This window comes from Petromyzon marinus, chromosome 80 (assembly GCF_048934315.1).
Source record: "Petromyzon marinus isolate PM22_M1 ecotype Great Lakes invasive population chromosome 80, UKy_Petmar_22M1.pri1.0, whole genome shotgun sequence".
NCBI lineage: Eukaryota > Metazoa > Chordata > Hyperoartia > Petromyzontiformes > Petromyzontidae > Petromyzon > Petromyzon marinus.
In genome coordinates, this window is record NC_133746.1 from 6,082,933 (window position 1) to 6,212,962 (window position 130,030).

The following is a 130,030-nucleotide window of genomic DNA, read 5'->3' on the forward strand; positions in this document are numbered from 1 at the left end:
TTTGTTAGTGAGTGTGTTAGTGGGTGAGTGAATGTGTTAGTGAGTGTGTTAATGAATGTGTTAGTGAGTTAGTGGGTGGATTAGTGAGTTGGTGAGTGAGTGGGTGAGTGTGTTAGTGGGTGTGTGAGTGAGTGGGTGGATTAGTGGGTGGGTGAGTGTGTGAGTGAGTGTGTTAGTGAGTGTGTTAGTGAGTGGGTGGATTAGTGGGTGGGTGAGTGTGTTAGTGAGTGTGTTAGTGAGTGTGCTAGCGAGTGTGTGAGTAAGTGTGTGAGTGAGTGTGTTAGTGAGTGCGTGAATGGAGCGGTTACGCGAGTGTGTGAACGGTTCGATACGTGAAAGGGTGATAGTGGGCGATTGATTGATCGACTAGCTAGCCCTACACTTTACCCAACGGGCAGACTGGAGCCGATTGTCTAATGCTCGGCCAATCCTGATCGTCAGCGCATCCTGAGTTGCGGGATTCCCATCGACCAAGGGGGACCTCATCCAAGCGAGGCTAAGCAGGCGTCGAGGCTGGTTGCACTGTGGAGGATGCGAGGTCATCTCGGTGAACGGGGCAAAGACACCCGGGGCAGCCTCTAGCATACCGTGGGGTCAAAGTTCAGTTAGTAGTGAGTAGCAGCAGCGCCTATGAAGGCTACCGGTTAATGTGGCGCACGACGGGGTGGGTGGCCAGCACCACTCCCCGCCCGGCCGCCTTTGTCTCCCCAGTGGCGATGTTTACCTACTACACACCGCTACAGCAGGCGCTCGTTTGAGACTGAGTTGAGCTATAGGGGAGTCACGGGAATGGTTCAGATTATGGTGGTGGTGGTGGTTGTGAGCAGGGTTTCGAACTCGGGTGGTCTGGTTCGTGGCGGGGCGTGATAGCAAATCGGCCACCGACTCAATCACTTCCTCAGCCACTCACCTACTCACTCACTCACTCACCTACTCACTCACTCACTCACCTACTCACCCACTCACTCACCCACTCACTCACTCATTCATCCACTCACTCACTCACCCACTCACTCACTCACCCACTCACCCACTCACTCACCCATTCACTCACTCACTCACCCACTCACTCACTCATTCATCCACTCACTCACTCACTCACCCACTCACTCACTCACCCACTCACTCACTCACTCACCCACTCACTCACTCATTCACCCACTCACTCACTCATTCACCCACTCACTCACTCACTCACCCACTCACTCACTCACCCACTCACTCACTCACTCACCCACTCACTCACTCACCCACTCACTCACCCACTCACTCACTCATTCACCCACTCACTCACTCACCCACCCACTCACTCACTCACCCACTCACTCATTCACCCACTCACTCACTCACTCACCCACTCACTCACTCACTCACCCACTCACTCACCTACTCACTCACTCACTCACCCACTCACTCACTCACCCACTCAATCACCCACTCACCCACTCACTCACCCACTCACTCACCTACTCACCTACTCACTCAATCACTCATCCACTCACTCACTCAATCACCCACTCACCCACCCACTCACCCACTCACTCACTCACCCACTGAGGAGGAGGGGTGGGGTGATGAGGAGGTAGAGGGAGGAGGAGTGATGGGGAGGAGGGGGATGAGTAGAAGAGTGAGGAGTGTGTGGGAGTGACGAGGGGGAGGAGTGACGAGGGGCAGTGAGGAGGGGTAGCAGGGGGCAGTGTCGAGGGGTAGGAGTGGGCAGTGAGGAGGGGTAGGAGTGGGCAGTGAGGAGGGGTAGGAGTGGGCAGTGAGGAGGGGTAGGAGTGGGCAGTGAGGAGGGGTAGGAGTAGGCAGTGTCGAGGGGTAGGAGTGGGCAGTGAGGAGTGGGCAGTGAGGAGGGGTAGGAGTGGGCAGTGAGGAGGGGTAGGAGTGGGCAGTGAGGAGGGGTAGGAGTGGGCAGTGTATAAGGCATTGCAAGAGTTGGCAGGGTCTCAGTTGGAGTCGAGGACTATTCGGGTCATCGCTTGGTGCGAGCGAGGGAGCAGCGAACAGAGACAGAGAGAGACAGAGAGACAGAGACAGAGAGACAGCACAGAAAGAGTACAGAGACAGATAGAGACAGAGAGACAGAGACAGTACAGTGAGAGTACAGAGACAGAGAGAGACAGAGGCAGAGACAGTACAGAGAGAGTACAGAGAGAGTACAGAGACAGAGAGACAGAGAGACAGAGACAGTACAGAGAGAGTACAGAGACAGAGAGAGACAGAGAGAGACAGAGACAGTTCAGAGAGAGTACAGAGAGAGACAGAGAGACAGAGACAGAGAGAGACAGAGAGACAGAGAGAGGACAGAGAGAGTACAAGGTGAGTCCAGTGGTTGAGTCAGTGGGTGGGTGAGTGAATGGGTGAGTGTGTGAGTGGGTGAGTGAGAGGGTGAATGAGTGAGTGAGTGGGTGAGTGGGTGAGTGAGTGGGTGAATGAGTGAGTGGGTGAGTTGGTGAATGAGTGGGTGAGTGAGTGGGTGAGTTAGTGGATGAATGAGTGAGTGGGTGGGTCAGTTGGTGAGTGAGTGGGTGACTGAGTGGGTGAATGAGTGAGTGGGTGAGTTAGTGGGTGATTGAGTGAGTGGGTGAGGTAGTGGGTGAGCTAGTGGGTGAGTGGGTGGGTTGTTGAGTGAATGGGTGAGTGGGAGAGTGAGTGAGTGGGTAGGTGAGTGGGTGACTGGGTGGGTGAGTGAGTGGGTGAGTAAGTGGGTGAGTGAGTGGCTGAGTGCGTGAACGGGTAACTAGGTGGGTGAGTGAGTGGGTGGATGGGTGCGTGAGTCAGTGAGTGAGTGGGAGAGTGAGTGGTGAGTGAGTGGGTGGGTGAGTGTGTTCGTGGGAGAGTGGGTGAATGAGTGAATGAGTGGGTTAATGAGTGATTGTTTGAATCGGTGAGTGAGTGGGTGAGTGAGTGGGTGAGTGGGCGAGTGGGTAAGTGAGTGGGTTAGTGAGTGGGTGAGTGAGTGGGTGAATTTGTGGGTGAATGGGTGAGTGAGTGAGTAGGTGAGTAAGTAGGTGAGTGAGTGGATGAGTGAGTGGGTGGTGGGTGGGTGAGTGAGTGAGTGGGTGGGTGGGTGAGTGGGTGGGTGGGTGAGTGGGTGACTGGCGGGTGAATGGGTGAGTGAGTTGGTGAGTGAGTGAGTTGGTGGGTGAGTGGGTGAGTTAGTGTTTGAGTGAATGGGTGTTTTAGTGGGTGACTGGTTGGGCGAATGGGTGAATGAGTGGGTGTGTGAGTGGGTGAGTTGGTGGGTGAATGGGTGGGTGTGTGGGTGAGTGAGTGAGTAGGAGAGTGAGTAAGTGAGTCGGTGAGTGAGTGGGTTAATGAGTGATTGGGTGAATCGGTGAGTGAGTGAGTGGGTGAGTGAGTGGGTGAGTAATTTGGTGGGTGAATGGGTGAGTGGGTGAGTGAGTAGGTGAGTGAGTGGGTGAGTGAGATGTTGAGTGAGTGAGGGGAAGGGTTAATGAGTGGGTGAATGGGTGAGTGAGTTGGTGATTGAGTGGGTGAGTGAGTGGGTGAATGAGAGGGTGGGTTAGTGGGTGAGCCAGTGAGTGAGTGGGTGACTGCGTAGGTGAGTGGGTGAGTAAGTGAATGAGTGAGTGAGTAAGTGGGTGAGTGAGTGAGTGAGTGGGTGAGTGAATGAGTGAGTGGATTAGCGAGTGGGTGGGAGACTGAATGGGTGAGTGAGTGGCTGACTAAGTGAGTGAGTGGGGGAGTGAGTGATTAGGTGAGCGAGTGGGTGAGTGAGTGGGTGAGTGATTTGGTGGGTGAATGGGTGAGTGAGTGGGTGATTGAGTAGGTGAGTAAGTGGGTGAGTGGGTGAATGAGTGGGTGAGTGAGTGGATGAGTGAGTAGGTGAGTGAGTGGGTGGGTGAGTGGGTGAGTTGGTGGGTGACTGAGTGGGTGAGCGAGTGGGTGAGTGATTGGTTATCTGAGTTTGTGAGTGAGTGAGTTAGTGGGCGACTGAGTGGGTGAGTGAGTGAGTGAGTGGGTGAATGAGTGGGTGAGTGAGTGGGTGAGTGAGTGGGTGAATGAGTGAGTGGGTGGGTCAGTGGGTGAGTGAGTGGGTGACTGAGTGGGTGAATGAGTGAGTGGGTGAGTTAGTGGGTGAATGAGTGAGTGGGTGAGGTAGTGGGTGAGCTAGTGGGTGAGTGGGTGGGTTGTTGAGTGAATGGGTGAGTGGGAGAGTGAGTGAGTGGGTAGGTGAGTGGGTGACTGGGTGGGTGAGTGAGTGGGTGAGTAAGTGGGTGAGTGAGTGGCTGAGTGAGTGAACGGGTAACTAGGTGGGTGAGTGAGTGGGTGGATGGGTGCGTGAGTCAGTGAGTGAGTGGGAGAGTGAGTGGTGAGTGAGTGGGTGGGTGAGTGTGTCGGTGGGAGAGTGGGTGAATGAGTGAATGAGTGGGTTAATGAGTGATTGGTTGAATCGATGAGTGAGTACGTGAGTGGGTCAGTGAGTGGGTGAGTGAGTGGGCGAGTGGGTAAGTGAGTGGGTGAGTGAGTGGGTGAATTTGTGGGTGAATGGGTGAGTGGGTGAGTGTGTGAGTAGGTGAGTAAGTAGGTGAGTGAGTGGATGAGTGAGTGGGTGGTGGGTGGGTGAGTGAGTGAGTGAGTGGGTGGGTGGGTGAGTGGGTGGGTGGGTGAGTGGGTGACTGGCGGGTGAATGGGTGAGTGAGTTGGTGAGTGAGTGAGTTGGTGGGTGAGTGGGTGAGTTAGTGTGTGAGTGAATGGGTGGGTGAGTGGGTGAGTGAGTGAGTAGGTGAGTGAGTAAGTGAGTGGGTGAGTGAGTGGGTTCATGAGTAATTGGGTGAATCGGTGAGTGAGTGGGTGAGTGAGTGGGTGAGTGAGTGGGTGAGTGATTTGGTGGGTGAATGGGTGAGTGGGTGAGTGAGTAGGTGAGTGAGTGGGTGAGTGAGATGTTGAGTGAGTGAGGGGAAGGGTTAATGAGTGGGTGAGTGAGTTGGTGAGTGAGTGGGTGAGTGAGTGGGTGAATGAGAGGGTGGGTTAGTGGGTGAGCCAGTGAGTGAGTGGGTGACTGCGTAGGTGAGTGGGTGAGAAAGTGAATGAGTGAGTGAGTAAGTGGGTGAGTGAGTGAGTGGGTGAGTGAATGAGTGAGTGGATTAGCGAGTGGGTGGGTGACTGAATGGGTGAGTGAGTGGCTGACTAAGTGAGTGAGTGGGGGAGTGAGTGGGTGAGTGAGTGGTTGAGTGGTTGGGTGGGTGAGTGAGTGAGTGGCTGAATGTGTGGGTGAATGGGTGAGTGAGTGGGTGAGTGATTAGGTGAGCGAGTGGGTGAGTGAGTGGGTGAGTGATTTGGTGGGTGAATGGGTGAGTGAGTGGGTGATTGAGTAGGTGTGTGAGTGGGTGAGTGGGTGAATGAGTGGGTGAGTGAGTGGGTCAGTGAGTAGGTGAGTGAGTGGGTGGGTGCGTGGGTGAGTTGGTGGGTGACTGAGTGGGTGAGCGAGTGGGTGAGTGATTGGTTATCTGAGTTGGTGAGTGAGTGAGTGAGTTAGTGGGTGACTGAGTGGGTGAGTGAGTGAGTGGGTGAATGAGTGGGTGAGTGAGTGGGTGACTGAGTGGGTGAGTGAGTGTGTGAGTGAGTGGGTGAGTGAACGGCTGAGGGAGTGGGTGATTGAGTGGGTGTATGAGTGGTGAGTGGTGGGTGAGTGGGTGGGTGACTGAGTGGGTTTGTGAGTGGGTGCCTAAGTGAATGAGTGTGGGAGTGAGTGGGTGAGTGAGTGGTTGGGTGGGTGAGTAAGTGAGTGGCTGAATGTGTGGGTGAATGGGTGAGTGAGTGGGTGAGTGATTAGGTGAGCGAGTGGGTGAGTGAGTGGGTGAGTCATTTTTGGGTGAATGGGTGAGTGAGTGGTTGATTGAGTAGGTGAGTGAGTGGGTGAGTGGGTGAATGAGTGGGTGAGTGAGTGGGTGAGTGAGTAGGTGAGTGAGTGGGTGAGTGATTGGGTGAGTTGGTGGGTGACTGAGTGGGTGAGCCAGTGGTTGAGTGATTGGTTATCTGAGTTGGTGAGTGAGTGAGTTAGTGGGTGACTGAGTGGGTGAGTGAGTGGGTGAATGAGTGAGTGAGTGGGTGAGTGAGTGGGTGAGTGAGTGTGTGAGTGAGTGGGTGAGTGAACGTCTGAGGGAGTGGGTGATTGAGTGGGTGTATGAGTGGGTGAGTGGTGGATGAGTGGGTGGGTGGCTGAGTGGGTGTGTGAGTGGGTGATTGAGTGGGTGAGTGAGTGGGTTAGTGAGTGGGTGATTGAGTGGGTGAATGAGTGGTGAGTGAGTGGGTGAGTGAGTGGGTGACTGAGTGGGTGAGTGAGTGGGTGAGTGAGTGGGTGTCTGAGGTGGTGACTGAGTGGGTGACTGAGTTGCTGAGTGAGTGGGTGACTGAGTGGGTGACTGAGTGGGTGAGTGAGTGAGTGGGTGAGTGAGTGGGTGAGTGAGTGAGTGGGTGACTGAGTGGGTGACTGAGTGGGTGACTGAGTGGGTGACTGAGTGGGTGACTGAGTGGGTGAGTGAGTGAGTGGCTGACTGAGTGAGTGGGTGACTGAGTTGGTGAGTGAGTGGGTGACTAAGTGAGTCGGTGACTGAGTGGGTGACTGAGTGGGTGACTGAGTGGGTGACTGAGTGGGTGAGTGAGTGAGTGAGTGGGTGACTGACTGAGTGGGTGACTGAGTGGGTGAGTGGGTGACTGAGTGAGTGGGTGACTGAGTGGGTGACAGAGTGAGTGGGTGACTGAGTGGGTGACTGAGTGGGTGACTGAGTGAGTGGGTGACTGAGTGAGTGGGTGACTGACTGGGTGAGTGAGTGGGTGAGTGAGTGAGTGGGTGAGTGAGTGGGTGACTGAGTGAGTGGGTGACTGAGTGGGTGAGTGGGTGACTGAGTGAGTGGGTGACTGACTGGGTGAGTGAGTGGGTGACTGAGTGGGTGAGTGAGTGAGTGGGTGAGTGAGTGGGTGACTGAGTGAGTGGGTGACTGAGTGGGTGAGTGGGTGACTGAGTGAGTGGGTGACTGAGTGGGTGACTGAGTGAGTGGGTGACTGAGTGGGTGACTGAGTGGGTGAGTGAGTGAGTGGGTGACTGAGTGAGTGGGTGACTGACTGGGTGAGTGAGTGGGTGAGTGAGTGGGTGAGTGAGTGAGTGGGTGAGTGAGTGGGTGAGTGAGTGAGTGGGTGAGTGAGTGGGTGACTGAGTGAGTGGGTGACTGAGTGGGTGAGTGGGTGACTGAGTGAGTGGGTGACTGAGTGGGTGACTGAGTGAGTGGGTGACTGAGTGGGTGACTGAGTTGGTGGACTCTTTTCCTGCCAGGATGTCCCTGGGAGGGATCTCGGTGTTGCTGTTCGTGATGACGACGGCGCTGCTGCTGCAAAGCACCACCTCATTAAGAACAGGAGACAGTGAGTCCATTACCATCACCACGACCATCATCATCACCACCATCACCACCACCATCACCACCACCATCATCATCACCACCACCACCATCACCACCATCATCACCACCATCACCAGCACCATCACCACCACCATCATCACCACAACCATCATCTTCACCACCACCATCACCACCTACATCACCACCACCACCATCACCACCATCATCACCATCACCATCATCACCACCACCGCTACCATCACCAACCCTATCACCACCATTACCATCACCGGCACCACCATCACCACCACCATCACCACTACCATCATCACCACCACCGCTTCCATCACCAACCCTATCATCATCATTACCACCAACATCACCCCCACCACCACCATTGCCACCACCATCATTACCACCACCATCATCACCATCATCATCACCACCACCGCTACCATCACCACCATCACCACCACCACTACCATCACCACCACCACCGTAATCACCACCACCGCTACCATCACCAACCCTATCACCACCATCACCACCACCACCATCACCACCTTCACCACCATCACCACCATCATCATTATCACGTTCACCACCACCATCATCACCACCACCACCACCATCATCACCATCACCACCACCACCATCATCACCTCCATCACCACCATCACCACCACCACCATCACCACCACCACCATCACCACCACCACCACCATCATCACCACCACCGCTACCATCACCAACCCTATCACCACCATCACCACCACCACCATCATCGCCACCACCATCACCACCACCACCATCACCATCACCACCACCACCACCATCATCACCTCCATCACCACCATCACCATCACCACCACCACCACCATCATCACCACCACCACCACCATCATCACCACCACCGCTACCATCACCAACCCTATCACCACCATCACCACCACCACCATCACCACCACCACCACCATCACCACCACCGCCATCACCACCACCACCGCTACCATCACCAACCCTATCACCACCATTACAACCACCATCACCATTATCACCACCACCACCACCACCGCCATCACCACCACCACCACCGCTACCATCACCAACCCTATCACCACCATTACAACCACCATCACCATTATCACCACCACCACCATCACCAACCCTATCACCACCACCACCACCATCATCGCCACCACCACCACCATCACCACCATCACCACCATCACCACCACCACCACCATCATCACCACCACCACCACTACCATCATCACCACCACCGCTACCATCACCAACCCTATCACCACCACCACCACCACCATCACCACCACCACCACCACTTGCTCTGCGCACGAGGGTGTTGGGGTGGGTGGGTGTTGGTGGTGGTGTTGTTGTTGTTTGGCGGCCCCCGGTGCTGCTACCGCCCCACCACCACTTGCCCGCCTCACCAGTCCTCTCAGGCCACACGGGGATCTTTGTCTCTGCGTCTCTCCCCACCACGAGGGTCGTGCGTGGGCCGCTGTGGCGAGCCGTTCGAGAGGGGCGTCCCCTGCTCCTGTGACTTCGACTGCACGAAGTTCAAGCAGTGCTGCCGGGACTTCAGGAGGGCCTGCACCAGTGGTGAGACAGACATCGTCATCAACCGTCGTCGTCGTCATCGTCGTCGTCATCGTCGTCGTCATCGTCGTCGTCATCGTCATCATCATCGTCATCAACCGTCGTCACCGTCGTCATCACCGTCGTCATCACCGTCGTCATCATTATCGTCATCAACCGTCGTCATCAACCGTCGTCATCACCGTCATCATCATTATCGTCATCAACCGTCGTCATCAACCGTCGTCGTCATCATCGTCATCATCGCCGTCGTCATCGTCATCATCATCGTCATCAACCGTCGTCATCGTCGTCATCACCGTCGTCATCATCGTCGTCATCATCACCATCATCATCATAATCGTCATCAACCGTCGTCGTCATCGTCGTCGTCATCATCGTCATCGTCATCGCTGTCGTCCTCGCCGTCGTCATCGCCGTCGTCATCGCCGTCGTCATCATCATCGTCACCAACCATCGTCATCATCGTCATCACCGTCGTCATCATCGTCGTCATCGTCATCAACCGTCGTCATCAACCGTCGTCGTCATCGTCGTCGTCATCATCGTCGTCATCGTCATCACCGTCATCATCACCGTCGTCATCACCATCATCATCACCATAGTCATCATTATCGTCATCAACCCTCGTCATCAACCGTCGTCGTCATCGTCGTCGTCATCATCGTCATCACCGTCATCATCAGCACCATCATCATCATGTCCATCACCATCATCACCATCGTCATCATCATCATCACCATCGTCATCGTCATCATCAGCACCATCGTCATCATCGTCAGCACCATCGTCATCACCATCGTCATCACCATCATGATCAGCACCATCGTCATCACCATCATAAACACCATCATAACCATCGTCATCATCATCATCATCAGCACCATCGTCATCACCATCATCAGCACCATCATTATCATCAGCACCATCGTCATCATCATCATCATCATCACCATCGTCATCGTCATCACCATCGTCATCATCAGCACCATCGTCATCATCGTCAGCACCATCGTTATCACCATCGTCATCACCATCATGATCAGCACCATCGTCATCACCATCATCAACACCATCATAACCATCATCATCATCATCAGCACCATCGTCATCACCATCATCAGCACCATCATTATCATCAGCACCATCGTCATCATCATCATCATCATCACCACCATCGTCATCATCATCATCAGCACCATCATGATCATCAGCACCATCGTCATCATCATCACCACCATCGTCATCACCATCATCAACACCATCATCACCATCGTCATTATCATCATCACCACCATCATCATCACCATCATCAACACCATCATCACCATCGTCATTATCATCATTGCCATCACATCATCAGCACCATATTCATCAGCACCATCATCATCACCATCGTCATCATCATCATCATCAGCACCATCGTCATCACCATCATCAGCACCATCATCATCAACACCATCATGACCATCGTCATCGCCATCATCAGCACCATCATTAGCACCATCTTCATCGCCGTCATCATAATCATCATCGCTATCATAATGAGCACCATCACCACCATCATCATCACTACCACCACCACCATCATCATCACTACCACCACCACCATCATTATCACCACCATCACCACCATCATCATCACTGCCACCACCATCATCATCACTACCACCACCACCATCATCATCACTACCACCACCACCATCATCACTACCACCACCACCATCATCATCACTACCACCACCATCATCATCACTACCACCACCACCATCACTACCACCACCACCATCATCATCACTACCACCACCACCATCATCACTACCACCACCACCATCATCATCACTACCACCACCACCATCATTAGTACCACCACCACCATCATCATCACTACCACCACCACCATCATCACTACAACCACCACTATCATCATCATCACTACCACCACCACCATCATCACTACCACCACTATCATCATCATCACTACCACCACCATCATCATCATCACTACCACCACCACCATCATCATCACCACCACCACCATCATCATCACTACCACCACCACCATCATCATCACTACCACCACCACCATCATCATCACTACCACCACCACCATCATCACTACCACCACCACCATCATCATCACTATCACCACCACCATCATCATCACTACCACCACCACCACCATCATCATCACTACCACCACCACCATCATCATCACTACCACCACCATCATCATCATTACTACCACCACCACCACCATCATCATCACTACCACCACCACCACCATCATCATCACTATCACCACCACCATCATCATCACTACCACCACCACCACCATCATCATCACTACCACCACCACCACCATCATCATCATCACTACAACCACCACTATAATCATCACTACCACCACCATCATCATCACTACCACCACCACCATCATCATCACCACCACCACCATCATCATCACTACCACCACCACCACCACCATCACTACCACCACCACCATCATCATCATCACTACCACCACCACCACCACGATCATCATCACTACCACCACCACCACCATCATCATCACTACCACCACCACCACCATCATCATCACTACCACCACCACCACCACCATCATCATCACCACCACCACCATCATCATCACTACCACCACCACCATCATCACCACCACCATCATCATCACTACTACCACTATCATCACTACCACCACCACCACAATAATCATCATTACCACCACCACCATCATCATCATCACCACCACCACAACTACCACCACCACCATCATCACTACCACCACCACAATAATCATCATTACCACCACCATCATCATCACCACCACCACCACCACAACTACCACCACCACCACCATCATCGCCATCATTTATGGGGGGACTGGGGGTGGTACCGGCGCTAAGGAGCCGTCCATAAATGACGTCACGCACCTGGGGTGGGAGGGGGGGGGGTCAGACATTTGTGACGATGTGTGACGAGGTGGGGGCAGGAGGGGGGGGGTTTGAGAACTGTGACGTCACATCAAAATGCGCAACTTTATAAATAAACACAGACAACGCGTTCTACTTAATTAAATAAAAATACTTTTTTTAAATAAATGTTTTCTCCCACAACATCAGAGCGCGTCGCCACGTTAAATAACGCGCTACGCTACAATGACGATAGTTTAAAGCGATTCGAAGCATATTAAATAGGTTTTTACCCTTTTAACTGGCACAAAAAACTGACACCTTTATTCAAGGCATCGTGTTTGCAATAACCACAACACAAGCAGTCAAAACGCAAACAAAAAAAAGACAACTCTGATAATGATAATTGGCACTGTCCTTGAATTTGATTCGAAGCATGTTTTATATATTTTTGTGGGCGGGGGTTGGGGGTTGGGGGGGTAGAGCTTTGTGACGTCATATTTGAGTGGGGGGTGGAGCCAGAGCTTTGTGACGTCATATTCGAGTGCGGGCGGGGGGGGGGGGCGGGGGCAGTTCTGACTTTTTGTGACGCCGTGTGACTGGGTGGGTGGGTTGTTGGGGGGGGGTGGCGGTGGGCGTAAAAAAATCGTCAAAATTCGCGTGATGTCACTTCACGGGGGTTGGGGGTAGAGCTTTGTGACGTCATATTTGAGTGTGGGTGGAGCCAGAGCTTTGTGACGTCATATTCGAGTGCGGGCGGGGGGGGGGGCGGGGGCGGTTCTGACTTTTTGTGACGCCGTGTGACTGGGTGGGTGGGTTGTTGTTGGTGGGGGGTGGCGGAGGGCGTAAAAAAATCGTCAAAATTCGCGTGATGTCACTTCACGGACGGCCTCTAAAAGCCACCGCCACCCCCGCCAAGCAGCCTGTCAGAGGCTTCGCCGGCGGATTTTTTTTAAAATGTCGCGCGTGTGGTTGGCGGTGGGGGGGGGGGGCGGTGATGTCAGAGTCGTCCTGTCGAGGCCGCTGCGAGGAGCCCTTCCGCCGTGGCCGGCGCTGCCACTGCGACTCGACGTGCGTGGAGTTTGGGGAGTGCTGCCCGGACCACGGCGAGTTCTGCACCGACAAGACCCCGGAGGAGGGTGAGGAAGGGAGTGGTGGGGGGGGAGGGGGGGGGGTAAGGGGGGGTGAGGGGTAAGGGGGGGTGAGGGGAGGTGTGTGAGGAAGGGGTGGAGGTGGGGGAGGGGGGGTGAGAGCTGAGAAGCAGTGTTGAGTAGATAGGTGGTAGTGTTGAGTCTATGGGTAGTGTTGAGACGATGGGTGGTAGTGTTGAGTCTATGGTGCAGTGTTGAGTATATAGGTGGTAGTGTTGAGTCTATGGTGCAGTGTTGAGACGATGGGTGGCAGTGTTGAGTCTATGGTGCAGTGTTGAGTAGATGTGTGGTAGTGTTGAGTCTATGGTGCAGTGTTGAGTCTATAGGTGGTAGTGTTGAGTCTATGGTGCAGTGTTGAGTCTATAGGTGGTAGTGTTGAGTCTATGGTGCAGTGCTGAGTCTATAGGTGGCAGTGTTGAGTCTATGGTGCAGTGTTGAGTCTATGGTGCAGTGCTGAGTCTATAGGTGGCAGTGTTGAGTCTATGGTGCAGTGTTGAGTATATAGGTGGTAGTGTTGAGTCTATGGTGCAGTGTTGAGACGATGGGTGGCAGTGTTGAGTAGATAGGTGGTAGTGTTGAGTAGATAGGTGGTAGTGTTGAGTCTATTGTGCAGTGTTGAGTCAATGGTGCAGTGTTGAGTCTATGGTGCAGTGTTGAGTCGATAGGTGGCAGTGTTGAGTCTATGGTGCAGTGTTGAGTCTATGGTGCAGTGCTGAGTCTATAGGTGGCAGTGTTGAGTCTATGGTGCAGTGTTGAGTATATAGGTGGTAGTGTTGAGTCTATGGTGCAGTGTTGAGACGATGGGTGGCAGTGTTGAGTAGATAGGTGGTAGTGTTGAGTAGATAGGTGGTAGTGTTGAGTCTATTGTGCAGTGTTGAGTCAATGGTGCAGTGTTGAGTCTATGGTGCAGTGTTGAGTCGATAGGTGGCAGTGTTGAGTCTATGGTGCAGTGTTGAGTCTATGGTGCAGTGCTGAGTCTATAGGTGGCAGTGTTGAGTCTATGGTGCAGTGTTGAGTATATAGGTGGTAGTGTTGAGTCTATGGTGCAGTGTTGAGACGATGGGTGGCAGTGTTGAGTAGATAGGTGGTAGTGTTGAGTAGATAGGTGGTAGTGTTGAGTCTATTGTGCAGTGTTGAGTCTATGGTGCAGTGTTGAGTCTATGGTGCAGTGTTGAGTCGATAGGTGGCAGTGTTGAGTCTATGGTGCAGTGTTGAGTCTTTAGGTGGTAGTGTTGAGTCTATGGTGCAGTGTTGAGTAGATAGGTGGCAGTTTTGAGTCAATGGGCAGTGTTGAGTAGATAGGTGGTAGTGTTGAATCTATGGTGCAGTGTTGAGTAGATAGGTGGTAGGGTTGAGTCTATGGTGCAGTGTTGAGTAGATAGGTGGTAGTGTTGAGTCTATGGTGCAGTGTTGAGTCTATGGTGCAGTGTTGAGTAGATGGGTGGTAGTGTTGAGTCTATGGGTAGTGTTGAGTCTATGGTGCAGTGTTGAGTAGATGGGTGGTAGTGTTGAGTCTATAGGTAGTAGTGTTGAGTCTATGGTGCAGTGTTGAGTCTATAGTGCAGTGTTGAGTCTATAGGTGGTAGTGTTGCGTCTATGGTGCAGTGTTGAGTAGATAGGTGGTAGTGTTGAGTCTATGGTGCAGTGTTGAGTAGATAGGTGGTAGTGTTGAGTCTATGGTGCAGTGTTGAGTCTATGGGCAGTGTTGAGTCTATGGGCAGTGTTGAGTAGATAGGTGGCAGTGTTGAGTCTATGGTGCAGTGTTGTGTCTATGGGGCAGTGTTGAGTCTATGGGGCAGTGTTGAGTCTATGGTGCAGTGTTGAGTCTATAGGTGGTAGTGTTGAGTAGATAGGTGGTAGTGTTGAGTCTATGGTGCAGTGTTGAGTCTATGGTGTAGTGTTGAGTAGATAGGTGGTAGTGTTGAGTCTATGGTGCAGTGTTGAGACGATGGGTGGCAGTGTTGGGTCTATGGTGCAGTGTTGAGACGATGGGTGGCAGTGTTGAGTAGATAGGTGGTAGTGTTGAGTAGATAGGTGGTAGTGTTGAGTCTATTGTGCAGTGTTGAGTCTATGGTGCAGTGTTGAGACGATGGGTGGTAGTGTTGAGTCTATGGTGCAGTGTTGAGTAGATAGGTGGTAGTGTTGAGTCGATAGGTGGTAGTGTTGAGTCTATGGTGCAGTGATGAGTAGATAGGTAGCAGTGTTGAGTCTATGGTGCAGTGTTGAGTCTATGGTGCAGTGTTGAGTATATAGGTGGTAGTGTTGAGTCTATGGTGCAGTGTTGAGACGATGGGTGGCAGTGTTGAGTAGATAGGTGGTAGTGTTGAGTAGATAGGTGGTAGTGTTGAGTCTATTGTGCAGTGTTGAGTCTATGGTGCAGTGTTGAGTCTATGGTGCAGTGTTGAGTCGATAGGTGGCAGTGTTGAGTCTATGGTGCAGTGTTCAGTCTATATGTGGCAGTGTTGAGTCTGGTGCAGTGTTGAGTCGATAGGTGGCAGTGTTGAGTCTATGGTGCAGTGTTGAGTCTATAGGTGGTAGTGTTGAGTCTATGGTGCAGTGTTGAGTCTATGGTGCAGTGTTGAGTCTATGGTGCAGTGATGAGTCTATGGTGCAGTGTTGAGTCTTTGGGCAGTGTTGAGTCTATGGGCAGTGTTGAGTCTATAGGTGCAGTGTTGAGTCTATGGTGCAGTGTTGAGTCTATGGTGCAGTGTTGAGTCTATGGTGCAGTGTTTAGTCTATGGGCAGTGTTGAGTCTATGGGGCAGTGTTGAGTCTATGGTGCAGTGTTGAGTCTATGGGTGGCAGTGTTGAGTCTATGGTGCAGTGTTTAGTCTATGGGCAGTTTTGAGTCTATGGTGCAGTGTTGAGTCTTTAGGTGGTAGTGTTGAGTCTATGGTGCAGTGTTGAGTAGATAGGTGGCAGTTTTGAGTCTATGGTGCAGTGTTGAGTAGATAGGTGGCAGTGTTGAGTCTATGGTGCAGTGTTGAGTCTATGGGCAGTGTTGAGTCTATGGTGCAGTGTTGAGTCTATAGGTGGCAGTGTTGAGTCTATGGGCAGTGTTGAGCCTATGGTGCAGTGTTGAGTCTATAGGTGGTAGTGTTGAGCCTATGGTGCAGTGTTGAGTCGATGGGTGGCAGTGTTGAGTCTATGGTGCAGTGTTGAGTCTATAGGTGGTAGTGTTGAGTGTATAGGTGGTAGTGTTGAGTCTATGGTGCAGTGTTGAGTCTATGGTGCAGTGTTGAGTCTATGGTGCAGTGTTGAGTCTATGTACAATGCGGCAGCATCTGTGCCACACATGCACGCCTTCACCGCCACTTGCTGTCCCTCTGCCCAGACTACGACTACTCAGAGGTGTCCCCCGCAAAGAGCCTCCCCGTGCAGCTCGCTCAGGCACCTTCCCAGGCCTCACCTTTGGAGGAGAATGTTGAGAAGGACCAGCAAGGGGATCAACCCCCTCCACACAAGAAGACCCCGGCTGGGACGGACAATAAGGAGCAGCAAGCCGTAGCACTCGGAGACCCCATCAAACCCGATAAGGTGCGGCGAGTCTCAATGCTCGTTAGGAATCGGGGGGGGGGGGGGGGGATTGGTGAACGCTGGACTGTGATTGGACACACTAAGACGCAACTAAAAGGCCAACTGAGCTATCAGCTTTTGTTCGTTGAACACACGTAGGATCTAGTTCAGAGGCGACCTGGCCACGCGCGATAGCTCATCGATAGTGTCTGATATCATCATCATCATCATGTTCGTCGTCGTCACCAAAACCACGTGGGAATTTATAGCAGCAGCTAAATAATAGCTAAAGAATCCATAACTGCTGGCTCTGCCGGGAGAAGGCGATAAGCAGAGGGTGTGGACTAATCTCCATCTATCATGGGGACCTTTTGCCAGTCACAGAACGTATCACTTGTCAGAATATATTTTAGCCTTTCTGGCAATAAAACAGGTGTTAAGATGATCATAAATGCAGCATTGCCTTTGAAACTTATTTTCCGACACCAAAGACAGCATACTTTTTGGCCTAGCCCCACTGCTTGTGTTAGTAGACCAAAGAACAACACCAAAAGGCCAAAAGTTTCAAGTTTCATTTATTAGGTATATAGCCCTGTGAGCCATGCGGCTCTTTATTCGGGTGCAACCGCAACAAACAAAACATGAACAGAGAAACATTTTAAAGCGACGATGACGCGCAACAGAAACGTCCTGGGATAAACCAGCAAAATCTTCCAGAAAAAAACAAAAACACCGTATTACAACGCTGCGTGCAAAAATCCCAGTGTGATGCAAGACAAACAATAACAACCATAAGACAACTGAGACTAAAGTTCTCAGGCCAACTCCGCACTTCCGCAAGAAACACGGCTTAAATTTCGATTTAAACCTTTCGTGACTGCAAGGATTCATCTTCTTTGGTTCTTTCGGTAAAGTCACGTAGAATGAGAATAAAATAATAAAATAAAATCAAATAAGACAATACAATTCTCACGACGTTTCGGCCACAACACAAGTAGCCTTCATCAGGTGAAAGAACATTGGAGCACTCTTGTCCCGACAGTTCTGTTCTTTCACCTGATGAAGGCTACTTGTGTTGTGGCCGAAACGTCGTGATAATTTTATTGTCTTATTTTTTTTCTCATTCTACTTGACTTTACCGAAAGAACCAAAGAAGATGAAACATGGCTTAACCATGTGTTTTAGTAATCACCAAAATAAAGCTATAAAATGCAATGTAACAACAGTAATCGTAGGAACTTCGATTCAAATTTAACAATAAGCGATATGCGTAACACGTACGAATAAACTTGCAGCCACATCTGTCAGCAAAAGTACAATACAATGCATGCATCAGAGCATCAATAGCTTGCGGAGTAGCAGCTACACCATTGGGCCTTATAGCCAGTATCAAAGTATGAAAATAATCGGTTTTACCCTCTTCTTATATTTATACCTTTTTTAAAGTAATCAAGTCTACATTAAACCACACGTACTTGTGGTGAATATGTAAACAAACACACTCTGACAATTAATATATGAAGCATTGCCTTTGAAACTGATTGCCCTAAACCAGAGACATCCTTCTGTATGGCCTAGGCCAGGGGTGGGCACATTTTTTGACTCGTGGGGCCACAATGGGGTTCTTAAAATTTGACAAGAGGGGCCGGGCCACGAAACACACGGATGGGAGTGTTTGTGTGAACTAAATATAAATGACGTGTTAAAAATCATTGCGTGAAAGGATTTGGCCTTTAACAGGTAGCAAAGCACTTATTTGCAAGGCAATTTAACAAATTGCACGAACATGAACAATACAAAAACATGTCGTAACTCCCGGTCAAAGTGCGCCATCTAATGGGGAAATGAGGGCATTGCAGGAGAAAGGTAAAATTTAATTTAATAATAACAATAATATTTGGACAAGTTCGTCGGGCCGGATTAAAAGGCCCAACGGGCCGTATATGGCCCGGGGGCCGTACTTTGCCCATGTCTGGCCTAGGCCCACTACCAGCAGTGTTAGCAGACCAAAGAACAACGCCAAAAGGCGAACAGTACGAAGACAATGCACACATAAGAGCATTTATAGTTTGTGGTGAGCTAGCTATATAACGAGACCCTTTCCCCTGGTATCAAATTATGAAAAATAAGAATAGATTTTACCCTCTTCTTATTTGTTTACACTTTGAGACTGGCAAAAAAAGGGTCCCATGACATAGCAAAAAGGTGAGGAGGGGATAATTGTGGCCAGGAGGACCCAGGGTTTAGGTTTATTCTGCATTTTGGATTGTGCCAATTTTGGAGGTGAAAAAGCAATCTGCAAGTGGCTCATGATGATGATGGAGTTAGCCTAAATGAGTCACTAAGACAGGTTCAAGATATTGCTTGCCAGACTGATTGTTGTTATTGTTGTTGTTGCAGAGTGGTAAAGAAACTCTCCCTCTGAAGCCACCACTGGGTCCCATTGCCCCGTCCCTACCTGCTCTGACTCCTGAACCTACAATTCACACCACCCAGGAACCACTAACTGTCACGGTCCCTCTTGAAACCCCAAATCCTACCACTCAAGAACCACTTACCAACTACACTGTGCTTACAACTCTAAATCCCAGCACTCAAGAACCGCTTACCAACTATACCGTTCTTACCACCACTCCAAATCCCACCACTCAAGAACCACTTTCCAACTACACCGTACTTATCACAACATCAAATCTCACCACTCAAGAACCACTTACTAACTATACCGTGCTTACCACAACCCCAAATCCCACCACTCAAGAACTGCTTACCAACTATACCGTTCTTACCACCACTCCAAATACCACCACTCAAGAACCACTTACTAATTATACTGTGCTTACCACAACATCAAATCCCACCACCCAAGAACCACTTACAAACTACACTGTGCTTACCACAACTCCAAATCCCACCACTCAAGAACTCCTTACCAACTATACCGTTCTGGCCACCACTCCAAATACCACCACTCAAGAACCACTTACCAACTACACTGTTCTTACCACAACTCCAAATCCCACCACTCAAGAACCACTTACCAACTATACCGTTCTTACCACAACTCCAAATCCCACCACTCAAGAACCACTTACCAACTACACAGTGCTTACCACCACTCCAAATACCACCACTCAAGAACCACTTACTAACTATACCGTGCTTACGACAACATCAAATGCCACCACTCAAGAACCACTTACTAACTATACCGTTCTTACCACAACTCCAAATCCCACCACTCAAGAGCTGCTTACCAACTATACCGTTCTTACCACCACTCCAAATCCCACCACTCAAGAACCACTTACCAACTACACTGTGCTTACCACAACTCCAAATCCGAGCACTCAAGAGCTGCTTACCAACTATACCGTTCTTACCACCACTCCAAATCTCACCACTCAAGAACCACTTACTAACTATACCGTGCTTACCACAACTCCAAATCCGAGCACTCAAGAACTGCTTACCAACTATACCGTTCCTACCACCACTCCAAATACCACCACTCAAGAACCACTTACCAACTATACTGTGCTTACCACAAGATCAAATCCCACCACTCAAGAACTGCTTACCAACTATACCGTTCCTACCACCACTCCAAATACCACCACTCAAGAACCACTTACCAACTATACTGTGCTTACCACAAGATCAAATCCCACCACTCAAGAACTGCTTACCAACTATACCGTTCCAACCACAAATCCAAATCCCACCACTAAAGAACCACGTACCAATTACATCATGCTTACCACAACTCCAAATCCCACCACTCAAGAACCACTTACCAAACCGTCCACCTTCTTGTCCACCTCCATCGTGGCCTCCACGTGGCCTGCTGAGAGGTAACGAACACGTGGCCACAATATCTATTCTATGTACCATAAACCCAGAGCCACGTAGCGACACGGAGAGACCCATAGAGACTCATAGGGACACCGAGAGACCCATAGAGATACATAGAAACCGATAGAGACACACATAGTGACCCACAGAGATATATTTTGATTTAAAGCTTTCGTGTCTGCAGTGATTCATATTCTTGGTTCTTTCGGTAAAGTCACGTTGAAGGGAAACAATAAAATAATAAAATATATATTGTTCTATATATATTGTTCTATATATATTTTATTATTTTATTGTTTCCCTTCAACGTGACTTTACCGAAAGAACCAAGAATATGAACCACAGAGATATTGTTAAAGACAATCCATAATGTTGCAAGCGCATCCATGCAATCCCGAAACTATGGGCCGTATTGTAAACCCATGGAGACTCACAGCTATAGAGCCCCACCCACTCGGTGGGGGGGGGGGGGTACTACGACAGCTTGGATCGTACCTCGCCTCGGGCCTCCCCCCTCGAACTTACCACCATGGAAAACCCTACCAGGAGCATGACTCCAGACAGCCCTAGCGCTCAAGATCATTGGAACACTAAAGTCTTTCCACCACACGTAAGAGGCACGGAGAGACCCATAGAGCTATTTAGAGACACAGAGAGACCCATAGAGACGCGTAGAGACCAATAGAGACACACATGGCGACCCATAGAGATACGTTAAAGATAAGCCACGATTTAACACGTGGGCTTTCGCGACCAATATCGTCCATAATACGGGTGACAACTAGCTTCATCAGGTGACAGCCAGATATGTGGCTGTGGCGAAACGTACTCAGATTGTAAACGTTGTGGCTTGGCTCTCGAACACACCGGTGTGCTGTACCAGTCACGATTTGGCATGTTCTCTTTTCGTGACAAATCTTACTAATTGGCAGGTTTAACGACACATTTATATATTTACGCGATCTAGCCCAAAAACAAACCTGCATTATACAAGCCAGAATGTTACGATTGTAGCCATGCAATCCCGAAACTATGGGCCGTATTGTAAACCCATTGAGACTCACAGGCATATAGATATACACAGACACACATAGAGATGCTCGGAGATACATAGGGACACGACCTCCTGCATGCCGGGCGAGGTAGTTAACATTTCCTAAGGCACCGTGGTGACTGGGTTTAAAGTGTGCCTCGACCATTGGCCCTGTGGGGTGAAGTCACCGGCTGTTTATTTATTTATTTATCCCCATCAGTTATTGTCCATTGCTTATCTCCGTCCCGGCCGTGTGCAGAGTGATCACCCGCAGACCCGGAAAGATGACCACCGACCAATCGTGGCATGACAATGGGTCTGGGGAGGGCAGCACCTATCGGCCGCCCATCAAGCAAGTCCCAACAGTGCAGACCGCAGATGGCCATCGTGGTGGGCAAGTTCCAGTGGCAAAGACAGGTATTCTAACTTGATTTGAAAGCGTCCGTGACTGCAGGACTTACTACTCTCTGGTCCTTTCGGTAAAGTCACGTGGAAAGAAAATAAATTGAATAATAGATTACGACGTTTCGGTTGCAACAAAAGCAACCGTCATCAGGTCGAACTAAATGTGAGAGAGAGAGAGACAAAGCAGAGACACGGAGACACGCAGACAGACACACAAGCATTTAATAGAGAGGGGGGGGGGGTGGTGGGGCAGAGATAGAGGTGGGTCTGCTGGAGCAGATAAATTAGCATGTCAATGAGAAAGCTGTGTGGAAATCCACCCCGCGGTGGCATGGGAAGAGAAAGACCCAGCAAGACTGGTACATTTTAGAGAGGGTTGTGTGGAAATCCACCCCGCGGTGGCATGGGGAGAGAAAGACCCAGCATTTCTGGTAAGTTTTAGAGAGAGCTGTGTGGAAATCCACCCCACGGTGGCAGGGGGAGAGAAAGACCCAGCAAGTGTGGTAAGTTTTAGAGAAGGTTTTATGGAAATTCACCCCGGGGTGGCTGGGGAAGAGAGAGATCCAGCAAGTCTGGCAAATTTTAGAGAGGGTTTTGTGGAAATCCACCCCACGGTGGCCGGGGAAGAGAAAGACCCAGCAAGACTGGTACATTTTAGAGAGGGCTGTGTGGCAATCCACCCCGCGGTGGCATGGGGAGAGAAAGACCCAGCAAGTCTGGTACATTTTAGAGAAGCTTTTGTGGAAATCCACCCCACGGTGGCAGGGAGAGAGAAAGACCCAGCAATTCTGGTACATTTTAGAGAGGGTTTTATGGAAATCCACCCCGCGGTGGCATAGGGAGAGAAAGACCCAGCAAGACTGGTACATTTTAGAGAGGGCTGTGTGGAAATCCACCCCGCGGTGGCATGGGGAGAGAAATACCCAGCAAGACTGGTACATTTTAGAGAGAGCTGTGTGGAAATCCACTCGGCGGTGGCATGGGGAGAGAAAGACCCAGCAAGACTGGTACATTTTAGAGAGGGTTTTGTGGAAATCCACCCCACGGTGGCATGGGGAGAGAAAGACCCAGCAAGTCTGGTACATTTTAGAGAAGGTTTTGTGGAAATCCACCCCACGGTGGCAGGGAGAGAGAAAGACCCAGAAATTCTGGTACATTTTAGAGAGGGTTTTGTGGAAATCCACCCTGCGGTGGCTGGGGGAGAGAAAGACCCAGCACGACTGGCACATTTTAAAGAGGGTTTTGTGGAAATCCACCCCACGGTGGCAGGGGGAGAGAAAGACCCAGGAAGTCTGGTAAGTTTTAGAGAGGGCTTTGTGGAAATCCACCCCGCGGTGGCCGAGGGAGAGAAAGATCCAGTAAGACTGGTACATTTTAGAGAGGTTTTGTGGAGAGACAGAGCGAATAACTTACGAGAGCCTGGTAACATTGTTTGAGAGAGAAATAGGCAGTTTGAGATAACAAACTTAGCACATTTTTGGAAACAGGATTTCTAGTCGATGTCTGTCTTGAGTCTGTGGGTCCAGTATTAATTTATGGGTATAGTTATAGTCTATGGGTCCAGTGTTAGTCTATAGGTCCGGTGTTAGTCTATGGATCAGTGTCAATCTATGGGTGAGTGTTAATCTATGGGTGAGTGTTAATCTATGGGTGAGTGTTAGTCTATGGATCAGTGTCAATCTATGGGTGAGTGTTAATCTATGGGTGAGTGTTAGTCTATGGATCAGTGTTAATCTATGGGTGAGTGTTAGTCTATGAATCTGTGTTAATCTATGGGTGAGTGCTAGTCTATGAATCTGTGTTAATCTATGGGTGAGTGTTAGTCTATGGGTGAGTGTTAGTCTATGAATCTGTGTTAATCTATGGGTGAGTGTTAGTCTATGAATCTGTGTTAATCTATGGATGAGTGTTAGTCTATGAATCTGTGTTAATCTACACGTGAGTATTAGTCTATGGATCAGTGTTAATCTATGGGTGAGTGTTAGTCTATGAATCTGTGTTAATCTATGGGTGAGTGTTAGTCTATGAATCTGTGTTAAGCTATGGGTGAGTGTTGTCTATGAATCTGTGTTAATCTACACGTGGGTGTTAGTCTATGGATCAGTTTTAGTGTATGGATGAGTGTTAGTCTATGGATCAGTGTTAATCTATGGGCGAGTGTTAGTCTATGAATCTGTGTTAATCTACGGGTAAGTGTTAGTCTATGAATCAGTGTTAATCTACGGGTGAGTGTTAGTCTATGAATCTGTGTTAATCTATGGGTGAGTGTTAGTCTATGAATCTGTGTTAATCTACGGGTAAGTGTTAGTCTATGAATCAGTGTTAGTCTATGGGTGAGTGTTAGTCTATGAATCTGTGTTAATCTATGGGTGAGTGTTAGTCTATGAATCTGTGTTAATCTATGGGTGAGTGTTAGTCTATGAATCTGTGTTAATCTATGGGTGAGTGTTAGTCTATGAATCTGTGTTAATCTACGGGTAAGTGTTAGTCTATGAATCAGTGTTAGTCTATGGGTGAGTGTTAGTCTATGAATCTGTGTTAATCTATGGGTGAGTGTTAGTCTATGAATCTGTGTTAATCTATGGGTGAGTGTTAGTCTATGGGTGAGTGTTAGTCTATGAATCTGTGTTAATCTATGGGTGAGTGTTAGTCTATGTGTAGTGCCTTGGATTCACTCGGACGACAATCGCCTTTCTTCCACCGTCACTGTTATTTCCACGTTCCGCACACACACACACTATAATTTCTCCTCTCCACGCTCCGCCAACTCGAACACTCGCATTCCCCTCAGCACCGTCCGCTCATCCTCCTTGTCTCCCCACACAGTCTCTTCTTCTCTCACCGCACACACAGTGGTTCTATCTCTATCTCCTCACACACAGTGACTCGTCTATCTCTTCACACACAGTGGCTTGTCTATCTCTTTACACACAGTGACTTGTCTATCTCTTCACACACAGTGCCTTGTCTATCTCTTTACACACAGTGACTTGTCTATCTCTTCACACACAGTGACTTGTCTATCGCTAACTCTCCCTGTACCTACCTATACCGTAATCTCCACTCTGCTAACGCTAACTCTCGCTATCGCTATTTATTGTCCTCTGGGTTCGGCTCTCAATCTATTTCCCACTTACCTTGCCAGGCTTCCACTCTTCGCATCTCTCTCTACCCGCTGCTGTCTCCACTTCTCGCCAACTCCCCCGCCGTCCAAATCACCTAGCCTTTTTATCCCCTTTCCAGTCAGCCTTAATTATTTGCCACGTGCCTCGCTGGCATTTTCCCGCCAGCTCCGCACCTGTCCAACGGCCCAGACTCCGTGACGCCGCCACTTAACGCTAACAGCCTCTCGACCAATCACAACCCTCGTCCCTTGACTACCTTAATTACTTTGGCTTGTTTACGCCACCTGTGACTTCATCACCTGATCGAACTTACATGACCCACACTGTTTATATGTACTGTATATGGCCAACTTACCCATGTGTATTGTCTACTCCACTACATCACCCCCCCACCCCGTGATGAAAGAACCTAGCCGTCCCCGGCTACGCTATACTCGAATTGGAGTAGTGGAGTGAAGTGGACGGAACGATGATAACATATATACAGAACGCACTCGCAACACATAACCATTTTGTACAACCACCCGGCACGCACCACACAACGACACTCACACAACACCTTTATACAGAATCCCCAAACCCCCCAAATTCAACGTAGTGCACTTCTCCTGGAACGGGTTCCCGCTGCCGGCCCATCTCCCCTGCACGGGACACCCTGCGGTAAGGGAGGGCCTCGCTCATCTCGCCAACGAGGGGCGCTCCTGGGCTCCACCCTGCGCCCATCCCTGTCCCAGCGACACTCTGCTGGCGGGGCTGTCCGTCGTTCCCGGTCGGGATGGACATTGGTCCGGATCTGTGGCCGTTCAATCGGCGTCCGGTCAGCAACTCTGCCCAAAAAGGGCGATCCTGCAGGCACACGGGGGGCAGATCTCTGGGACACGCACACTTGTGACCTCCCCACAGGTTCGTCGGACACATCCAATACAGGCCGCTCTCGGATGGGGGATGACGCATCATATGGTAACACAAATTTCTTCAGGCGCGACGGGTGAACAAACCATGTCCGACGACCGAATTTTATTCGCACACTCTGATCCCGTAAAACCTCCACAATATCAACGGGCCCCTGCCAGGGGTGGTGAAACTTTGGGGACGTTCCCACCGGCACCATGGGGCACTGCAACCAGGCTTTATCTCCAACACTCCACGGCTCTCGTGGCCGCTGCCTGCCGTACAATCTTTCGTTAGCGGCTTGTCGTCGTGCCGTATTTTTTAATGCAGCCTCCCGGGCTTCCCTCAGACGGTCCAAAGCCACCTGCATTGGAGCAGGCACCGTCGTAGATTACTCTCGCTTCCGAATTCCCAATTTAACATTAGCCGGCGCTTCTGGTTCCCATCCATACATTAGAAAAAAATGGCGAGTACCCCGTTGAGGCATGCGGGGCCAATCTATACGCGGCCAGCGTTGCTGCAACACGCAGGTCCCAATCATCTTGAGCGGTGTTTACTTGGTGACAAAGCATGGACGTCAGCGTCCTATGCAGCCGCTCGACCATCCCGTCAGTCTGCGGGTGGTACGGGGACGTCCGGATATTTTTGATCCCCAGCGAGTCACACACGTCTTTAATCAATTTCGATGAAAAATTTCTGCCTTGGTCAGTAAGCAATTGTTCCGGGGCCCCCTTATCTAAGATGCCCTTTTAAGAAAGCCTCAGCGATTGATGTCACTGACTGGTCTACTAGCGGCCATGCCATCGGCCAACGAGTTAAGTATTCCACCCCGATGAGCAAATATTTGTGCCCTCGGGGGGTGACAGGGAACGGACCCAAAATATCTAGTGCCACAATTTTGTTCACTCTCGAAACTTGAATCGATTGCAATGGGACACGATATGGCCGTGCCGGCGCTTTCCTCCGCATACATTCCTGGCACGCTTTTACATGCTATTTCACATCATTAAACATTTCCGGCCAGTAAAATTAATTCCCCACTGTCAACGCGGTCTTCTTCTCTCCCAAATGCATCAATTTCTCATGTATCTCGTTAATGAGTTTCCCCCGCAACACCCTCAGGACAACAATACTATTTTTTTGTGCTTCCACATCCCAGCAAACAAGCAACCCCTCCGTCAACATCAAAAATGGGCGATCCTCCAATCCCCTTGAACGAGAGGCACGCAGCCTCATCCTGGTCAGCGAGGAATCCTCTACCTGCAGTTGCTTCCACTGTTTCAATGACAACCCCAACAATCCAATTTCTGCTCCAGGGATTATCGCTGGCACTCCCGAACCTGCTGCAGCGACCGTTTGCGGAACCTCCTGCAGCGGCGGGCCGCAACGCAGCGAGCCCTCTGCGCACCGACACGTCTCAGCCGGTCGCGGCAACCTCGACAAAGCATCCGCGTTTACATGGCGCGTTCCCAAAAATTTCGTACATCTCCCCGACGGTAATTCCAAACAACCTTTTTCCACTGAAATCTTAATCGGCATCTTTTGCAAAAAATCCGTGCCCAACAAACACGGTACCGCCAAGGCCGTTGAAACCAAAACACTTCCCGTCACAATCACCTCCCCAATTTGAATTGTCGCAAACACGCAGCCCATAATGCCCAAACTACCCCCGTTTGCCGCTACGCATGGCCCTTCCACCGGCCCCAACGATCCAGGCGACGTCGGCAGCGACCGAAAAGTTTGCAACGAAATGAGAGTCGCCGACGCCCCGGTATCTACAATAACCCATACCATAACACCTTGAATGCATGCCATCACATTCGACGATCCCGGCGCGGCCCCCAACACACGATGTACCAACGCGCCCCACGTATCCCGGCCATGCGTACTATCCGAACTCGATGAATATGGGTGAGATGACGCGGATGAGCGATGTGGATAGGGCGGCCCTGTATTGAATGCATCTCGACTCACCCGGGATCCTTGGTGTTGGGCGAACCGCCCGCTGTAGTTGTTCGGCGCCCTTGGAGGACCACCTCTCCGTCTCCAGCAGTCGCGGGGCGAGATGACCCCTCCGCCCGCACTCGTAGCATGTCCGATGCACGCCGTTTCCATACACCCCGGGACGACGCCGTCGTTCTTCGGTCGACACCCCGGCCGCCGCTGCCATCGGCGGCGTCTCGTCCACCACCACCGCCACCGTGCTCCCGGCCCCGGCAGGGGTCGTCAGCGACGGCTGTGCCACCGCCACCGCTGGTTCGTCTCGTATGTCAAGGTTGACTTGTATGTTCCTGGCAATCAGCAACGACGACACGTCGTCGTCATCATCCTTGTCCGGGAGCGACAAGATGACTTTCAGCTCCTTCGCCAGCTGTAGCATCTTCTCTTGCAGCAGGGAGTCCCAGCCCTCCTCGTACATCGCCGGGTACGCAACCTGGGCGAGGGCCAGCAAGGCGCTGCGGAATGCCAGGGGGGACTCCGTGGCCTCCCGTTTCCTCCATTGAAATCGACGTTTAGCGACCGACCGCGGCTCGTAGACTTTCTTCATTGCCGCAAAAGCACCATCCAATGTTTTTCTGACAGCGGCAGGGAGTCCGTTAAAAGTCGCCAAGGAGTCATCATCCAATGCCGTCGGCAGTGCTCGTAACGCGGCACTCTCTGTCCACTTCAGGGACTCGTAAGTCGCACGGAATCTTCGTATGAACGCCGTCCAATCTCCCACTTTGGCCTCAAATTGTTGTACGTGCAGCCGTCGTGGCGGTCCCGCCGACCGGTTGTCTTCGTCGTCAGAGTCCTCCACCCGCTCCGGCTGAGCGGCAACCTCTGGCGGTAGACCCATTACGGGTTGTTGAATGCGGTTCTCCGTCAAAAAGTTCTGGAACTCCTCCGACAACTTCTCCATCCTGGCCTCCCACTGGGTCATGAGGACTCGCCAATCCTCTGGCGATCCCGGGCCCTCAGCACCACCCGAACCGCTGTCCCGGTCAGGAGTACTGCCGGCCATCTGGCTGGGCTGTACATCGTCGTTGTTGCCATCGCCGCCCGAGTCCACTGGCACATTTGTTTTCTTTGCCGCTTTTTTGACATCGTGGCGTGTTCCGTACTTTTTCTGACACCAAATGTAGTGTCTTGGATTCACTCGGACGACAATCGCCTTTCTTCCACCGTCACTTTTATTTCCATCGTTCCGCACACACACACACACACTATAATTTCACACACACACAATATATAATTTCTCCTCTCCGCGCTCCGCCAACTCGAACACTCGCATTCCCCTCAGCACCGTCCGCTCATACTCCTTGTCTCCACACAGTCTCTTCTTCTCTCACCGCACACACAGTGGTTCTATCTCTATCTCCTCACACACAGTGACTCGTCTATCTCTTCACACACAGTGGCTCTGTCTATCTCTTCACACACAGTGACCTGTCTATCTCTCCACACGCAGTGCCTTGTCTATCTCTTTACACACAGTGACTTGTCTATCTCTTCACACACAGTGACTTGTCTATCGCTAACTCTCCCTGTACCTGCCTATACCGTAATCTCCACTCTGCTAACGCTAACTCTCACTATCGCTATTTATTGTCCTCTGGGTTCGGCTCTCAATCTATTTCCCACTAACCTTGCCAGGCTTCCACTCTTTGCATCTCTCTCTACCCGCTGCTGTCTCCACTTCTCGCCAACTCCCCCGCCGTCCAAATCACCTAGTCTTTTTATCCCCTTTCCAATCAGCCTTAATTAATAGCCACGTGCCTCGCTGGCATTTTCCCGCCAGCTCCGCACCTGTCCAACGGCCCAGACTCTGTGACGCCGCCACTTAACGCTAACAGCCTCTCGACCAATCACAGCCCTCGTCCCTTGACTCCCTTAATTACATTGGCTTGTTTACGCCACCCGTGACTTCATCACCTGATCGAACTTACATGACCCACACTTCTAGATTTAAAGCTTTCGTGACTGCTAGGATCCATACTCTTTGGTTCTATTGGGTAAAGTCACGTAGGTGAAAATGTTATTTTATTTTATTTTCACCTACGTGACTTTACCCAATAGAACCAAAGAGTATGACCCACACTGTTTGTATGTACTGTATATGGCCAACTTACCCATGTGTATTGTCTACTCCACTACATATGGATCAGTGTTAATCTATGGGTGAGTGTTAGTCTATGGATCAGTGTTAATCTATGGGTGGGTGTTAGTCTAAGGATCAGTGTTAATCTATGAGTGAGTGTTAGTCTATGGATCAGTGTCATTCTATGGGTGAGTGTTAGTCTATGAATCTGTGTTAATCTATGGGTGAGTGTTAGTCTATGGATCAGTGTTAATCTATGGGTGAGTGTTAGTCTATGGATCAGTGTTAATCTATGGGTGAGTGTTAGTCTATGAATCTGTGTTAATCTATGGGTGAGTGTTAGTCTATGGATCAGTGTTAATCTACGATGATAACTACGATGGCACTGCCACTATTATAACCTTGGCTGCCACTCTTCATGGCAATCTAATGTCGTGTAACACCGTCCCTCTCCTCTGGTGTACAGAGTACGTGGACGGGGACATCTGCAATGAGAGACCGGTGAGCGGAATAACGACTTTGCCCAACGGAGACACTGTCGTGGTGAAAGGTACGAGTTTAGATCCTGGATGTGTGTGCGTTGCAGGCCTCCCTACCGTTAAAAAACCGATCATGATAGAATAGACACCACCTTCATTAAACATCAAAACACCATCGCAAACCTCCTCTTGGCTTTGACTTCCTCCTCCTTCTTGAAGACACCGGCGGAACCATTGACCGCATCCGCCAGAACATTGCCAGGCTGATGTTGCACCGCATCTCCTCGGGATGTGGGACATTACAGTCACAGGTCACAGCGGGACGATTGTGGCCAAGCAACACAACCCGTGGACCATTTAGATAATCCCATGAAGATACATTGAGACGCATAGAGAACAAGATCCACAGAGATGCATTGAGACCCATATTGACACGTAGAGATATATGCTCATAGAGGTACAGTGAGGGAAAAAAAGGATTTGATCCCCTGCTGTTTTTGTATGTTTTCCCACTGACAAAGAAATGGTCAGTCTATAATTATAATGGTAGGTTTATTTGAACAGTGAGAGACAGAATAACAACAAAAAAAATCCAGAAAAAGCATGTCAAAAATGTTATAAATTGATTTGCATTTTAATGAGGGAAATAAGTATTTGACCCCCTCTCAATCAGAAAGATTTCTGGCTCCCAGATGTCTTTTATACAGGTAACGAGCTGAGATTAGGAGCACCCTCTTAAAGGGAGTGCTCCTAATCTCAGCTTGTTACCTGTATAAAAGACATATGTCCACAGAAGCAATCAATCAATCAATCAGATTCCAAACTCTCCACCATGGCCAAGACCAAAGAGCTCTCCAAGGATGTCAGGGCCAAGATTGTAGACCTACACAAGGCTGGAATGGGCTGCAAGACCATTGCCAAGCAGCTTGGTGAGAAGGTGACAACAGTTGGTGCGATTATTTGCAAATGGAAGAAACACAAAAGAATTGTCAATGTCCCTCCGCCTGGGGCTCCATGCAAGATCTCACCTCGTGGAGTTGCAATGATCATGAGAACGATAAGGAATCAGGCCAGAACTACACGGGAGGATCTTGTCAATGATCTCAAGGCATCTGGGACCATAGTCACCAAGAAAACAATTGCTAAGGTCCCTCTGCTCAAGAAAGCACATAGACATGCCCGTCTGAAGTTTGCCAATGAATATCTGAATGATTCAGAGGACACCTGGGTGAAAGTGTTGTGGTCAGATGAGACCAAAATGGAGCTCTTTGGCATCAACTCAACTCGCCGTGTTTGGAGGAGGAATGCTGCCTATGACCCCAAGAACACCATCCCCACCATCAAACATGGAGGTGGAAACATTATGCTTTGGGGGTGTTTTTCTGCTAAGGGGACAGGACAACTTCACCGCATCAAAGGGACGATGGACGGGGCCATGTACCGTCAAATCTTGGGTGAAAAAACCTCCTTCCCTCAGCCAGGGCATTGAAAATGGGTCGTGGATGGGTATTCCAGCATAATGACCCAAAACACACGGCCAAGGCAACAAAGGAGTGGCTCAAGAAGAAGCAAATTAAGGTCCTGGAGTGGCCTAGCCAGTCTCCAGACCTTATTTCCATAGACAATCTGTGGAGGGAGCTGAAGGTTCGAGTTGCCAAACGTCAGCCTCGAAACCTTAATGACTTGGAGAAGATCTGCAAAGAGGAGTGGGACAAAATCCCTCCTGAGATGTGTGCAAACCTGGTGGCCAACTACAAGAAACGTCTGACCTCTGTGATTGCCAACAAGGGTTTTGCCACCAAGTACTAAGTCATGTTTTGCAGAGGGGTCAAATACTTATTTCCCTCATTAAAATGCAAATAAATTTATAACATTTTTGACATGCGTTTTTCGGGATTTTGTTGTTGTTATTCTGTCTCTCACTGTTCAAATAAACCCACCATTAAAATTATAGACAGATCATTTCTTTGTCAGTGGGCAAACGTACAAAATCAGCAGGGGATCAAATTCTTATTTCCCTCACTGTATATACCCGCTGGGCCCCGCCCACATTGGACAGTGAACCCCCCCCACTTAATTATACCACGTGACAGTGCCTTTCGGCCACCTGTTTTCCACCAACTCAAGTTGCCCTTCTAGAAACCTCTCTTGTACAGTCCCCTACACAATGTTAGTCTATGGCACAATGTTAGTCTATGGTACAATGTTAGTCTGTGGTACAATGTTAGTCTGTGGTGCAATGTTAGTCTGTGGTACAATGTTAGTCTATGGTACAGTGCTAGTCTATGGTACAGTGCTAGTCTATGGCACAATGTTAGTCTATGGTTAAATGTTAGTCTATGGTACAATGTTAGTCTATGGTACAATGTTAGTCTATGGTACAATGTTAGTCTATGGTACAATACTAGTCTATGGTACAATGTTAGTCTATGGTGCAATGTTAGTCTATGGTACAATGTTAGTCTATGGTACAGTGCTAGTCTATGGTACAGTGCTAGTCTATGGTACAGTGCTAGTCTATGGTACAATGTTAGTCTACGGTACAATATTAGTCTATGGTACAATGTTAGTCTATGGTACAATGTTAGCCTATGGTACAATGTTAGTCTATGGTACAATGTTAGTCTATGGTACAGTGCTAGTCTATGGTACAATGTTAGTCTATGGCACAATGTTAGTCTGTGGTACAATGTTAGTCTGTTGTACAGTGTTAGTCTATGGTACAGTGCTAGTCTATGGCACAATGTTAGTCTATGGTACAATGTTAGTCTATAGTACAGTGCTAGTCTATGGTACAATGCTAGTCTATGGCACAGTGCTAGTCTATGGTACAATGTTAGTCTATGGTACAATGTTAGTCTATAGTACAGTGCTAGTCTATGGTACAATGCTAGGCTATGGCACAGTGCTAGTCTGTGGTACAATGTTAGTCTATGGCACAATGTTAGTCTGTGGTACAATGTTAGTCTGTGGTACAGTGTTAGTCTATGGTACAGTGCTAGTCTATGGCACAATGTTAGTCTATGGTACAATGTTAGTCCATAGTACAGTGCTAGTCTATGGTACAGTGCTAGTCTATGGTACAGTGCTAGTCTATGGTACAATGTTAGTCTACGGTACAATGTTAGTCTATGGTACAATGTTAGTCTATGGTACAATGTTAGCCTATGGTACAATGTTAGTCTATGGTACAATGTTAGTCTATGGTACAATGTTAGTCTATGGTACAGTGCTAGTCTATGGTACAATGTTAGTCTATGGCACAATGTTAGTCTGTGGTACAATGTTAGTCTGTGGTACAGTGTTAGTCTATGGTACAGTGCTAGTCTATGGCACAATGTTAGTCTATGGTACAATGTTAGTCTGTGGTACAATGTTAGTCTGTGGTGCAATGTTAGTCTGTGGTACAATGTTAGTCTATGGTACAGTGCTAGTCTATGGTACAGTGCTAGTCTATGGCACAATGTTAGTCTATGGTTAAATGTTAGTCTATGGTACAATGTTAGTCTATGGTACAATGTTAGTCTATGGTACAATGTTAGTCTATGGTACAATACTAGTCTATGGTACAATGTTAGTCTATGGTGCAATGTTAGTCTATGGTACAATGTTAGTCTATGGTACAGTGCTAGTCTATGGTACAGTGCTAGTCTATGGTACAGTGCTAGTCTATGGTACAATGTTAGTCTACGGTACAATATTAGTCTATGGTACAATGTTAGTCTATGGTACAATGTTAGCCTATGGTACAATGTTAGTCTATGGTACAATGTTAGTCTATGGTACAGTGCTAGTCTATGGTACAATGTTAGTCTATGGCACAATGTTAGTCTGTGGTACAATGTTAGTCTGTTGTACAGTGTTAGTCTATGGTACAGTGCTAGTCTATGGCACAATGTTAGTCTATGGTACAATGTTAGTCTATAGTACAGTGCTAGTCTATGGTACAATGCTAGTCTATGGCACAGTGCTAGTCTATGGTACAATGTTAGTCTATGGTACAATGTTAGTCTATAGTACAGTGCTAGTCTATGGTACAATGCTAGGCTATGGCACAGTGCTAGTCTGTGGTACAATGTTAGTCTATGGCACAATGTTAGTCTGTGGTACAATGTTAGTCTGTGGTACAGTGTTAGTCTATGGTACAGTGCTAGTCTATGGCACAATGTTAGTCTATGGTACAATGTTAGTCCATAGTACAGTGCTAGTCTATGGTACAGTGCTAGTCTATGGTACAGTGCTAGTCTATGGTACAATGTTAGTCTACGGTACAATGTTAGTCTATGGTACAATGTTAGTCTATGGTACAATGTTAGCCTATGGTACAATGTTAGTCTATGGTACAATGTTAGTCTATGGTACAATGTTAGTCTATGGTACAGTGCTAGTCTATGGTACAATGTTAGTCTATGGCACAATGTTAGTCTGTGGTACAATGTTAGTCTGTGGTACAGTGTTAGTCTATGGTACAGTGCTAGTCTATGGCACAATGTTAGTCTATGGTACAATGTTAGTCTATAGTACAGTGCTAGTCTATGGTACAATGCTAGTCTATGGCACAGTGCTAGTCTATGGTACAATGTTAGTCTATGGTACAATGTTAGTCTATAGTACAGTGCTAGTCTATGGTACAATGCTAGTCTATGGCACAGTGCTAGTCTGTGGTACAATGTTAGTCTATGGCACAATGTTAGTCTGTGGTACAATGTTAGTCTGTGGTACAGTGTTAGTCTATGGTACAGTGCTAGTCTATGGCACAATGTTAGTCTATGGTACAATGTTAGTCCATAGTACAGTGTTAGTCTATGGTACAGTGCTAGTCTATGGCACAGTGCTAGTCTATGGTACAATGTTAGTCTATGGTACAATGTTAGTCTGTGGCACAATGTTAGTCTATGGCACAATGTTAGTCTGTGGTACAATGTTAGTCTATGAGCAGTAGCGGTCTCCGCTGCTGCTGCCGTGTTGTGCCACCCTCGGCATGCTAAGCTGCGAATGTCACCTCCACCATCAGGGCCGTTCTTCTGGAACCTGAGACTGAGGATAGCCCCTCAAAGGGTCTCCACGGTGTGGCGGGTGCCTTCCCCAATCGACTCCATGTTCACCCGCTGCGGCTGTCAGCCCAAGACCTACATTTTCAAGGTACGGGGGAGACCTCTATGCTCCACCTTCGGTATACGTCAATGACGCACCGCATCAACAAGCCCATGCCATGCTGGATGGCCTTTAAAGCAGCTTGCTCTGATTCACCCCAAGACAGGCCCATAGCCTCCAGGTGGTCTTCGGCCTGCCCTGTGGTCTTTTCCCTTGTAGTGTCACTTTGGAATTCAGGTTCCATTCTAAGCACATGTCCCAGCCACCTGAGTCCTACCTGATCCAAGTCCAGCGAGACTCGCTCACCCCCTAAGATGTCAAATTTGGAAGTGTTTCATCCCGTGGACAACTTGGGCCGTCTTGGATGTCTGGTACGTGGCTCCCAACCTTTCACGTTGTGCTTTGGATCCAGGAGGTCCCCGTCGACGGTAAGTCCTCGCTTGAATGCGCGGTGTTCACATCACAGCCACCTCTCGCTTTATGCGGGGTGGCGGCTGCGTTGTTGAAAAGCAGCGCCTGTCTCAAAATCGCTTAAATCGAACAGTCGTTTTCTTTGGTTCTTTCGGTAAAGTCACGTATAATGAGAATAAAATAATAAATTGATAAAATAAAATAACACAAACGTCGTGAAAATTTTGTGTTATTTTATTTTATAAATTTATTATTTTATTCTCATTCTACGTGACTTTACCGAAAGAACCAAAGAAGATTAATCCTTGCAGTCACGAAAGCTTTAAATCGAAATCGAACAGTCGTTTTCACATAGTAAATATCGGAAATGTTTGGGGTTAGGGAGAGCAACGCTATCGGCACCTCATTCTTACGTCTACACGATTTCACCGATAGCAGTACACGCATTGCACTTACAATGACTACCGCGTGTATAATACAACATAGTAACAGCCTATTTAAAGAAAGGAAATTGAATGAAATGAAGTAAAACAAAGAGGTGTTTCAACACGTTTACCGGAGATATTTGTAGACGAATGTGAGCGCAAGTCAAAGTTCACGCGGAATGGATCTGCCAAATTGTGACGCTAGGAGGAGGAGATGCTGACTGACGGTGACTCTGTGCTGGTTGTCAATGCTGCTGCACCTCAGGCAGACATCGCTACTCAACTCAACTTTGCCCCCCCCCCTCCGACTAACAATGAGCTCGCAAGCCACGTTCCGCAACACCGCGGACCAACTTTCGTCGGAGATCGTTGTTCCAACAGCGGTTGGCGAAAGCGTGAGCGCGCGTGCGTGCGTAACCAAAGTAAAGTGTGAATGAAATCGAGCGCGCCATTTCACAAAAGCGCATCACGTAAAGCGGCGGTGTAAGAGACGCGAGGGGTCTGTGTGGGGGCCGCCCACTGTTACATTGCTTTGATGGCCTTTTTTTTTGGTGATTTTTCCAAAAGTTTTTTTCGTTTGAGCCACGTCTGTTTGTTTTGTTGTAGTGCGGAGTTAGACTGATGGCCTTAATCCACGTTTTCTTGTGGTGGCTGTTGTTGTTGTTGTTGATTGACTTGCATCCCACTGGGATTTTTGCACACAGCGTTGGTGTACGGTCCTTTCGCTAGAAGATTTTGCAGTTTTTCTTGGATTTTTCTGTTTGCACAGTCACATAGTCACTTTAAGATGTTTTTTCTTGTTCACGTTTTTGTTTTTTTGTGTTTGTTGCGGTTGCACCCGATTCAAGAGCCGAATGGCTCACAGGGCTATACCAAAATAAATGAAATGAAACGAATCACCGCAATGCGCGGTTCACCCATTCGGTGGACAACTTTCACGCGACGCGCGGAACATTGTGACAGGAATACCCTTGAGCTAGACGAATGTCAAAAAAATGTGAAATGTTAGTCTGTGTGTAATGTTAGTCTGTGTGTAATGTTAGTCTGTGTGTAATGTTAGTTTGTGTGTAATGGTAGTCTAAGTGTAATGTTAGTCTATGTGTAATGTTAGTCTGTGTGTAATGTTAGTCTGTGTGTAATGTTAGTCTGTGTGTAATGTTAGTTTGTGTGTAATGGTAGTCTAAGTGTAATGTTAGTCTATGTGTAATGTTAGTCTGTGTGTAATGTTAGTCTGTGTGTAATGTTAGTCTGTGTGTAATGTTAGTCTGTGTGTAATGTTAGTCTGTGTGTAATGTTAGTTTGTGTGTAATGGTAGTCTATATGTAATGTTAGTCTGTGTGTAATGTTAGTCTGTGTGTAATGTTAGTCTATATGTAATGTTAGTCCGTGTGTAATGTTAGTTTGTGTGTAATGGTAGTCTAAGTGTAATGTTAGTCTATGTGTAATGTTAGTCTGTGTGCAATGTTAGTCTACGTGCAATGTTAGTCTGTGTGTAATGTTAGTCTGTGTGTAATGTTAGTCTGTGTGTAATGTGTCTGTGTGTAATATTAGTCTAAGTGTAATGTTAGTCTGTGTGTAATGTTAGTCTGTGTGTAATGCTAGTCTGTGTGTAATGTTAGTCTGTGTGTAATGTTAGTCTGTGTGTAATGTTAGTCTATGTGTAATGTTAGTCTGTGTGTAATGTTAGTTTGTGTGTAATGGTAGTCTAAGTGTAATGTTAGTCTATGTGTAATGTTAGTCTGTGTGTAATGTTAGTCTGTGTGTAATGTTAGTCTGTGTGTAATGTTAGTCTGTGTGTAATGTTAGCCTGTGTGTAATGTTAGTCTGTGTGTAATGTTAGTTTGTGTGTAATGGTAGTCTATATGTAATGTTAGTCTGTGTGTAATGTTAGTCTGTGTGTAATGTTAGTCTATATGTAATGTTAGTCCGTGTGTAATGTTAGTTTGTGTGTAATGGTAGTCTAAGTGTAATGTTAGTCTATGTGTAATGTTAGTCTGTGTGTAATGTTAGTCTACGTGCAATGTTAGTCTGTGTGTAATGTTAGTCTGTGTGTAATGTTAGTCTGTGTGTAATGTGTCTGTGTGTAATATTAGTCTAAGTGTAATGTTAGTCTATATGTAATGTTAGTCTGTGTGTAATGTTAGTCTGTGTGTAATGCTAGTCTGTGTGTAATGTTAGTCTATGTGTAATGTTAGTCTGTGTGTAATGTTAGTCTGTGTGTAATATTAGTCTGTGTGTAATGTTCGTCTGAGTGTAATGTTAGTCTGTGTGTAATGTTAGTCTAAGTGTAATGTTAGTCTGTGTGTAATGTTAGTTTGTGTGTAATGTTAGTCTGTGTGTAATGCTAGTCTGTGTGTAATGTTAGTCTGTGTGTAAGGTTAGTCTACGTGTAATGTTAGTCTGTGTGTAATGTTAGTCTTTGTGTAATGTTAGTCTGTGCATAATGTTAGTCTGTGCATAATGTTAGTCTGTGTGTAATGTTAGTCTGCGTGTAATGTTAGTCTAAGTGTAATGTTAGTCTATGTGTAATGTTAGTCCTTGTGTAATGTTAGTCTGTGCATAATGTTAGTCTACGTGCAATGTTAGTCTGTGTGTAATGTTAGTCTGTGTGTAATGTTAGTCTTTGTGTAATGTTAGTCTGTGCATAATGTTAGTCTGTGTGTAAAGTTAGTCTGTGTGTAATGTTAGTCTACGTGCAATGTTAGTCTATGGTGCAATGTTAGTCTATGGTGCAATGTTATTCTATGCAAATAACTACAGTAAATAAATAACGCATGCGTGCAAAACCTAAATAGACAGAAACAAAAATAACTATGAATTGTTTAGAGTTTAAGCAGTTTTTGTTTGCATTTTCACCACAAGTATTGTGGTTAATGCAGACATGATTCTTTGTAAAAGGTTTCAGTTTGGTGTTTTTAACATCTTAACAACTGTTTTGTTGCCAGAAAAAAGGGGAAAACCAATTATCATATTTTTGGTACTGGCAAACGAGGCCACGTGGTGGCTGGTTGCTGTTGTAATTACCGGCGAAACTTCACGGTACCTCGAATTGTTAAATGTCGTCGTGGGTTTACTCTCCACCACACAACCAGTTAGTTCTGAACTAGTAAGGAATGGGCACGTTTCGTTTACGTGACAAACCCTATACTCATTTGGTGGTGGTGGTGGCGGTGGTGGCGGTATTAACGACACATTCACACGATCTAACCCCAACAAAAACCTCTATTTTGGATAATAATGTTGGCGAAAGCCCTACCACTACGTGTTAAATTGTGTATGTGTCGTGTGCGTATCGCGTGCGTATTGTGTGTGTGCGTGTGTGTCACAGGGGGATAGGTACTGGCGCCTGGATAATGGGGTCCCAGACATGGGGTTCCCTAAGCTCATCTCGCAAGGGTTCAGCGGACTTCAGGGTCCCATCACGGCGGCCCTCCCAGTGCCTGGGGAAAAATGGTTTCCGGAGCACGTGTTCCTGTTTCAGGGTACTGTCCCAACCCACCGCTACCCCCACTGTATCCACCGCAACCCTCACTGTACCCACTGCTACCCCTACTGTACCCACCCACAGCTACCCTCACTGTACCCACCCACCGCTACCTCCACTGTACCCACTGCTACCCCTACTGTACCCACCCACAGCTACCCCCACTGTACCCACCCACCGCTACCACTACTGTTCTCACTCAGCACAAGCACAAATAATATATTTTAACGAAGAGTATTAACAGTGAAGATGATGATGATGATGGCAATAACAATTAAAATAAATATAATCGAGACGATGATAGAGTTGATAATAACTTTGATGACCGATGGTAATGGTATTAATCATGTTAAAGACGGCGACGATGATAGCGATCATGGATACTGATGGTGGTAAAGATGACGCGGATATTGATGGCGGCGGTGGTGATGAGGATTATGATGGCGACAATGATGATGATGATGATGATCGTAACGATGATGTTCAGGGCCTACTGTGGCAAAGTACCTGTTCAAGAAACATGAATGTCGAGCATCCCAAGAGAGGATCCATTTGCAGTTACGCAAGCGCCATGCCGTGGACACCAGAAGCTCCAAAAGTAAACCCTGGCACTATGATGACATGAACTCTGATCCATGACCTCTAACCCTGTCTTAACACTATAACCCAAACCATAATCCTAACCCTGACCCCGAACCGAAAGCCTAACACTGCCTATAATCTTGTCCCTGAATGCCGTGATCCTAACCATAATCCTTTAATCCTCACCATGACCCAGAACCAAAATCCTGAAACTAACCCTGTACCTTCACGGTATGATCCTATTCCTAACCCTGTGACCACAACGCTAACCCTGAACCTAAAGACTAACCCTGACTCTAACCCTGTGCCTTAATGCTAAAGCCCTAACCCTATAATCCTAAACCTGACCTAAACACTATGATTATACCCTTATCACCCTGACCCTGAACCCTACGCCTAAACCCGCGACACCAACAGCATGGCTTGATGCTATGACCATAACCATGATGCTAAACCTGACCCCGACTCTAACCCTGGTCTAAACACTATGATTATACCCTTATCACCCTGATCCTGAAGCCTAACCCTGACAGCGAACCCTGTTGCCTTAATGCTACGACCCTAACTCTGTGGCCGTAATGCCGACGGCTAACCGCCCGAACCGGAGACCCGAACCCGAGACCGCGCTGTGCGTTTCCCGTGTGCCAGGTCAGGTGCGGTTCGGCTCGATCCACATCCACTGGAAGGGCTTCCCCCTCGACTACTCCTCCGTCTTCACGAGGCCCATGGCGCCGGCGGTGCCTACAGCCCGGATCTCCTACCGGCACTTCGTCGTCGTCAAAGGTGACACCGATTGAGAGAGATGTCGGGGAGACGACGGGGAGGGAGACGAAAGGGAGCCAATTGCTATTCGGCGTTCGCGGAGATTCCACTCCCCCCCCCCCCCGGGATGAATGGCCTGCAGACAAGTCTAGCAAAAAAACAACCCCAGGCCTTTCAATGCCATTTCCTGAAGGTCTAGGGGAACCCAGGGTTCTCCAATTCATCATTGTGTCTCCAAGAGGATATATTGACCAACGTTATAGCCATGAAGGCAAGATGGCTCCGGGCCTTTCAATGTCATTCCCTGAAGGTCTAGAGCAGGGGTTGTTAACCTTTACCGCAGCCTTGGCACCCATTTGGTTCTCAATCGTAAAACAAGAAAATGCACAATGTTAATAAATGCATAGGGGTTGTTGGACTTAAGTGTCCGTGCTTAATTTGTGCGTTTTCGATGATTCACCTTCTAAAGAAAATCTGGCCACGTCTCGCCACGCCCAGCACGGTGCGTGCGTCCCAGGCTAAGAGCCACTGGTCTAGAGGAAACCCGGAGAGTTCTCCATCGCCTCATATCCAAGAGGCATAGAGACCCAGGGCTGTCATAGCAGCATCTCCAGGAAGTATTGTGAGACCCAGGATGAGTAACAACATGCCGTCTAACAGAAAGGGATATAGCTCCCAGGACTGTCACTCATCTCCAGAAGGTCTAAAGAAGCCAGGTTGTCAATATCTCGTCCAGGAATCCCAGAGGAAGAGGACTGACCATCATCCTAAGTTCAGGAGGCATACAAGAACCAGATATTGTCATCACGCCACCTTCCACTGACCCTTCTAATGCCCTCTCCCCCTTGCTCTCGCTCTTACAGACTCCTACTACAGCCTGAACATGCGCAGTAAGCAAGTGTCCAAGAAGCCGGAGGGCAGCATTCGGAGAGACCTGTCCTGCTCTTGAGGCAGGGCAGCAGATCGCGGCATGGAGGACCTCTTCACCCAGCCAGGGTGACAGGGTCACGGCTATTCTACGCTTTTGCATGCCGGCGGCGATGTCGGCAGAAGCTGCGGCGGTAGCGGCGGCGGCAGCGGCGTGGTTTTCCAGGAGCTGGGGGCCAATGCGGAGGTTCGACTTCTGCTCCTGCCACTATAAGAGACGGGGCGAGCTTCAGCAGAGAGAGGGAGAGTTCGTACTGCATCACCGCTCCTCGTCCTCCTGCACCCTCCACCCTCCCTCCTTCACCCTCCCTCCTTCACCCTTCCTCCTTCACCCTCCCTCCTGCTACACCATCTACTCTGTCACCCTCCCTCTTCCACCATCCCAAATCGTCCCTCCTACCTCCTCCACCACCCTCCTCCTCCAATGTTAGTCAATGCATCAGGTGTTAGTCTATGGGTCCAGTGTTAGTTTATGGGTGCAGTGTTAGTCTATGAGTGCTGTGTTAGTCTATGGGTGCAGTGTTAGTCTATGTTTCCATTGATAGTTTATGGGTGCAGTGTTAGTCTATGTTTCCATTGATAGTTTATGGGTGCTGTGTTAGTCTATGGGTCCGTGCTAGTCTATGGGTTCAGTGTTAGTCTATGGGTCCGCGTTAGTCTATGGGTCCAGTGTTAGTCTATGGGTCCAGTGTTAGTCTATGGGTCCGTGTTAGTCTATGGGTCCAGTGTTAGTCTATGGGTCCAGTATTAGTCTATGGGTCCGGTGTTAGTCTATGGGTCCAGTGTTAGTCTATGGGTCCAGTGTTATTCTATGGGTCCAGTGTTAGTCTATGGGTCCAGTGTTAGTCTATGTGTCCAGTGTTAGTCTATGGGTCCAGTGTTAGTCTATGGGTCCAGTGTTAGTCTATGGGTCCAGTGTTAGTCTATGGGTCCGTGTTAGTCTATGGGTCCAGTGTTAGTCTATGGGTCCAGTGTTAGTCTATGGGTCCAGTGTTATTCTATGGGTCCAGTGTTAGTCTATGGGTCCAGTGTTAGTCTATGTGTCCAGTGTTAGTCTATGGGTCCAGTGTTAGTCTATGGGTCCAGTGTTAGTCTATGGGTCCAGTATTAGTCTATGTGTCCAGTGTTAGTCTATGGGTCCAGTGTTAGTCTATGGGTCCAGTGTTAGTATGGGTCCAGTGTTAGTCTGTGTCCAGTGTTATTCTATGGGTCCAGTGTTGGTAGTCTATTGGTCCAGTGTTAGTCTATGGGTCCAGTGTTAGTCTATCGGTCCAGCGTTAGTCTATGGGTCCAGCGTTAGTTTATGGGTCCAGTGTTAGTCTATGGGTCCAGTGTTAGTTTATGGGTCCAGTGTTAGTCTATGTGTCCAGTGTTAGTCTATGGGTCCAGTGTTAGTCTATGGGTCCAGTGTTAGTCTATGGGTCCAGTGTTAGTCTATGGGTCCAGTAATAGTCTATGGGTCCAGTGTTAGTCTATGGCTCCAGTGTTAGTCTATGGGTCCAGTGTTGGTAGTCTATCGGTCCAGTGTTAGTCTATGGGTCCAGTGTTGGTAGTCTATCGGTCCAGTGTTAGTCTATGGGTCCAGTGTTGAGTTTATGGGTCGTTAGTAACTGAAAAACCACATCCCTGCTGCTGCTTCTGCTGCTGCCGCCATCATACGCATCCCTACAATAAGTGCTTTGAAACGGTCAGTAGATTTTACTTAGTTTTTTTTGTAAAACCAAATATATTCCTCGCTGGAAGCGCAGTGCGGAGACGGTGCCGCGCACTTCTAATGCCCGATTGGTCCGAGTTAATAACAAACAATAAAGATACAAGTTTAACAATGCCGGCGAATTCCCTGATGACGCTGGGTGTAATTACGAGCGAAACGTCGTGCGTGCTACTCAGAACGTCGCAAATGTTGTGGATTCACTCTTCAACACACCGGTGGGCTAAAGTAGTGAACTATTTCGTTGTTTCGTCAACGTGACACTCGGTTTTCTTCTTTTTTTCCGATTGGCCGTGTCGGGTGGCGGAGGGTTACGGCACCTTTATAAATAACGCGATCTGACCCCCCCCCCCCAAAAAAAAAACAACGTTCATTATGAATAATGACACCGGTCATTTTTCGATTTAAAGCTTTAGCGACGGCAAGGATTCATCTTCTTTGGTTCTGTCGGTAAACAACGGACAGGTCTGTTCCTTTCACCTGACGGAGGCCAACTTGTGTTGTGGCCGAAACGCCGTGAGAATTTTATCGCGTTATTTTCCTTATTTTATTCTCATTCTACGTGGTGACTTTAACCGAAATAACCAAATTAGACACCAAGTCATTATTCGTCCGGGGGCGTCTCAGTTGCGCTCCGCACGAAGTCGGGCGGAACAGGCGAGCCTCTGGGGGAAGACGTAGACGCGGTCGAGCGAATCCTCGCCCCGGTGTGACCGCGCGGTGTGGCAGGGCGTTCCGTAGTCTTGGCGTGCCCCCAGGATTCGGAGTCTGGCTCTCGGCGCGCGGAGCGGACGTCCATTAACCGATCGGCGACCGCAGTAGGGGCGGCCGTGCTGCTGCTGCTGCTGCTGCTGCCCGTGTCAAGACCGGCCCCTGCGGATGACGAGGAGGAAGGGCCGATGATGAGAAGGACTCGTGAATGGACGCCGCTGGTGGGCAGTGCCAGGCTGGATGCACAGCGAGGGTAGTTGGGGTCGGCCGGGAGGCAGTCGCCGCTCCCCGACGACAAACAGCGGAGGGGCAGAGGAAGCGAAGCCGCTCACTAATCAGTCGGTCAACCCATGGCACCACGTGATTCTCCTCCGTGAACTCGTGCACCTAGCCTGGCACAGCAGTAAAAACCCATGGCACCACGTGATTCTCCTCCGTGAACTCGTGCACCTAGCCTGGCACAGCAGTAAACCCCATGGCACCACGTGATTCTCCTCCGTGAACTCGTGCACCTAGCCTGGCACAGTAGTAAAAACCCATGGCACCACGTGATTCTCCTCCGTCAACTCGTGCACCTAGCCAGGTACAGCAGTAAAACCCATGGCACCACGTGATTCTCCTCCGTGCCCTCGTGCACCTAGCCTGGCACAGCAGTTAACCCTTGGCACCACGTGATTCTCCTCCGTGAACTCGTGCACCTAGCCTGGCACAGCAGTTAACCCATTGGCACCACGTGGGTGTGTTCCGTGACCTGCCAGCAACCTGAGGCTTCGACATTCTCACGCGGCCTCAAAGTGCACCTAGCCTGGCACAGGGGACGTCGCCACTACATAGTGGCGAATGGCGGCTGTTGGTATTGGTGGCTATGCTGCTGCTGCTGCACGTGATGGTGATGGTAGCTATGCTGCTGCTGCACGTGGTGGTGGTAGCTATGCTGCTGCACGTGGTGGTGGTGGCTATGCCGCTGCTGCACATGGTGGTGGTGGTAGCTATGCTGCTGCTGCACACGTGATAGTGGTTGTAGCTATGCTGCTGCTGCACACGTGGTGGTAGCTATGCTGCTGCTGCTGCACATGGTGGTGGTGGCTATGCTGCTGCTGCATACGTGGTGGTGGTAGCTATGCTGCTGCTGCACCTGGTGGTGGTAGCTATGCTGCTGCTGCACGTGGTGGTGGTAGCTATGCTGCTGTTGCACGTGGTGGTGGTGGCTATGCTGCTGCACGTGGTAGTGGTGGTAGCTATGCTGCTGCACGTGGTAGTGGTGGTAGCTATGCTGCTGCTGCACGTGGTAGTGGTGGTGGCTATGCTGCTGCTGCACGTGGTGGTGGTGGCTATGCTGCTGCTGCTGCATGTGGTGACTTTAACCGAAAGAGCCAAAGAAGACACCAAGTCATTATTCGTCCGGGGGCGTCTCAGTTGCGCTCCGCACGAAGTCGGGAACTAGACAATGCGCAGGGTCCCAGAGTCCGCTGGGTCCCCACGTGGCAATGCGTGCGGGGGGGGGGGGGGGTGGACGTTCGGGTGGAACAGGCGAGTCTCTGGGGGAAGACGTAGTCGCGGTCGAGCGAATCCTCGCCCCGGTGTGACCGCGCGGTGTGGCAGGGCGTTCCGTAGTCTTGGCGTGCCCCCAGGATTCGGAGTCTGGCTCTCGGCGCGCGGAGCGGACGTCCATTAACCGATCGGCGACCGCAGTAGGGGCGGCCGTGCTGCTGCTGCTGCTGCCCGTGTCAAGACCGGCCCCTGCGGATGACGAGGAGGAAGGGCCGATGATGAGGAGGACTCGTGAATGGACGCCGCTGGTGGGCAGTGCCAGGCTGGGTGCACAGCGAGGGTAGTTGGGGTCGGCCGGGAGGCAGTCGCCGCTCCCCGACGACAAACAGCGGAGGGGCAGAGGAAGCGAAGCCGCTCACTAATCAGTCGGTCAACCCATGGCACCACGTGATTCTCCTCCGTGAACTCGTGCACCTAGCCTGGCACAGCGGTAAAACCCATGGCACCACGTGATTCTCCATCGTGAACTCGTGCACCTAGCCTGGCACAGTGGTAAAACCCATGACACCACGTGATTCTCCTCCATGACCTCGTGCACCTAGCCTGGCACAGCAGTTAATCCATGGCACCACGTGATTCTCTTCCGTGACCTCGTGCACCTAGCCTGGCACAGCAGTAAAACCCATAGCACCACGTGGGATCTCTTCTGTGCCCTCGTGCACCTAGCCTGGCACAGCAGTTAACCCATGGCACCACGTGATTCTCCTCCGTGCACTCGTGCACCTAGCCTGGCACAGCGGTAAAACTCATGGCACCACGTGATTCTCCTCCGTGAACTCGTGCACCTAGCCTGGCACAGCAGTAAAACCCATGACACCGTGATTCTCCTTCGTGAACTCGTGCCCCTAGCCTGGCACAGTGGTAAAACCCATGACACCACGTGATTCTCCTCCATGACCTCGTGCACCTAGCCTGGCACAGCAGTTAACTCATGGCACCACGTGATTCTGCTCCGTGAACTTGTGCACCTAGCCTGGCACAGCAGTTAACCCATGGCACCACGTGATTCTCTTCCGTGACCTCGTGCACCTAGCCTGGCACAGCAGTTAACCCCATGGCACCACGTGATTCTCCTCCGTGAACTCGTGCACCTAGCCTGGCACAGTAGTAAAAACCCATGGCACCACGTGGGATCTCTTCTGTGCCCTCGTGCACCTAGCCTGGCACAGTAGTAAACCCATGGCACCACGTGGGTGTGTTCCGTTACCTCGTGCACCTAGCCTGGCACAAGTGGTAGTGGTGGTGGCTATGCTGCTGCACAAGTGATAGTGGTGGTAGCTATGCTGCTGCACGTGGTTGTGGTAGCTATGCTGCTGTTGCACAAGTGATAGTGGTTGTAGCTATGCTGCTGCTGCACAAGTGATAGTGGTGGTAGCTATGCTGCTACTCCACATGATGGTAGTGGTTGTTATGCTGCTCATGCTGCACGTAGTGGTGGTGGTAGCTATGCTGCTGCTGTACGTGGTGGTGGTGGTAGCTATGCTGCTGCTGCTGCTGCACACGTGATGGTGGTGGTAGCTATGCTGCTGCTATTCCACGTGATGGTGGTGGTAGCTATGCTGCTGCTGCAGGTGGCTGTCCGGGATGATCATCCAGCAACTGCTGAGGCAGCAGCAGCAGCGAGGGTTGGTGGATCACGCACGGATGGGTCGTGGGACTCTCTCCCCGTGGTTGGGTGTCGGGGAGGAGCCGTGTACCCCGCTTGGCTCTGCCGCCAGGTGGAACAGATGGGGATGAGTCCACACTCGCAGCGGGCGTAGGCATAGTGGACTTCTTTCGCGCCGTACATAGCCAGCAGTCCTACTCGGAGCTGCTGCACCGCCTGCACCGTTGCTGGATGATGACTGGCAATCACGTGCAGCAGGAGCAGCAGCAGCATAGCTGCAACCACCACCATGTGCAGCAGCAGCAACAGCATAGCCACCACCACCACGTGCAGCAGCAGCATAGCCACCACCACCACCACCACGTGCAGCAGCAGCATAGCCACCACAATCACGTGCAGCAGCAGCATAGCCACCACCACCACCACGTGCAGCAGCAGCAGCATAGCCACCACCACCACTACGTGCAGCAGCAGCATAGCCACCACAATCACGTGCATGTGCAGCAGCAGCATAGCCACCACCACCACGTGCAGCAGCAGCATAGCCACCATCACCACCACCCGCAGCAGCAGCAGCATAGCCACCACAATCACGTGCAGCAGCAGCAGCATAGCCACCACCACCGTGTAGCAGCAGCATAGCTACAACCACCACCACGTGCAGCAGCAGCAGCATAGCCACCATCACGTGCAGCAGCAGCAGCATAGCCACCATCACGTGTAGCAGCAGCAGCATAGCCACCACCACCATCACGTGCAGCAGCAGCAGCATAGCCACCACCACCATCACGTGCAGCAGCAGCAGCATAGCCACCACCACCATGTGCAGCAGCAGCATAGCTACAACCACCACCACGTGCAGCAGGAGCAGCATAGCCACCACAATCACGTGCAGCAGCAGCATAGCCACCACCACCACCACCACCTTGTGTAGCAGCAGCAGCAGCATAGCCACCACCACCATCACGTGCAGCAGCAGCAGCATAGCCACCACCACCACCACCACGTGCACGTGAACAGCTCAACTGCTTGTACGGAACCGAGTAAAGGACCCAGGCACCCAACAGAGAAGGGGGTGTGGGGGGTGGTGGTGGGTGGTGTGGGGTGGTGGGTGGTGTGGTGGTGGGGTGTGGGGTGGTGGGTGGGGTGTGGGGTGGTGGGTGGTGGGTGGGGTGGTGGGTGGGGTGTGGGGTGGTGGGTGGGGTGTGGGGTGGTGGGTGGTGGCGGAACTCGCACAAAGCGTGGCGTCGCTTCGCTTGTAACCATTTTTACCATTTAATGTCTTAAATTAACAACCCAGAAATCACGGTGCTCCTGTAGGGCTGTCTCTGTGCGAGCCGCCGAGATCGATTCCCGCTCACGGCCGGCGACGCCCGGCGATGGCGAATATCTCGAAACCGGTCCCGGGGCCCTCCCCTAGGTCGACTCGGACTGAAATGAAGTGCCCGGTGTGGTGCGTGGTAAACATGGCCAGCGGGGAGAGAGCGGCGAGTCGGGGATCCAGTGCTGGACATTCGCTGCTCGCTTGTTAAAGGCAATACGTGAGTGAGTGAATTAGTGGCTGGTGAGTTGTGAGTGAGTGGTGAGTGAGTGGTGAGTGAGTGAGTAGTTGGTGAGTGAGTGAATGGGTGGCTGGTTGAGTAAGTGAGTAAATTAGTGAATTAGTGAGTGGTGGTTAGTGAGTCGGTGAGTGAGTGAATGAGTGGCTGGTGAGTTGTGAGTGGTGAGTGAGTGTGTGATGTGGGTGGGTCAGTGAGTTAATTGGTGAGTCGGTGAGTGAGTGAATTAGTGGCTGGTGAGTGAGTTGTGAGTGAGTGAGTGGTGAGTGAGTGAGTGAATTAGTGGGTGAGTGAATTAGGTGAGCTGGTTGAGTGAGTGAGTAAATTAGTGAATTGGTGAGTGGTTGGTTAGTGAGTGGTGAGTGAGTGAATGAGTGGCTGGCGAGTTGTGAGTGAGTGGTGAGTGAGTGAGTGAATGAGTGGCTGGTGAGTGAGTTGTGAGTGAGTGGTGAGTGAGTGCGTGATGTGGGTGGGGGTGGGGGGGTCAGTGAGTTAATTGGTGAGTCGGTGAGTGAGTGAATGAGTGGCTGGTGAGTTGTGAGTGAGTGGTGAGTGAGTGGTGAGTGAGTAGTTGGTGAGTGAGTGAATGGGTGGCTGGTGAGTTGTGAGTGAGTGGTGAGTGAGTGGTGAGTGAGTGGTGAGTGAGTGTGTGATGGTGGGGGGGGTCAGTGAGTTCATTGGTGAGTGAGTGAATGAGTGAGTGAATGAGAGAGTGATTGCTGAGTGAGTGAATGAGTGAGTGAGTGAATGAGTGAGTGATTGAGTGAGTGAGTGAATGAGTGAATGAGTGATTGCTGAGTGAGTGAATGAGTGAGTGATTGAGTGAATGAGTGAGTGAATGAGTGAGTGAATGAGTGAGTGATTGAGTGAGTGAATAAGTGAGTGAATGAGAGAGTGATTGCTGAGTGAGTGAATGAGTGAGTGATTGAGTGAGTGAATGAGTGAGTGAATGAGTGGCTGCTGAGTGAGTGAATGAATGAGTGATTGAGTGAATGAGTGAGTGAATGAGTGAGTGAATGAGTGTTTGAGTGAGTGAATGAGTGCATGAGAGAGTGATTGCTGATTGAGTGAATGAGTGAGTGAATGAGTGAGTGAATGAGTGAGTGAGTGAATGAGTGGGTTCGAGCGCACTTGCCCCAACAGTCCGTTGAGGCTATACGGGGAGAATCTTTGTCTTTAGTTTAAGCGCGGCGTAGCACAAACACGAGCCGTGGCAAAGACGACGATGAGTGGAGCCACCGGGCGTGGCCATTCACAATGGCAGCGGACAACCACCAAGACGGATCGGTCATTCATGGCCATCCCGTGGTGTCTGCTCGCAATCCCTCACCCACTCACCACCTCACTCACCTCCTCACTCACCACCTCACCACCTCACTCACCACCTCACTCACCACCTCACTCACCACCTCACTCACCACCTCACTCACCACCTCACCACTTCACTCACCACCTCACTCACCACCTCACCACTTCACTCACCACCTCACTCACCACCTCACCACTTCACTCACCACCTCACCACCTCACTCACCACCTCACTCACCACGTCACTCACTCACACCTCACTCACCACCTCACCACCTCACTCACCACGTCACACACTCACCACCTCACTCACCACGTCACACACTCACCACCTCACTCACCACCTCACCACCTCACTCACCACCTCACCACCTCACTCACCACCTCACCACCTCACTCACCACGTCACTCACTCACCACCTCACTCACCACCTCACTCACTTTCCACCTCACTCACTCACCACGTCACTCACCACGTCACTCACTCACCACCTCACTCACCACCTCATTCACCACGTCACTCACCACCTCACTCACTCACTCACCACCTCACTCACCACGTCACTCACTCACCATGTCACTCACCACCTCACTCACCACTTCACTCACTCACCACCTCACTCACTCAATCACCACCTCACTCACCACGTCACTCACTCACCACGTCACTCACTCACCACGTCACTCACTCACCACCTCACTCACCACCTCACCCACCACCTCATCCACTCACTCACCACCTCACTCACTTTCCACCTCACCCACTCACCACCTCACTCACCACCTCACTCACCACCTCACTCACCACCTCACCCACCACCTCATCCACTCACTCACCACCTCACTCACTTTCCACCTCACTCACTCACCACGTCACTCACCACGTCACTCACCACGTCACTCACTCACCACCTCACTCACCACCTCATTCACCACCTCACTCACTCACCACCTCACTCACCACGTCACTCACCACCTCACTCACCACCTCACTCACCACCTCACTCACTCACTCACCACCTCACTCACCACCTCACTCACTAATTCACCACCTCACTCACCACCTCACTCACCACACTCACTCACCACCTCACTGATTCACTCACTACCTCACTCACCACCTCACTCACTCACCACCTCACCCACTCACCACCTCACTCACCACCTCACCCACCACCTCATCCACTCACTCACCACCTCACTCACTCACCACGTCACTCACCACGTCACTCACTCACCACCTCACTCCCCACCTCACTCACTCACCACCTCACCCACTGACTCACTCACTAACTCACCACCTCACTCACCACCTCACTCACCACCTCACTCACTCATCACGTCACTCACCACATCACTCACCACCTCACTCACTCACCACCTCACCCACTCACCACCGACTCACCACCTCACCCACCACCACATCCGATGAGAGGAGGAGGTTGGAGGAGGGTGAGGAGGTGGAGGAGGAGGGAGGTTAACGATGGCGGTGGTGGGGGGGGTGATGAGGTGGAGGGAGGGTGGTGACGAGGTGGAGGTGGTGAGGAGGTGGAGGTGGATGAGTTAACGAGGAGGGGGAGTGAGGAGGTGGGCGCCATGACGTCACCGCTGGAGGTAGGCGTCCTGCCAGAGGTCACCGGACACCTTGAGGGAGCTGTGGGGGGAGGGGGGGGGATGACATCATCACGTGACATCATCACGTGACATCACACGCGCAAAGTCGCATATTCATCACACGCCACGAGGTTGTGTCCGCTGATACCACGTCCCCGTGTCTCTCTCCCCACGTGTCTCTCTCCCCCCGTGTCTCTCTCCCCCCGTGTCTCTCTCCCCCCCGTGTCTCTCCCCCACGTGTCTCTCTCCCCCCGTGTCTCTCTCCCCCCGTGTCTCTCCCCCCCCCGTGTCTCTCCCCCACGTGTCTCTCTCCCCCCGTGTCTCTCTCCCCCCGTGTCTCTCTCCCCCCGTGCCCCCGTGTCTCTCCCCCCGTGTCTCTCTCCCCACGTGTCTCTCTCCCCGTGTCTCTCTCCCCACGTGTATCTCTCCCCCCGTAACTCTCTCCCCCCGTGTCTCTCTCCCTCCGTGTCTCTCTCCCCCCGTGTCTCTCTCCCCCCGTGTCTCTCTCCCGTGTCTCCCCCGTGTGTTTCCCCCCACGTGTCTCTCTCCCCGTGTCGCTCTCCCCCCGTGTCTCTCTCCCCCCGTGTCTCTCCCCCCCCCCCCCGTGTCTCTCTCCCCGTGTCTCTCTCCCCCCGTGTCTCCCCCCCCGTGTCTCTCTCCCCCCGTGTCTCTTCCCCCCCCGTGTCTCTCCCCCCCGTGTCTCTCTCCCCCCGTGTGTCTCTCCCCCCGTGTCTCTCTCCCCGTGTCTCTCCCCCCGTGTCTCTCTCCCCCCGTGTCTCTCTCCCCCCGTGTCTCTCCCCCCGTGTCTCTCTCCCCCCGTATCTCTCTCCCCCCATGTCTCTCTCCCCCCGTGTCTCTCTCCCCCACGTGTCTCTCTCCCCCCGTGTCTCTCCCCCCCCCCCCCCCGTGCCTCTCCCCCGTGTCTCTCTCCCCACGTGTCTCTCCCCCCCCGTGTCTCTCTCCCCCCGTGTCTCTCCCCCCCCCCCCCCGTGCCTCTCCCCCGTGTCTCTCTCCCCACGTGTCTCTCCCCCCCCGTGTCTCTCTCCCCCCGTGTCTCTCCCCCCCCCGTGTCTCTCTCCCCGTGTCTCTCTCCCCACGTGTCTCTCTCCCCCGTCTCTCTCCCCCCGTGTCTCTCTCCCACCGTGTCTCTCTCCCCCCGTGTCTCTCTCCCCCCGTGTCTCTCTCCCCCCGTGTCTCTCCCCCCCGTGTCTCTCCCCCCCCCGTGTCTCTCTCCCACCGTGTCTCTCTCCCCCCGTGTCTCTCCCCCCCCCCCCCCCCCGTGCCTCTCCCCCCGTGTCTCTCTCCCCCCGTGTCTCTCTCCCCCCGTGTCTCTCCCCCCCGTGTCTCTCCCCCCCGTGTCTCTCCCCCCCCGTGTCTCTCCCCCCCCCGTGTCTCTCTCCCCCCGTGTCTCTCTCCCCCCGTGTCTCTCTCCCCCCGTGTCTCTCTCCCCGTGTCTCTCTCCCCCCGTGTCTCTCTCCCCCCGTGTCTCTCCCCCCGTGTCTCTCTCCCCCCGTGTCTCTCTCCCCCCGTGTCTCTCTCCCCCCGTGTCTCTCTCCCCCCGTGTCTCTCTCCCCCCGTGTCTCTCTCCCCCCGTGTCTCTCTCCCCCCGTGTCTCTCTCCCCCCGTGTCTCTCTCCCCCCGTGTCTCTCTCCCCCCGTGTCTCTCTCCCCCCGTGTCTCTCTCCCCTCGTGTCTCCCCCCCCCCCCGTGTCTCTCTCCCCCCGTGTCCCTCCCCCCGTGTCTCTCTCCCCCCGTGTCTCTCTCCCCCCGTGTCTCTCTCCCCCCGTGTCTCTCCCCCCCCGTGTCTCCCCCCCCGTGTCTCTCCCCCCCCGTGTCTCTCCCCCCCCCATGTCTCTCCCCCCCCCCCGTGTCTCTCTCCCCCCGTGTCTCTCTCCCCCCGTGTCTCTCCCCCCCCCCCCGTGTCTCCCCCCTCCGTGTCTCTCCCCCCCCCGTGTCTCTCCCCCCCCCGTGTCTCTCCCCCCCGTGTCTCCCCCCCCCCGTGTCTCTCCCCCCCCGTGTCTCTCCCCCCCCCCCGTGTCTCCCCCCCCCCGTGTCTCTCCCCCCCCCGTGTCTCTCCCCCCCCCCCCCGTGTCTCTCCCCCCCGTGTCTCCCCCCCCCCGTGTCTCTCCCCCCCCCGTGTCTCTCCCCCCCCCCCCCGTGTCTCTCCCCCGTGTCTCTCCCCCCCGTGTCTCCCCCCCCCCGTGTCTCTCCCCCCCCCGTGTCTCTCCCCCCCCCCGCGTCTCTCCCCCGCGTCTCTCCCCCCGTGTCTCTCCCCCGTGGCTCTCCCCCTGTCTCTCTCCCCCGCGTCTCTCCCCCCCCCCCCCATGTCTCTCCCCCGTGTCTCTCCCCCTGTCTCTCTCCCCCGCGTCTCTCCCCCCCCCATGTCTCTCCCCCGCGTCTCTCCCCCGTGTCTCTCCCCCCGTGTCTCTCCCCCGTGTCTCTCCACCGTGTCTCTCCACCGTGTCTCTCCACTGTGTCTCTCCCCCCGTGTCTCTCCCACGTGTCTCTCCACCGTGTCTCTCCACCGTGTCTCTCCCCCGTGTGTCTCCCCGCATGTCTCCCCCCTCTCGCCCCCCCCCCCGCCCTCCGCGTCTCCCCCCATTTCTCCACCCCCCGTGTCTCCCCACCAATGTCTCACCGCACAATATCACCGAACGCGGTGATGAGGGTCTTGCTCTGGTAGTCCAGGCCGTGCTTGCTGCAGAGCGACTTGACGAGCGGAGACACCTTGTGGTAGTTGTGACGTGGCATCGTGGGGAAGAGGCTGGAAACGTCAACAACATCAACAACATCATCATGATCAACATCATCATCAACATCGTCAACAACACTAACAACATTATCAATAACATTAATACCAATATCATCATGATCAACATCGTCAACATCGTCAACAACACTAACAACATCATCAATAACATTAATATCAACATCAACATCATCAACATCGTCAACAACACTAACAACATCATCAATAACATTAATATCAACATCATCATGATCAACATCATCAACATCGTCAACAACACTAACAACATCATCAATAACATTAATATCAACATCATCATGATCAACATCGTCAACATCGTCAACAACACTAACAACATCATCAATAACATTAATATCAACATCATCATGATCAACATCATCAACATCGTCAACAACACTAACAACATCATCAATAACATTAATATCAACATCATCATCAACATCGTCAACAACACTAACAACATCATCAATAACATTAATATCAACATCAACATCATCATGATCAACATGATCAACATCGTCAACAACACTAACAACATCATCAATAACATTAATATCAACATCATCATGATCAACATCATCAACATCGTCAACAACACTAACAACATCAGCATCAACATCAATATCAAAATCATTATCATCAACAACACTAACAACAACATCAACAACATTAATATCAACATCATCAATATTATCAACACAAACATCAACAACACTAACAACATCATCAACATCAATATAAAAATCATTATCATCAACAACACTAACAACAACATCAACAACATTAATATCAACAGCATCAACATCATCAACATTATCAACACCAACATCAACAACACTAACATCAACAACATTAACAACATCATCAATATCAAAATGATTACCATCAACAACACTAACAACATCAACAACATTAATAACCAAGAATATTAACAACATCATCATCAATATCAAAAAGTATTATCATCAACAACACTAACAATATCATCAACAACATTAATATCAACATTATCAACACCAACATCAACCCACACTAACATCAAAAAAATCAACAACATTAACAACATCATCAATATCAAAATCATTATCATCAACAACACTGACAACATCATCAACAACATTAATATCAACATCAACACCAACATCAACCACACTAGCATCAACACAATCAACAACATCAACAACATCAATATCTTGATTTAAAGCTTTCGTGACTGCAGTAATTCATATTCTTAGTTTTTTCGGTAAAGTCACGTTGAAGGGAAACAATAAAATAATAAAATCTATATAAAACAATAAAATGCAAACAGACACACCTGATGACAACCGTTTGTGTTATGGTCGAAACGTCGTGAGAATTTTTATTGTTATATATATTTTATTATTTTATTGTTTTCCCTTCAACGTGACTTTACCGAAAGAGCTGAGAATATGAATTGCCGCAGTCACGAAAGCTTTAAATCAAAATTATTTTATTGTTTCAATAAATTAATAACTATTTTATTGTTTCCCTTCTACGTGACCTTACCGAAAGAACCAAGAATATTTAACATTTACTTGCATATCCTGTCACCTAGCCCCGCCCACTTACCCTTGGGTTACATCCACCACAAACGTATAAAACCTCTGGTTGAGGTAGCTCTCTCGCTACATTTCCTCCTGCCTCAGCAGTCCGCCTGCTGTATTGTGTTTCGCCTGAAGACGGTGGCTCGTGTTGCTACCGAAACGTCGCGATCTATTAGCTATCTTCACCGCAAGAACCGCAGAGTGTGAATTCCCACAGCCACGGGTTGCTTCAAATCAAGATTGAACCGCGTCTACGGGGCAGGATTTCCACACACATGGGTGCAAAATTTTGCGATCTTTGGAAGGACGTTGTTCAACCAGGTGTAGTTGTTAACCGTCGTGTTGGCCAACTCTCCGAGTTTGCATTACATTTCTAAGTTTGATATCTTTTTTAATACATGTTTCTCTCTATCACCTTGTTCCCTCTGTAAAGTCCATTAGCTGACGTTTACTAGCGTTAAGTTTGCCAATAAACACATTTCTGCGGAGGGGGCTGGTAGGAACGTTGGGTTGCTCGGTTAATGGCCAGGGTCAACAAGAGCGGCGGCACCACCACGTGGTGTATTCAGCACAAGTGGTGAGGGCGGGCACAAGCCGGCGTGAGTAGGTGAAACGTTGAGTTTTATAAGGGGGGCACCACGGGGTGACCAGCCCCTCCCCACCCAGCCCCACCCCTCCCACCCAGCCCCTCCCCACCCTCCCCACCCAGACCCTCCCCACCCAGCCCCCACCCAGCCCCACCCTCCCCACTCAGCCCCACCCCACCCAGCCCCACCCCACCCAGCCCCACCCTCCCCACTCAGTCCACCCCACCCAGCCCCACCCCACCCAGCCCCACCCTCCCCACCAGACCCTCCCCACCCAGCCCCTCCCCACCCTCCCCTCCTCACCCAGCCCCTCCCCACGCTCCCCTCCCCACCCTACCCAGCCCCACCCTCCCCTCCCCACCCTCCCCTCCCAGCCCCTCCCCAACCCAGCCCCTCCCCACCCTACCCAGCCCCACCCTCCCCACCCAGCCCCTCCCCACCCCCCACTCTCCCCACCCAGCCCCTCCCCACTCTCCCCTCTCCACCCAGCCCCACCCCTCCCATTTTTCGATGCACGACGGACGGATAGACACAATAATCCCCCGTGGGCTGGTGGTGTAGTAACCAGGAGGTTCCTACACAGTATTACGGTGCCAATGATGATGGTGGTGTTAATGATGGTGATGGTGTTGATGGTGATGGTTTTGATGACAGTGTCAATGATGATGGTGGTGTTTATGATGGTGGTGGTGTTGATGGTTTTGATGACAGTGTCAATGATGATGGTCGCAGTGTTGATGGTGGTGGTGTTGATGGTGATGGTTTTGATGACAGTGTTAATGATGATGGTGGTGTTTATTATGGTGGTGGTGTTGATGGTTTTGATGACAGTGTCAATGATGATGGTGGTGTTTATGATGGTGGTGGTGTTGATGGTGATGGTTTTGATGACAGTGTCAATGATGATGGTGGTGTTTATGATGGTGGTGGTGTTGATGGTGATGGTTTTGATGACAGTGTCAATGATGATGGTGGTGTTTATGATGGTTGTGGTGTTTATGGTGATGGTTTTGATGACAGTGTCAATGATGATGGTGGTGTTTATGATGGTGGTGGTGTTGATGGTGATGGTTTTGATGATAGTGTTAATGATGATGGTGGTGTTTATGATGGTGGTGGTGTTTATGATGGTGGTTTTGATGACAGTGTCAATGATGATGGTGGTGTTTATGATGGTGGTGGTGTTGATGGTGATGGTTTTGATGACAGTGTTAATGATGATGGTGGTGTTTATGATGGTGGTGGTGTTGATGGTGATGGTTTTGATGACAGTGTCAATGATGATGGTGGTGTTAATGATGGTGGTGGTGTTGATGGTGATGGTTTTGATGACAGTGTCAATGATGATGGTGGTGTTAATGATGGTGGTGGTGTTGATGGTGATGGTTTTGATGACAGTGTCAATGATGATGGTGGTGTTAATGATGGTGGTGGTGTTTATGGTGATGGTTTTGATGACAGTGTTAATGATGATGGTGGTGTTTATGATGGTGGTGGTGTTGATGGTGATGGTTTTGATGACAGTGTTAATGATGATGGTGGTGTTTATGATGGTGGCGGTGTTGATGGTGATGGTTTTGATGACAGTGTTAATGATGATGGTGGTGTTTATGATGGTGGTGGTGTTGATGGTGATGGTTTTGATGACAGTGTTAATGATGATGGTCGCAGTGTTGATGGTGTAGATGTTGATGATGCTGACGATGCTGACGATGGTGACGATGGTGGTGTTAATGTTGACGATGTTGACGATGTTGATGTTGATGATGGTGGTGTTGATGATGGTGATGATGATAATAATGACAGTGTTAATTATGATGGTGAGGGTGTTGATGATGGTGATGATGGTGATGATGATCTGATGGCGGTAGTGTTGATAATGTTGATGATAGTGATGATGGTGGTGGTAGTGTTGATGATGTTGATGATGGTGATGATGATGGTGGTGGTAGTGTTGATGATATTGATGATGGTGATGATGGTGGCGGTAGTGTTGATGATGTTGATGATAGTGATGATGGTGGTAGTAGTGTTGATAATGTTGATGATGGTGATGATGGTGGCGGTAGTGTTGATGATGTTGATGATAGTGATGATGGTGGTGGTAGTGTTGATGATGTTGATGATGGTAATGATGGTGGTAGTGTTGATGATGTTGATGATGGTGATGATGATGGTGGTGGTAGTGTTGATGATGATGGTGATGATGGTGGTAGTGTTGATGATGTTGATGATGGTGATGATGATGGTGGTAGGTTGATGATGTTGATGATGGTGATGATGATGTGATGGCGGTAGTATTGATGATGTTAATGATAGTGATGATGGTGGTGGTAGTGTTGATGATGTTAATGATAGTGATGATGATGGTGGTGGCAGTGTTGATGATGTTGATGATAGTGATGATGGTGATGGCGGTAGTGTTGATGATGTTGATGATGGTGATGATGGTGGTGGTGGCAGTGTTGATGATGTTGATGATGGCGATGATGATGATGGTGACAATGTTAATGATGATGGTGGTGGTAGTGTTGATGATGGTGATGATAGTGATGATGGTGGTGGCAGCAGTGTTGATGATGTTAATGATAGTGATGATGGTGATGATGATGGTGACACTCACTGGTGCTCGATCTGGAAGTTGAGGTGTCCCGTGAACCAGTCGTTGAAGAGCGACTGGTCAACGTTGCACGTTGCTTGCAACTGAGTTGAAGCCACAGCCACACGCAGACAACAGCAGAACAGAGGCGGTGTCACGTGGATGACTCTCTCCCTGCACCCTGCCTCCTGTACCCTGCACCCTGCACACTGCACCCTGCACCCTGTGCCTGCACCCTGCACCCTGCCTCCTGCACCCTGCACACTGCACCCTGCACCCTGCCTCCTGCACCCTGCACCCTGCCTCCTGCACCCTGCACCCTGCACCCTGCACCCTGCACCCTGCACCCTGCCTCCTGCACCCTGCACACTGCACCCTGCACCCTGCCTCCTGCACCCTGCACCCTGCCTCCTGCACCCTGCACCCTGCCTCCTGCACCCTGCACCCTGCACCCTGCCTCCTGCACACTGCCTCCTGCACCCTGCACCCTGCCTCCTGCACCCTGCACCCTGCCTCCTGCACCCTGCACCCTGCCTCATGCCTCATGCCTCCTGCACCCTGGACCCTGCACCCTGCACCCTGCACCCTGCACACTGCACCCTGCACCTTGCAGCCTCCCTCAACCCGGTGGTGAGAGGGGGTGGGTGGAGGGTGGTGGGTGGGGCGGGGGGTGGGTGGGGGGGTGGGTGGAGGGGGTGGGTGGGGAGGGGGTGGAGGGGGTGGGTGGAGGGGGTGGGTGGGGAGGGGCGGAGGGGGGGGTGGGGAGGGGGTGGAGGGGGTGGGTGGGGAGGGGGTGGAGGGGGTGGGTGGGGAGGGGGGGTGGGTGGGTGGGGTGGTGATGGGGGGTGGGGTGGGGGGTCGTGAACCGTGGTACCTGCGTGGTGGTCCAGTCTCGCTGGTGGTCTCGGTCGATGTTCATGGGGATGTGGTTCATCTGAGTGACCCAGACGAACCAGTTACTCTCCAAGAACCTGGGGGGAGAGCGAGCACAGAGAGATAGAGAGAGGACGACTCACTGATTGTGTGGGTGTGTGTGTGTGGGTGTGAGTGATTGTGTGGGTGTGCGAGTGATTGTGTGGGTGTGTGTGAGTGATTGTGTGAGTGTGTGAGTGATTGTGTGAGTGTGTGAGTGATTGTGTGGGTGTGCGAGTGATTGTGTGGGTGTGTGTGCGTGATTGTTTGGGTGTGCGAGTGATTGTGTGTGGGTGTGCGAGTGATTGTGTGTGGGTGTGCGAGTGAGTGTGTGGGTGTGCGAGTGAGTGTGTGGGTGTGTGAGTGAGTGTGTGGGTGTGCGAGTGATTGTGTGAGTGTGTGAGTGATTGTGTGGGTGTGTGTGAGTGATTGTGTGAGTGTGCGAGTGAGTGTGTGGGTGTGTGTGAGTGATTGTGTGGGTGTGCGAGTGATTGTGTGAGTGTGTGAGTGATTGTGTGTGGGTGTGTGAGAGATTGTGTGAGTGTGCGAGTGAGTGTGTGGGTGTGTGAGTGATTGTATGGGTGTGCGAGTGATTGTGTGTGTGTGTGCGCGTGATTGTGTGGGTGTGCGAGTGATTGTGTGGGTGTGTGAGTGATTGTGTGGGTGTGTGAGTGATTGTGTGAGTGATTGTGTGGATGTGTGAGTGATTGTGTGGGTGTGTAAGTGATTGTGTGGGTGTGTGAGTGATAGTATGTGTGTGTGAGTGATTGTGTGGATGTGTGTGTGTGTGATTGTGTGGGTGTGCGAGTGATTGTGCGGGTGTGTGTGAGTGATTGTGTGGGTGTGCGAGTGATTGTGTGGGTGTGTGTGAGTGATTGTGTGGGTGTGTGAGTGATTGTGTGATTGTGTGAGTGATTGTGTGTGTGTGTGAGTAATTGTGTGGGTGTGTGAGTGATTGTGTGGGTGTGTGAGTGATTGTGTGAGTGATTGTGTGGGTGTGTGAGTGATTGTGGTGGTGTGTGAGTGATTGTGTGAGTGATTGTGTGGGTGTGTGAGTGAGTGATTGTGTGGGTGTGTGATTGTGTGGGTGTGTGAGTGATTGTGTGAGTGATTGTGTGAGTGTGTGAGTGATTGCGTGGGTGTGTGAGTGATTGTGTGAGTGTGTGAGTGATTGCGTGGGTGTGTGAGTGATTGTGTGAGTGTGTGAGTGATTGTGTGGGTGTGTGTGTGATTGTGTGAGTGTGTGTGTGTGATTGTGTGAGTGTGTGTGATTGTGTGTGTGTATGATTGTGTGGGTGTGTGAGTGATTGTGTGGGTGTGTGAGTGATTGTGTGAGTGATTGTGTGGGTGTGTGAGTGATTGTGTGGGTGTGTGTGTGATTGTGTGAGTGTGTGTGTGATTGTGTGTGTGTGTGTGATTGTGTGGGTGTGTGAGTGATTGTGTGGGTGATTGTGTGGGTGTGTGAGTGACTGTGTGAGTGATTGTGTAGGTATGTGAGTGATTGTGTGAGTGATTGTGTGAGTGTGTGAGTGATTGTGTGAGTGATTGTGTGAGTGTGTGATTGTGTGGGTCTGTGAGTGAGTGTGTGAGTGATTGTGTGATTGTGTGGGTGTGTGAGTGATTTGTGTGGATGTGTGTGTGATTGTGTGGGTGTGTGAGTGTTTGTTTGAGTGTGTGAGTGATTGTGTGGGTGTGTGTGAGTGATTGTGTGGGTGTGTGAGTGATTGTGTGGGTGTGTGAGTGATTGTGTGGGTGTGTGAGTGACTGTGTGAGTGTGTGAGTGATTGTGTGGGTGTGTGAGTGTTTGTTTGAGTGCGTGAGTGATTGTGTGGGTGTGTGTGAGTGATTGTGTGGGTGTGTGAGTGATTGTGCGGGTGTGCGAGTGATTCTGCGGGTGTGCGAGTGATTGCGTGGGTGTGCGAGTGATTGTTTCAATTGTGTTAATTATCGCCGCACTTCTGGGGGGGAGTTGGGGGGCTCAGTGGGGTGGGGGGGGGGGGGGTTAGGGGGGTGGAGGGTGTTCCTCACCGGACGAAGGCGAGCATCAGCAGAGAGCCGCCCAAGCCCAGCAAGGGGACGTAGCAGACGAGGAACCGCAAATAGAAAGTCAGCATCCACGCGAAGTCCTGATCCGTCAATGCCACGACCACCACCGCCGCCGCCGTCATCAGAGACATCGCGAGGGAGGGAGGGAGGGTGGGAGAGCGAGCGAATGATGAAGTGGGTGGATCAATGGGTAGGTGAGTGGGTGAATGAGTGCATTTGGAGTGGGTGAATGAGTGCAAGGATGAGTGGGTGGCAGGGTGATTTTGGATTCAATGTGTCTCTGCGTGTGTCTGCGTGTGTGTCTGTGTGTCTTCGTGTGTATGTATCTGCGTGTGTCTTTGTTTGCGTGTGTATCAGTGTCTGTGTTTGTCTCAGCGTGTGTGTCCGTGTGTCTGTGTGTATCTGGGTCATGTAGCCAGCATGGCCAGCCACCGCATGTCTAAACAGCTTTTTTTTGGCCAGATATAAGGGGGGTAAATGGGTACAACAGGGGCCAGAGAAGAGACGGAGTGACGTGGAACAGGAAGACGTGGAGCTGAGTGGACGTGCCGATGACCGGTACCAGCGGTGTCAAGATCGGCCTCTGTGGAGGAGGCTCGTGAAGGACGCTACTGGGCAGTTGGAGGCAGTCGTCCTCCAACAACAACGGAGGGCGGAGGAGCGACGCTCACAACAACGAGCGGAGCGCCAGGTGGCTAAAGCACAGCAGGTTGGCACAGTAGGGGGCACAGGTGGTGCACCAGCCAGTCATCTCAATCAGTCGACCCGTAGCACCTGGGTCTGCCCCGTGACCTCCTGCCAGCGGGCGTTCGACACTTCACGTGGCCTCAAGGTGCACATGGCCTGGCACAAGCGTCTTGGTGACGTCACCGCCACTTAGTGGCGAATGGCGGTTGTTGTTGTATGTCTGCGTGCGTATGTATCTGCGTGTGTGTGGGGAGCGGTGGTGTAGCGGTTAGCGCCTCGCTACGAACCTGGCGACCCGGTTTCGATTCCCGCTCACGGCCAACACCAGTGACGATTGTCTGAACCGGTCCAGGGCCTCCCCTAGGTCTACTCAGCCTCAAATGAGTACCTGGTGCGGTGTGTAAACATCGCCACTGGGGAGACAAAGGCGGTCGGGCGTGGTGCTGGCCACCCACCCCCTCGTGTACCGTTCCGGCCTTCATAGGTGCTCGCTAACAGCACTTGCTCCTACAGTCTGTTACAGGCTATACGGGGGATCTTTATCTTTGTGTGTGTCTGCATGCATGTGTGTGTCTGCGTGTCTCCGTGTGTGTCTGCGTGTCTCTGTATGTCTCCATTTGTGTCTGTGTGTGTGTGTCTGCATGTGTCTGTGTGTCTCCATTTGTGTGTGTGTGTGTCTGTCTGTGTGTCTGTGTGTCTCCGTGTGTGTCTGCGTGTGTGTGTGTGTGCGTGTGTCTCCGTGTGTCTCACCGCCCACTGCTTCCTCTTGATGGCGAACACAAAGATGTACCACTGGAAGTAGAGAGGGATGAGTGCCGGAGGTCCCACTGTCAACACCGCACCCCCACCATGCAAAGTGGTGGGGGGCAGTGGCCGGGTGGGGGAGGGGGTGGAGGGGGAGGAGGGGGGAGGGGGGAGGAGGGAGGGAGGGGGCGAGCGTCAGGTGGGTGTGAGGGGTGTAGCCGGGTTGGGTGGAGGGAGTTGCTCGCAACTCGGAGGAAGTAGCCACCCCCGTGAGCGGGTGGGTGGGTGGATGAGTGAGTGGATAGGTGAGTGAGTGGATGAGCGAGTGAGTGGATGAGCGAGTGAGTGGATGAGCGAGTGAGTGGATGAGTGAGTGGATGAGTGAGTGGATGAGTGAGTGGATGAGTGAGTGGATGAGTGAGTGGATGAGCGAGCGAGTGGATGAGTGAGTGGATGAGCGAGTGGATGAGCGAGCGAGTGGATGAGTGAGTGAATGAGCGAGTGAGTGGATGAGCGAGCGAGTGGATGAGTGAGTGGATACGTGAGTGAGTAGATGAGCGAGTGAGTGGACGATTGAGTGAGTAGATGAGCGAGTGAGTGGATGAGCGAGTGAGTGGACGATTCATTGAGTGCATGAGTGAGTGAGTGGATGAGTGAGTGGACGAGCGAGCGAGTGGATGATCGAGTGAGTGGATGAGCGAATCAGTGGACGATTGAGCGAGTGGACGAGCGAGTGGACGAGCGAGTGAGGTGGTACTCACACAGGAAGAAGTACTTGTGCTGGTGATTGTAGGGCATGTACTTTTTCTTCTGTTCACCCAGCTGTGGCACACAGACAAAGGTCCCCCATCTAGCCTCAACAGATTGTCGAGGCAAGCACCGTTAGCGAGCAGCGCCTATGAAGGCCGGGACGGCACACGAGGGGGTGGGTAGCCAGCACCACGCCCGGCCGCCTTTGTCTCCCCAGTGGCGATGTCTACTACACACCACACCAGGCACTCATTTGAGGCAGAGTCGACCTAGGGGAGGCCCAGGACCGGTTCAGATAATCGTCACCGGTGTTGGCCGTGAGCGGGAATCGAACTCGGGTTGCCAGGTTCGTAGCGCAGAGTAGCGCTAAACGCTAACACTACCGCTCCCCACAACAACAACAACCGCCATTGGCCACTAGGGGTGGTGACGTCAGCATGGCGCTTGTGCCAGGCCATGTGCACGTTAAGGCCACGTGAAGTAGCGAACGCCCCCCGGCAGGAGGACAAGGAGGCAGACCCAGGTTCCAAGGGTCGACTGACTGAGATGAATGGCTGATGCACCACCTGTGCCTCCTACCGCTCCCCACAACCCCGCACACACACACACTCGCATGTACACTCACCCACCCACGCACCCATCGACCCACTCACTCACTGACTCACTCACGCACCCACTCACTCACTCACGCACCCACTCACTCACTCACCCACCCACTCACTCACCCACCCACCACTCACGCACTTACTCACTCACTCACCCACTCACTCACTCACCCACTCACTCACTCACCCACCCACTCACTCACTCATCCACCCACGCAGCCACTCACCCACCCACTCACCTACTCACTCACCCACCCACTGACCCACTCACTTACGCACCTACTCACCCACCCACTAAGTCACCCACTGACCAGGCCATATCTTCACCTAGCCTGTACCACGGCCGTTTAACCCTCCTCTATTCCAACCGGGATGTCCCCCGGGAATTCTTGTCTCAGTCTTCAATCTCTCTCCCCCCCCCCATTCAACCCCCACTCCCCCTCGTCTCCCCCCCCATACAACCCCCGTCTCTCCCCCCCATTCAACCCCCGGCTCTCCCCCGTCTCTCCCCCCCGCCATTCAACCCCCACTCCCCCCCGTCTCTCAACTCCATTCAACGCCGGTCTCTCCCCCCCCACCACCATTCAATCCCCGTCTCTCCCCCCCCATTCAAACCCCCGTCTCTCCCCCCGTCTCTCCCCCCGTCTCTCCCCCCCGTCTCTCCCCCCCGTCTCTCCCCCCCCGTCTCTCCCCCCCGTCTCTCCCCCCCGTCTCTCCCCCCCCGTCTCTCCCCCCCGTCTCTCCCCCCCCGTCTCTCCCCCCCCCGTCTCTCCCCCCCGTCTCTCCCCCCGTCTCTCCCCCCCGTCTCTCCCCCCCCGTCTCTCCCTCCCCGTCTCTCCCCCCCCCATTCAACCCCCGTCTCTCCCACCCGTCTCCACCCCTCCTCCCCTCCTCTCCCCCCCCCCCCATCTCTCTCTCCACCCACCTCCTCCAACCCCTCTACCCCCGCTCCCCCTCTCCCCACCCACCCCCCCCCCTCCACCCCCTACCGAACCTCCGTGGCGAGCGTCTTTCCCAGCGCGAAGAGCAGCGGGTGCATGTTGATGTCGGGGTCCTTGCGGAAGACGTTGGGCTTGGCGTGGTGCTGGAAGTGGAGGTGGTTCCACCAGCTGGCCGGAGCGCCCTGCGAGGGAGCAACCGCGGAAAGCCTCTTCGCTGATCCTGGAGGAATCCGATGACTTACAAAGCTCTCTCAGATTGCCTCCGCAGAGAGGTGAAAAGGCTCACGCTCGCAGATCCTCTGCGGGTCTGTGCCTGTGAGTCTATGCGCCTCTGTGTGAGTCTACGGGTCTCTGTGCAAGTCTACGGGTCTCTGTGCGAGTCTATGAGTGTCTGTGAGTCTATGCGTCTCTGTGCGAGTCTATGGGTCTCTGTGCGAGTCTATGGGTCTCTGTGTGAGTCTATGGGTTTCTGTGAGTCTATGGGTTTCTGTGTGAGTCTATGGGTCTCTGTGTGAGTCTATGGGTCTCTGTGCGAGTCTATGGGTTTCTGTGTGAGTCTATGGGTCTCTGTGTGAGTCTATGGGTCTCTGTGTGAGTCAATGGGTCTCTGTGCGAGTCTATGCGTCTCTGTGTGAGTCTACGGGTCTCTGTGTGAGTCTACGGGTCTCTGTGTGAGTCTACGGGTCTCTGTGTGAGTCTATGCGTCTCTGTGTGAGTCTATGCGTCTCTGTGTGAGTCTATGGGTCTCTGTACGAGTCGATGTGTCTCTGTGTGAGTCTATGGGTCTCTGTGTGAGTCTATGAGTGTCTGTGAGTCTAAGGGTCTCTCTGTGAGTCTATGGGTCTCTGTGTGAGTCTATGGGTCTCTGTGTGAGTCTGTGTCTCTGTGTGAGTCTATGGGCCTCTGTAAGTCTATGCGTCTCTGTGAGTCTATGTGTCTCTGTGTAAGTCTATGGGTCTCTGTGTGAGTCTATGCGTCTCTGTGAGTCTATGGGTCTCTGTGTGAGTCTGTGTCTCTGTAAGTCTATGGGTCTCAGTGAGTCTATGGGTCTATGTGAGTATTGGTCTCTGTAAGTCTATGGGTCTCTGTGAGTCTATGGGTTTCTGTGTGAGTCTATGGGTCTCTGTGTGAGTCTATGGGTCTCTGTGTGAGTCTATGGGTCTCTGTGTGTCTATGGGTCTCTGTGAGTCTATGGGTCTCTGTGTGAGTCTATGGGTCTCTGTGAGTCTATGGGTCCCTGTGTGAGTCTATGGGTCTCTGTAAGTCTATGGGTCTCTGTAAGTCTATGGGTCTCTGTGAGTCTATGGGTCTCTGTGTGAGTCTATGGGTCTCTGTGTGAGTCTATGGGTCTCTGTGTGAGTCTACGGGTCTCTGTGTGAGGCTATGGGTCTCTGTGTGAGTCTATGGGTCTCTGTGTGTCTTGGGTCTCTGTGAGACTATGGGTCTCTGTGTTAGTCTATGGGTCTCTGTGTGAGTCTATGGGTCTCTGTATGAGTCTATGTGTCTCTGTGTGAGTCTATGGGCCTCTGTAAGTCTATGCGTGTCTGTGAGTCTATGGGTCTCTGTGTGAGTCTATGGGTCTCTGTGAGTCTATGGGTCCCTGTGTGAGTCTATGGGTCTCTGTGTGAGTCTATGGGTCTCTGTAAGTCTATGGGTCTCTAAATGAGTCTATGTGTCTCTGTGTGAGTCTATGGGTCTCTGTAAGTCTATGGGTCTCTGTGTGAGTCTATGGGTCTGTACGTGAGTCTATAGGTCTCTATGTGAGTCTATAGGTCTCTATGTGAATCTACCGGTCTCTGTGCGAGTCTACGGGTCTCTGTGTGAGTCTACGGGTCTCTGTGTGAGTCTACGAGTCTCTGTGCGAGTCTACGGGTCTCTGTGTGAGTCTATGGGTCTCTGTCTCTGAGATCCACCGGTCCCTGGGAGGGGAACCCTCCTTGCAGAACGCCCTCAGGGCACAACCTGGCGCTCCCCTGGGGCAAAGACAAAGCTCCCCCATGTCGCCTTGAACAGACTGCAGGGGCAAGTATCCGCTTAGCGAGTAGCAGCACCCGTCAAGGCTACCGGCACTGTGGCGCACACAGAGGGGGTGGGTGGCCAGCAGCACCACGCCCGGCCGCCTTTGTCTCCCCAGTGGCGATGTTCACTATACACCTGCTACACCAGGTGCTCATTTGAGGCTGAGCCGACCTAGGGGATGAGGTCCAGGACCGGTTCAGATGATCGTCACCGTGCGGGAAATTGAACTCGTGGTTACCAAAGGGGGGGGGGAGGGGGGGCTGGGGGCTATGGTGAGGGGCACGCGCCCACCCACACGCAGTGAGCAGTGGATCACCTTGAGGTGACCGATGACGAACTTGTGAACCCAGTGGTTCCAGCGCGAGGTGGGGAACACGGAGAGATGGCCAAAGTCGTGCTGGAGCCACCCAGCCTGGGCCTGCAGACGTCCATCATCATCATTCATTCATTATTCATTATCACCATCATCATCATTCATTCATTATCACCATCATCATCAATCATTCATTATCACCATCATCATCATTCATTCATTATTCATTATCATCATCAGCCATCATCATCATCATCCATCATCATTCATTCATTACCACCATCATCAGCCATCATCATTCATTATTACCATCATCATCCATCATCATCAGCAATTATCATCATCAACCATCGTCATCATCAGCCATCATCATCATCAGCCATCATCATCATTCATTATCACCATCATCAGCCATCATCATCATTCATTCATTATCGCCATCATCAGCCATCATCATCATCAGCCATCATCATCATCATCAGCCATTATCATCATCATCATCATTCATTATCACCATCATCAGCCATCATCATCATTCATTATTACCATCATCAGCCATTGTCATCATTCATTATTACCATCATCAGCCATTATCATCATCTTCCATCATCATCAGCCATTATCATCATCAGCCATTATCATCATCAACCATTGCCATCATCAGCCATTATCATCATCAGCCATTATCATCATCAGCCATCATCATCAGCCATCATCATCATCAGCCATCATCAGGCTGTGGGTTGGTGGTAGTGGTGGTGAGCGGGTGAGGTTGTGGGTTGGTGGTGGTGAGCGAGTGAGGTTGTGAGTTGGTGGTGATAGTGGTGGTGGTGAGCGGGTGAAGTTGTGGGTTGGTGGGGGTAGTGGTGGTGAGCGGGCGAGGTTGTGAGTTGGTGGTGGTGGTGGTGGTGAGCGGGTGAGGTTGTGGGTTGGTGGTAGTGGTGGTGAGCGGGTGAGGTTGTGAGTTGGTGGTGATAGTGGTGGTGAGCGGGTGAGGTTGTGGGTTGGTGGTAGTGGTGGTGAGCGGGTGAGGTTGTGGGTTGGTGGTAGTGGTGGTGAGCGGGTGAGGTTGTGGGTTGGTGGTAGTGGTGGTGAGCGGGTGAGGTTGTGGGTTGGTGGTGGTAGTGGTGGTGAGTGGTTGAGGTTGTGGGTTGGTGGTAGTGGTGGTGGTGAGCGGATGAAGTTGTAAGTTGGTGGTGGTGGTGGTGAGCGGGTGAGGTTGTGGGTTGGTGGTGGTAATGGTGGTGGTGAGTGGGTGAGGTTGTGGGTTGGTGGTAGTGGTGGTGGTGAGCGGGTGAGGTTGTGGGTTGGTGGTAGTGGTGGTGGTGAGCGGGTGAGGTTGTGGGTTGGTGGTAGTGGTGGTGAGCAGGTGAGGTTGTGGGTTGGTGGTGGTGAGCGAGTGAGGTTGTGAGTTGGTGGTGATAGTGGTGGTGGTGAGCGGGTGAAGTTGTGGGTTGGTGGGGGTAGTGGTGGTGAGCGGGCGAGGTTGTGAGTTGGTGGTGGTGGTGGTGAGCGGGTGAGGTTGTGGGTTGGTGGTAGTGGTGGTGAGCGGGTGAGGTTGTGAGTTGGTGGTGATAGTGGTGGTGAGCGGGTGAGGTTGTGGGTTGGTGGTAGTGGTGGTGAGCGGGTGAGGTTGTGGGTTGGTGGTAGTGGTGGTGAGCGGGTGAGGTTGTGGGTTGGTGGTAGTGGTGGTGAGCGGGTGAGGTTGTGGGTTGGTGGTGGTAGTGGTGGTGAGTGGTTGAGGTTGTGGGTTGGTGGTAGTGGTGGTGGTGAGCGGATGAAGTTGTAAGTTGGTGGTGGTGGTGGTGGTGAGCGGGTGAGGTTGTGGGTTGGTGGTGGTAATGGTGGTGGTGAGTGGGTGAGGTTGTGGGTTGGTGGTAGTGGTGGTGGTGAGCGGGTGAGGTTGTGGGTTGGTGGTAGTGGTGGTGGTGAGCGGGTGAGGTTGTGGGTTGGTGGTAGTGGTGGTGAGCAGGTGAGGTTGTGGGTTGGTGGTGGTAGTGGTGGTGAGCGGATGAGGTTGGTGGCGGTGCCGGTGGTGGTGAGCGGGTGAGGTTGTGAGTTGGTGGTGGTGGTGAGCGGGTGAGGTTGTGGGTTGGTGGTGGTGAGTGGTTGAGGTTGTGGGTTGGTGGTAGTGGTGGTGAGCGGGTGAGGTTGTGGGTTGGTGGTGGTAATGGTGGTGGTGAGCGAGAGAGGTTGTGGGTTGGTGGTAGTGGTGGTGAGCGGGTGAAGTTGTGGGTTGGTGGTAGTGGTGGTGGTGAGCGAGGTTGTGGGTTGGTGGTAGTGGTGGTGAGCGCGTGAAGTTGTGGGTTGGTGGTGGTGGTAATGGTGGTGGTGAGCGGGCGAGGTTGTGGGTTGGTGGTGGTGGTAATGGTGGTGGTGAGCGGGCGAGGTTGGTGGCGGTGGTGGCGGTGGTGAGCGCGGTGAGGAGCCCCACTCGCCTGCACGGTGCCGAGGAGCACGGCGGTGAGGAGCCAGCCGTGAAGGCTGGCGCCGAGCGCCCGCAGGCTGAGCCAGGCCAGGAGGTCGAGCAGGAGGATGTGGAGCAGAGCGATGGAGAAGAAGATCCGGCTGGGGCGCAGGAGCCCCGAGCGCTCCACGTGGGAGCGCAGAGAGCGGAAGTCCTCCGTTAACGACGCCTTGAGGAGGTGGGGGGGGGATTGGGGGGATTGGGGGGGAAGATGAAGAGAGGAGACGGAGGGGGCAAGGGAGGGGGCGAGGGAGGGGGAGGGAGGGGGAGGGAGGCAGGGGAGGGAGGGGTGGGGGGTAAGGAGAGAGATGGAGGTTGAGCATTGTGGGTGATCAGTAACGGGTGAGCGGTGCGGGTGAGTGGTGAGTGGTGAGCGGTGAGCAGTGCAGGTGAGTGGTGTGTGGTGAGCCGTGCGGGTGAGTGGTGAGCGGTGAGCGGGTGCGTGGTGAGCGGTGAACGGTGCGTGGTGAGCGGTGAGTGGTGAGCGGTGAGTGGTGAGTGGTGAGCGGTGCGCGGTGAGTGGTGAGTGGTGAGCGGTGAGTGGTGAGTGGTGAGCGGTGTGGGTGAGTGGTGAGTGGTGAGTGGTGTGGGTGAGTGGTGAGTGGTGAGCGGTGCGTGGTGAGTGGTGAGTGTTGAACGGTGAGCGGTGCGGGTGAGTGGTGAGCGGTGCGGGTGAGTGGTGTGGGTGAGTGGTGAGCGGTGAGCGGTGCGCGGTGAGCGGTGAGTAGTGAGTGGTGTGAGTGGTGAGTGGTGAGCGGTGCGCGGTGAGCGGTGAGCGGTGCGGGTGAGCGGTGAACGGTGAGTGGTGAACGGTGAGTGGTGAGCGGTGAGCGGTGAGCGGTCCTCACGTTCTTGTGAGGCTCACAGCTGGGCTGGTCTGGTGCGAGTTCTCCCACGAGTAGAGTCTTGAGGTAGCGCTGCACCAGGCCCTGGTTGATGTGGAACGCACGGAACGCGTCCTGGTGGGGACACGGGGAGAGGGGACACGGGTAGAGGGGACACGGGTAGTCAATACGAAGACAATCAAGGACAGGAGGCATACACAGACACACACAGACACACACACACAAACACAGACACACACAGACTCACACAGACATACACACAGACACAACAACAACAGCCGCCATTCGCCACTAAGTGGCGGTGACGTCACCCCGACGCTTGTGCCAGGCCATGTGCACATTGAGGCCACGTGGAGTGTCGAACGCCCGCTGGCAGGAGGTCACGGGGCAGACCCAGGTGCCACGGGTCGATTGACTGAGATAACTGAGACACACACACACAGAGACACACACAGACTCACGCAGACACACGCAGACTCACACAGCAGACACACAGACACACACAGACTCACACAAACAGACTCACACAAACAGACACACAGACACACACAAGATACACAGACTCACACAGACACACACAGACACACACACAGACTCACACAGACACACGCAGACTCACGCAGACACACACAGACACACGCAGACACACGCAGACTCACGCAGACACACACAGACACACGCAGACACACACAGACACACACAGACTCACGCAGACACACAGACACACACAGACACACACACATACTCAAACAGACACACACAAGACACACACAGACACACTCAGACTCACACAAGACACACACAGACTCACACAGACTCACACAGACACCCGCAGACTCACGCAGACACACGCGGACTCACACATCAGACACACACAGATACACACAGACACACGCACACACACACACAGACTCACGCAGACACACACAGACACACACAGACACACACAGACACCTACAGACACACACACAGACACCCACAGACACACACAGACACACACAGACTCACACAGACACCCACAGACTCACACAGACTCACACAGACACACACAGACTCACACAGACACACACAGACTCACACAGACACACACAAACTCACACACACACACACAGACACCTACATACACACACAGACACACACAGACACACATAGACTCACACACACACACAGACACACACACAGACACACAGACACCCACACACACACACACAGACACCTACATACACACACAGACACACACAGACACACACAGACACACACACAGACTCACACACATACACACACAGACACACACACACAGACACACACAGACACACACAGACACCTACAGACACACACACAGACACACAGACACACACAGACACACACAGACTCACACAGACACCCACAGACTCACACAGACTCACACAGACCCACACAGACTCACACAGACACACACAGACTCACACAGACACACACAGACTCACACACACACACAGACACCTACATACACACACAGACACACACAGACACACAAAGACACACATAGACTCATACACACACAGACACACACACAGACACACAGACACCCACACACACACACACAGACACCTACATACACACACAGACACACACAGACACACACACAGACTCACACACATACACACACACACAGACACACACACACAGACACACACAGACACACACAGACACCTACATACACAGACACACACAGACACACACAGACTCACACACATACACACACAGACACATACACACACAGACACACACACACAGATACACACAGACACACAGACACCTACATACACACACAAAGACACACACAGACACACAGACACCTACATACACATACAGACACACTCAGACACACACAGACACACAGACTCACACAGACACACAGACACCTACATACACACACACAGACACACAGACACCTACATACACATACACACACAGACACACATAGAGACACACACAGACAGACACACAGACACATAGACACACACACACACACTCACACAGACACACACAGACACCTACATACACACACAGACACACATACACACAGACACACACAGACACACACACAGACACACACAGACACACACACAGACACACACACAGACACACACACAGACACACACAGACACACACAGACACCCGGTGTCCCCCGATTCTCATGACGTTGATGGTCGATTCATTTAGGACGTCCATTCATCTCCACCAGAGGGCAGTAGTCGCCCACAATCAAATACAAATATCCCACGTGTAGCCTCTAACAGACTGTTGGGGCAAGTGCTGTTAGTAGCGAGTAGCAGCAGCACCTACACACAGACAAAGATCCCCCGTGTAGCCTCTAACAGACTGTTGGGGCAAGTGCTGTTAGTAGCGAGTAGCAGCAGTGCCTATACACAAAGGTCCCCCGTGTAGCCTCTAGCAGGGCTGTAGGGGCAAGTGCTGTTAGTAGCGAGTCGCAGCAGTGCCTATACACAGACAAAGATCCCCCGTGTAGCCTCTAACAGACTGTTGGGGCAAGTGCTGTTAGTAGCGATTAGCAGCAGCTATGAAGGCTACCGGAACTGTGACACACGAGGGGGTGGGTGGCCAGCACCACGCCCGACCGCCTTTGTCTCCCCATTGACGATGTTTACTACACACCGCACCAGGTTAACTCATTTTATGCTGAGCCGACCTAGGGGAGGCCCAGGGACCAGTCGGACAATCGTCAGTGATGTTGGCCGTGAGCGGGAATCGAACTCAGGTCGCCGGGTTTGTAGCGCAGCGTAGCGCTAACCACTACTGCTCTCCACACTCATGTACACACACACACGTGTACAAAGACTCACACGTGTACAAAGACACACGTGTAACCACACAAGTGTATACACACACACACACGTGTACACTCACACACGTGTACAAAGACTCACACGTGTAACCACACACGTGTAAACACACACACACACACGTGTACACTCACACGTGTACAAAGACACACGTGTACACTCACACGTGCAACCACACACGTGTACACTCACACACGTGTACAAAGACTCACACGTGTACAAAGACTCACACGTGTAACCACACAAGTGTAAACACACACACACGTGTACACTCACACGTGTACAAAGACACACGTGTAACCACACAAGGCTAAACACACACACACGTGTACACTCACACGTGTACAAAGACACACGTGTAAACACACACGTGTAGACACACACGTGTAGACACACACGTGTACACTCACAAACGTGTAAACACACACGTGTACACTCACAAACGTGTAAACACACGTGTACAAACACTCACACGTGTAACCACACACACGTGTAAACACACACACGTGTACACTCACACACGTCTACACGCGAGTCGATAAACCAGCTGAGAACTCGCACGATACACATCGGGTTTACTACCAGCACCATGATCAATCCACTGCTGGATAATGGGCTGTAAAAAGATCACCCAGCAAGGGTGGGTCTGTGTGTGAGCCTACAGGGGTCTCTGTGTGAGTCTAAGGGTCTCTGTGTGAGTCTGAGGGTCTCTGTGTGAGTCTGAGGGTCTCTGTGTGAGTCTCAGGGTCCCTGTGTGAGTCTATGTGTCTCTGTGTGTGTCTCTGTGAGTCTGTGGGTCTCTGTGTGAGGCTAAGGGTCTTTGTGTGAGTCTGTGGGTCTCTGTGTGAGTCTGTGGGTCTCTGTGTGAGGCTAAGGGTATCTGTGTGAGTCTATGGGTCTCTGTGAGTCTGTGGGTCTCTGTGTGAGTCTGTGGGTCTCTGTGTGAGTCTGTGGGTCTCTGTGTGAGTCTGTGGGTCTCTGTGTGAGTCTAAGGGTCTCTGTGTGAGTCTAAGGGTCTCTGTGTGAAGCTAAGGTTCTCTGTGTGAGTCTAAGGGTCTCTGTGTGAGTCTAAGGGTCTCTGTGTGCGTCTGTGGGTCTCTGTGTGAGTCTGTGTGTCTCTGTGTGAGCCTAAGGGTCTCTGTGTGAGGCTATGGGTCTCTGTGTGAGGCTATGAGTCTCTGTGTGAGTCTAAGGGTCTCTGTGTGAGTCTGTGGGTCTCTGTGTGAGTCTATGTGTCTCTGTGTGAGTCTAAGGGTCTTTGTGTGAGGCTATGGGTCTCTGTGTGAGGCTATGGGTCTCTGTGTGAGTCTATGGGTCTCTGTGTGAGTCTAAGGGTCTCTGTGTGAGTATGTGCGTCTCTGTGTGAGTCTACGGGTCTCTCTGTGAGTCTAATGGTCTCTGTGTGAGTCTGTGGGTCTCTGTGTGAGTCTATGGGTCTCTGTGTGAGTCTGTCTCTGTGCGAGTCTAAGGGTCTCTGTGTGAGTCTAAGGGTCTCTGTGAGTCTATGGGTCTCTGTGTGAGTCTAAGGGTCTCTGTGTGAGTCTAAGGGTCTCTGTGTGAGGCTACGGGTCTCTGTGTGAGTCTGTGGGTCTCTGTGGGACTCTGTGTGAGTCTAAGGGTCTCTGTGTGAGTCTAAGGGTCTCTGTGAGTCTACGGGTTTCTGTGTGAGTCTATGTGTCTCTGTGAGTCCATGGGTCTCTGTGCGAGTCTAAGGGTCTCTGTGTGAGTCTATGGGTCTGTGTGTGAGTCTATGGGTCTCTGTGTGAGTCTGTGGGTTTCTGTGCGAGTCTGTGGGTCTCTGTGCGAGTCTATGTGTCTCTGTGTGAGTCTAAGGGTCTCTGTACGAGTCTGTGGGTCTGTGTGAGTCTGTGGGTCTCTGTGTGAGTCTAAGGGTCTCTGTGTGAGTCTAAGGGTCTCTGTGTGAGTCTAAGGTTCTCTGTGTGAGTCTAAGGGTCGCTGTGTGAGTCTGTGGGTCTCTGTGTGAGTCTATGGGTCTCTGTGTGAGTCTGTGGGTCTCTGTGCGAGTCTAAGGGTCTCTGTGTGAGTCTGTGGGTCTCTGTGTGAGTCTTTGGGTCTCTGTGTGAGTCTACGGGTCTCTGTGTGAGTATGTGCGTCTCTGTGTGAGTCTACGGGTCTCTCTGTGAGTCTAATGGTCTCTGTGTGAGTCTGTGGGTCTCTGTGTGAGTCTATGGGTCTCTGTGTGAGTCTGTGAGTCTCTGTGCGAGTCTAAGGGTCTCTGTGTGAGTCTAAGGGTCTCTGTGAGTCTATGGGTCTCTGTGCGAGTCTAAGGGTCTCTGTGTGAGTCTATGGGTCTGTGTGTGAGTCTATGGGTCTCTGTGTGAGTCTGTGGGTCTCTGTGCGAGTCTGTGGGTCTCTGTGCGAGTCTATGTGTCTCTGTGTGAGTCTAAGGGTCTCTGTACGAGTCTGTGGGTCTGTGTGAGTCTGTGGGTCTCTGTGTGAGTCTAAGGGTCTCTGTGTGAGTCTAAGGGTCTCTGTGTGAGTCTAAGGTTCTCTGTGTGAGTCTAAGGGTCGCTGTGTGAGTCTAAGGGTCTCTATACGAGTCTAAGGGTCTCTGTGTGAGTCTGTGGGTCTATGTGTGAGTTTAAGGGTCGCTGTTTGAGTCTATGGGTCTCTGTGTGAGTCTAAGGGTTTCTGTGTGAGTCTAAGGGTCTCTGTGTGAGTCTATGGGTCTCTGTGTGAGTCTGTGGGTCTCTGTGTGAGTCTTTGGGTCTCTGTGTGAGTCTACGGGTCTCTGTGTGAGTCTACGGGTCTCTGTGTGAGTCTAAGGGTCTCTGTGTGAGTCTAAAGTCTCTGTGCGAGTCTAAGGGTCTCTGTGCGAGTCTGTGGGTCTCTGTGTGAGTCTGTGGGTCTCTGTGCGAGTCTGTGGGTCTCTGTGCGAGTCTGTGGGTCTCTGTGCGAGTCTGTGGGTCTCTGTGCGAGTCTGTGGGTCTGTGCGAGTCTAAGGGTCTCTGTGTGAGTCTAAGGGTCTCTGTGTGAGTCTAAGGGTCTCTGTGTGAGTCTAAGGGTCTCTGTGTGAGTCTGTGGGTCTCTGTGTGAGTCTGTGGGTCTCTGTGTGAGTCTAATGGTCTCTGTGTGAGTCTGTGTGTCTCTGTGTGAGTCTGTGGGTCTCTGTGTGAGTCTATGGGTCTGTGTGTGAGTCTACGGGTCTCTGTGGGTGTATGGGTCTCTGTGCGTCTATGGGTCTGTGTGAGTCTACGGGTCTGTGTGCGTCGATGGATGTGTGAATCTATGGGTCTAGGGGTCTCTGTGTGAGGCTATGGGTCTCTGTGAGTCTATGGGTCTCTGTGTGAGGCTATGGGTCTCTGTGTGAGGCTATGGGTCTCTGTGTGAGGCTATGGGTCTCTGTGTGAGGCTATGGGTCTCTGTGTGAGGCTATGGGTCTCTGTGTGGATCTATGGGTCGTTAAGTCTGTGGGTCTGTGAGTCTATGGGTCGTGTGCGAGTCTATAGGTGTGTGAGTCTATAGGTACGTGAGTCTATGGGTCTCTGTGTGGGTCTATGGGTATGTGCGAGTCTATCGGTGTGTGTGGGTATCTGTGAGTCGATGGGTCTCTATCTGTGTGGTGAGTCTAGGGCAGGGAGGGAGGCCTTGACCCTGGACTTGAACACGTTGCAGAGACTTCACAGTGAGTGGGCAGATGTGGACGCGGTTGGGGGTGAGGGTGTCAGGGATCTTCGGATATTGTGGGTGGGGAGTCAGCAGAGGAGAATGAGTGGCCCCACTGGGCTGGGAGTGACCCCACTGGGAGTGACCCCACTGGGCTGGTGGTGACCCCACTGGGAGTGACCCCACTGAGCTGGTGGTGACCCCAGTGGGAGTGACCCCACTGGGCTGGGAGTGACCCCACTGGGCTGGTGGTGACCCCACTGGGAGTGACCCCACTGAGCTGGGAGTGACCCCACTGGGAGTGACCCCACTGAGCTGGGAGTGACCCCACTGGGCTGCCAGTGACCCCACTGAGCTGGGAGTGACCCCACTGGGCTGGGAGTGACCCCACTGGGCTGGGAGTGACCCCACTGGGCTGGGAGTGACCCCACTGGGCTGGGAGTGACCCCACTGGGAGTGACCCCACTGGGCTGGTAGTGACCCCACTGGGAGTGACCCCACTGGGCTGAGAGTGACTCCACTGGGAGTGACCCCACTGGGAGTGACCCCACTGAGCTGGGAGTGACCCCACTGGGAGTGACCCCACTGGGAGTGACCCCACTGGGCTGGGAGTGACCCCACTGGGAGTGACCCCACTGGGCTGGGAGTGACCCAACTGGGCTGGGAGTGACCCCACTGGGCTGGGAGTGACCCCACTGGGAGTGACCCCACTGGGAGTGACCTCACTGGGAGTAACCCCACTGGGCTGGTAGTGACCCCACTGAGAGTGACCCCACTGGGAGTGACCCCACTGGGCTGGGAGTGACCCAACTGGGCTGGGAGTGACCCCACTGGGCTGGGAGTGACCCCACTGGGCTGGGAGTGACCCCACTGGGAGTGACCCCACTGGGAGTGACCTCACTGGGAGTGACCCCACTGGGCTCGTAGTGACCCCACTGGGAGTGACCCCACTGGGAGTGACCCCACTGGGCTGGTAGTGACCCCACTGGGCTTGGAGTGACCCCACTGGGCTGGGAGTGACCCCACTGGGCTGGGAGTGACCCCACTGGGAGTGACCCCACTGAGCTGGGAGTGACCCCACTGAGCTGGCAGTGACCCCACTGAGAGTGACACCACTGGGAGTGACCCCAGTGGGCTGGCAGTGACCCCACTGGGAGTGACCCCACTGGGCTGGCAGTGACCCCACTGGAAGTGACTCCACTGAAAGTGACCCCGGCAAAACAACCCCCGACCTCCTCGTTGTTGCCATGCAGTAACGCTGTGGTGAGCAGTGCCATGGCGGGAGGGCCAATTTCGATTGGCCTTTCCCCTCATGGCGTTTGCAGCCACCACAGCAGCCAAAGGGGGCTCTGAATGGGTGCGAGGGCCTCGTAACCCCTCCACCTTCAATTAATTACCACAAAACCACGAAAAACATATCCAGCTAAGCTTGTGCCGGAGATCCCGAGAGGACAGGTGTCTATTACGTCTCCTGGCCAAACCCCATTTGGCAGAGCCAGGAGAATAATTCCTTATCCTCGGGATTCCTCCATGAACAGCAAAAAGACACTGCGGTAAACCACGTGGAATGTTTGAACGCTCACTGCGGAGGAGAGGCTGCCACTCCTCTGTCGGGTGCTGGACCGGTACCGCCTGGATCTATGCGGCATTCAGGAGGTCCGGTGGACCGGCTCTGGCTCCTGCCACCATGAGGGGTGGACAGTCCTCTACTCGGGGCAGGAGACTGCCAAACAACAGGGAGTGACTCTACTTTTGAACAAAAGAATGAAGAGGGCGTGGGAGCGTGGCGGTGAGGTGTGGGAAGCTGTAAGCCCCAGGCTACTTTGGGCTCGCCTTCCCATCAGCCGGAGGCGAGGTGTGGTGGTCGTGGTTACTTATGCCCACACCGAAGATGAACATCACTGGAGGGATGCAGGCAAGGCCGATGAGACAGATGCATTCTATGACCTCCTGTCACCAGTGCTGGCTAAAGTGGCCCCTCGGGATAGAGTCATCATGTTGGGTAACTTTAATGCCCGAGTTGGTCATGATACTGGCACCTGGTCTGGAGTGCTTGAAAGGCATGGGCCAGATCAGCTCAATAACAACGGTAGGAGGCTGCTAGACTTTTGTGCAGCCCATGGGCTTGTAATTACCAACACACTGTTCTGGCATCGGCGCATTGACTGAACATCATGGATGCATGCCGGGTCCAAGCAGGAACATCTGCTGGACTACGTATTGGTGGAACAGTGGATGCGGGCCTATGTCCTTGACACCAGGACCTACCGTGGAGCTGATCTGCCCTCTGACCATCGGCTTGCATCTGAGAGATGTGCCTGCCATTTTTCCACTCCAGTGGTGGGTGTACACCCAGGACTCCATTCAAACCCACAGTGGCCTGGTCTCAGCTAGCTGATGAAAGTTGCCAGCGAGAATTTCATCATCGCTTGCAGCTTGGGCTGGCATCGTTACCCACTCCTCCTAATGCCGAGGGGAAATGGGCGAGGTTCAGGACCGAGTCTAATGCAGCCGCAATGACTGGTTTGGGTGCACAGTCCAAACCTCCCCAGAGACCCTGGCTGGCAGAGGTGTTCAGGCTGGGTGAGAAAAAAGCGACAGGCCCACTCTCACCGTCTACAGCATCCCACGTCAGAGAATGAGGAGGCTTACCGCAAATTTGCTCGGATGTTCGGAGAGCCATGAGGCACTGCGAGGTTGGGTGGTGGTCGCGGGTTGCTGAGAAGGTGGAATCTGCCACATTGGCCCGCAATCACAATCATCCATCCTGGGTTTAACCAGGCTGAATTGTGCGAGGAGCTCACAAATCCTTGAAAGATCCAGACAAAGCCCCATCGGTGAGCTCTTTCAGCAGGCAAGGTGGCGTTGGCTGGGTCATATAGCCCGCATGCCCAGTCACTGCATGCCTCAACAGCTTTTGTTCGGCCAGATAGAGGGTGGTAAACAGGCATGGCACGGGCTGGAGAAGAGATGGAGTGATGTAGTATGAGAATATGTGGAACGGAGTGGACTTGCCGATGACTGGTACCAGTGGTGTAAAGGTCGGCCTCTGTGGTGGAGGCTCGTGAAGGACGCTGCTACTGGACAGTTGGAGGCAGTCGCCCTCCAGCAACCACGGAGGCCGGAAGAGCGACGCTCACAACAATGAGCGGAGCGCCAGGTGGCTAAAGCACAGCAGGTTGGCACAGTAGGGGCACAGGTGGTGCATCGGTCAGTCATCTCAGTCAGTCGACCCATGGCACCTGGGTCTGCCCGGTGACCTCCTGCCAGTGGGCATTCGACACTTCACGTGGCCTCAAGGTGCACATAGCCTGTTACAAGCGCCGTGGTGACGTAACCACCACTTAGTGGCGAATGGCGGTTGTTGTTGTGCGTACACGTGTGTACACGTACGTGTGCACACGTGTGTGTGTGTGAAAATGTGTCTGGCGATCTTTATTATACACCGCACCAGGTACTTAATTGAGGCTGAGTCGAACTAGGGAAGGCCCAGGACCTGTACAGATTAATCATCACACTGGTGTTAGCCGTGAGCGGGAATCGAACTCGGATCTCTGCCGGGTTCGTGGTGAAGAGCATTAACCAGTGCACCACCGCTCCATCCACCCCCTTATTGCCTGACGTCAATCCACACCCCCCTACTCCTCCTCCTCCTCAGTCCGCCCTTCGAGTGAGAGAGAGTTCAGCATGAGGTGAGTGGCCCAGGTGAGAATTGGAGGGAGAGTTCAGGATGAGGTGAGTGGCCCAGGTGAGAATTGGAGAGAGGGTTCAGGATGAGGTGGGTGGCCCAGGTGAGAATTGGAGAGATAGTTCAGGATGAGGTGAGTGTCCCAGGTGATAATTCGAGAGAGAGTTCAGCATGAGGTGGGTGGCCCAGGTGAGAATTGGAGAGAGAGTTCAGCATGAGGTGAGTGTCCCAGGTGAGAATTGGAGAGAGGGTTCAGCATGAGGTGAGTGTCCCAGGTGAGAATTGGAGAGTTCAGGATGAGGTGAGTGGCCCAGGTGAGAATTGGAGAGTTCAGGATGAGGTGAGTGGCCCAGGTGAGAATTGGAGAGAGAGTTCAGCATGAGGTGAGTGGCCCAGGTGAGAATTGGAGAGAGGGTTTAGCATGAGGCGAGTGTCCCAGGTGATAATTGGAGAGAGAGTTCAGGATGAGGTGAGCGTCCCAGGTGAGAATTGGAGAGAGGGTTCAGCATGAGGTGAGTGGCCCAGGTGATAATTGGAGAGAGGGTCAGCATGAAGTGAGTGGCCCAGGTGAGAACTGGAGAGAGAGTTCAGCATGAGGTGAGTGTCCCAGGTGAGAATTGGAGAGAGGGTTCAGCATGAGGTGAGAGAAACCCAGAGACCCATCGACTCACAGATACCCACAGAGACCCATAGACTCACAAAAACCCATAGAATCAGAGACCCATAGACTCACCAGAGACCCATAGACTCACCAGAGACTCATAGACTCACCAGTGACCCATAGACTCACCAGAGACACATAGACTCGCCAGAAGTACCCAGAGACACTCACAGAGACCCATTGAGATCAATAGATTCAGAGATCTATAGAGACACGTAGATAAACATAAAGACACATAGAGATCCATAGAGACCCAGAGAGACCCATACCCATAGACCCATAGACTAACAGATACCCATAGAGACCCATAGACTAACAGATACCCACAGAGACCCATAGACTCACATAGACCCATAGAGACCCATAGACTCACAGATACCCATAGAGACCCACAGAGACTCCAGAGGCCAGGTCGCGAGATTTGCGAGTGCCCTGGGCTCACGGATCTGACAAAAGAGAAACAACTGGAATAGCAAACAGCACAAAAACAAGAGCAGCGATCAGCTGAGGTAGACGGGAGAGAGAAAGAGGTGATCGCTAGAGAGATGATATATTGACCGAAGAGAGATACACGAGATGTATGGAGATCTGGCGTAGAGATGGTGGTGCTGGTGGTGGTGGTAGAGGCTGTGGTGGAGGTGGTGCTGAATGAGGTGAAGGTGGTGGTGTTGTAGGTTGTGGAGGTGGTGGTAGTTGGTGGAGGTGGTTGTGGTGGTGGAGGTGGTCGTGGTGGAGGTTGTGGTGGTGGAGGTGGACGAGGAGCAGGTGTAGGCGGTGTAGGGCAGGGTGGAGGTGGTGGTGGTGCAGGTGTAGGAGGTGGACACGGTGGAGGAGGTGGGTGTAGGTGGTGTAGATGATGGTGTAGGTGGTGTAGGTGATGGTGTAGGTGGTGTAGGCGGTGTAGGTGATGGTGTAGGTGATGGTGTAGGTGGTGTAGGTGATGGTGTAGGTGGTGTAGGTGATGGTGCAGGTGGAGGTGATGTAGGTGATGTAAGTGGTGTAGGTGGTGTAAGTGGTGGTGTAGGTGATGGTGTAGGTGTAAGAAATGGTGCAGGTGATGGTGCAGGTGACGTAGGTGGTGTAGGTGATGGTGTAGGTTCATAGTTCATAGTTCCATTTATTTGGTAGAGCCGTGAGCCATTCGGCTCTTGAATCGGGTGCAACCGTAACAAAACAAACATACGAACAAGAAAACATCTTCAAGTGACTATGTGACTGTGCAAACAGAAAATCCAGGAAAAAAACATTGGTGTACGGTGGTACACCAACGCTGTGTGCAAAAATCCCAGTGGGATGCAAGTCAAATAACAACAACAACAACCACGAGACAAACTGGTGTGTAGGAGGAGGTGGTGCAGGTGATGGTGCAGGAGGTGGAGGTGGTGCAGGTGGTGCAGGTGATGCAGGAGGAGGCGGTGCAGGTGGTGTAGGTGCAGGTGGAGGTGGTGCAGGTGGTGTAGTTGATGGTGTAGGTGGTGCAGGTGATGGTGCAGGTGATGGTGTAGGTGGTGCAGGTGATGGTGCAGGTGATGGTGTAGGTGGCGCAGGTGGTGCAGGTGATGGTGTAGGTGGTGCAGGTGATGGTGCAGGTGATGGTGAAGGTGATGGTGCAGGTGACGCAGGTGGTGCAGGTGATGGTGCAGGTGATGGTGTAGATGGTGCAGGTGATGGTGTAGGTGGTGCAGGTGATGGTGCAGGTGATGGTGCAGGTGATGGTGCAGGTGATGGTGTAGGTGATGATGCAGGTGATGATGCAGGTGATGGTGGTGCAGGTGATGGTGCAGGTGCTGGTGTATGTGATGGTGCAGGTGATGGTGCAGGCGATGGTGCAAGTGGTGCAGGTGATGCAGGTGATGATGCAGGTGATGATGCAGGTGATGATGCAGGTGCTGGAGTCGTCGTCGTCGTCGTCGTTACCGTGGCGTCCTCCCCGGCGTAGTGCGCCAGGACTCGCGGCCCCCCCGGGTGCCGGGCCCCCCACGCGGTGACGTCATAGACGCGCCTCTCCACCACGAGCCAGCGAGGCTCGCCGTGGCGACCTCCGCTCCTCTGCGCCACCTCGTCCCAGGTCCACAGCCGGGGAGACGCCGACGACGACGATGATGACGGTGACGATGCTGACGACGGTGGTGGTGACGATGGTGGTGGTGGAGGCGGAGATCGAGAAGGCGCCATCACCGATGCGGTGCAGGGGGTGGCCCCCGACGCTCCCTCCTCACCGCGTCCCATGGTGCTGGTGGTGGTGCTGGTATTGGTGAGGAGCTCTGCTCCTCGAGACGCCGAGCAGCGTGTGGCAGCCGCCGCGTGACTGCAGCCGCTTATATAGCGTGACGTCACCCCACCCGGAGGAGGTGGGGGGGGGTAACCACGCAACACCCCCCCCCCTCCGCCACACTACCCCAGCCCGACACCGTTAATTGGCTGAGACGCTGCCCCCCCCCCCGCCCTACTACCCCACCCCGACACCGTCCATTGGCCGAGACGCCGCCCACCCGCCCTCCCCGCCCTACTACCCCACCCCGACACCGTCCATTGGCTGAAACGCCGCCCCCACCGCCCTACTACCCCACCCCGACACCGTCCATTGGCTGAGACGCCCCCCCCACCCCGCCCTACTACCCCACCCCGACACCGTCCATTGGCTGAGACGCCCCCCCCCCACCCGCGCCCCACCATCGCCATCAATTGGCTGAGTCCTCTCCCTGCCGCCCCCCCTCATATCTGAGTTGAAGTTCAGCCACTGAGGTCACCGACCCCCTCATTAATTGCTGGGCATCTGTGACAAAGAGCTTCATAGCTCTTCGGGTTCCTCCTCCTGCAGTCTGAATGCAGATTTTTATTATGAACTGAGGCCCCCCCCCACCCCCCTCATTAACTAAGGCCACGCCCCATTCATTAACTAAGACCACGCCCCCTAATTAACGAAGGCCACGCCTCCTTCGTTAGTCGAGACACCACCCCCCCATCATTAAATAAGACCACGCTCCCTCATTGGCTAATGCCATGCCTCCCTCGTTAGCTGAGACTCCGCCCCCTTGGTTACTAAGGCCACGCCCCCTCATTGGCTGCGACCCCGCCCCCCTCATTAACGAAGACCCCGCCCCCTTCATTCACTCAGTGGCCCCGCCCTCCCATGGGCAGAGTTGTCATTGACAGGTTGCGAGATGATTGATTGACATACACAAACACGCACAGTAAGAGACGTTTCGGGCAACGACCCTTCGTCGTAGGCAGAGAAGAAACGAGACAGACACTACTCACGAGACGATCTACCGATCTCCGCGTGAGCCTTGAGAGAGAGATATCCATTGCTGCATGGGGAACAGAGGGAGATTAGTCCACGCACATTTATGCATGGGTGATTGAGTGAGTGGGTGATTGAGTGAGTGGGTGAGAGGGTGGGTGAGTGGCTGAATGAGTGGGTGAATGGGTGAGTGAGTGGGTGAGTGGGTGAGTGAGTAGGTAAGTGGGTGAGTGAGTAGGTAAGTGGGTGAGTTGGTGAGTGAGTGGGTGAGTGAGTGGGTGAGTGGGTGAATGGGTGAGCGGGTGAGTGAGAGGGTGAATGAGTACGTGAATGGGTGAGTGGGTGAGTGAGTGGGTGAGTGAGTGAGTGGGTGAGTGAGTGGGTGAGTGAGTGGGTGAGTGGGTGAGTGAGTGAGTGAGTGGATGAGTGGGTGAGTGAGTGGGTCAGTGAGTGGGTCAGTGAGTGGATGAGTGAGGAGATGAGTGGGTGAGTGAGTGAGTGGTTGAGTGGTTGAGTGAGTGAGTGGATGAGTGAGTGGGTGAGTGGGTGAGTGGGTCAATGAGTGGGTCAGTGAGTGGGTGAGTGGGTGAGTGTGTGAGTGGTTGAGTAAGTGAGTGAGTGGGTGAGTGAGTGGGTGAGTGAGTGAGTGAGTGGGTGAGTGGGTCAGTGAGTGGTTCAGTGAGTGAGTGAGTGAGTAGGTGAGTGGGTGAGTGAGTGGTTCAGTGATGGGTGAGTGAGTGGGTGAGTGTGTGAGTGGTTGAGTGAGTGAGTGGGTGAGTGGTTGAGTGAGTGGGTGAGTGGGTGAGTGAGTGGGTGAGTGGGTGAGTGACTGGGTGAGTGGGTGAGTGAGTGGGTGAGTGAGTGAGTGAGTGGGTGAGTGAGTGAGTGAGTGGGTGAGTGAGTGGGTGAGTGGGTGGGTGGGTGAGTGAGGAGGTGAGTGGGTGAGTGATTGAGTAAGTAGGTGAGTGGGTGAGTGGGTGAATGAGTGGGTGAGTGATTGAGTGGGTGAGTGGGTGAGTGATTGGGTGAGTGAGTGAATGGGTGAATCAGTCGAGTGGCAATATCTTCTCATCGGTTGCGTAACGCTGTGTGGAAGCTACCTGCTCTGTCGCTCCAATTTAAGCTTCAGGTCTTCTCGGCCAAGGTCAAACCCTTCCTTCTCTATGCTTGCAAAACGTGCACCCAACCGATTGGAACATCTTCGCCAGTTAGAAACATTTACGATGGCCTGCCTATGATGCATACTGGATGAGAAGCTCACACATCCTCGAAAGATCTGGACAAAGTCCCATTGGTGAGTCCCTCTGGCATACAAGGCTGCGTTGGCTGGGTCCAACGACCGCATACCTAAACGGCTTTTGTTCGGCAGTATAGAGGGGGCTAAACAGGCGCGGCACGGTCTAGGGAAGAGATGGACTTGCCGATGACTGGTACCAGCGGTGTCAAGATCGGCCTCTGTGCAGGAGGCTCGTGAATTACGCCGCTGCTACTGGGCATTTGGATGCAGTGACCCTTCAGCAACAACGGAGGGCGGAGGAGCGACGCACACAACAACGAGCGGAGCGCCGGGCGGCTAAAGCACAGCAGGTTGGCGCAGTAGGGGGCACAGGTGGTGCATCGGCCAGTCATCTCAGTCAGTCGACTATTGGCACCTGGGTCTGGCCCCTTGACCTCCTGCCGGCGGGCGTTCCACACTACACGTGGCCTTAACGTGCACATAGCCTGGCACAAGCGCCGTGGTGACGTCACCGCCACTTAGTGGCGAATGGCGGGTTGTTGTTGGGTGGCTGGATGAGTGGGTGTCTGAGTGGGGTGGGTGAGTGGATGGCTGAGTGAGTTGCCGTGACTTGCAGTGTGGTGGTGGTGATGGTGGTTATCGTGGTGTCGTACAGATTGAGTCCTCATCATGGGTGGATATAATGTAACACAATCTTAATATTGTAATAATGTCCCCTATCTTCCGCTCATGAACACACCACTTTGCACTATCTCTGTCATACTCACCCACCCACTCACCCACCCACTCACCCACTCACTCACCCACTCACTCATCACTCACTCCACCATCCATCACCACTCACGCCACCTTCGATTATCAATCAAGCCACCTTCGATTACCAATCACGCCACCTTCGATTACCAATCACGCCACCTTCCATTATCAATCACTCCACCATCCATCGCCACTCACGGCACGTTCGATTACCAATCAAGCCACCTTCAATTACCAATCAAGCCACCTTCGATTACCAATCACTTCACCTTCCATTATCAATCACTCCACCTTCGATTACCAATCGCGCCACCTTCGATTACCACTCACTCCACCATCCATCACCAATCGCGCCACCTTCGATTGCCACTCACGCCACCTTCGATGACCAATCACGCCACCTTCCATTATCAATCACTCCACCATCCATCACCACTCATGCCACCTTCCATCACCAATCACGCCACCTTCGATTGCCACTCACGCCACCTTCGATGACCAATCACGCCACCTTCCATTATCAATCACTCCACCTTCCATCACCACTCACGCCACCTTCGATTGCCACTCACGCCACCTTCGATGACCAATCACGCCACCATCCATCACCACACACGCCACCTTCCATCACCAATCACGCCACCTTCGATTACCAATCACTCCACCTTCCATTGCCAATCACGCCACCTTCGAACGCCAATCACAACCGCGTGTCAAAGCTGGGCTGGCGTTTGAGCAGCCATCATCATCACCAACACCACCACCAACACCACCACCACCTCCTCGACGGATGTGAACGGGGGTTCAAGGTCTAGCGCTGTTACTCGAGTTCAGGAGATTTTTTTTTTATCGTCAAACTTTCCGTTGAGGCCGCACGGTTGTCTGGATGTCACCACCCCAACCCACCCCACCCCAACCCACCCAGCCTCATCCCGCCCACGATGGAAGATTAACAAAGCTGCGGTTGAGATAGCTCGCGCGTTCTGGGTTACGGCCTTGAACTGGCCCCCGCGGGTGACTCCGCGAATCCGCCGCGGCCACCAATGGGCACGGCAGGCTCACTTGCCTCAGCGTCTGGTTTCGTATGAGGTCCTAAAGGGGGCCGTCCATATATGACGTCACGCGATTTTGGACGATTTTTTTTTACACCTCCTCCTCCTCCCTCCCTCCCTCCTCGTCGTCGTCACAGCGTCACAAAAAGTCAGACCCCATCCACCCTCAAATATGACGTCACAAAGCTCTGCCCCCCCCGTCCCCCCCCCCAAAAAATATAAAATTAAAAATGCTTGAAAATCGTTTTAAACTATCGTCATTGTAGTGTAGGGTGTTATTTAAAGTGGTGCCGCAACTCTGATGTTGTAGGAGAAAACATTTATTTAAAAAAGTATTTTTATTTAATTAAGTAGAACGCGTTGTCTGTGTTTATTTATAAAGTTGCGCATTTTGATGTGACGTCATACTTCTCAAACCCCGCCCCCTGCCCCCACCTCGTCACACGTCATCACGAATGTCTGACCACCCCCCCCCCGTCCTCCCGAGGTGCGTGACGTCATTTATGGACGGCCTCTAAGTCCTAAGATGCTAAGTTTATGCCGGCCGGTGGTGGTGGCGGCGGCTATGGTGGTGGTAGCTATTCTGCTGCTGCTGCACGTGGTGGTGGTGGTGGTGGCTATGTTGCTGCTTCTGCACGTGATGGTGGTGGTGGCTATGCTGCTGCTGCTACTGCACGTGGCGGTGGTGGTAGCTATGCTGCTGCTGCTTGTGGCAGTGGTGGTGGCTATGGTGCTGCTGCACGTGGTGGTGGTGGCTATGCTGCTGTTCATGATGGTGGCTATGCTGCTGCACATGATGGTCGTGGTGGCTATGCTGCTGCTGCTCATGGCGATGGTTATGCTGCTGCACGTGGTGGTGGTGGTGGTGATGGTTATGCTGCTGATGCTGCACGTGGTGGTGGCTATGTTGCTGCTGCACATGGTGGTGGTGGCTATGCTGCTGCTGCACGTGGTGGTGGTGGCTATGCTGCTGCTGCTGCACGTGGTATAGTGGTGGCGGCTCTGCTGCTGCTCATGCTGCTGCACGTGGTGGTCGTGGTGGTGGAGTGGGGAGTGTCAAATTTCACACTTAACTTCTAATTTAGCAAGCTTTGGAGATGGTAATCAACCAGGCTATGCGTTAGCCGACTCTCTGTGTTGCATTGCATGACATTTCCCCCCCCCCCCAAAAAAAAAATTGCTACATTTTATTTTCTCAGACTGCCGATTTCTCTCGCTAAAATGTACCAGTCTTAGTAATAGGTTTTACCCTTTTAACTGGCACAAAAACCTTTATTCAAGGCATCATGCTTGCAATAACCACAACACAAGCAGTCAAAATGCAAACAAAAGAGACAACTCTGATAATAATAATAATTGGCACTGTCCTTGAATTTGATTGGTCCACACCCGAGACGGCTTTTCTTAGAGCTCTTTAGTCTCCGTTGGTGTTGGACCAGAAGACGCCAAAAGGCGTAGAACTCAAAAACAGCGCACTATCAGAGTATTGAGAGCTCGGGGTGAGCATTTACATTATGAGACCTCCTTTGCCAGTAACAAGATATAGTAATAGGTTTTACCCTTTTAACTGGCACAAAAACTGACACCTTTATTCAAGGCATCATGTTTGCAATAACCACAACACAAGCAGTCAAAATGCAAACAAAAAAAGACAACTCTGATAATAATATTGGCACTGTCCTTGAATTTGATTGGTTCACACCCGCAAAGGAGGTCTCATAATGTAAATGCTCACCCCGAGCCCTCAAAACTCTGATAGTGCGCTGTTTTTGAGTTGTACGCCTTTTGGCGTCTTCTGGTCCAACACTAGTGGAGACTAAAGGGCTCTAAGAAAAGCCGTCTCGGGTGTGGACCAATCAAATTCAAGGACAGTGCCAATTATTATTATCAGAGTTGTCTCTTTTGTTTGCATTTTGACTGCTTGTGTTGTGGTTATTGCAAACACGATGCCTTGAATAAAGGTGACAGTTTTTGTGCCAGTTAAAAGGGTAAAACCTATTACTATATCTTGCTACTGGCAAAGGAGGTCTCATAATGTACCAGTCTTGTTGGGCCTTTCATTGACATGCTCAAACAGACCCACCTCTCTCTCTCTGCCCCACCACCTCTCTCTCTCTATGTAAGGCCTCAACACAGAGGCATTGGGTCTCTGTGTGTCTATGTTGTGTGTATCTCTCGGTGTGTCTATGTTGTGTGTCTCTCTCTGCTTGTGTGTGTATGTGTGTCAATGTTGTGTGTCTCTGTGATGTATCTCTGCTTGTGTGTATGTCTGTGTGTCTATGTTGTGTGTCTGTTTCTGTGTGGCTCTGTGTGAGTCTCTCTCTGCTTGTGTGTCTGTCTGTGTGTCTATGTTGTGTGTCTCTCTCTGCTTGTGTGTCTGCCTGTGGGTCTATGTTGTGTGTCTCTCTGTGTGTCTATGTTGTGCGTCTCTCTCTGCTTTTGTGTGTGTCTGTGTGTCTATGTTGTGTGTCTCTCTGTGTGTCTATGTTGTGTGTCTCTCTCTGCTTTTGTGTGTGTCTGTGTGTCTATGTTGTGTGTGTCTCTCTCTGTGTGTCTCTGTGTGAGTCTATCTCTGCTTGTGTGTCTGTCTGTGTGTCTATGTTGTGTGTGTCTCTCTCTGTGTGTCTCTGTGTTGTCTCTGTTTGTGTGGCTGTCTGTGTGTCTATGTTGTGTGTCTCTCTCTCTGTGTGTCTCTGTGTTGTCGCTCTCTGCTTGGGTGTCTGTCTGTGTGTCTATGTTGTGTGTCTCTCTGCTTGTGTGTCTGTCTGTGTGTCTATGTTGTGTGCCTCTCTCTGTATGTCTCTGTGTTGTCTCTCTCTGCTTGTGTGTCTGTCTGTGTGTCTATGTTGTGTGTCTCTCTCTGTGTGTCTCTGTGTTGTCTCTCTCTGCTTGTGTGTCTGTCTGTGCGTCTATGTTGTGTGTCTTTCTCTCTGTGTCTCTGTGCTGTCTCTCTCTGCTTGTGTGTCTGTCTGTGTGTCTATGCTGTGTGTCTCTCTCTCTGTGTGTCTCTGTGTTGTCTCTCTCTGCTTGTGTGTCTGTCTGTGTGTCTATGTTGTGTGTCTCTCTGCTTGTGTGTCTGTCTGTGTGTCTATGTTGTGTGTCTCTCTCTGTGTGTCTCTGTGTTGTCTCTCTCTGCTTGTGTGTCTGTCTGTGCGTCTATGTTGTGTGTTTCTCTCTGTGTGTCTCTGTGTTGTCCCTCTCTGCTTGTGTGTCTGTCTGTGTGTCTATGTTGTGTGTTTCTCTCTGTGTGTCTCTGTGTTGTCCCTCTCTGCTTGTGTGTCTGTCTGTGTGTCTATGTTGTGTGTCTCTCTCTGTGTGTCTCTGTGTTGTCTCTCTCTGCTTGTGTGTCTGTCTGTGCGTCTATGTTGTGTGTCTTTCTCTCTGTGTCTCTGTGCTGTCTCTCTCTGCTTGTGTGTCTGTCTGTGTGTCTATGCTGTGTGTCTCTCTCTCTGTGTGTCTCTGTGTTGTCTCTCTCTGCTTGTGTGTCTGTCTGTGTGTCTATGTTGTGTGTCTCTCTGCTTGTGTGTCTGTCTGTGTGTCTATGTTGTGTGTCTCTCTCTGTGTGTCTCTGTGTTGTCTCTCTCTGCTTGTGTGTCTGTCTGTGCGTCTATGTTGTGTGTTTCTCTCTGTGTGTCTCTGTGTTGTCCCTCTCTGCTTGTGTGTCTGTCTGTGTGTCTATGTTGTGTGTTTCTCTCTGTGTGTCTCTGTGTTGTCCCTCTCTGCTTGTGTGTCTGTCTGTGTGTCTATGTTGTGTGTTTCTCTCTGTGTCTCTGTGTTGTTTCTCTGCTTGTGTGTCTGTCTGTGTGTCTGTCTGTGTGTCTCTCTGTGTGTCTCTGTGTGTGTCTCTCTCTGTGTGTCTCTGTGTTGATTCTCTCTGCTTGTGTGTTTGTCTGTGTGTCTATGTTGTGTGTCTCTCTCTCTGTGTGTCTGTCTGTGTGTCTCTCTGTGTGTCTCTGTGTTGTTTCTCTCTGTGTGTCTCTGTGTTGTCCCTCTCTGCTTGTGTGTCTGTCTGTGTGTCTATGTTGTGTGTCTCTCTCTGTGTGTCTCTGTGTTGTCTCTCTCTGCTTGTGTGTCTGTCTGTGCGTCTATGTTGTGTGTTTCTCTCTGTGTGTCTCAGTGTTGTCCCTCTCTGCTTGTGTGTCTGTCTGTGTGTCTATGTTGTGTGTTTCTCTCTGTGTGTTGTCCCTCTCTGCTTGTGTGTCTGTCTGTGTGTCTATGTTGTGTGTTTCTCTCTGTGTCTCTGTGTTGTTTCTCTGCTTGTGTGTCTGTCTGTGTGTCTGTCTGTGTGTCTCTCTGTGTGTCTCTGTGTGTGTCTCTCTCTGTCTGTCTCTGTGTTGTCTCTCTCTGCTTGTGTGTCTGTCTGTGTGTCTATGTTGTGTGTCTCTCTCCCTGTGTGTCTCTGTGTGAGTCTCTCTCTGCTTGTGTGTCTCTCTGTGTGTCTCTGTGTGTGTCTCTCTCTCTGTGTCTTTGTGTTGTCTCTCTCTGCTTGTGTGTCTCTGTGTGTGTCTCTCTCTGTGTGTCTCTGTGTTGTCTCTCTCTGCTTGTGTGTCTCTCTTTCTGTGTCTCTGTGTTGTCTGTCTCTGCGTGTGTGTGTCTCTCTCTCTGTGTCTATGTTGTGTGTGTCTCTCTCTCTCTGTGTCTCTGTGTTGTCTCTCTCTGCTTGTGTGTCTGTCTGTGTGTCTCTGTTGTGTGTCTCTCTCTCTGTGTTGTCTCTCTCTATGTGTCTGTCTGTGTGTCTATGTTGTGTCTCTCTCTCTGTGCGTCTGTGTCTGTCTCCTTCTGCTTATGTTTTTGTCTGTGTGTCTATGTTGTGTGTCTCTCTCTGTGTGTGTCTCTGTGTTGTCTCTCTCTGCTTGTGTGTCTGTCTGTGTGCCTATGTTGTGTCTCTCTCTCTCTGTGTGTCTCTCTGCTTGTGTGTCTGTCTATGTTGTGTGTGTCTCTCTCTGTGTGTGTTTCTGTGTATGTCTCCCTCTCTGCTTGTGTGTCTGTCTGTGTGTCTATGTTGTGTTTCTCTCTCTCTGTGTGTCTCCGTGTCTGTGTTTTCTCTCTCTCGCTCAAATTTAGCTCGACCTGATGACGGTTGCTTGTGTTGCAATCGAAACGTCGTACTCTATCATGTAATTAATTTCCTTTCCACACGCGACTTTACCGAAAGAACCAAAGTGCAATTCCTGCAGCCACGCACGCTTCAAATCGAATCCTAACACCAGTTGTATTGCCAGAAAGGGGAAAACCCTATTATCATCATCATTTAATACTGGCAACGGAGGTCTGATGACGTGGCTCCTCACCCCGAGCTCTCAATGTTCTGCTCAGTGGCGTTGTCTTTGTGCCGCTCGCCTTTTGGCGTCCTCTTGTCTAACACCGTTTTGAGGCTAGGCCCCAGGATAAAGCCGTCTCTGGTGCGGACCAATCAGTTTCAAAGGCAATGCATCATGCACGATCAGAGTCGGTCTTTTGTATTGCATTCTGACCACAAGCATATGCGGTTGATGCAGACGTGGTTCCTTGTAAAAGGTTGCAGTTTGGTGTTCTAACATCTTAACACGACGTTGCGGGCGCAGCACAAGCGTCCGTCATCAGGTGGGACAACCACAGCAAGAATCAATTGCTGAATTTTGATTTAAAGCTTTCGTGACTGCAGTGATTCATATTCTTGATTCTTTCGGTAAAGTCACCAACACGTAGAAGGGAAACAATAAAATAATAAAAATATAAAACAATAAAATTCTCACGACGTTTTTTCAAAATTTCTTGCTGTGGTTTTCAAACCTGATGATGATTGCTTGTGTTGCAGTCGAAACGCCGTGATAATTTTATTGTTTTATATTTTTTCATTTTATTGTTTCCCTTCTACGTGGTGGTGGCTTTACGGAAAGAACCAAGAATATGAATCCCTGCAGTCACGAAAGCTTTAAAGCGAAATTTAACGGCGATTCATATTGAGACTGTAATGTTTTATTCAACGCTGGACAGTATTAACATGAACACTAAAACCGACGTTACTAAAAAAAACAGGAAACAGAGTCTACTCTGAAATATATCAGAATCGTGATTTTGTACCGCAGGGGGAGCTACAAAGTGCTTTGTTCACAGATGTCCAGTTAGGGGGGCAACGGGCTAAGAGGGTGACAACAACAACAACACTCACTCACACGATACGAGTACAAAGTAGAGGAAAGGAAAACAAAGCATCTTGATATTCTTGGTTCTTTCGGTAAAGTCACCACCACGTAGAAGGGAAACAATAAAATAATTAAAAATATAAAAACATTAAAATTCTCACGACGTTTCGACTGCAACGCAAGAAGCAATCATCATCAGGTGTGATGATCAGGTGTGATGATGATTGCTTGTGTTGCAGTCGAAACGTCGTGAGAATGTTATTGTTTCATATTTTTATTATCATCAGGTGTGATGATGGTTGCTTCTGTTGCAGTCGAAACGTCGTGAGAATTTTATTGTTTCATATTTTTATTATCATCAGGTGTGATGATGATTGCTTGTGTTGCAGTCGAAACGTCGTGAGAATTTTATTGTTTTATATTTTTATTATCATCAGGTGTGATGATGATTGCTTGTGTTGCAGTCGAAACGTCGTGAGAATTTTATTGCTTTATATTATTATCATCACACCTGATGATGATTGCTTGTGTTGCAGTCGAAACGTCGTGAGAATTTAATTGTTTTACATTTCTATTATTTATTGTTTCCCTTCTACGTGGTGGTGACTTTACCGAAAGAACCAAGAATACGAATCCCTGCAGTCAACGAAAGCTTTGAATCAAAAATAATCTTGATTTGAAGCTTTCGTGGCTGCAGGAATCCAAACTCGTTGCTTCTTTGTGTAAAGTCACCACGTGGTAAGTGGACATGAATGATAATAGATCACCACGTTTCGATCGCAACACAAGCAACCGCCATCAGTCCTCCTGCTGTGTTTGTTTCACGCCTGATGACGTTTGCTTGCGGTTTGCGATCGAAACGTTGTGAGCTATTATAAATGTTTCTACCTACGTGACTTTAGCCAAAGAACCAAAGAGTGTGGAAACAAATAACTTTAAATATAAATATGCAAATAGAACTAAGCTGTTTTTGTAAATGTTGACGTGGGTTTACTGCCCAACACGCAACCGGTTAGTGCCGAACTAGTAAACTACACTATACACTACACTATACACTACACTATACACTACACTATACACGACACTACTATACGACTATGCTGCTGATTGCGGACAGCCGCCTGCAATTGTGGAGACAGCATTCAGCGGCAGCAGGAGCAGGCAGGCTTGGTGGATTACACACACAGATGAGTTGTGAGACTCCATCCCCTTCCCGTGGGGAGGGAGTCGAGGAGGAGCCGTACCCCCTGGCTCGGCCAGGTAGCACGCGGTACAGCAGCTGAGTGTGTGGACTAATCTCCATCTGTTCCGTCTGTCCAGGAATAGAGCGTTGCTCCCTCGCACGCGTGCTCCGGTTTCCTCGCGTACTTCACCGCTCCGTAGCACCTTCACATGCAGATGACCGCAGAGCTTGGGCAATCGTTGGGAGCGCCGGATCCTCCTGACGCCTCTCAGTCGTCCTTTTTCTCTCTCCCTCAGAGTCGTCCCCCTCTGTCTCTGAGTCGTCCTCTCTCTGAGTCATCCTCTCTGTCTCTGAGTCGTCCTCTCTCTCTCTGAGTCGTCCTCTCTCTCTGAGTCGTCCTCTCTCTGAGTCGTCCCACCTCTCTCTGAGTCGTCCTCTCTCCCTCTGTGTCGTCCTCTCTGTTTCTGAGTCGTCCCCTCTGTCTCTGAGTCGTCCCACCTCTCTCTGAGTCGTCCTCTCTCTCTGAGTCGTCCTCTCTCTCTGAGTCGTCCTCTCTCTCTCTGAGTCGTCCCCTCTGTCTCTGAGTCGTCCCACCTCTCTCTGAGTCATCCTCTCTCTCTCTCTGAGTCGTCCTCTCTCTCGTGAACTCAACAGGCTATTTTAAGGGGTGAGTAGTGTGACCCCACTCACCCGCTAACAACAACAATAACACATTCAACAACAAAACGTCCGCACGTGGCTCAAGGGGTGGACCTTGAATGTCCCTGGTTTGGTTTTGGGCCTACTAGCGCACCCTTGTGCACTTTGAGGGGGTTCTCGATGCCGGTCCCTTGTCTTTTGCAGAATCTCGTGCCGTCCCCCGGGCGTTAAGGGCTCGTCCAACCGCCTTGGGGGGGGGGGGGGGGGGGTGGGGGGGTGGGGGGGTGGGCCCATCAGGGGGGGGGGTGGGCCCATCAGGGGGGGTGGGCCCATCAAACGGCGTCCCTTGACGAACTCGAGCGGGCTCCCGAGTCCAGTCCCTTGCACGTGACGGATTCTTGGGACAACCCCCCGGGCTTTAGCGGCATGGAAACTGTGGGTGGCACAACAACTTCCCTTTGGCGTGCAGTTTCCGTAGCCGAGCGCCCCGGCACGTCGGACACACCAGCCATCGGCCGCGCGGGTAATGGGGATGAGCTGTCTGGGTGTGGTTGCACACAAGGTTTGAGACGTGATGGGCGGATAAACCAGCGGCGACGCCCCGTCTGCATTCGTACGGACTGCGGCCGTTTCGCCTCTACGACCTCCACTGGGCCTTGCCATGGGCGGTGCAACTTAGGGGACGTACCCGGCGGTACCTGTGGGCAATGTGACCATGCCCTGTCCCCCGACCGCCAATGGGAGCTCGTGTTCCCGCCGCCCGGTGTTCTTTTCATCAGCGGCTTGCGCTCTGGCGGTATTTTCCCCGGCTGCCTCGCGTGCCTCTGACACAGTCGACTCAGCGTCATGTGCATTGGCCCAGAAATGTATGTGCCCAATTGAGTTTCTATGGTTGGTTCATTCTCCCGGCCATACGTAAGAAAAAAAAATGGGGAGAATCCCGTAGAGGCGTGTGGGGCCATTCGGTAGGCTGAGAGGACTCCCGGAACATGCGAGTCCCAAACTGTTTGTGCCTCATTAACCACTTGGCAGAGCATGGATGTTAGAGTTCTGTGCAAGTGTTCCACCATCCCATCCGTTTGAGGATGGTATGGTGATGTTTTAATCTTTTTAGTGCCTAGTGCCTTACACACTTTGCGCAGCAGTTTGGGTGAAAAATTTCGCACCTGGTCAGTGGGAAGCTGCTCAGGGGCACCCTTTGTCCAAAACGTAGCCATGGAGGAATCCCTCTGCGATGGGTTGCGGCTGTTTGGTCAGGCAGCGGCGAGGCCATAGGCTAGTGGGTAAAATATTCTACTCCAACCAATGGTGATGTTTCCCTTTTGTGTACACGGAAATGGTCCCAGGATGTCTAGTGCCACCATTCATGCTGTCATGAGCTTGCAGGCACCTGGCCACCCACAGGGACGTCTGCGCTTTCGTCATCAACGACAGGGCAGCACGATCCCCGTCTCCTGCGCCAACACCAGCAATTTCTCCACCGTTAACGAGCCCAGTGCAGGCAGATCCATACGCAGGTAGGCCGCCTTCCCAAGCGCCATCAAAGCGCTGCGGTAAGCGAGGGGCGATTCAGGCTCCCCCCCCCGCCCCCGCCTCCGTTGCAGGTACTTCTGCCGCGTGTTGTATGGTGGCTCGAAGATGGCCGCCATCTCCTTGTAGGCCCGTGGAATTATGGCCCTCGACTCGACTGGAATGGCTCGGAATGCCGCAGGAGCGTCGTCGCCGAGGGCCGTTGGCGGGACCCGCATAGCCTCCTCTTCCGTCAACCCTACGGACTGGTGGGCTGCACTCAAAACGGCAAGTAAAAGCAGACCAGTCGCCGACCGCAGCGACAAATTCTTTGACAGGAGGGGAGGGGCAGCCGTCGCGGCCAATCTGACGCTCTCTCTCTTGCCTCCTCGGAGCCGGCTCGGTCGCTCCCCGGGACGCTGTTGCCATGGCGGCCGGTCGCCGCGTCGCGTCAGCTGCGGGAGCAATGGCGGCCGGTTTTAAGAAAAAAAATGGCCGCCCGGCTTCCTGCTCCTCGGCGGAATTCGCGGTCGGTGATGGCGGTTGCTCCGCCGCAGGAGGCGTCGTGGCTGGCGATCGCGCGGGGCTCTTCAGTCGCTTCTCGTCTCGCGCTCTACCACGGCCCCCCCCCTGCTCGCTGACGTCGAGGCCGGCTGCAGGGACAGCCGGCCGCGACGGCTGTGAGGAGCAGGTCGAGCTAGTCCTGCAACCTACCTGCCACCCCTCCGTGGCTCGCGGCCGCGGTTGCTGGCCTCCGGCTCCGTCTTCTCCTTGCCATTCCCGATCGTTCCGGGGGTTTCCTTGACGGGGAACCCTGTACCCGAGGCTGCTCGGAGGGGCGGGGGGGGGGGGCTTCTTGAACTTCCTCGCCTTCGTCCGAAGTTGCACCCGGTGGGTTTTTTTCCTCCTGCCGTATCTGAACATTCACTTCTTGCAACTCCTGACGCCAGTTGTAACGACTCCGGACTCGAACTTTAGACGTTTATTGTATTTCACGTAAGGTAGCTTAGGACCCCGTCGTCATGAGGTAATGCCGACGCGGAGATCGCGTGACCGAGCAGACCGCGGTGACAGGGACGACGTGAAGACAGCGAGGATGGCCGGAGTCCCTCTCCATAAGACCCCGAACATCCCATCTTGCCCTGCTTATATTCTCGTGGATTCTCCGGGGGAATTTCCCCAGCTGCCTCTTTTGGACACTCTGGGGAATTTCCCAACCAAGGACCTCTTGGGAATTTCCTAACCAAAGACCCTCCAGACTTGCAGGCACCTTGTCTTCGCATCCAGCCTCGCTGACACCCTGTCTTCACCACGAGACTTACTGACACAGTCTTTACACGTGTATAAGTGCTGCTGCCACTCGCTACTAACAGCACTTGCCCCAACAATCTGCTAGAGGCTACACGGGGGATCTTTGTCTGTGTGTAGTGGCATTGTTGGACGCGATCGCCACTACTCGTAGCTGGCTGTGCCGGCCTCTGTTTCAACAGGGGGCGGAAGGGAGGCTGAGCCGGCTAGGCGAATGATGTCAGGCTGTTAGTCCTAGGTAACCCCTGGGGAGCATCGTGACCAAGGGTGCGGACCCCAAACCCCAGGAAGGGGGCTGGGGGGATGACGTCACATTCCAGGTCCCTTGAGAAGATTCTAGAAGGAAGGTGTGGCTAGGGGCGGAGTGAGCTGGGACTGTGTATAAAAGCCGGGTCTCTGAACGGTTCCGGCAGTTGTCGTCTGCCTGAAGACCGAAGAGCCACCCCTGAAGACCTGAAGAGAAGAGCCCAAAGGGCAGGGCTCGAACCCCTGGCAAGTGTCGGGCTAAAGCTTCTACTCGCTACTAACAGCACTTCTAGATTTTAAGCTTTCGTGACTGCAAGGATCCATTCTCTTTGGTTCTATTCGGTAAAGTCACGTAGGTAAAAAAATATATAAAACAACAAAAATCACGACGTTTTGGCCACAACACAAGTGGCCTTCATCAGGTGAAGGGACCAGACTGTCTCGAGGACAGCACTGGAGTGAACACACCCAAGCTCAGACCGCGACCTTTAAGCTTGTGTGAGAGGAATTAAGGTGCCTTGACAAAGGAATTAGCATGAAAATTAGCATTCAATTGGCGGACTTAGCATGGTGAACTGTCTAGAGGGGGTAAACATGTGCAGACCGGCGAGGGGGGGAGGGGAAGTTTACATATTGATGGTGTGAAAAGGGGAATTTAAGCAGCTGCGAAAGTTTGGGATACCACTACTTGAAAAAATATACTGTACCATTGAAAATTAGTTTAATGTTTGGTTCGATTTAAAACATCTTTCCAATGGTTGCTTAATTTGAAACCATCTTCTCGGTTGAAATTGTGTCTGCGTTTATAGATCTGAATTGCCTCGTGGACAAATCTCTGATAAAAATCCGTGGGTTTGCAAAGAACCTTGGTATCGGAGAAAATTATATCGTGATCACCCACAGCATTGTAACAGTGATCAGCTACGGCAGAAGAATTCGTTCTGCCGTGTTTCAAATCTGATTTGTCCTCGCGAATTCGGTCAGAGACATGTCGTTTCGTCTCCCCGATATAGCAATCACCACAGGTGCAGATCAATCTGTAAACTCCGGGGTACTGTAAGTCAGGAATGACATCCTTCACGGAAGGGATCAGGTCACGGATTTTGTGTACTGTATTGAACCGGACCAGGATCTTGTGTTTGCTTAGAATTTTGGAGATCTTTTTAGTAACGCCTGCTATATATGGCAGTGTGATGGTTTTGATCGGAGTATCAAGTGGTTGTTTCTGTATGGAGGGAGAAACAGCTTGGCGGATGGTACGGTCAGAGTATCCATTCCTTTTGAGGGCCAGATGCACATGTTTTAATTCACTGGTCAAGTGGTGTTGGTTCAAAATGCAATGAGCCCTGTGGTATAACGTTTTGATGAGATAATTATTTTGCGTCGGGTGGTGGTGGGAATCAGGTTTCAAGTAGGAATCTGTGTGGGTGGGTTACCTGTAGACAGAATGTCCCAATGAGCCATCAGGTCTCCTCTCAAACAGAACATCCAAGAATGGCAGCTTGCCATCTTTCTCCACTTCCATGGTGAATTTGATGGCGGGGTGTCTGGAATTAATGTGGTCTAGGAAAAGGTTAAAAGCCGGGAGGCCATGTGGCCAAATGACGAAAGTGTCGTCTACATATCTCTTCCACAGGGAAGGTCTGAGGGTGGAAGTCTGGATGGCGTCTGATTCAAATTTCTCCATGAAAATATTGGCTATCACTGGTGACAAGGGGGATCCCATGGGGGTACCCTCATTTTGTTTGTAGAAGGAGCCATTCCAAGTAAAGTAGGTATTGTTGAGGCAGTGCCTAACCAGTGCAGGTGTATCGGGGTCTAGTCCATGTTGGACCAAATTTTCAATTATTTCAATGGTGTCAGGTGCTGGGACCTTGGTGAACAAAGAGACCACATCGAAGCTGACAAGGATATCGTCAGGGGACAGTACAACATCTTTGACCAAAGAGACCAATTGGGCTGAGTTAAGTACTGCTGAGGCGGTCTTGCCAGTGAAAGGCAGCAAGGTATCTGACAGAAAACGGGCTAGTCTATAGGTAGGGGAGTTGATCGTGGATACGATGGGTCGTAGTGGGGTGCCTTCTTTATGAATCTTGGGAAGACCATATAATCTAGGGGGTCTTGCAGCAGAAGGTTTTAGGGAGGGACGTTTAGTTGGGTCGATTAGGGAGGTCGAACTTGTGATGATCTTGTTGGTTTTTATCGCTAGGCTATTAGTAGGGTCATTTTTTTATTTTTGAGTAACTTCCATCGTTGAGCAGATTCTGGATTTCGTTGTATGAATCTTTATCCATAATTACAGTAGCGTTGCCTTTATCGGCTGAGAGGATGACTTTGTCACTTCTGTTTTTTAAATTTGCGAGTTCAGAGCGTTCATTTTTGCTGATGTTACTAATGGGTTTCTTAGCATTTTTAAGAATTGTGGCTATTTCAGCTCTCGCAACATCTGCTTGGATGTGTCCTACGCCTTTGAGGGCTACATCGACCTGAGAGATGACATCATCTACTGGTATGTGTTTTGGGGTGGCAGCAAAATTTTTCCCCCTAGCCAGTACTGTTTTCAGATTTTCCGAAATCGGGGTGCTACTCTGATTAATGACGATTTTGTTGACGTCTAGTTTTGTTATATGTGGAACTGTGTTCTTCTTTGATGGGTGGTTGAATTTAGAAATCAGGTTTGCTTTGCAGCACTTGCCCCAACAGTCTGCTAGAGGCTACATGGGGGATCTTTGTCTGTATATAGGCGCTGCTGCTACACGCTACTAACAGCACTTGCCCCAACAGTCTGCTAGAGGCTACACGGGGGATCTTTGTCTGTATATAGGCGCTGCTGCTACACGCTACTAACAGCACTTGCCCTAACAGTCTGCTAGAGGCTACACGGGGGGGTCTTTGTCTGTGTACAGGCGCTACTAACAGCACTTGTCCCAATAGTCTGTTCAAGGCTATACGGGGAATCTTTGTCTGTGTACAGTATAGGCGCTACTAACAGCACTTGCCCCAGCAGTCTGATAGAGGCTACACGGGAGTTCTTTCCCTGTGTATAGGCGTGCTCCTACTCGCTACTAACAGCACTTGCCCCAACAGACTGTTAGAGGCTATACGGGAATCTTTGTCTGTGTATAGGCGCTACCAACAGCACTTGCCCCAGCAGTCTGTTAGAGCCCACACGGGTGATCTTTGTCTTTGTGCACGGGTCTGTGCAACCAGCGTGTGCCACTTTCACTAATCTCCAACATCACAAGCCCCATTGTGACGTCTCTCCACAACACGAATTGTTTTGCTGAGCAATGCAACCACCCACAACACTCAATTGCACCCCCCCCCCCACCAAAGACTAGCAGACTGCTGGGGCAAGTGCTGTTAGTAGCGAGTAGCAGCAGCGCCTATAAACAGACAAAGACCCCCCGTTTAGCCTCTAGCAGTCTGCTGGGGCAAGTGCTGTTAGTAGCGTGTAGCAGCAGCGCCTATATACAGACAAAGATCCCCCGTGTAGCCTCTAGCAGTCTACTGGGGCAAGTGCTGTTAGTAGCGAGTAGCAGCAGCGCCTGTACACAGGCAAAGATCCCCCGTGTAGCCTCTAGCAGACTGTTGGGGCAAGTGCTGTTGGTAGCGAGTAGCAGCAGCGCCTGTACACAGACAAAGACCCACCGTGTAGCCTCTAGCAGACTGCTTGGGCAAGTGCTGTTGGTAGCGAGTAGCAGCAGCGCCTGTACACAGACAAAGACCCCCCGTGTAGCCTCTAGCAGTCTGCTGGGGCAAGTGCTGTTGGTAACGAGTAGCAGCAGCAGCGCCGATCGAGGCGCAGATGATCGCTGGATTCAGCCGCATTTTTGCGAATGCGATTTGTCGCTGTGATCCTTCGCCCGTGCACCGATAGTTCAATGTATAGGGGCCGTCCATAAATGACGTCACGCGATTTTTGATACCCCCCCACTCGTCGTCACAAAAAGTCAGACCCCCCCTCAAATATGACGTCACAAAGCTCTGCTACCTCCCTCCCCCCCCACAAAAAAAATAAACATGCTTCAAATCGAAGTTTTTTTATTTAAAGATTTCGTGACTGCAGTAATTCATATTCTTGGTTCTTTCGGTAAAGTCACCACGTAGAAGGGAAACAATAAAATAATACAATTTATATAAAACATTAAAATTCTCACGACGTTTCGACTGCAACACATGTAGTCATCATCAGGTGTGAAAACCACAGCAAGAAATATATATATGAAACAATTTTATTGTTTCATATATATATTATTATTTATTATTGTTTCCCTTCAACGTGATTTTACCGAAGGAACCAAGAATATGCTTCAAATCGCTTTAAACTATCGTCATTGTAGTGCGCATTGAATGTGGCGCTGCGACTGTGATGTTGTAGGAGAAAACATTTATTAGAAAGTCTATTTAATTAAGTAGAACGTGTTAGTCTATATTTATTTATAAAGTTGCGCATTTTGACATGACGTCACATTTCTCAACCCCCCCCCCCCCTCTCGTCACACATCGTCACAAACGTCTGACCCCCCACCCCCTAGGTGCGTGACGTCATTTATTGACGGACCGCTTGTGTCGCGCCCGAAACGTCGTGATTAAATTTATTTTATTTTGACTTTTACCGAAAGAACCAAAGAGTGTTGTTGTTGTTGTTGTCACGTGTCACGTTCTGACCCCGTGACCCCCCCCCTCCCCCCAATAACCGGACATCGGTGAATAAAGAGCTTCACGGCATGTCGGATTCCTCCTCCCCGCAGACTCTGATTCTGATAGCCACCCAGTGGCGTCGACGTCACAACGACGAAGCAAAGGGAAAGATTCCTCGCGTAGCCTCAGGCGACTGCTTGGGGCAAGTCGCTGTTCGTGAGTGGCACCCCCTGCAAGCCGGAACGTACCACGCCCGTCCGCCTTTGTCTCCCCCCAGGTACTCGTTTGAGGCCAAGTCGACCCAGGGGAGATCCAGGACCGGTTCAGATCATGGTCACTGGGTGGTGGCGTTGGTGGCCGTGAGCTGGAATCGAAACTCGTGTTTTGTTTGGTGCGTAGCGCTAAAAATCACTACACTACCGCTCCCCACCCCCACCCCATACACCAACACCCGCCATTCTCCACTAAGTGACGCTGACGTCACCACGGCGTCTGTGCCAGGCTAGGTGCACTTTGATGGCTGCCACGTGAAGTTGTCGAAGGCTCTCGCTGCTGACAGGAGGAGGTCACGGGGCAGACCCAGCGGGTGCCATGGGGTTGGCCGATCTGAGACGACCGGTAGATGCACCACCAGCTGTACCCCCCTACTGTGCCAGGCTAGGTGCAGGAGGTCACGGGACAGACCCAGCAGGTGCCATGGGTTGGCCGATCTGAGATGACGGGCAGATGCACCCACCACCAGCTGTACCCCCTACTGTGCCAGGCTAGGTGCAGGAGGTCACGGGACAGATCCAGCAGGTGCCATGGGTTGGCCGACTGAGATGACCGGCAGATGCACTACCACCAGCTGTACCCCCTACTGTGCCAGGCTAGGTGCAGGAGGTCACGGGGCATACCCAGCGGGTGCCATGGGGTTGGCCGATCTGAGATGACCGGTAGATGCACCACCAGCTGTACCCCCCTACTGTGCCAGGCTAGGTGCAGGAGGACACGGGGAAGACCCAGCAAGTGCCAAGGGGTTGGCCGATCTGAGATGACGGGCAGAAGCACCCACCACCAGCTGTACCCCCTACTGTGCCAGGCTAGGTGCAGGAGGTCACGGGACAGACCCAGCAGGTGCCATGGGTTGGCCGATCTGAGATGACCGGCAGATGCACTACCACCAGCTGTACCCCCTACTGTGCCAGGCTAGGTGCAGGAGGTCACGGGACAGACCCAGCGGGTGCCATGGGGTTGGTCGATCTGAGACGATCGGCAGACGCACCCACAAGCTGTACCCCCCTACCGTGCCAGGCTAGGTGCAGGAGGTCACGGGACAGATCCAGCGGGTGCTATGGGTTGGCCGATCTGAGATGACCGGTAGATGCACCACCAGCTGTACCCCCCTACTGTGCCAGGCTAGGTGCAGGAGGTCACGAGACAGACCCAGCAGGTGCTATGGGTTGGCCGATCTGAGATGACCGGCAGATGCACCCACCACCAGCTGTACCCCCCTACTGTGCCAGGCTAGGTGCAGGAGGTCACGGGACAGACCCAGCGGGTGCCACGGGTTGGTCGATCTGAGACGACCGGCAGACGCACCACAACCTTAGCCCTCCTTACTGAATTCTCATCAAGAGGGCGACAGCGGACTGCAGTCCCGGGTGGTCACCCCTCGTACCTTAGGGGCCGACCATAAATGACGTCACGCGATTTTGGATGATTTTCAACCCCCCCCCCCTAGTCACACGGCGTCATAAAAATTCAGACCCCCCCCCCCCCACTCGATAAAACATGCTTCAAAATCGCTTTAAACTATCGTCATTGTAGTAGTGCGTGTTCAATGCGGCGCTGCACTCTGATGTTGTAGGAGAAAACATTTATTTAAAAAAGTCTATTTAATTCAGTAGAACGCGTTGTCTGTATTTATTTATAAAGTTGCGCATCTTGACGTAACGTCACACTTCTCAAACCCCGCCCCCCTCCACCTTACTTCGTCACACATCGTCCCAAATGTCTGACCCCTCCCCCCCCGCTCTCCCCCCCCAGGTGCGTGACGTCATTTATGGACGGCCCCTTACCCGCGTCCTTCTTCAATAACCACCGCTCTTCTTACGTTTAATCTTCCACTAAATTTTTCTTATTATTTTTATTTTTTATTTTTCATTATTTACTTTGGTGTCTCGCTCGAGTGTTTTTTTTGGCGGTGGCAGATCTCTGCCTCCGCGTTCACTGCACACGCCCCGCGGCGCTGCAACAGCTGATATAAGTAACATTTAAAAAAAACACAACAACACGCTTTAACTATCTTCTTTGGTTCTTTCGGTAAAAGTCACCACGTAGAATGAGAATAAAACAAATAAAATAACGCGATGAAATTCTCACGACGTTTCGGCCGCAATGCAAGCGGCCGTCTTCAGGTGAAAGGAACAGATTCCCGACAGGTCTGTTCATTGAAGCTCTGTCGTCCCGACAGGTCTGTTCCTTTCACCTGAAGACGGCCGCTTGCGTTGTGGCCGAAACGTCGTGAGAATTTCATCGCGTTATTTTATTTCGATTTAAAGCTTTCGTGACTGCAAGGATTCATCTTCTTTGGTTCTTTCGGTAAAGTCACCAAGTAGAATGAGAATAAAATAATACATTGATAAAATAAAATAACACAATAAAATTCTCACGACGTTTTCTGGCCACAAAACGTCGTGAGAATTTTATTGTGTTATTTTATTTTATCAATTTATTATTTTATTCTCATTCTACGTGGTGACTTTACCGAAAGAACCAAAGAAGATGAATCCTTGCAGTCACGAAAGCTTTAAAAAGCTTTAACTAGTAATGGAAGAAGTCCACGACTCCAGGAAGCGGCCCCGAAGCTTGCCTCAACGTAAGGGGACCCGTGGTGATGTACAGCCCAACGTGAAATTTTTCATTTAAAGCTTTCGTGACTGCAGTAATTCATATTCTTAGCTCTTTCGGTAAAGTCACGTTGAAGGGAAACAATAAAATAATAAAATATATATAAAACAATAAAAATTCTCACGACGTTTCGACCATAACTCAAACGGTCATCTTCAGGTGTGTTGGTTTGCATTAATTTATGTATTTTAAACGGTGTATTTATTTATTTATAAAAAAACGTCAGCGCCACGCGCAGCGATTTGGCAGTTTATTTAGAAGGACTAGTCCATCTATGTTCTGAGAAGAGGAGGGGGGAGACGAAAAATTAATGTATGCTGTCTGAAAGCCACTGTAAGCGTGAACAATCAATTAAGACCTGAAATGGTTTATCAAATCTTTCCAATGATTGCTAAGCCAGAATCCATCTTCTCGGTTGAAATTGTCTCTGTGCTTGTATATGTGGATAGCCTCATGAACGAATCTCTCATGAGATTCCATCTTCTCGGTTGAAATTGTCTCCGTGCTTGTATATGTGGATAGCCTCATGAACGAATCTCATGAGAGAATCTCATGAGAGAATCTCATGAGATAATCTCATGAGAGAATCTCATGAGACAATTTCAACTGAGAAGATGGATTCTGGCTTAGCAATCATTGGAAAGATTTGATAAACCATTTCAGGTCTTAATTGATTGTTCACGCTTACAGTGGCTTTCAGACAGCATACATTCATTTTTCGTCTCCCCCCTCCTCTTTTCAGAACATAGATGGACTCGTCCTTCTAAATAAACTGCCAAATCGCTGCGCGTGGCGCTGACGGTTTTTATAAATAAATAAACACACCGTAAATAAATAAATAAATTTATGCCAACCGACACACCTGATGACGACCGTTTGTGTTATGGTCGAAACGTCGTTAGCATTTTTATTGTTTTATATATATTATTATTTTATTGTTTCCCTTCAACGTGACTTTACCGAAAGAGCTAAGAATATGAATTACTGCAGTCACGAAAGCTTTAAATCAAAATTTAATCACGCTCCTTTACCAACAAATCAGCACTGATTCACGGTACCATCTCAGACCACCGCATCGACCTTTTGCTCATTACCGAGACCTGGTGCAGGCAAGACTCCCCGCCAGCCATCTCTCTGGAAGTCGCGCCCCCGGGATACAAGGTTCTTCATAAACCTCGCGCAACTAACCAGCGGGCTGGTGGCTTCGCGGCAGTTTACAATGCACACTTGAAAATTAAAGAGTTCTATCTACCGATGGCTGCCGCCACCTTCGAGGTCCAGCCCGTGTCCCTCACTACTAACACAGAGTGCTTTTCCATCATGTCCATCTATGGGCCTCCAGATGGCAGCATCTCTACCTTCTTAAACGAGCTTTCGACATTCCTTTACCTCATTCCTAACCCATCTCACAGGCTCGCGCATACAGGAGACTTTAATCGCCCCGGCAAATAACCCCCCAGCCTCCATTGATAGTCATCTCGAGTCAACCTTGGCCTGCCATAACCTGGTCATCACAAACTCAAGGCCACAACAGAGCTTCCTCAACAAATGTTGAGAGCATGCTCGACCTGGCTCTGGAACCTGACCAGGATCGACGCAAAATTGCACTGGGAGTTTTCCAAACTGGTTACTCCGACCACCGCCTCGTACTTTTTCCCATCAAATTCCCAAGCCAATCACCATCAAATTCACCCGCCACTCCCGTAATTTCAAGGGTATCGAGTCTGCTGCTTTACACCGCCTCCTCGCAAATTCGCCTTCAATGTTATCCCCATCATCGGATCCAACCGTCTGCGCTCTCCAAATAGAAGCTGACCTGAGGGCGGCGCTGGACAAACTGGCTCCATTAAAGTCACGAACCGCTAGGCGGTCTTCCCACGACACTCACTGGGCTCTCAAGAGACGCCTTCATTGCTAAAGCGAACCAGGAGGCGCCTTGAAGGTATCGTATCTCGCAGTGGTCTACCCGCTGATCGACTTGCCTACAGAGCTGCCTGCAGGAAAACTAACAAACTTATCCTCGTCTCGCGTTCCTCCTAAGAACGCATCAATACAGCGACCGGAAAACAGCGTATTCTATGGAAAACCCTCAAGGATCTTCTACACCCTGGTAGCACCATGGTCTATCACCTTAGCGATCCCCTGGCCTCACTGAAACTTGCCACCTCTTTTAATACCTACTTCACCAACAAGCTGATCACCATCGCAAACTGCTGCACGTCTACCCACACATCGCACCATTGTACCCCGCTCCGGTTTGCTGATATTGTAAGCATTCACCCAGACACCTTTTTAACTACGCTCAAGCCGGTGTCTACAAAAGACGTTTTCTCTTTAACTGAATCACTTCACATGAAGTCGTCTCCACTCGACGTCCTCCCAGGCTCCTTGTTCAAGCAATGTGCTCCGGAACTCGCCATCACGATCAGGAACATCGCAGACGCCTCATTCCCTACGGGGTGTTTTCCGTCCAACCTCAAATCTGGCCTGGTTTCCCCTCCCTGTTAAAGAAACCAAGTCTTGGCCCGCATGACCCATCTAGTTATCGTCCCATCACTAATCTCTCGAACCTCTCTAAACTCCTTGAATGACTAGCCCTCGCCCGGCTAAAACCACACATCACCTCTTCCCCAAACGACTGCTGCTTCTAGCCGGCTCACCGTCAAAACTACTACAGAGAAACAACACTCACCGGAGTGCTCGATGACACTTTAACGATTATTGCTTTCCGGCTCCATTGTTGTACTTGTAAGTCTGGACATTTTGTCAGCCTTTGACACCGTCAACCACTCGCTCCTTACTTCCCTCCTGAAATCCGACTTCGGTATATGTGGCTCAGCACTCAAGTGGATAGTTTCGTACCTTTCTGACCGGCAATCTTCAGTCAGGGTGGGCACGTCCACATGGCCTGAAACAAAAGCGTCATGCGGGGTTCCCCAGGGCTCCGTCCAAGGATCCCTTCTCTTCACAGCCTACACTTCCCCGATCGGCCGGCTCATCGCAAGCTTCGGTGTTAAGCGCCACTCGTATGCGGACGACACTATTCTATTCACCGCCATCGATTCTAGCAATAACATCTGGATTCGCGAGGCTCTCGGTATGTACCCCCGCCTTGTAACAGTGGTTCACTGCACACAACCTAGCCCAGGGGTGGGCAAATTTTTTGACTCGCGGGCCACAATGGGTTCTAAAATTTGACAAGAGGGGCCGGGCCAGGGAACAGATGGATGGAGTGTTTGTGTGAACTAATATAAATGACATGTAAAAATCATTACATGAAAGGATTTGGCCTTTAACAGGTAGCAAAACAATTATTTTCAAGGCAATTTAACAATTTGCACGAACATGAACAATACAAAAACATGTCGCAACTCCCGGTCAAAGTGCGTCATCTAATGAGGAAATGGGGGCATTACAGGAGAAAGGTAAATTTTTATTTAATAATAATATTGGACAAGTTCGGCGGGCCGGATTAAAAAGCCCAACGGGCCGTATACGGCCCGGGGGTCGTACTATGCCCATGTCTGACCTAGCCCTTAATCTGAAAAAGTCAGTGGCCATCATATTAGGTACCAAGTAACGTCTCAACTCATCAGCACTCCCAACGCACATACACACCTTTGGTCACAGCATCAGGTTCACCGATCACTTCAGCTACCTCGGTGTCATCCTAGACTCAACTTTGTCCTTCGACCGTCAAACCAATCATATCATCGGTTCATGCAACTTTCACCGGAAGGCTCTCAGACGCCTACGTCCTCTCATCTCCACTGAAACTGCCAACGCATTGGCACGTTGCAAAGTTGGGTCTCGCCTCGGCTATTGCAACTCCGTCCAAGTCCGGACCTCCACTGGCAACTCAAACAAACTTGAAAGACTACAAAGCAACCTGGCACACGTCGTCATTGGCCGCACTCATCCCCGTCTCGACTCACTCGCCTGTCTCTGTGCCTACCCATCGCCAGCAAGGTCACATACAAGATCGCCTGCCTCTGCCACCGTGCCTTCGCATCTGCCTGCCCGCCGTACCTTTCTTCACTATTGACGACTTGCAGCTCGGCACACGGCAGATGCCTGCGCAGCGCGACGCACGACCTCCTCTTGATACCAAGATCCAGGATGGTCATTGTCTATGCGCCGCTTCTCGATGGCAGCCCCAACAGCGTGGAACGCCGTCCCTCTGCACATTCGCAGCATCGCCTCAATCGTCTCCTTCAAGAGACACTTAAAAACTCACCTCTACAAACCACGCTTTCCAGCGACTCTGAGCTTGGCTCCGCGCCTCTGAGTTGCGGTCGTTACGTCTGCAAATTCGCGCGTGCTATGAATTGCATTATTATTATTACTGTGCCAAGTTGTTGTATTTTAATCACCCGGCGCTCCGCTCGTTGTTGTGAGCGTCGCCCCTCTGCCCTCTGTTGTTGTTGCTGGAGGGCGACTGCCTCCAGCTGCCCAGTAGCGTCCTTCACGAGCCCCCTCCATAGACGCCGATCTTGACACCGCTGGTACCGGTCTCCGGCAAGTCCATTCAGCTCCACGTTCTCCTGTACCACATCACTCCATCTCTTCTCTAGGCCGAGCCGCGCCCGTTTATCCCCCTCTATGCGGTCAAACAGAAGCTGCTTGGGCATGCGGTGGCTGGGCATGCGGACTACGTGGCCCAGCCAACGCAGCCTTGCCTGATGGTAAGGTGAACTCAACGTATACAAAACAAAGACAAAGACCCCCCCGTGTAGCCTTAACAAACTGTTTGGGCAAGTGCTGTTAGCGAGCACCTATGAAGGCCTGGCACGGCACGCGAGGGGGTGGGTGGTCAGCACCTCGCCCGGCCGCCTTTGCCTCCCCAATGGCGATGTTTGCCCACCGCACACAGGTACATATTTTAGGCTGAGTCGACCTAGGGGAGGCCCAGGAACCGGTTAAGATCTTATACACACGCACACATAAACATACAAAGGCATACGGGGCCATCCATAAATGACGTCAAGCGATTTTGGACGATTTATTATTCCCCTCCCCCCTCTTCGTCACACGACGTCACAAAAAGTCAGACCCCCCCCCCCCCCCATAATAAAACATGCTTCAAATCGCTTTAAACTATTGTCATTGTAGTGCGTATTTAATGTGGCGCTGCACTCTGATGTTGTAGGATAAAACATTGAAAAATGTCTGACCTCCCCCCCATGTGCGTGACGTCATTTATGGACGGCCCCTAGACACACACACACACACGAATGTAACCCCACCAACGACACTTTAGGGCAAGGTGATGTATAAGCATCGTGATCCCTGCCAAGCTGTTGAGTGGGAAGCCGGCTTATTGCGTGCTTGGCATCGACTCCGAGACGCAGAGCGATAGAGGGACGAAGAGGCGTGTTCGCCGGTGGGTGGGGGTTGGGTAACACATTCGGGCAGGAGTGGATCAGGGACGTGCGGTCAGGGGAGGCAGGGGAGGCAGGCGAGGCAGAGCCTCATCGACTGACATACTCCAACGAAAATAGCTGTTACGAAAAGTAAATTTTTTTTTCATAAAATAAATATTAAGATTTTTTTTTCTTTTTCCCACTGATCTGTGTTATAAATGTCATTTCTGTACGATTCCAATCATATTTATAGTCAAAATCGCCACATTTGCGGAGCTCCGCTGCAAATACGGGAAGAGACGAGAGGTGAGGCAGCGACGAGCTCAGCCTCCCCTCTGATTGTGCAACCCCTCAGTAACTGGACGGAGCGCGGGGAATAAGCGCGTGCCTGTTACTATCTCAGTATGTCACCAATGTAATGTTTGTAGACCCCTTCATTTCATGTCCTCGCCTTCCATACTCCAGGTAACTTATTTCACGTATTGTGTATAAAGATATTTAGGCTCGCTGGTCTCGTCGTGAAACTGCGATGAAAAAGCACCAGGGGAGGCAGCTATCACATCTGCCTCACCGAGGGAGGCGTGTCTAACACGCCCCCCTCAGTGAGGACACGCCCCCTCAGGGAGGCCACGCCCCCTGCGTGAGGACACGCCCCCCTCAGTGTGTCAATCTGGCTCTGACAGTATGCCAGTGCCTCCCCAGCCATTGACCTCACCGCACGTCACTGGAGTGGATCTGGCTGAAGAGGAACGAGCGATGGCAGGGCTGAGGAGGGTTGAGTTGGCGGATCGGCGCGGGGCGGCGGGAGTTACACGCTTGAGAACCCGGTGATGTCCCCACACAGCTAGATCCCAGTTAGGGGAGTTAGTGTCTTCAAATGAGGAGGAGGAGGAGGAGGAGAGGGGGTGTTGAGGAGGAGGAGGAAGAAAGAGGAGTAGCGATTGAAGCGCCAGCCGGCTCACAGAAGCCACGGGGAAACTGTATTGGGAAATGAAATACAGACAAAGTTTTCCCGGCTGGAGAGCTGACTGGCAGGGCGTCACGTCCTGGAGGGAGGGAAGGACGGGTGGTCTCGTCCAGAGCCAATGAATGATGAGGGTTTTACACGTGGGAGGAAACCGGAGCAGCCGGAGAAAAGCGACGTGTGCGAGGGGGAAACACTATATCCCACACGAATAGAACAGATGGAGATTAGTCCACCCACGGGTTAGAAGGGAGTGAGATGGAACAGATGGAGATTAGTCCACCCACGGGTTAGAAGCGAGTGAGATGGAACGGATAGAGATTAGTCCACCCACGGGGTAGAAGTGAGTGAGATGGAACAGATGTAGATTAGTCCACCCACGGGTTAGAAGCGAGTGAGATGGAACAGATGGAGATTAGTCCACCCACGAGTTAGAAGCGAGTGAGATGGAACAGATGGAGATTAGTCCACCCACGGGGTAGAAGTGAGTGAGATGTAACAGATGTAGATTAGTCCACCCACGGGTTAAAAGGGTGTGAGATGGAAAAGATGGAGATTAGTCCACCCACGGGTTAGAAGCGAGTGAGATGGAACAGATGGAGATTAGTCCACCTACGGGTTAGAAGGGAGTGAGATGGAACAGATGGAGATTAGTCCACCCATGGGTTAGAAGCGAGTGAGATGGAAGAGATGGAGATTAGTCCACCCACGGGTTAGAAGCGAGTGAGATGGAACAGATGGAGATTAGTCCACCCACGGGGTAGAAGTGAGTGAGATGGAACAGATGGAGATTAGTCCACCCACGGGTTAGAAGCGAGTGAGATGGAACAGATGGAGATTAGTCCACCCACGAGTTAGAAGCGAGTGAGATGGAACAGATGGAGATTAGTCCACCCACGGGGTAGAAGTGAGTGAGATGTAACAGATGTACATTAGTCCACCCACTGGTGAGAAGCGGGTGAGATGGAACAGATGGAGATTAGTCCACCAACGGGTTAGAAGGGAGTGGGATGTAACAGATGTAGATTAGTCCACGCACGGGTTAGAAGCGAGTGAGATGGAACAGATGGAGATTAGTCCACCAACGGGTTAGAAGGGAGTGGGATGTAACAGATGGAGATTAGTCCACCCACGGGTTAGAAGGGTGTGACATGGAACAGATGGAGATCAGTCCACCCACGGGGTAGGAGGGAGTGAGACGGAACAGATGGAGATTAGTCCACCCACGGGTTAGAAGCGAGTGAGATGGAACAGATGGAGTTTAGTCCACGCACGGGTTAGAAGTGAGTGAGATGGAACAGATGGAGATGAGTTCCCCCACGGGTTAGAAGCGAGTGGGATGTAACAGATGGAGATTAGTCCACCCACGGGTTAGAAGGGAGTGAGATGGAACAGATGGAGATTAGTCCACCACGGGTTAGAAGGGAGTGGGATGTAAGAGATGGAGATTAGTCCACCCACGGGTTAGAAGGGAGTGAGATGGAACAGATGGAGATTAGTCCAACCACGGGTTAGAAGCGAGTGAGATGGAACGGATAGAGATTAGTCCACCCACGGGGTAGAAGTGAGTGAGATGGAACAGATGTAGATTAGTCCACCCACGGGTTAGAAGCGAGTGAGATGGAACAGATGGAGATTAGTCCACCCACGAGTTAGAAGCGAGTGAGATGGAACAGATGGAGATTAGTCCACCCACGGGGTAGAAGTGAGTGAGATGTAACAGATGTAGATTAGTCCACCCACGGGTTAAAAGGGTGTGAGATGGAACAGATGGAGATTAGTCCACCCATGGGTTAGAAGCGAGTGAGATGGAACAGATGGAGATTAGTCCACCCACGAGTTAGAAGGGAGTGAGATGGAACAGATGGAGATTAGTCCACCCATGGGTTAGAAGCGAGTGAGATGGAAGAGATGGAGATTAGTCCACCCACGGGTTAGAAGCGAGTGAGATGGAACAGATGGAGATTAGTCCACCCACGAGTTAGAAGCGAGTGAGATGGAACAGATGGAGATTAGTCCACCCACGGGGTAGAAGTGAGTGAGATGTAACAGATGTACATTAGTCCACCCACTGGTGAGAAGCGGGTGAGATGGAACAGATGGAGATTAGTCCACCCACGGGGTAGAAGTGAGTGAGATGGAACAGATGGAGATTAGTCCACCCACGGGTTAGAAGCGAGTGAGATGGAACAGATGGAGATTAGTCCACCCACGAGTTAGAAGCGAGTGAGATGGAACAGATGGAGATTAGTCCACCCACGGGGTAGAAGTGAGTGAGATGTAACAGATGTACATTAGTCCACCCACTGGTGAGAAGCGGGTGAGATGGAACAGATGGAGATTAGTCCACCAACGGGTTAGAAGGGAGTGGGATGTAACAGATGTAGATTAGTCCACGCACGGGTTAGAAGCGAGTGAGATGGAACAGATGGAGATTAGTCCACCAACGGGTTAGAAGGGAGTGGGATGTAACAGATGGAGATTAGTCCACCCACGGGTTAGAAGGGTGTGACATGGAACAGATGGAGATCAGTCCACCCACGGGGTAGGAGGGAGTGAGACGGAACAGATGGAGATTAGTCCACCCACGGGTTAGAAGCGAGTGAGATGGAACAGATGGAGTTTAGTCCACCCACGGGTTAGAAGTGAGTGAGATGGAACAGATGGAGATTAGTTCCCCCACGGGTTAGAAGCGAGTGGGATGTAACAGATGGAGATTAGTCCACCCACGGGTTAGAAGGGAGTGAGATGGAACAGATGGAGATTAGTCCACCACGGGTTAGAAGGGAGTGGGATGTAAGAGATGGAGATTAGTCCACCCACGGGGTAGAAGCGAGTGAGATGGAACAGATGGAGATTAGTCCACCCACGGCGTAGAAGCGAGTGAGATGGAACAGATGTAGATTAGTCCACACACGGGTTAGAAGCAAGTGAGATGGAACAGATGGAGATTAGTCCACCCACGGGTTAGAAGAGAGTGAGATGGAACAGATGGAGATTAGTCCACCCACGGCGTAGAAGCGAGTGAGATGGAACAGATGGAGATTAGTCCACCCACGGTGTAGAAGCGAGTGAAATGGAACAGATGGAGATTAGTCCACCCACGGGTTAGAAGCGAGTGAGATGGAACAGATGGAGATTAGTCCACCCACGGGTTAGAAGCGATTGAGATGGAACAGATGTAGATTAGTCCACCCACGGGTTAGAAGCGAGTGAGATGGAACAGATGGAGATTAGTCCACCAACGGGTTAGAAGCGAGTGAGATGGAACAGATGGAGATTAGTCCACCCACGGGGTAGAAGCGATTGAGATGGAACAGATGGAGATTAGTCCACCCACGTGGTTGAAGTGAGTGAGATGGAACAAATGGAGATTAGTCCACTCACGGGTTAGAAGCGAGTGAGATGGAACAGATGGAGATTAGTCCACCAACGGGTTAGAAGGGAGTGGGATGTAAGAGATGGAGATTAGTCCACCCACGGGGTAGAAGCGAGTGAGTTGGAACAGATGGAGATTAGTCCACCCACGGGTTAGAAGCAAGTGAGATGGAACAGATGTAGTTTAGTCCACCCACGGGTTAGAAGCGAGTGAGATGGAACAGATGGAGATTAGTCCACCCACGGGTTATAAGCGAGTGAGATGGAACAGATGGAGATTAGTCCACCCACGGGGTAGAAGCGAGTGAGATGGAACAGATGGAGTTTAGTCCACCCACGGGTTAGAAGTGAGTGAGATGGAACAGATGGAGATTAGTTCACCCACGGGTTAGAAGCGAGTGGGATGTAACATATGGAGATTAGTCCACCCACGGGTTAGAAGGGAGTGAGATGGAACAGATGGAGATTAGTCCACCAACGGGTTAGAAGGGAGTGGGATGTAAGAGATGGAGATTAGTCCACCCACGGGGTAGAAGCGAGTGAGATGGAACAGATGGAGATTAGTCCACCCACGGGTTAGAAGCGAGTGAGATGGAACAGATGGAGATCTGTCCACCCACGGGTTAGAAGCGAGTGAGATGGAACAGATGTACATTAGTCCACCCATGGGTTAGAAGCGAGTGAGATGGAACATATAGAGATTAGTCCACCCACGGGTTAGAAGCAAGTGAGATGGAACAGATGGAGATTAGTCCACTTGCTGCACTGCCTTCTCCTGGCATAGGCCTGGGGTACGGCTCCTCCTCGTCAAACCCCCACCCACGGGGTTAGGCAGAAGGGAGTTCCACACAACGTCTCCGTGCGATCCACCAACCCTTCCTCACAGCTCACTTGGATGACCACGAAGTAGGGGTGGAACAAGGTGGAGATGAGGCCTCCATCCAGCAATGGATAGACGACGGCTCTCCGTTACCGTGCCACCCATCTCTGCGCTCAATGTCGCCACGTGGTTTTGATGGGGAGGGGGGGGGGGTGCTGCTGCGTAAGCGGCGAGCCATGGGTTCAACCCCATCCCCTGTATGGAGTGTGGAAGTCACCGTCGATGCGAGACATTCATACCGTGCAGGAACCTCCTGGTTGCTACACCAGCAGCCGCCCACAGGGGCTTATACTCGTCGTAGGAAACGTAGTGGACTGGAAGCCCAACCGGGATTAACTCTTCACAGGAGGCGGGGGATTATAACACTGCGCTTTCCCGGTGCGACCTCTTTTTTGCACTGCATCACTCTCTGGCGTCGTTTTATAATTCTCACGCACTTTGCGTTTTTGCTTTCTTCTGCGCACGACCCAAACAGGTTTGGCTTAAATATCCGTACATAATCACTTTTTTTTTACTTCATAATTGCTTCAACATTTCATAACCAGCCCCGCCCCCCTCCCTCCCTCCGCAGGAATGCGTTTGTGCCCGTCCGTCCGTCGTGCATCCAAAAATGGGAGGGGTGGGGCTGGGTGGAGAGGGGAGGGTGGGGAGGGGCTGGGTGGGGAGGGTGGGGAGGGGCTGGGTGGATAGGGGAGGGTGGGGCTGGGTGGGGCTGGGGAGGGGTGGGGCTGAGTGAAGAGGGGAGGGGAGGGTGGGGCTGGGTGGGGAGGAACTGGGTGGGGCTGGGTGGGGAGGGTGGGGCTGGGTGGGGCGTGGGAGGGGTGGGGCTGGGGAGGGGTGGGGCTGGGTGGATAGGGGAGGGTGGGGAGGGGCTGGGTGGGGAGGGAGGGGCTGGGTGGGGGGTGGGAGGGGTGGGGCTGGGTGGAGAGGGGAGGGTGGGGAGGGGCTGGTTGGGGAGGGAGGGGCTGGGTGGGGGGTGGGAGGGGTGGGGCTGGGGCTGGGTGGGGTGGGGCTGAGTGGGGTGGGGCTAGGTGGGGAGGGGCTGGTCACCCCGTGGTGCCCCCCTTATAAATCTCAACGTTTCACCTACTCACGCCGGCTTGTGCCCGCCCTCACAGTCGGGCATATTGTGCGGAATACACCACGTGGTGCCGCCGTTGACCCTGGCCATTGACCGAGCAACCAGCTCCCTCCGCAGGAATGTGTTTTTTACACACTTTTATTTAACTCACTCTGTCTGTTGTTGTTGTTGTTGTCGTATTCTCAAATCTTGTAACTCAGTTGTAACCCACTTCCCAATGTGGTATCGACTGCACAACTTGGTATACTTATGTCATACTGATGACAATACTATATTCTGTAATAAATAAATACAATATTTTTTAACAATCATTTTTTATATGTTATGTTTCGGCTTGTGTCTAATTGTCCACGCTCAACTCACGTTGGCCTGTAAATCAGCACGGGTCCCCCTTACGTTGTGGCAAGCTTCGGGGCCCACTTCCTGGAGTCGTGGAGTTCTGCCATTACTGGTACGATACATTTCATTAAAAGCGTGTTTTTTTAAAAAAGTATTTTTAAATATTACTTATTTTAAACTACGTGACATTTTTTTGTTTTATTCACCAGGTACGGGACCCGCTGCGGTGTAACAGCTAATTTTCCTTTGTTCTTTCAGAAGCGAACCCGGACATCATGAAAAGAAATGATAACACGCTCAACAAAAAGGCGTCATCTGGTCGAGTACGCCTTTTGGCGTCATCTGGTCGAGCACCAATTGGGTCGAGGCTCAAAAGAAAGCCGTCCCTTGGTGTGGACCAATCAGTTTCAAGGACAATGCATCATTTATTATCATAGTATGTGTTTTTGTTTGCATTTTGACTGCAGGTATTGTGGCTAATGCAGACATGGATCCTTGTAAAAAGGTTTCAGTTTTGTTGCCAGATATAAGGGGAAAAACCTTATTCTCTTCTTCCATCCTATGTGTTAGTGATTTTTTAAAATATTTTCGGCAGGAAATTCGTTTTCAAATTTAGACTTTTTTCTGGGGGGGGGGGGGGGGACCCCCAGACCCCCTGGAGGATTTGGTCCCCAACTATGTTGACTCCACGGCTACAGCCTTGGCAGCAGCCATCGAATAAATCTTAACGCTACAAGCGCCCTAACCTATGACAAATGGCTGATAGCATCATCACGTGGACTTTAGAAGCAGCCAAATGCCCTGAACACGTGACGCTGATTCTAAATGTGAAGGGAAAAAAAAACGAGGGGATTCGGAATCAAAATCCACGCGACCACGGGGAGAGAGGGAGACACCGTAAGCTCCAAATATACAGCAACAGACATTGTCAGGGTTGGGATTGAACCCACGACCTCCTGTAGACCAGGCGAGGTAGTCAACATCTCTTAGCCACCGTGATGATGATGATGATGCGAGAGACGCGGACTCCACATATAAAGCAGCAGCAGGCATCGTCAGGGTTGGGATTGAACCCACGACCTCCTGTATACCAGGTGAGGTAGTTAACATCTCCTAGCCACCGTGATGATGATGAGAGAGAGAGACGCGGACTCCACATATACAGCAGCAGCAGGCATCGTCAGGGTGTCGGGATCAAACCCACGACCTCCTGTGCACCAGGCGAGGTAGTTAACATCTCCTAGCCACCGTGATGATGATGATGATGAGAGAGATGCAGACTCCACATATACAGCAGCAGGCAATGTCAGGGTTGGGATTGAACCCACGACCTCATGTGCACCAGGCGAGGTAGTTAACATCTCCTAGCCACCGTGGTGATGATGAGAGAGATGCAGACTCCACATATACAGCAGTAGCAGCAGGCATCGTCAGGGTGTCGGGATCGAACCCACGACCTCCTGTATACCAGGCGAGGTAGCTAACATCTCCTAGCCACCGTGATGATGATGAGAGAGAGAGACGCAGACTCCACATTGACAACAGCAGTAGGAATCGTCAAGGGTGTCGGGATCGAACCCACGACCTCCTGTAGACCAGGCGAGGTAGTTAACATCTTCTAGCCATCGTGATGATGATGATGATGAGAGAGAGATGCAGACTCCACATTGACAACAGCAGTAGGAATCGTCAAGGGTGTCGGGATCGAACCCACGACCTCCTGTATACCAGGCGAGGTAGCTAACATCTCCTAGCCACCGTGATGATGATGATGATGAGAGAGAGACGCAGACTCCACATATACAACAGCAGCAGGAATCGTCAGGGTTGAGATTGAACCCACGACCTCCTGTATACCAGGCGAGGTAGCTAACATCTCCTAGCCACCGTGATGATGATGATGAGAGAGAGACGCAGACTCCCCATATACAACAGCAGCAGGCAATGTCAGGGGCCGGGATCGAACCCACGACCTCCTGTGCACCGGGCGAGGTAGTCAACATCTCCTAGCCACACATCCCCAGAGTGTCCACGTGCAGGCTCGTGAAGGATGCCTCTACAGCGGCCTCTAGTGGAAGACGACTTCAAAGATCGCCAGCGTGGGGGGTGGGGGCTTGATGCCGCTCAGCAGCAAGTCAGCCGCAGCCTTGGCCGATCCACTGCTGGATTTAAAGACCGGCGCCTGTTTTACCGCCCAGCAAAAACCGATGGCTCTTTCCGTATGATGTAACCAATCCGCCCGGGTGCGCGAGTGTGAGCCTGCCGTGCTTAGTACACGATGGGCTGACGGGTGCATTTGTAAATCCCCCCCTCCGTCTCCGCGGAAGAAGGTTCCAGAGCGGATCGTCGGCGTCCGTGATTGCTTTATTGGTTCTCCTTGAATGCATGCGGAGGTGTCGACGTGGCAACGCGGAATCTGTCGCGATGCGAATGTTAATTTAAAGTGTCGACAAACAAACAAATATATATATGAAGCCGAACGAAACAGCGGGCAAAACGGAGAAAATAGTTCCATCCCACAACGTCTTGGGGCTGTTGGTTGGTGGGCGGTGATGGGGTCACGTGAGAGGTGGGGAGGGAAAGAAAGTAGTTCCGGAAAGGTTACTTTAGTTCACGGCCGCCTGAGATCCGGGCGCCGGGGGATGGAGTGGGGGCAGCGGGGGATAGGGGGGAGGGGCTTGGGGGGGGTAGCCTGAGGGGGTGGGGGGTGTAGTGAGGGGGGGGGTCACGCGCGATCGGGCTCAGCCAATGGCGAGCGCTCTTCGCGCCTCTCCATTGGTCGAGGGCTCGTCAGCTGATCTCCATGGTAACGAGGTGGGGGGGGGGTCTGTGGTTATGTGCGGGGGTGGGGGGAATTGGGCTCAACGTGAAGGGAGAAAGGAGGGGGGAGGTGGGGGGTGAGGGGAGGGGCTATGGGGGGATGAGGGGAGGGGGGTGAGGGGAGGGGCTATGGGGGGATGAGGGGAGGGGAGTGAGGGGAGGGTCTATGGGGGGATGAGGGGAGGGGTGTGGGAAGTGAGGTGGGTGAGGGGAGGGGCTATGGGGGACGAGGGGAGGGGCTAAAGGGGATGAGGGGAGGGGCTATAGGAAGCGAGGGGGATTAGGGGCGGGGCTATGGGGGATGAGGGGGTTGAGGAGAGGGGCTCTAGGAAGTGAGGGGAGGGGCTATAGGAAGTGAGGGGAGGTGAGGGGAGGGGCTATGGGCAGTGGAGAGATAGAGAATCGATCCTTGACTGTAATCGTGCCTCGATCCGTGACGATTCACGGAATCGGCCTGAGGAACTGGGTCAAGGGTTAACGGCAGGTGAGGGGCGGGGCTGGGGGAAAGTTTAGGGGCGGGGCTGGGTGTGTGGGCTCGGTTAGGGCAATCGTGATGGCTAGGAGATGTTGACTACCTCGCCTGGTATACAGGAGGTCGTGGGTTCGATCCCGACCCTGACATTGCCTGCTGCTGTATATTTGGAGTCCGCGTCTCTCTCTCTCTCGTCATCATTACGGTGGCCAGGAGATGTTAACTACCTCGCCTGGTATACAGGAGGTCGTGGGTTCGATCCCGACCCTGACATTGCCTGCTGCTGTATATTTGGAGTCTGCGTCTCTCTCTCTCGTCATCACCACGGTGGCTAGGAGATGTTAACTCCCTCGCCTGGTCTACGGGAGGTCGTGGGTTCGATCCCGACCCTGACAATGCCTGCGTCTCTCTCTCTCTCTGTCCCCGTGGTCACGTGGAATTTCCTCCGGGCCCTCCGGTTTCTGCCCTCCACCACACGCCTTTCAGGGTGTTTGTCCGCTGTTAAAGTCCACGTGAAGACGATCCCCGCCACTCCGTTGAGCTGATATCATTTGCGATCGGTCCGGTCGCTTACTTCAAAAGAGCCACGTGTCTCAGTGAGGCCTTGGCTGGCTCAAAAACAAAAGTATTTTTTGTTTGTTAGCAGGCATGGTTTGGTCACTTGTGTGTATGGGTCTCTGTTGTTCAGTTTAACACGTAGAAGGCTCTCGCGACCAATATTCATTCATAATAAAGGTTTTTGGGGTAGATATCGCGTTATTTATAAACATGTCGTAACCCTCCACCACCCGACACGGCCAATCAGCAAAAAAAGTGTCACGTTGACAAAATAACAAAATAGTTCACCGCTTTAGCCCCACACCGGCCTGTTGAAGAGTGAATCCACAACATTTACAGTTTGAGTACGTGTTATAAAACACGGTAAATGTTGTGGGTTCACTCTTCAACACACCGATGTGGGGCTAAAGCAGTGAATTTTTTTGTTCTTTTGTCAACGTGACACTTTTTTGCTGATTGGCCGTGTCGGGTGGTGGAGGGTTACGACACATTTATAAATAACGCGATCTAACCCCAAAAACCTTTATTATGAAGTCTCCGTTGCCTTTCTGCGGGGATCTCTATGAGTATGGGGCTCTTTGGGTCTCTGTGGGTCTCTATCAGTGACGTGCGGTGAGGTCAATTCGTTGGGGAGGCATTGGCTAGTATCAGAGACAAATTCACACACACATATGAACCCGATAGAGGTAGCTTAAATTCACCATTCAAAATGGCAGGTTGCACAATGACTATTGGTTTAGGCGGCCGTATGATTCATATTTCATATCAGCATTCTTTACAGCACACGCACACAGGTGAGTTACGTATTCGATTCGCGTTTCATAGGCGAATGCAGCTCCACTATTCACACTCATTCAGCACGAATGAAAATCGTGATTGGAAGCTTTCGTGACTGCAGGAACCCATACTCGTTGGTTCTCTCGGTAAAGTCATCACGTAGGTAGAAATTCAATTAAAATAAAACAAATCGCAACGTTTCGATTGCAACACAAGCAATCATCATCGGGTGGGAAAACCCACAGGAATATATTTTTTCTTGCCGTGGTTTTCCCACAAACGCAAATAAATATATATTGCGTGGTCTTACCTTGACTTGTACAATGAAGTCCATTCGCCCATCCTTCTGGACAAATATGTCAGTGACTTTGCTGTGGAATTTCCTCCGTATTCTCTTTGAGTTTTTGAAAGTCTCTCCGTCTCAATGGAGACGATTGCCAGGGATGAAAGCCGTCCTCGGTACGTTTCGAGTCGTTTCAAAGCAGAGAACCACGTCCTTTCAAAGCAGAGAACCACGTCCTTTCAACGGACGCTGCTGTTGTAGCCGGCACAGCGAGCACCACCGGCTGGAGTCACTTTGTCGCCTCGGGAAGCGTCTGCCACAGATCCTCCTGGGCCAAAAAGCCGAGGAGCCGTCCGGGTGATTTGCCTCCGTTCCTCGCCAATTGTGAACTATGCAATCCGATAAGTTCAGCCTTTAGTTTAACAAAAACAAAGTTACCTTTGCGTTTTTTGATCGGCTCTGCAGTTTGGTGTCACCGAAATGTTGTGACATTACGTAACATTTCGTGCAATCAACCAAACCGAGGAAAGTTAGCTCACCGAAGTGATGAAACCCAGCGCTTTCATTTGAACACTGATGTCCAGAATGTTATAAAACTTTATTGTCCTCTCATCTCTGATCGGCTGTTTACTTGGGGCCATTGACTGTCATGCCGAGTGTGAGGCATTTCTGCTCGAATCGATCACAGAAACAGTCAAACTCTCGTTGTCCCTGGCGCTGCACAACTCCCATTGCGTCGCGGATTCGCGCACAGTAAGATTCCAAAGCCCATTACTTTATTCTGCAGCACACAAAAGGCCGCATCGGTTGCATTGAAAATGCCCTCACGTGCCATTATCAAGAAGCAGGTTGAGTTTCGATTTAAAGCTTTCGTGACTGCAATGATTCATCTTCTTTGGTTCTTTCGGTAAAGTCACCACGTAGAATGAGAATAAAATAATAAAATGAGAATAAAATAATAAAATTATTATTTTATTCTCATTCTACGTGACTTTACCGAAAGAACCAAAGAAGATGAAGCAGGTTGAGGCTTTTGACAGCCAGAGATCATATCCGGTGGCCATAATCAGGGCGTCATTGTGCCAATCATCGGGATTTTCGCTCATAATCCGGAACGCAGCACGCAGATCAGATTGGCACGTGCTTGATCGTCTGAACTCGTCTTGAATTTGAGCTCCATCTCGTGGGCGCTGCTCTTGGTGAACGTCGCTTCACAACATCGTCCAGTAGGTGGGGTGCGCTTGGTCGACTTGTTGAAAAACGTCGCAAGTCCCCTCGGCTGTTTAAAAAAAAAAACGTTTCGCACTCAGGCATACATTTTGCTGAATGCGAGAGCACCAGGTTCAATTTGTGTGCATAACAATGGGTCAACGTGGCTTCAGGTAGCTTTTCTTTGAACTTGGCCTGCACCCCATGGAAGATCTGATGCCATCACAGAGGCTCCGTCATGAGTCTGAGCTAGCAGCTCTTCAACGCAATTGTATTTCCCCAACACTCCCAAAACACAATCAGCAAAAATAGCCTGGTGCTCGTCTGTCATCACTGACATAATCAAATCCCAAGAACGCCTCCCTCACCTCGCGAGTCACCTCAGTTATAGCCACATAACGCAACATTACAGAGACCCGGGCTTTGTTTGTGACGTCTGCTGTCTCGTCTACTTGGACTGCATGAACAGCCGTGCTCTATGAGCTCTATGAGCATGGGTGTCTGTGAGATCGGTCTTAATGAGTATGGGTCTCTATGGGTGTCTATGATTAAGGGTCTCTATGAGCATCGGTCTCAATGAGTATGGGTCTCTATGGGTGTCTATGATTAAGGGTCTCTATGGGCCTCTATGAGCATGGGTATCTATGAGCATTGGTCTCAATGAGTATGGGTCTCTATGGGTGTCTGTGATTAAGGGTCTCTATGGGTCTTTATGAGTATTGGTCTGTATGGATCTCTATGAGTATGGTTCTCTATGAGTATGGGTCTCTATGGGTCTCTATGGGCCTGTATGAGTATGGGTCTCTATGGGTCTATATGAGTATGGGTCACTATGGGTCTTTGTGAGTATTGGTCTCTATGAGTCTCTATGAGTATGGGTCTCTATGAGTATGGGTCTCTATGGGTCACTGAGTATGGGTCTCTATAGGTCTCTATGAGTATGGGTCTCTATGAGTATGGTTGTCTATGAGTATGGGTCTCTGTGGATCTCTATGAGTATGGGTGTCTATGAGTATGGGTTCTCTATTGGTCTCTATGAGTATGGGTCTCTATGAGTATGGGTCTCTATGGGTCTCTGTGAGTATGGGTCTCTACGGGTCTTTATGAGTATGGGTCTCTATTAGTCTCTATGAGTATGGGTCTCTATGGGTCACTGAGTATGGGTCTCTTTGGGTCTCTATGAGTATGGGTCTCTATGATTATGGGTCTCTATGGATCTCTATGAGTATGAGTCTCTATGAGTATGGGTGTCTATAAGTATGGGTCTCTATGGGTCTCTATGAGTATGGGTCTCTATGAGTATGGGTCTCTATGAGTATGGGTCTCTATGGGTCTCTATGAGTATGGGTCTCTATGAGTATGGGTCTCTATGAGTAAGGGTCTCTATGAATATGGGTCTCTATGGGTCTCTATGAGTATGGGTCTCTATGAGTATGGGTCTCTATGGGTCTCTATAAGTATGGGTCTCTATGAGTATGGGTCTCTATGAGTATGGGTCTCTATGGGTCTCTGTTAGTATGGGTCTCTATGAGTATGGGTCTCTATGAGTGTGGGTCTCTATGAGTGTGGGTCTCTATGAGTAGGGGTCTCTATGAGTATGGTTCTCTATGGGTATGGGTCTCTATGGGTCTCTATGAGTATGGGTTTCTATGAGTATGGGTCTCTATGGGTTTCAGTGGGTCTCTATGGGCCAGGTCATTTCTGAAAATAAAGAACGACACATCTCAGTGGAGGCTTTACAAGTGTTGAAATAAAAGTTTATTGCCGGCCTCTATGGCAAGGAGGGGGGGGGGGGCTATGTTGTTGGAGGCGGTTGGGGGGGGGGGCGGTGTATAGAGAGGCGTCATCTCAACCTTGAAACATTGACAATTATCAGCGGCGCTCCGATGATGATTATCGATCTTCTCGCACGACAAATCGCGCCCCTCTCAGCATATTCGCGGGGCGGTGACTGGCCGTGATTCGCCCAGCGACTGTCGCCCTGTCCGCTGTCTTCATATAAACCTAGCGGCGGGACCTTCCCGCAACTCGGAAAGGGTTTCTCGGCTCGGGAGGAGAATTGTAAGGGCACCTCTTTGCTTAATGAATCACGCGGTGACGCTCATGATGATGATGACGATGACGGTGATGATGCTGATCATGCTGATGGCGGGTACTCATGACGATACTGATGATGATACTGATGATGTTGCTGATGATGATATTGAATATACTGATGATGATCCTGACGACGATACCGATGATGCAAATTATGATGCTGATGATGATACTGATGATGTTGCTGATGATGATATTGAATATACTGATGATGATCCTGATGACCATACTAATGATGCAACTTATGATACTGATGATGATACTGATGATGCTGATGATTGCTGATGAATCTGATGATGATGCTGCTGCTGACACTGATGATGATGATGGTACCGATGATGATGATGATGATGATCATGATACCGATGATGGCGCTGATGATCCTGATGATGCTGACAATGATGATAACACTGATGGTGCTAATGATGATGATGCTGCTGATGACTATGCCGTTAATGATGGAGGGGCCCGTGGCGCTGCGGTTCGCACGCTGCTAACCACCATCAAGGACAGTGACAGCAGAGGGCTCCCCCTAGGTCGACTCAGCCCTAAATCAGTAGACCCGGCGGCGGTGTGTGTATCAAACATCGTTAACCACCGCGTGGTTCACGGGGATGACCTTCATCGTCGCCGCTGCTGCTGTTCGCTAACAGCACTTGCCCCCAACAGTCTGCCAGAGGCTACACGGGGGATCTTTGTCTGTGTATAGGCGCTGCTGCTACTCGCTACTAACAGCACTTGCCCCTGCAGCCCTGTCAGAGGCTACACGGGGGATCTTTGTCTGTGTATAGGCGCTGCTGCTACTCGCTACTAACAGCACTTGCCCCTGCAGCCCTGTCAGAGGCTACACGGGGGATCTTTGTCTGTGTATAGGCGCTGCTGCTACTCGCTGCTAACAGCACTTGCCCCTGCAGCCCTGTTAGAGGCTACACGGGGGATCTTTGTCCGTGTGATGATTATCTGAGCCGGTCTCTGGGCCTCCCCTAGGTCGACTCAGCCTCAATTGACTACTTGATGTGGTGTGTAAACATTGCCGGCCTTCGTAGGCGTTGCTACTCAGATCACTTGCCACCAACAATCTGTTAGACTAACACTAGACCCATAGACTAACACTGGACCCATAGATTAACACTGGACCCATAGACTAACACTAGACCCATAGACTAACACTGACCCATAGACTAACACTGGACCCAGAGACAAACACGGGACCCATAGACTAACACTGTCCCCATAGACTAACACTGGACCCATAGACTAACACTGGCCCCATAGACTAACACTGGTCCCAGAGACTAATACTGAACCCATAGACTAACACTGACCCATAGACTAACACTGGACCCATAGACTAACACTGACCCATAGACTAACACTGGACCCATAGACTAACACTGACCCATAGCCTAACACTGGACACACAGACTAACACTGAACCCATAGACTAACACTGGACCCATAGACTAACACTGGACACACAGACTAACACTGAACCCATAGACTAACACTGGACCCATAGACTAACACTGTCCCCATAGACTAACACTGGACCCATAGACTAACACTGGACCCATAGACTAACACGGGACCCATAGACTAACACTGGACCCATAGACTAACACTGGACCCATAGACTAACACTGGACCCATAGACTAACACGGGACCCATAGACTAACACTGGACCCATAGACTAACACTGGACACACAGACTAACACTGGACCCATAGACTAACACTGGACCCATAGACTAACACTGGACCTATAGACTAACACCGGACCCATAGACTAACACTGGACCCATAGACTAACACTGGACTCATAGACTAACACTGGACCCATAGACTAACACTGGACCCATAGACTAACACTGGACCCATAGACTAACACTGTCCCCATAGACTAACACTCGACTCATCGACAAACAAGACGAGTTGAGTGAGTGCGTGAGTGAGTGGTTGAATGAGTCGTTGGATGAGTCGGTGAGTGAATAAGTGAACGGTTGGGTGGGTTACTGAGTGAGTGGGTTGAGTGAGTGGGTGAACGAGCCAGCCCAGCGACTGGGTGCTTGAGGCTGAGTCGACCTCGGGGTGTCCCAGGACCGGTTC

General features: G+C 51.5%; 2 protein-coding genes across 8 annotated transcripts; one reads left to right on the forward strand and one right to left on the reverse strand.

Moving 5' to 3' along the window:
- The first annotated feature begins 1,929 nt into the window (after positions 1-1,929).
- On the forward strand, positions 1,930-43,965 carry LOC116958592 (uncharacterized). Of its 3 annotated transcripts, none has more exons than XM_076057199.1 (14): positions 1,930-2,128; positions 2,184-2,322; positions 7,301-7,389; positions 8,874-8,990; positions 12,922-13,056; positions 16,402-16,604; positions 18,984-20,437; positions 21,731-21,888; positions 30,440-30,523; positions 35,467-35,594; positions 39,711-39,864; positions 40,354-40,464; positions 41,097-41,231; positions 42,074-43,965. In XM_076057199.1, exons 3-14 carry the CDS (start codon positions 7,302-7,304, stop codon positions 42,157-42,159), a joined length of 2,853 nt encoding a protein of 950 aa, XP_075913314.1. In that variant the 5' UTR covers positions 1,930-2,128; positions 2,184-2,322; position 7,301; the 3' UTR covers positions 42,160-43,965. The 3 variants fall into 3 exon arrangements, with proteins under 3 accessions (XP_075913314.1, XP_075913315.1, XP_032837200.2); XM_076057200.1 differs by having other exon boundaries at positions 1,936-2,128; positions 2,190-2,322; XM_032981309.2 differs by having other exon boundaries at positions 1,976-2,036; positions 2,254-2,322.
- A 5,007-nt stretch (positions 43,966-48,972) lies between these two features.
- On the reverse strand, positions 48,973-85,178 carry LOC116958593 (acyl-CoA (8-3)-desaturase). 5 transcript variants are annotated; one of them, XR_012931161.1, is made up of 13 exons: positions 84,786-85,178; positions 72,050-72,160; positions 71,173-71,370; positions 68,738-68,839; positions 66,456-66,584; positions 64,868-64,928; positions 64,113-64,189; positions 62,658-62,755; positions 60,592-60,688; positions 59,742-59,821; positions 54,835-54,960; positions 51,424-52,237; positions 48,973-51,111 (listed from the first exon to the last, which is right to left on the reverse strand). XR_012931161.1 is itself a non-coding variant. In XM_076057201.1 (12 exons), exons 1-12 carry the CDS (start codon positions 85,095-85,097, stop codon positions 52,186-52,188), a joined length of 1,443 nt encoding a protein of 480 aa, XP_075913316.1. In that variant the 5' UTR covers positions 85,098-85,178; the 3' UTR covers positions 48,973-52,185. The 5 variants fall into 5 exon arrangements, 1 of the variants encoding a protein (XP_075913316.1); XR_012931160.1 differs by having other exon boundaries at positions 51,324-52,237; XR_012931159.1 differs by having other exon boundaries at positions 48,973-51,031; positions 51,112-52,237.
- Positions 85,179-130,030: the final 44,852 nt, after the last annotated feature.

Coding starts and splice junctions, on each gene's coding strand:
- LOC116958592 (XM_076057199.1), top strand. CDS start 7,302: ATGTCCCTGGGAGGGATCTCGGTGTTGCTGTTCGTGATGACGACGGCG. Junction 35,595..39,710: donor CCAAGACCTACATTTTCAAG/GTACGGGGGAGA, acceptor TGTGTGTCACAG/GGGGATAGGTACTGGCGCCT. Junction 41,232..42,073: donor GCACTTCGTCGTCGTCAAAG/GTGACACCGATT, acceptor TCGCTCTTACAG/ACTCCTACTACAGCCTGAAC.
- LOC116958593 (XM_076057201.1), bottom strand. CDS start 85,097: ATGGGACGCGGTGAGGAGGGAGCGTCGGGGGCCACCCCCTGCACCGCA. Junction 59,822..60,591: donor GAGACTGGACCACCACGCAG/GTACCACGGTTC, acceptor GCTTCAACTCAG/TTGCAAGCAACGTGCAACGT. Junction 54,961..59,741: donor AACTTCCAGATCGAGCACCA/GTGAGTGTCACC, acceptor TGACGTTTCCAG/CCTCTTCCCCACGATGCCAC.